General features: G+C 28.7%; 8 protein-coding genes and 2 long non-coding RNA genes across 15 annotated transcripts; 4 read left to right on the forward strand and 6 right to left on the reverse strand.

Annotated features, from left to right (window-relative positions):
* Positions 1 to 5,492: 5,492 nt before the first annotated feature.
* LOC114179682 (uncharacterized) lies at positions 5,493 to 6,411 on the reverse strand. Its single transcript, XM_028066094.2, has 3 exons — positions 6,186 to 6,411; positions 5,992 to 6,080; positions 5,493 to 5,836 (listed from the first exon to the last, which is right to left on the reverse strand). Exons 1-3 carry the CDS (start codon positions 6,210 to 6,212, stop codon positions 5,683 to 5,685), a joined length of 270 nt encoding a protein of 89 aa, XP_027921895.1. The 5' UTR covers positions 6,213 to 6,411; the 3' UTR covers positions 5,493 to 5,682.
* A 13,092-nt stretch (positions 6,412 to 19,503) lies between these two features.
* Positions 19,504 to 21,489, forward strand: LOC114176638 (two-component response regulator ARR5-like). Of its 2 annotated transcripts, none has more exons than XM_028061746.2 (5): positions 19,504 to 19,747; positions 19,846 to 19,922; positions 20,032 to 20,109; positions 20,310 to 20,383; positions 21,011 to 21,489. In XM_028061746.2, the coding sequence occupies exons 1-5, from the start codon at positions 19,594 to 19,596 to the stop codon at positions 21,249 to 21,251; spliced, it is 624 nt and encodes a 207-aa protein (XP_027917547.1). In that variant the 5' UTR covers positions 19,504 to 19,593; the 3' UTR covers positions 21,252 to 21,489. The 2 variants fall into 2 exon arrangements, with proteins under 2 accessions (XP_027917547.1, XP_027917549.1); XM_028061748.2 differs by having other exon boundaries at positions 20,313 to 20,383.
* A 4,956-nt stretch (positions 21,490 to 26,445) lies between these two features.
* Positions 26,446 to 29,157, reverse strand: LOC114175196 (serine/arginine-rich splicing factor). Its single transcript, XM_028059960.2, has 6 exons — positions 28,471 to 29,157; positions 28,273 to 28,324; positions 27,734 to 27,817; positions 27,215 to 27,279; positions 26,975 to 27,130; positions 26,446 to 26,890 (listed from the first exon to the last, which is right to left on the reverse strand). The coding sequence occupies exons 1-6, from the start codon at positions 29,056 to 29,058 to the stop codon at positions 26,840 to 26,842; spliced, it is 996 nt and encodes a 331-aa protein (XP_027915761.1). The 5' UTR covers positions 29,059 to 29,157; the 3' UTR covers positions 26,446 to 26,839.
* A 10,477-nt stretch (positions 29,158 to 39,634) lies between these two features.
* On the reverse strand, positions 39,635 to 41,263 carry LOC114178184 (uncharacterized). The gene is made up of 3 exons (XM_028063943.2): positions 41,024 to 41,263; positions 40,860 to 40,926; positions 39,635 to 40,764 (listed from the first exon to the last, which is right to left on the reverse strand). The coding sequence occupies exons 1-3, from the start codon at positions 41,096 to 41,098 to the stop codon at positions 39,884 to 39,886; spliced, it is 1,023 nt and encodes a 340-aa protein (XP_027919744.1). The 5' UTR covers positions 41,099 to 41,263; the 3' UTR covers positions 39,635 to 39,883.
* Positions 41,264 to 58,493: 17,230 nt separating this feature from the next.
* Positions 58,494 to 61,894, forward strand: LOC114178316 (TORTIFOLIA1-like protein 3). Of its 2 annotated transcripts, none has more exons than XM_085671383.1 (5): positions 58,494 to 59,535; positions 59,638 to 59,746; positions 60,197 to 60,747; positions 60,947 to 61,376; positions 61,478 to 61,894. In XM_085671383.1, exons 1-4 carry the CDS (start codon positions 58,753 to 58,755, stop codon positions 61,340 to 61,342), a joined length of 1,839 nt encoding a protein of 612 aa, XP_085527509.1. In that variant the 5' UTR covers positions 58,494 to 58,752; the 3' UTR covers positions 61,343 to 61,376; positions 61,478 to 61,894. The 2 variants fall into 2 exon arrangements, with proteins under 2 accessions (XP_085527509.1, XP_027919949.1); XM_028064148.2 differs by having other exon boundaries at positions 58,499 to 59,535; positions 60,947 to 61,344.
* A 3,123-nt stretch (positions 61,895 to 65,017) lies between these two features.
* On the reverse strand, positions 65,018 to 65,992 carry LOC114178317 (uncharacterized). Its single transcript, XR_003603315.2, has 2 exons — positions 65,805 to 65,992; positions 65,018 to 65,247 (listed from the first exon to the last, which is right to left on the reverse strand). It is a non-coding gene; the product is annotated as an uncharacterized LOC114178317 (long non-coding RNA).
* Positions 65,993 to 72,131: 6,139 nt separating this feature from the next.
* LOC114178892 (uncharacterized) lies at positions 72,132 to 78,152 on the reverse strand. Of its 2 annotated transcripts, XM_028065034.2 has the most exons (5): positions 77,921 to 78,152; positions 77,524 to 77,700; positions 75,139 to 76,476; positions 74,313 to 74,349; positions 72,132 to 72,454 (listed from the first exon to the last, which is right to left on the reverse strand). In XM_028065034.2, exons 1-4 carry the CDS (start codon positions 77,933 to 77,935, stop codon positions 74,314 to 74,316), a joined length of 1,566 nt encoding a protein of 521 aa, XP_027920835.1. In that variant the 5' UTR covers positions 77,936 to 78,152; the 3' UTR covers positions 72,132 to 72,454; position 74,313. The 2 variants fall into 2 exon arrangements, with proteins under 2 accessions (XP_027920835.1, XP_027920836.1); XM_028065035.2 differs by lacking the exon at positions 74,313 to 74,349 and having other exon boundaries at positions 77,921 to 78,146.
* A 4,758-nt stretch (positions 78,153 to 82,910) lies between these two features.
* LOC146887971 (uncharacterized) lies at positions 82,911 to 84,571 on the reverse strand. Its single transcript, XR_014993394.1, has 2 exons — positions 84,273 to 84,571; positions 82,911 to 83,539 (listed from the first exon to the last, which is right to left on the reverse strand). It is a non-coding gene; the product is annotated as an uncharacterized LOC146887971 (long non-coding RNA).
* Positions 84,572 to 89,997: 5,426 nt separating this feature from the next.
* LOC114178311 (pentatricopeptide repeat-containing protein At1g74850, chloroplastic-like) lies at positions 89,998 to 96,597 on the forward strand. 3 transcript variants are annotated; one of them, XR_014993857.1, is made up of 5 exons: positions 90,002 to 91,995; positions 94,746 to 95,060; positions 95,509 to 95,616; positions 95,771 to 96,263; positions 96,340 to 96,597. XR_014993857.1 is itself a non-coding variant. In XM_085671261.1 (4 exons), the coding sequence occupies exons 1-4, from the start codon at positions 90,176 to 90,178 to the stop codon at positions 96,099 to 96,101; spliced, it is 2,574 nt and encodes an 857-aa protein (XP_085527387.1). In that variant the 5' UTR covers positions 90,002 to 90,175; the 3' UTR covers positions 96,102 to 96,275. The 3 variants fall into 3 exon arrangements, 2 of the variants coding, with proteins under 2 accessions (XP_085527388.1, XP_085527387.1); XM_085671261.1 differs by lacking the exon at positions 96,340 to 96,597 and having other exon boundaries at positions 95,771 to 96,275; XM_085671262.1 differs by lacking the exons at positions 95,509 to 95,616; positions 95,771 to 96,263; positions 96,340 to 96,597 and adding an exon at positions 95,346 to 95,468 and having other exon boundaries at positions 89,998 to 91,995.
* Positions 96,598 to 108,018: 11,421 nt separating this feature from the next.
* LOC114178256 (transcription factor MYB1R1-like) lies at positions 108,019 to 109,958 on the forward strand. Its single transcript, XM_028064064.2, has 3 exons — positions 108,019 to 108,415; positions 108,536 to 108,744; positions 109,195 to 109,958. Exons 1-3 carry the CDS (start codon positions 108,157 to 108,159, stop codon positions 109,627 to 109,629), a joined length of 903 nt encoding a protein of 300 aa, XP_027919865.1. The 5' UTR covers positions 108,019 to 108,156; the 3' UTR covers positions 109,630 to 109,958.
* Positions 109,959 to 116,337: the final 6,379 nt, after the last annotated feature.

Consider the following 116,337-nt stretch of genomic DNA (forward strand, 5'->3'; position numbering starts at 1 on the left):
ATAATTTATTATTATTGTTAATGATAACCTAAAATAATTTATAATATAGAATATATATATATATATATATATATATATATATAATTGAATCGATTCGTAATAAATATAAGTTAATATTAAATGGATAAACACATGGACAGTGAAGTAATTTTAATGTGATGAGTTATTTTTTTCCTGCGTTCCTCTTCATTTTAGAGAGTGTTAAAATTTATAACTCATGAGCAAATATGCGATCTCAAATAAGTGCAAATCACTAAAATCAAACACGTTTGTAACTCACTTTTTATCCGCATGAACAGTACTCATGCGGATCCAAACACAATATAAATGTGTGTTATTTTTATAGATTGATTTAGGAGAGAGGGAGAATAAGATATTGAAAGAAATAGAGAATAAAATTAGTGTTGTTTCTTTTAAGAGATTTGAAGGTGATTTTTTATTGGATTAGGGAGCCAAATTTGTGAAAATTTGTGAGTGATTAATAATTTGGACTTGATTAAAGTGATTAATAAAAAAAAAGATGTAACAGATAAAAAAAATAAAAAATTATTGAATTGTCCTTAATGTTAAAAAATATTAAATGAACTTTAGATGAGTTAATTTTTTTAACATTATTATTTATTAATTTTGAAAAAAAAAAGAATGTTTATTTTTAAATAATCCCTTAATTTTATTTAAAGAAAAATTAAATATTTAGATATTAATTATTATTGTGACCAAAGAAACCTATTTTTTATGACATAATTAATATTTAATTAAAAAACATTTTTATCTTCTAAAATTATTGTGAGAAATACATTTTACAAGTAGATTATTTTCTAAATATTGATTACAGAAATTAGAGAAAAAAAAACCTAGTGTACATGTGTATAAGAAACATATTTGAGTTCGTTAAAGGAAAAATACAAACAATAGAATAATACAGAGTGGTGATGTCATGATGTACAAGTGATTTTAAATTAGGGTGTTATTGTAAAAATAAATCTTCAATCTCGCAAATTTCTTTGCAGGAGGGCAAATGCCATGAAGGATGAATCCTAAGTTTCCATTCCCTCGCTCACCAGCCAATTAATTCAAAGAAATACAAAAATTCCTTTAAATTTGGCTAATTCCTTTCGAATAGTAAATCTCTTAAAAAGAAAACGACATCAGACTTTAAAATATTTTGATTGACAATAATTTAAAAATAAATTAATTAGATTAAATAATTATATTAATTAATTTTTAAAGATTATGTAAAGTTTCAAAGAATTGACGTGTTTTTTAGATTAAAAATATAATTTAATTCATTAATAAATTATGCATTTAATTACTTTAATTACAGACATAAGTGTGAAAGGTTATATATATTTATTGATTTACACTGATTTCATTTGTTTTTTCTATTGATTTCAATGTTTTGTTTTCCAACAAAGTCAACCATAAACAATCTGTGTGCATGATTTTGTGTTATATGTGCACTTTAAATTAGTGGTCACTTAAATGTTCATTTTTTCAATCAATTATTTAAGATATTTTCATAAATAAGTGAATGATGTACATTTATTTCCAAATTAACTAGATTAAGTTTATATTCGCTCTAAGTTTAGTCATTTTCAAAAATTATTTTTTGCATGTACATAATTAAAATTAAACAGTTTTTGGTAGATAACCATGTAATTTAATTCACCACTTTAAGTTAATCATCCGCTAAAATCTGGAGTAATTCTAATCAATCATTTTTTTTTATGTTTGCATAAATAAAGAAACATCATACTTTACTTCATCTTAAATCCAATTATGATTTTTCACATTTTAAATACAAACATTTGAAAATTTTAAATACAAACATTTGAAAAATTTTACTTCTTTAAATTATTTATACAAGTATTATTAAATAATCCCCCAATACATCAAATTGTAATTTTTAGGTAAATAAATTATATATTAAATTGATTAAATAAATAATCTATTAAATATTAAATATATAACTATTGTAAATCATTTATTTAAATTATTTCGTTAATTAAAAAATAAGCATGTAAATATATATTTAATCGGTCTTGTCTTTTAAGCTTCATGATGTTTAATTCATCATGGTGATATGAGAATGAGTTAGAGAGAAGTTGCCTTCTAATATAGTATAAAAAGATGTTTTAATAAGGTGTATTAGTATTACATGTTATCAAACTATTATTGAATTAAAGATCACGCATTTCGAATAATACCCACTTTAGTATAGGTGTGTCAATCTAGTACTCACTTATAAAAAAATGTGGATTGCATCTCACTTTCTGAAAAAGTGTTTTAATGAGGTCCTTTTCAGAAAGAGTTGACTAACGTCGTTAACGACGTGCCACGTGTTAGTATGTGATTTTATTTTTTTATTTTTTTTTTCTAACTTTTTTTCTAATTTTTTTAATACAGTATATTTGGTATGAAAATAAAATTAACATTTACATATTGAATGTTTAGGTGGGAAATAATTTATTTACATTGATTTTTTAATAGTAATTTTAAAAGTAATATTTTTTTTTATTATAACCATAATAATGAAGATTATTAAACATTATTTGTGTTATTTATTTTTATTATTGTGTATTCACATTAAGCATAAATGAATATGAATGAAGTCATTGTAAAAGCAAACATGGGTGTGGCTTTTTAATGTGTTAACACATTAATAATGTCCATCTTTACCTCTTTTTGTGTGTTTATTGTCATGAATAAATCAACTATTTTCTAACTTTTATCTTGTTATATCCTCAAGTTTAGTGTGTTTTGTTTTGTTTTGTATTTTAGTTGTTTTATGCTTGTTTTACTCTAATCTCTCTTTTAAATGTGTTAAATAAGTTGATAGGAAACATTTGTGATTGAGGAAAACAAACAACTCAAAGGAGCATGATTTAACAAGAAAATATTGATTTCGAAGCAAAAATTTGCGTCGAGCGCCACTAGAATCACGCTCAGTGCTTCAAATACATAATGTTGTCAAACTGCCTAAGGCTAAGCGATGGAAAGTGGGGTTGAGCGCCATTCAATTCGTAAAACCTGGCGTTAAGCGTTGTTGAGACAAGGTTGAGCGGTGGAGTCGCTGACATGTCAAAAAATGGGTTTTTAATCTTGTTTCTCGCGAGAGTTTGGGTCATTCCTCATTTTGCACGCTAGAGAAACACTTTTTGGTGCTTGAAGAGCCTCTTTGAAGTTGCTAGGAGTGTTGGGAATCTTTCCCACTCCTCTTTAGGTCTTCTACTCCATTCATGGTGGTTTTTCCCTTTTTTGGAGTTGGAAAGGAAGATGGGTTGCAAATTGGAGATGGAGACACGGATGGGAGGCGCAATTGGAGCATGGAGCAGCTGTCAATAACCTTGGGAGAGGACTTGCATATTCTCTTTGGTTTCCCTTTCTTCTCTATCTCTTCAATTTGTAAAACCTAGGTTCTCCACCATGGTTATGTGATGTTAATCCATATGATTTTCCATTTCTATGTTAGTATTTGATTTCCATGCTTAATGTTTGCTTTGGTTTGGCCACCCATGCATGATTTGTGGTTCTTAAGGTGTTGGAAATGTCTTTTGAACATAGAACTGAAATCGAAAATGAACCAAAAAATAAAAATCTGATAGGGTAATTTAGTGAAAACGTAGATGTGAAGAGGATAATTTAGTTAATTTGACTACATCCTTTAATCTCACCCTATACAGAGGGATGACATTTGGAAGGAATCCTGTTACTCATCTGTCGCCAACCACCTCCTTCATCCTCAAAGGAACATGAATGTTACCTCATATTCTCGCTTCCTAATCCTTGTGAACATTGAATATGTGCAAAAGAACACAATGTTAATCTCCTTTCTTAGCATGTGTTTGTTTCAGGGAATGACTATGAGAGAGTGTATTTGAGTGAATTTAAGGTGAAAGTTAGGTTGTTTGGATTAATGAAAAGATGTTAAGATTTGAGATAAATGAAAAGAAAGTTTATTAGAATTAGTGAATAATGATGTGATAGATGTGATAAATTAAAAAAACAGTTTGATTGATAAGAAAATAAGATTACTAGTTTATCTTTGTATATAAAAGTAATTGAAATTAGTTAATGATGTGACATATGTAATAAATTAAAAGAATAGTTTAATTGATAAGAAAATAAGATTACTAATTTATCCTTATATATAAAAATAATTTAAATTAAATTATAAATAATGTATATTATATTATAATGAAATATCATATATTATTTAAATTAGAAAAAAATATGATAAAAAATATGATATAAATTAGAAATTAAGATGAAATAAATTTTTTGAGATTAGTTAAAAAAAATCAAGTAATAATTTGACATTATGAAATTATTTTAAATTGATATGTGTTGGTTTAAAATTCATATAAATTAAATGGGAGTAATTTTGTTAAAAAAATTATACATTGATAAAAATAATTTAAATTGAAAATTGTACATTTGACATGAAGTCTAAGTGTAGTAAAAAAGTAAATAAAAAAAAAAGTGAAAAACGAAAAAGGTATAAGTATAAAATAGTAATTGTACCAAGAGTTATTTGACTTTGTACTGGAATCTTATTTCAAAGAAGATCACTACCTCCCCCAACTATTCCAAATTTGTCTTGGCAAATTAACTATTCCAAATTTGTCTTTGCAAATCAGCTCAAATAAGTAGCTACAAACACAACACTCATCCCACTTCCATCCTTTACTCTGCTACAGTAAATCAGTAGAAACAAACAAAGTTAAATGTTTGTTTTTGTGAATGTGAGAAATATTTAGGATAATTTAATAAATAAATAAATAAAGTATCTACTTGTACTTTTATGAACTATTAATTTTTTGAGTAAATAAGGTTCAGAGATCTTTGATCATACTTGGAGAGATCTTTTCCTGTACTTGATGGGCTTGGCAGGTTGTTATTTTGAGAGAGAAAAATATGTTATTTTATTTTGTGAAACCTACTCTCTTTTTAATTCTTTCTTTATTTAAAATTTATTCTATATTATTACTTTTTATTATTAGAATTGTTTGATTTGATCAATATTTTTTTCTCATTGTTATCAGTAAAAACACGTAGTGTGTTATTTAGTTATGATAATAAAAAATAATAATAATATTATTATAATTATAAAAATAAATTTATATCATTTTTATAATTTTATTGTGCCTAATTTTTATGTTTTTTATATAATATTTTATTTTAAATAGTTATTTTAGTTTGAAATAATAATTATTTTAGGAAAAAAAATGTTCAAATTGAAAAATATAGTCAAATTTTAAAATATGTCGTCAAATTGATAAAATAATTATTTTAATATAGAAAAAATACTCCACGAAAACAAAATGTGGACCCAAATCTTCTTATCTCTTTGTATAATAATAGTATATATTATTATTTAATTTTCTATTTGTAAATGCTTTACTCTACGAATCTACAATGATAAACTTTTTTATATGACATGAGAATGGTCAAATTAATATATAAAGTGCACCATTGGTTTTGGTTGCTGGTTTTTGTTTTGGTAAAAAAGCATTTATCTTTCAATATATCAAACAACATAGTACAAGAATTTAAGCAGTAATTGATACATGGTGAATCTTTAGTCCCAGTGATAATAATGACCTCTTATTTAAAAGCACAAAAAATTTGATTAGTAAGATAACAGTGGTGGTTCTGAAACGGTGTTGTGGTTATTTGAAGTTAATCACGATCGGTGTCAGCGAAGAAAGAGTTGATGGAAGGCATAATTTGTGGCTTTTTGTTGCGCACAAACTTCCTCAGAACATGCTCCGCGTACCGTTCTCCCTCAGCAGAGTTCTCAAGAACTGCAGTGCTTCTCTTTTCCTTGCTCACCCTGTGATTTTCACCCAAAATCAAACAACCATGGGAACAAATATCTCTCTCTCAATGTCCCTTTAACATCCAAATACTTATTATTACACTAAATTACTTCACTTTAAACAAATTCCGCAAACAGAATTCTAACGCACAGAGTGAATAGAGAGAGACCTGACATCAGGGTTGATGCAGATATTGCGAACCAACTGCATGCCACATATCCCAACAACAACTCCAACAGCTGCAAATAATGGGTATACCTACCATGGATACATGCAAACAACATTCATATTACTCAAAAGAAAAAGGAAAATGACACAAACAAAGAGAGATGCAAAGTGATGAATTATGAACAGGGAATGTACCTCGGGCCTAATCCATCGATTCGCCATCTACAAATCAAACAGAGACCAGAAGTTGTATATAGCTGTCAAATTTCAAGTTTGCAATGGATCAACACAGTGAGTGAGTGGGTGTAAAAGAAGACTCGGCACACCAACTTTATGCGAAACTGTTACAACTCGGAAAATTGCTTTTAGTTATTGTTTTTTGTTGCTGCATGCCTAACTTTACTTTCAAGAAAATGGTCTTGCTCTCCAGGACATGGTATTTCGCCCATAGTTATACCATCTCTCTGTATAACTTAAGATTTCATTCCACGTTCGAATTTGGCTATATATATATATATATATATATACATTTAACCATTTATTTACGTTTTCCTGCTAATATTTATGTTTATTTAATCTTTGTCTCTGTTACTTTTCATAAAATTCAAGTATTTACTTTAAATGAGTAAACGAGTTGTGCTATATTATATGATATCTGCATATATAATTCTGGTTAATTCCGCCTCTGGTATGCAGGTTCCGAACCTAGGTGCTCATATTGAAACGAGTGTTCCAATCTAAACCAACAAACTAGTTAATTGTTAAAAGAAGTATAACCCTACGTAATTACCTTCTATGTTGAACAAATATTCGCTGCATTAAATTCTATTTAATATTTTTAAATTTAATTATGTTTTGAGTTTGAGAATTTCCAATCCAGTCTCTAATAAATTTTACTTTTGTAACTTATTGAATTTCTTTTATATAAAAACAATTTATGTAATTAAACTTTTATATCCAAAATAATTTTAAAGAAGTGAAGAATAAATCAACCTTTTTTAAAATGCAAAACATTTCTAACACTCGATATTATTAATTTTGTAAGTATAGCTCTTAAACCATATCTTTATAATACTTAGACCTACAATCATGTGAATTTAGTCAAAGTCATCTTGTTACATGCAATCACCCAAACTAAACATAGTAGATATGCTTTATTTTTTGACTGAATATTAATAACCTACAAACTACTAATAATCTCAAAATCATACAAGATTGACCAAGTAATTAGAGGTGTCAAAGTGAATCAACACAGTTGAGAATCATACAAGATTGACCAAATAACTAGGGGTATCAAAGTGAATCGACCCATCTCACCTTTTAGCAAGTCAAAAATTTTGTAACCCGACTCAATCCACCACGAGTTGGTGTGTTAGTGGGTTGACTCACTTATGAATGTTTCTTTTTTGTAATTTATTTTATATATTTATTGCATTAGAATATAAGTGAATTGACTTGATTTATTTTTTATAATAATTGAATCTAAGTGTTCACCTAATTTTCATAACATTACTTTACCATAAGATAGTAGTTAAAAATTAAAATGTCAATGTATATAACTTAACAAACAAACAAAAATCAAACTTTCAAACTATTTAAATATTATTAAACAACATTCTAGTATTTAAAAATATCAAAGTGTTGACCTATATAATTAGAAGTAGTAAATAATTATAATAAAAAATAAAATAATTGTAAAAAAATTAATAGTGTTATTGTTGGTCAACTCACCTTCAACCTAGCTCAAACGTGAGTTAAGTAAGCCGAGTTCAATTCAATCCACTTTTGAAAAAAATAAAATTTTCTCAACCCAACCTGGGTTCAACCTGGCTCGAACCCATTATGAGCCAAGTCAATTTACAGGTATGAACCCATTTTGACATATATACAACCCCTATTTTTGTGTATTCCCAATCCAAATTTTTTTTAACCCATTGTTCCACCTAAAAAAAACTTAAAAGGCTATTTATAAACCTATAAGGCAGTGGTGGACCTTATATGTGACACAGGAGAGTCATAATTTCCTATTTAACTTTTTATATGTATTTTAAAATTATTTTTATATATTATTAAATTATTTACATTAACTTTTTTTTTTCTAAATTTCATGTATGGTTATTTTCAAATTAAAGTTGTATAAAGGTGAAATTGGAAAAGTTAAAAAACATTTTGGATCCATCAATTTTTTCTTTTGAATAAATTTAATTTCTACTTTTTTTTATAAAGCAATTTGTTTTCTTCTTGTATGTGATAAATTTGTCTATTGTATATCACTCGAATGTGATAAATTTATCTTTTTTTAAAAAAAAAATAAATGAGTAGTAATAAATTTATATTAGAAAAATTCATAATAATGAGTAAAAGAATTGATTATTTCCTTTTCAAGATAAAGATTTGTGATGAACTTGAACAAAATGCATCTACGTCAATCAAATCTTAAGAATTTAATGTGAATCCAATAATTAAAGACAATGAAAAATAATTTTCTAAAGTTTTTATAATTAAATAAAATGAATTTAAAAAAAATATAATTTGACATCCTTGAATTTTTTGTCTAAGATCCGTTATTGTTAGAAGGTATAAGACAACAATCCAACAATTACTAAATTTACTACATAAATTTTTCTTATCTACTAAGCAAAACTTTTATAAAAAATAAAACTTATTACATGTCTTATCAACCAAAGGTCGAAAAGGTCTCGTTTTAAGAATCCTAACAAAAGAAGAATAAATATCAACCGTATAAAAGTGGTTTTTAATATGACTTACCCAACAACCAGAGAAAGTGTCAAACTCGTTTAAAAAAGATGCCAAATGTTGCAAAACTACAATATATCCTCTATAAAGAAAACAAATATATCATAATATATAGAGTGTGAAAAGAAAACTGCATCTCCTAACATCAACCATGAGAAACATAAGTTTCTTATAAACAAGTTCTAAAATGACCCCACTCAAAACCTCCTTAACAAAATAAAAAGAGATAATGGAGAGAAATTCTCCTATCTAAATTCTCTATTATCACAAGTGAAGTAATAGTAAAATAAAATCATCATTTTGCTATCATCAATACCTATAAACAAAATTGTGAATTTATTATCACTAATTTTGAATACTCATTCATTTATCAATAAAACACAAAACATGTTAGTGAATAATTTATGGAATATATATATATATATATATATATATATATATATATATATATATATATATATATATATATATTAATAATTTGTAAAAATTTAAGCCCATCTCAATGGATTGAGTTAAGAAAGTCATAATTAAAGTTATATCAAGCACTACAATTTATGTCCAAAAAAAAAACAAATCTATCCAATCTAATCTTACGAGTCTAGTGGACCAAATTGAGTTCATAAAATATGTGGCTTACTAAAAAAAACATACCTATTTCCCTTCAATTAATAAATTATTTTAATTGTTAAAAGAATGTTTGAAACACACACATAGTAAATATATTTTTTTATTGTGACCCACCTGGTCCAATGACAGAACTTAAGATATATCAAACCATTAATTTGTAGTCCAATGGAAATGTGAGACGTTGCAACCCAACTTGGCAGGTATGGCTCCATTTGTCACGTATATTAAATTATATAAGAAAAATTCACGGCTAAAACTATAGTAAGTCCCAAAAATTTTTAAAAAATAAGGTATATCCTACATTTATCTTAAATCTTAACTAATGATTCACAATCAACAATGAGATTAGATTCTATCTGTATTAAACCTTTTCTTCTCTGCTCATGACATTAGATTTTCTTTTGAAATCATATTACAAATAACGTATTCATAGATAATCGATATATTTTAAAAAATATATCTGACCATATTTATTAAAAAAATTAATTCAAATTAAAGTAACTCCGACAATAGAAAAAACTAGTTTTTTGTTATGAGACACAAAAATAAATTAATTTTATCCTTATATATTGTTTTATGAAAAATTAATTAAATTTTAAGGACTTTATTTGATATTTTACAAATTTTAGTGTTTTTAATTTAATTTATTAAAATATTGTTGTACTATCATAAAATCTTTTCGATCTAATCGGTCTTGTATCAAAATCTTTTCGCCTTGATCGGCTTAAGGCTAAGGGGGATATATGCTATCGTACAGCTTTTTTTCATTCTGATTTTGGAAATAACCAAAATTAGAAAGAAAAAAAATCGATCCTAACAACTTTATTCCCAAAATTTGAAATCAAAAGATTAACTTTTATCCTCTAATTTAACCATCACAATTTTATTTATTTATTTATTTAAGTAACTTGTTTATTTTTTTTATTTGCTCTGTTCTAACTGAATAGACGAATTAGAGATGAAAAATAAAATAACAACTATATTATATGTTAATACCAAAATCAAATAATACAATAGTTAAAAAAAAGAAATATACATTTTAAGTACTTGATAGAATAATTATTTTGAATAAAACCAGAATTCAAAATAATGAAATTTACATCTTACTCTATATTTTTTTCTTCTATTAATTTTTTTTCCTTTACTAGACAAAATTGAAAGGACTAGAAGACAAACACTTTAAATTAAAAGGCTAAACACATCATTGAGAAGCACTTAGGCATATTTATAGAAGAGTGTTGATGTCATGGTTCACTTTCTCTCTAATGTGAAAAAACTATGAAAGAATCTGAAAGATAGCGTAAAAGAATCATATCAGCATTGTAAGTAAAATCGGAAATCTGATAAAGGTGTAGAATCCGAGACTTAGAAATCTTGGAGTACTCATATCAAGAATATAGTGCCTACTTTAAAGAGGCAACAATAAAATAAAACGTCATGCTCAATGGAGCACAAAAAATAAGCCACATGAGGTGGATACAACCGGCTAAACTTCAACTACTTTCTTTATAAGCTAAAGTCCATTTATATACATTAAAAATAAAAGTTTATAAATGATATAAGACGGTTTATTCAAATTAATTTATGTACAAACTAATTAATAATTAAAATTTAATTATTCATTTGTATTCGTGTAAGACCGTTAAAATGATATTCCCATTTGTTTTAGTCTTAATTTTATTTTAATTTATGAGAATGAATGTAATTTAATCATAATTTATGAAAAAATTGATGTAATTATGTCTTTTTTATTACATTTATTAAAATAAATTAATGATTTTTTTATCAAAATTTAAATCATTAATAAATAAATAAATAAACAAATTTTATCGATTTTTCATAAATCAATATTAAATTATATCAATTTTTCACAAATAATAATCAAATTAAAACTAAAAAGTTTTAGATGACTAATTTAACATATTTTATAAAAACAAGAATTAAATGACTGACTAAACCTAAAATTAAAGTAATGATATCTTAACACTCCTTAACTTAAATACATTGATAACTCAAAGTAAAAATATTCTAATTATATTATTTTATTTTTTGATTTATTTATTTTTAAATAGGTACCTATTATCTACTTGTTCTCTGTCTGTTTCATTAGTGTTCCTCTACCTATCTTATTGTCATATTCGTTTTATTTTTAAATTGCTAAAATATTCAAAGTTTTCAAAATAATCTTATAGAAAAATATTTTTATCATTCTCTTTCGTTACTAATTAATTTGATTTCATCTACAAATCTTTATTTATTTATTTTTGCACATAATTTTACATTTTTTTATCTCAACTATTATTTAACTTTTTAATATTTACAAAATTTACTGAGATGTCTAAGGTATATTTTACTTTATCACAATGTTTATTAGACATTTTTTCTTTAGTTGTTCGTTTTATAAAATACATAAATCAATTTTATTACATCAATTATGTTAAATTGTAAATAAATCTCTGTAATGTGTGTGTTTTTTATATTAAATCATTGATATTATTATTTTTTATTTACATGATTTTTGTTTATTTTTAAAAAATTGTATTTAATTAATCTTTAAAACAATGGGAAATAAATACATAAAGAGACCAAAAGTTAACATTTACAAAATCTGCAAAAAAATATAATTTGACAAGGTTTTTCTTAACAAATTTTAATAAATTATTCTTTTCAAGTCACACTAAATTTTTCTTTTCTCTTTTCAAACCACATTAAATATTTCTCTTGTCCAATGAAGTATTGTTACATGGACACTGTCAAAACAAAAAAATCGTTATTAAAAAATAATTTTCCATCTGTAAAATATATGAACAACAAAATAAATATATACAAATCCAGTACCAGAACATGTATAGTGATGAGATTATATATATATATATATATATATATATATATATATATATATATATATATATATATATATATATATATATATATATATATATGAAACTTTAAGTTTATTATTTGATATTCAATCTATAATGTATGTCAATCTATAATGCACCATACTTTAACTTGAGTCACATATTGTGTTTCACACGTATCCGTATTTGATACTTTGAGATACTTTATTAGTACTTATCAGTGAAATATTTAATTTATAAAATCATAATACACTACAAAGAAATATTTGAATAATGATCAATTTTAGTGATAAAATGTAATTAGTCACTATATAGTGACGAATTTATGTACCAATTTAAAAACTAAAAATTATTGACAACTAAAATAATTTCAAAAAAAATATATTTGGTCTTTAAATTGATAATTAAAATAGTTTTTATTATGATTGATTTATAAATTGGTCGCTAACATTATATATCAAGGTTTTGAATACCAAAATAATTTATTTATTAATTGGTCAATAACATTAGCTACCAAAGTTTTAATTACCAAAATAGTTTATCTCTAAGTTGTTTTCTAATTATGAAATTGGTCTCTAACATAATTTTGGTTACTAAAATTGGTCATTATTTAAGAGTTTTCTTGTAGTGGTACTTTTATGACGACAATAATTTATATATTTTTATGTTGATAACTTTAGTACATACAATTTTAATTTGGATTCACACAATAACAATATATATTTCTTATGTTTTTAAGAATTATTATACACTTTTTAATATTCATATATCATGTATCTATCACGTATCTAGTGGCGGAACTTAAACAAAAACTTTATGGGTGCCAAATTAAATTTTTTATATATAACTTTTTTTAATTAAATAAAAAACTCTTCATTTTTTCTATTTAAATCATTCTCATAAAGTGATTATTGTATGCATTTTTCAATTTATAATCTTTCTAATTAATTAAATTAACGTAACAGGGACATTTTAATTTCTACTTCAATTCAAGATTATTCAACTAATCTGATATATCAAATACGTGTCGAATCCGATACATGTATCGTATCCGTGAATCATAAATGTCAATCCATTTGCGTAAAAAATGGAACCACGTATACAAACATATGCTTTGTGCATATTTTCTTTCGTCAAAAGAAATCAACATTTTATTTATATTTCACATTTAGTGCAGGTATGGTCGTTGATGATTCGGGTTCATGTTTCATATGCATAAAAATGGAAATTATTTAAAATGTTTTTATTTTCGAGTTTATCACTGACTTCATTTAAGTGTATGCTTGATTTTGCCGCGAAACAAACGAAAATTTAATATCCATATTCAAGTTAAAATTATTTTGAATAACTTCTATTTATTTTTTCACGTATAAAAGATAAATTTAAGATTCCAAACATCCAACCAAACACACACTAACTTCATTTGACACCAAATCATTAATATAAATAATAATTTCGCACCCTTCAAATAAAATACTTATTCTACAACTCTGTACAATAATATAATACTGTATATTAAAATTTGCTTAACAAGTTCAATCTAAGAAACTAGCATAATCCAATTTGCACAATTTAATATATCAAATGATTGAATTTGCTGTATTAATATCTCAGGATTGATCCTTTTATGTCACTAAGTTGAAGTCCACATTTGAAATGAATAAGTAATTTATTATAATTTGATTATATTTTAAATTGTAAAATTTCATAAATATAAGTTTTAAGGTAATTAACATCTTAAACACAAATATGATGAATTTATCTTTTATAATGTTGTCAGAATCTAATAAATATATAAATGATTGTATTTTTTAAATTTATGATTAAAAAGTTAAAATATATAAAAATGAGATTCCTTACGAAGTAAAATACTTTTTTATCGAATTTCTTTCGTGATTTTTTTTTTCTTCTCTGTTTTGTTTTTCTTTTGTTTTTCCTAGAATCTAACTCTTCCTCATTTTTTGAAGATTCAGTGGCGAATCTTGTTCGATATTTGTGAGGGTGCTAAAATATATTTAAAATTTATATATTTAATTATGGATCCATAAGATTATTGAAATCAATAATAATTGAATCAATACTAAAAATTTTAGTTATATTTTTTTTTAATGTAAATAATCATATTATCAGCAAAAAAATTCATCTTCCATTTTATTTTGCAATCTTATTTTGATAATTTTCATTGTAGAAAAAAAAATACTAAAAGATAATTTATCATAATCTAAATAAAAATTGCGATACGTAATTAATAAAAGAAAAATATATGATAATCAAGTCACAATTAAAAATCAGTAGTTATTAAAAAACACTTAGTGAATTGTTTTTTCTTCTATATTTATAAAAATAAATATACCAAATGCTCGTGAGATAAAAAATAATATTAATTATTAAACTAATATTTCACTATCAATTGAGAAAAAAAGTTACTTTTTTCTTCAATAGTAGAAGAAAGCATACAAAAATGAGAGTACAAAATAATGAATTTGTGTTCAACTTTCTTTTTTTCTTCATAAACAAAAAAAAAAAACAAAACAAGTAAAAGTCTAAAGTGGATACAATATGTGAAAAATTCAAAAAAGAGTGAGAGAGAAAATAAAAAATATTTTAATAAATTTATTTATTTTTTATTAAATTAAATTTTATGCTTTATTATTTATTTGCATTAAATGTTATATTTTATAAAATAAATAAAAAGATACCTATTTTAATTCTTATCAATTCCCAATATATACTTTTATTATTTAAAAAATTCCAAAAAATCAATTTTCTTATACATAATTTAAAAAATTAAAAATAAAACAATTTTCATATAAAATAAATAAAAAAAATTTAAAAAAAGTTGGGGGGCCACGACTCCCCCTATCCCTTCGTTGGTCCGCCTCTGTGAAGATTGAAGTACTAAAAACAATATTTTGGTAACAAACCGTACAATCTCTTATTAACAATCTGTACATATAGGTAAATGCAATTTTTCCATTTTGTTAGGAGTTAATTACAATTTTCAATGCATGCAAAATTCCTGGGTTTGTATATGATTTTTTTGTCTTCCAGATGAATCTTCATCTCTTAGTTGTCATGAAATCGCAATCTAATATTAGTAGAGTTTTGTTGTATATAGGACAAGCTTACGTAGTGTAGGGTGTCCAAAGAAAACGTTGCTAGGCTCTCCTTTAATGTAAGGAAAGGAAAACTATTTTAATTAAAACAAAACACCTTTCTACCCATTTTTCTTCATTCTCTTTTTTTCTCCACTTTGGTCCTCCTATAATCCAACCCTTCCTCAACTTTTTAAGATTGAAGCAGTGAAAGCAAGATTGGTAAGTGCAATTTGCCCATTTTGTTAGGAGTCGATTCGATTTTCAATGCATGCAAAATTCTTGGGTTTGCATGTGATTTTTCTATGTTCTAGATGAATCCTCGTCTCTTGGTTGTCATGAAATCGCAATCTAAGTTTAGTATGAGTTTGTTGTATATAGGATAAGCTTAAGTAGTTTGAGCGTGCCCAAAGATAACATTGGTAAACTATCCTTTAAGGTAAGGAAAACTAATCTATTTGAAATTTTAAGGTTTTCTTGTTGAATAAAAATTAAAAAAAAAATTGGTATGAATGTTTTCTTTATATGCTAGTTGAAATTTGGAAATAATCCTTATAAGAATGGAGATTGATCTGAATTGTGAAAGTATAAAGTGTGATGAGAAATTACTATTTTGGATAGATGAATGGTTGTTTGTGTTGTTTTTTCTTTTTCTTTTTCTTAATGGAGTGGGTATGGATGTGATTATAGAGAGATTGACCTAAAGAAAAATTGACACTTAAGTGTGTTTGATAATAATGTATTAGAATGAAATATATCATAATCATATATGGAAGAGTTAGCCTATAAGATGAGAAAGGAATATGTGTGACTTTGATGTTATTATGTATTTGTAGGATCGGATGTTTTTGGTATGATATAATAACTTTTTCTTATAAGCCTTAAAAGTAATTGAACACTTTAGTTTAAAAGAGATTAAAAACATGTGAATATGAAATATTGTTGCAAAAACTATGAATATGTTTGATTGGATGCTGGTATTACAATAATGTAGTATTGAACGTGACATTATATTTTCATTTTTTAGATTTGTGGTATGTCTACATGATTGTTATCAAGTGTGAATTAGTGGTGCCTTATAGTGTTGCTAAATAGTTTCCTTGTATGCTACTTAAGATAATTATGATTGTTTGAATTTATCTTTGCTAGTGTATGTTTATATGTAAAGTTGTAGTATGTGTGGTAGTCAAATTAGTATTTTCAAGGAAAAATAATAATGTCGGTTAAGTCCAAGTGTATTAAAAGGGTATTCCATGAGTGAGACTATCTTGACTCAATTAGTATCTCACTCACATAGAGTCATATGATTGTTTGAATTTATCTTTGCTAGTGTGTGTATATGTAAAGTTGTAGTATGTGTGGTAGTCAAATTAGTATGTTCAAGGAAAAATAATAATTTTGGTTAAATCCAAGTGTATTGAAAGGGGATTCCGAGAGTGAGACTATCTTGACTCAACTAGTATCTCGCTCATATAGAGTCATATGATTGTTTGAATTTATTTTTGCTAGTGTATGTGTACATGTAAAATTGTAGTATGTGTGGTAGTCAAATTAGTATTTTCAAGGAAAAATAATAATTTTAGTTAAGTCTAAGTGTATTGAAAGGAGATTCCGAGAGTGAGACTATCCTGACTAAACTAGTATCTCACTCACATGGAGTCAGATATCTAGGTGTTATGATTCGAAGGAGACCCCACATGGCATACAATATGATATGAAAGAGGATCATACTTAGGGAGTTAGTGGGGTTAGCCTGTCATGGCTTGATTTGGTGACATTGGTCCTGAGTGTTGGAACATCAATGAAGGATTTGGTAACAAGCATGACATGTGCAAAGTCTCACGAGTTTATTCAATACACTAGTCTTCTGAGAGTCTGGATTTATCTGTTTGTTTGAGTTATTTTGGGTTGATAGTTGTTTAAGTCATTATACTGGAATATGTGAGTTGATACCTGGTATTTGATTCGATGTATGTGAAGAATATACATTTTTGGGTTGGTTCATATTATGAAATGGTAATACTGAATGAGTTGTTGGGTTGAAGCAATTGATTGGTTTAAATGGGAAAATGAGAAAGATTAAGTTAAGAAGTGATTTCCATCAAAGATTTGTTTTGATAATCTTTACTATAAATTATTATTTCTTTCACAAATTTTATTATATTTCAAAGTTTTAGATGAATAACTTTTGTGATAAGATATAATCTCTTTTCTAGTTGAGTTTCTTCCTTTGAAAAATTAGTTTACCCTTATAATTTTGTGTCTCTTTGTTTTTTTTTTCTTATACAATGATTGTATGGTAACAAGATAGAAATTGATGAAAATAATAACTTTGGAGTTGGAACAAGAAACTAGAGAATTAATATAAAAGTATTTTATATCAGGAATTTATCCTGTTGAAAATTTATATTTAATTCCATAGTTAGAAATTAAAATATTTATGACTTTATTTTGAATTGTTTTGAAAGAAAATCCTAACGCATATGAACTGCAACGTTGTGATGTGAATTAGACTAGTTTCAATAACGTTATAGATAACCTTTTTATAACAAGTAATTCTTAATTGATATCTGTTTATTAAAAAATGTGAGATGTTACAATTGTTCTTTACATATTGTTTAACTTTTCTACTCTTTTCTAATGTGATTACAAAGTTATTTTAATGAAATCTTCATATTTTTTGCTTTTTAAATATTGAGTTTCATATATATATATATATATATATATATATATATATATATATATATATATATATATATATATATATATAAAGAAAACTCATAAATAGCGACTAATAATAATTAATAATTATAATAACAAATTTAGATACTAATTTACCAAAGTCGACCAGAAAAAAAAATTATAAAATTAAAAATGATTATTTATTAAAATAGTCATTATTATAAATAAAAAATTATATTTGATCACTAAATTGATCTTTAAAATTAATTATCATAAATTTTGTAATTAAAAAAAATCGGCTGTCAAAATGATTTAATTTTTAAATTGGTCTCTAATTAATTAGTCACCAATTAAGTGACTAATTATAATTTTTTATTTATAATATTGACTATTTTAATAACTAATAAATTTTAATTTTATAATTTGATATTTAAATTGGTCATGACTAACTATAATTTAATTCGTAAAATTAATTTTTAATTAAGAATTTTTTTTTATAATTATATATATATATATATATATATATATATATATATATAAAATTTAAACTTTAAATCCTAATATCTCCGTTTTTTTCCTTCTTTACGTGTTTCTCCAATTAAATATAAAATTAAAACTATATATTTGTTTTATCGTAGAGAGACAACTCAGATCAATTGTAAACTATTTACTATGAAATTAAAACTGTCTACTTCTTCCATTTAAAAATAATATTGTCTTTATCTGATTTACAAAATTTAATTTTACACATCATATATATATATATATATATATATATATATATATATATTATTTCAAATTTAATTCCAAATAAAGTGCGTCAATACTTTTTTTAACGTATATAAAAGTTATGTATTAACTAAAAAAGTAAAGCTATTTTAATATAATTATTTCTAATGACAGATCCCTAAATTAATTTGGTAAAACTGAAATAAACGTACACAAATTTTAAATACAAAATATATTAAATATTCTAAAATTAAAAAAAATTCTAACATATTAATTACGGTGGACGGAGTTAAGTCATTTTGATAACCTAAATAAAAGAATAATTCATTATTAGATTTTCTGTAATTTATGTATATTTTAAAACAAAATCTACTAAAATATGAGTTAAATGTGTTTAATTAAAAGTGAATTATCCTGGTTAGAAGATACATTGCGAAGTCAAAACTGGGTATTGAGGAGGCGCGGGAAGTACAGGAAGAGTGGACCCAAACAAGATACGGTTGGCCTCCTCTGACCGTGACCAACGTTACTATTATTAATTCATTCAATAATAAAAGAAATAGGTAATAATAAAAGTAAGATTTTGATTTTGACCTCAGAAGAGAAGGGACAAGTGGAGGTGGCATAATCGCTTCTCATGGATTTCTAAAGATCTCTCAGATTTGGATTCTCCGAATCTATCGCCTTTATTATTTTCTTTTACTTTTCATCCATTTCATTTTTCATTTTTTTTATATTTATATTCATCACTCTCTCTCCTTTCCCTTCTAACAATATATAAATAAAATCCACCCATTTTTCTCTCTACTTTCTATTCTCACACCACCCACCTCTGCTCAGCTTTTCAGTTTCATGGCCATCACCGGTGAAATTTTCCGGCAAAACCTAACGGAGTTTCTCGAGGAGTCTCCTTCTGGCTCGCCGGAGCTTCACGTTCTTGCCGTTGATGACAGCCTCGTTGATCGCAAGGTCATTGAGCGGTTGCTCAAGATTTCTTCCTGCAAAGGTGACCTGGTGTTGCGAATGTCGTGTTTGTGATTTTCCTTTGCCAAATTGAGTTTATCTTCTGAAGGTTTTTTGCGTGTTTGGAATGGGTGTTTTCAGTGACGGTTGTGGAGAGTGGAACTCGTGCTCTTCAGTATTTGGGCTTGGACGGAGAGGCCGGTTCTCTCGGGTTCGATGTAAGCGAATTTTGCTATTTAGTTTTTGGCGTTGTTTTGACGTTGGTGGTTGAAATGGGTTGTTGCTAACGTATTCTATTTGTTTTTTGTTTATTGGCTGTGGTGACAGAGTGTGAAGGTTAATCTCATAATGACGGATTATTCCATGCCGGGGATGACAGGATACGAATTACTCAAGAAAATCAAGGTGTGTAGTGTGTTTGATTCTTATCCTCTGAAGGTTTTTGTGTTATTAGGATAATTCCTTTGATTTGAGGATTGATAGCTGCTTTTGTGTGTTGTTGAGGATGCTGGATTAGTTAGTTGGACGGACACAAAGTTTTATTGTATATTTGTGTTTTGGGTTGGGAGTTGATTCTTAATGACACTTCCTTCTGTTAAATTCAGCAGGAGTCTTCCGTGTTTAGAGAGATTCCAGTGGTGATCATGTCATCGGAGAATGTTTTGACTCGAATTGATAGGTAAACTCTCCATTAGCTTACACGTCTTTTGGATCTGTCATGGAATTGTACCAATGAACTCTTCGAATAATTTCTATGGTGTTTGTTGTTTGGTCTCAACTGGCATGGTGAAGTAGAAAATGTATATTGCATCTACAATAAGATAGTATTTTAGTGAAAAATGAGTATTTGGATACGATTGTGGAATCATTTCCATAAGTTGAATTTCAATTGATATCAACGTTTTTCTAACTCTAACCTCACACTGACAAGGATAGTTACTGATATACTACCTCAAAATGTTAGGTCCTTATCCTTGTGTAGATCTGACATATTGAATAGTAATTAAAGTTTCCCCAGAAATCTTTACACCCAATAGGTCATATGGTGGCACCGTGATTTGCTTATGCCATGATTAGCTCAACACTAATTATGCTGGAAACCATCCACTCATAACAAATCATTATAGGGATTGCATTGTCCTTGTGGTGATATAAGCTTTCTGGTAATTTATCAACTTGTACTAAAAAACACCTGGCACTAATGCATACTTGTTTTTGTAACCAGAGTATTTTCAGATACATGTATTTGTAACCAGTATTTATTTATAGGCATGTTTCTCAACAGTTGATTGTTACGACATGACAGGTGTATGGAGGAAGGAGCAGAGGAGTTTCTGTTGAAACCTGTAAAACTGTCAGATGTAAGACGTTTGAAAGATTTCATCATGAGAGGGAAAGCGAAGGAGGTTGAGAAAAAATCTCTGAAAAGAATGCGGTCAATTGATTGCAGTCCACCTCTCTCTGCAACATACTCATCCATCTCTCTTCCATGCGATCCATCAACATCATTGCTCTCAACATTATCCTCAAAGAAGGCTAGATTGTGATCACAGATTCACTACTGCCTGTCTCCAATTTTGTCGACACCAGGTGTTATGATCAAAGCATGTGGTGTGTTTTGCATTTGTTCACCAATCTATACCTTAGGAATCACAAAAGCAAATGTCAGAATCGCTATTTTTTTTTTTTGCCTCTTGTTTGTCATTTGATCTTGCTCATGTACAGTGGAAAATCATCAATGTATACCGAAATAGAGAGCTATTCTGCAGCATTTTCTTACCCAAATACCTCCATGACATTTTTGCTGTTTCCTATTCCTAAAAGGCCAAGAGTTGAAGATCTAGGAGTCGAAATTGAATGGTATTATGATTGATTAATAATCAATTGTCATTAATATTTTACAACCTACCAGAGAGCACTTAGAGGACAATATCCTGAAGATGCGGTTTTTGAATAGAATCTCTGTGAGAAGAGCCGACCGTGACAGTACAAGAAATAAGTAGCAATCAAAAGCCCTTCCAAAAAAACTTATTATCCAACGCAGCAGCAACTGCATTATTGTTGCCTCCAAGTTTCAAAGCATTGCATTATTCCAAATAGAAGGGTAATTAATTTTGTTCGTAATTACCACTTGCAATATATTCGAGTTGGTACACTTGGACCATTACACCCACCATAAACAAAGGAGCAATTATAACCAACCATCAATAAATTGTCTGACTGTATCATCTCATTGGCATCACTTATGAATTGACATTTGTGAGGGCAACTTATGCCCTGTTTACCTGGATAGGATTTTTAAATATCCAATCTAGGGATTTGTATTTTGGATATAAATCTATACATTTTGTTAGACAAGTTAAGATTTTTCAAATATTTGGATTAAATTTTAAATTAAAAATACAATTTAAAAATTAAGTTTAATTTTTGAAATTTGGTTTAATATAATTTTGTAATAAATGTTTTTTCGAAGTTTATTTTAATTATAAATTAATGAAAAGTAATAAGTATCTTCTAAGTATATTACGAAGTTCTTTTACTTGTTGAAACTGTGGCTCAGTGAAAAAGAAATGGGAACATTGGTAGAATAAAACTTTTGTTAAATTAATATTAATGTCCTTTTAAGAGTGGTCGTCTAATGTTTAATTAATAATTTGGTTCTAAAATTTATATTTATGATTTATTTTTATCTTTATAATTTTTTATCTCAATTGAAATTATATATTGTTTAAATTAATTTTGTATGAAACAAGTGTTAGTATCGTTAGGAAGTTATCACGTGTAAATTCAAACCCCATTATCTCTCTAATCTTTTTTATTTTTTGCGACACAATTTTATCAAAATTGTCTCTACCGTTTTCAGATCCAAGATCTTCATTTTTGTCAATTGCATCTTCGAGATGGACACATTAACCCAGTTGTGAGTTTTGGGTTTGTTTCCAAGATTCGTGGAGGACGATGCTAATGAGAAAAAGACCACATTGTTTCCATATAAAAAATAAATGGACTAAATTACTAATTAAGTCTTTTATTTGGTCACCTTCAAACGACCTTAATGCCAATTTAATGGAAGGACAACATTGACTTTATTCAACAAATATTGGGACTTAATTGAGTCAAAAATAAATATAGGAACCAAAACAAATTGAAGGCCTAAATATAAGAATCATGGTCCTCTTTTATTAGTTCATTAAATTAATTGGTTGAAAAAATATAATTTTCAAAGTCTACACTTAAAATGAATTTGACTCCGATACAAAATTATAATTAATTCAAATATTTTTAATAGTATCACAAAAATGTAAAATATTTTAAATTGTAATTGGATTCTCAAATATTTTACACTAATTAAAATATATTTACGACATAATCTTTACTATTTGTAACTTAACAAGAAAGTTAAGGATCAATCCAACTTGTCTGACTGGGCCGACTCAACCTAACTTGAATTTGGCTCGACTCAACTCGACATTGTTCGATTTGGGTTCGATCTTATTTGGCCCTGTCTCAGGTTGAATCATCCTAACATGATCAGAACTTGACCTGACATCGATCCAATGTGAGTTGAACTTGATTTGACTTGACATTGATCTCACACAACTCAACCCAATATGGGCCTAACTAAAAGTGGATCTAATTTAATTCGACTTGGTCTTATGTGAGTCCAACTTAACTTAACATGGGCATAACTCTACATGATACTTAACTTCAAAATGAACCCAAAAGTAAACTTGACTAAACTCAATCAGAAGTAAACCGAACTCAATTTAACACAAGATAAACATAACTTGAGTTAACTTGAAGTAAACTCAATTTAATTCAATATTAAGTGGACTCAACCCTACTCACCAAGAGAAAAAATGTGTTGAAAAAAATGATAATAAAGAAAAACTTCTTTCAAAATGAAGGACAACATGGAAGAGATCTCCCAGGGGCCAGTTACTAAAACAAAAGATGAATAAGTTGTTAATAAATAGTAATTAATAATTTTTAATATTTTTTAAATAATTATTCAATCGTTATATATACTTTAGGAATGTTGTTAAATAAATTTTATGAAAGTACTTACTTAAGAGGGCTGAAATCACTCACGGAAGCTTTTTCACATAAAAACTTTTTTTTATCGGTTCATATAACAATTTATAAGTATTTCAAAGTTGAAATCTCTATTTAAGTAAAACTCCGGAATTTTGTAATTGTAATTTACTTAATTTTGTATGTGAATGGGGAGTACCAAAGACTAATTAATTAAATATTTGAAAATTATACTTAATAGGTTTTTTATGCATATTTTTTTAATAATGTTTTCAATTTCATCAGATAAACAATTTATTCTCAAACAATGTATCATCTCAGTCAATCTTAGATTATATGCTCAACTTCACATACATCACTCATTTGCTTTGATCGAGCATTTATTTTTTATCTTTAACCCATCAAACTTCCTTAAAAATAAAACATTAAAATATGCAACTTGCTTCGAAATTGCAAAACAAGCAGTAATTTTATAAAAAAGTGAATAATAAATAATTTAAAATAATAATAATTAATAATTTTAAAAGAATTAAACACTTAAAAAGTACGTAATTTCTTTATCTATTTTAAGAATGTTACAATATAAAATATATTCAAAATTTCCCTTCAAAATTGCAAATTAATCGAACTCTGAAAAATAAATGCATCTATTAAATATATGAATACGAAAAATTATAAATTAATTATATTTGAGCATGAATAATATCTGATTTTTTATTTTTTAAATTGAGTATGAAAATAAGTATATGTATGTATTATCCCATGTTTTATCTCTATTTTATGTCATTAGTATTTATATTTAATTTATTAAGTAATCCAATAACCTTGTATAAATCTTTATTTTCATAAATTTCTTACGTTTATATGTATATAATCATTTTTTATAATTATTTTGACCTTTATTTAATTCTTATTTGATATTTTTTAATTTTTATATAATTATAATATGTAAATCGTTTTAATATTTAATACTTTTTAATATGTTAAAAGCTCTAATACAAAAACAGGTGTTATGTATATGTTTTGAGAGATGGAAATGGAACGAAACAAATTTATCGCAGAAGCATGGGAATGGGTTGGTTGAGAGTAAGTTTTTACTATAAATGGAGTCTACGGTCACGGAAAGGAATATTTTTAAATTGCATTTTTCAAAATATAAACTATTCAAATTACATATTATTCGTAATATACTCATAATAACATGATATATTGTTTATTACTAGAATTTGATTTATAAAAAAGAGGTAAATTGACTTTAATATTAATCCATTATACTATAGAAAAGGTTAGAATTCGATTAGTTAGAAATCAAATTTTAACCTAATATTTATATTTTTAGAAAAATGGAAATAATGAAATTTTCTAAAAGTAAAAAAAAATAGTTAATATTTTACATTGGTAATATTCAAATTTTATTTTATAATAATTCAAATAATTTGTTAAATGTAATTAATGTTAAGAGTTTGTAATAAAAAATAAAAATTTAAATATTGACTTAAATTAATAATTTTAAATTTATTGAATGATTTAATAATATAAAATATAAAATAATATATACATATTTATGAAATTAAATTTAATGTAGTATTTTGTCTCTAATATTTTATTTATCTAAGATACATATTTATGTTAAGTGTAATAAATATCATAGATTTGAATATTGAACTTTTTGTCAAATAATATCAGTAAAATTTATTTCATTAAATAAAATGATAAATATACTAATATATATATATATATATATATTGTAATATGAAAAATAAATAATAACACAATTAAAATTATTTACATTTTACGAATTTTTAAAATATTGTAACCATTTTAATAAATCTATTAAGTTAATTATGTAATATATGAAATGATATGTTAAATTCAGTTTTTGATATTGTTAATAAAATAGTATTGTTGAAAAATATTAATTTTTGCGTATTGAAGTTTTGTAATTTAAAATCAAGAACATTTTAAATTGCTTAATAGTGAGAAAAATAACAAAAATTTAAATTTAAAATTATATTTTAAATTAATAATTCAACTTAATATTGTAAATATTTTTTTATTTATTTTAATGTACTAATAGTTATGTCTTGACATTGAAATATTTCAAGTTAATATTTAAAATGAGTATTAAAAATACCATTCATTAAGATGATATGAAAAATTTACAAATTTAAATTAATATAATAATAAATATTAAGTACAAAATTTTTATTTATAATTATTCAATTAAAAATAGTTAATTTAGGCTATTGATTTATATAAAAATTTTCGAAATATTTCTAAACAAAATTAAATTATAACAATTTTAGATTTAAAAAAAATTAAGATATTTATTTGACAATTATTTCAAGAATAATCACATATTTACATTAATTTTTTATTTAATAAGCACACATAATATAAAACATTAACTGAATTCAAATAAACTAACAGAATTAAAGTAAACTAATAAAATTACAATTAATATAATAAGACTGTAGATTTTTTTCTTATTAGGTTAAAAACTAAATATTAATTACTTATTATACTCAACCATACATCTATCCATTTTTTTATTTTTACAGTTAAATAAAAATCCTTCTTTTGTTCCAAAACCAACGAAACACTCGAAAGGTAAATTCAATAAACTTTTCAACCTATATATTTTATGTCTTGTGAATTTCATCCCGTACATGATCATCTGCAATAGCCCAATAAGACACTTCGAAATTTGAAACATAAATAAGGCTTATTACAAATCCAATGAAGTTGCATCATCGCTGTTCTATCTAAGGTGTCATTGCTAAAAATGTACATAAAGTGAGTCGGCACCAAATACAACCCCAGATGGTGAACACTGCACATAAGAGGTAAAGTCTCTGTATTAACATTGTTCCATCTGCAATCTCTCCCTCTAAAAATTTCATTACGAAACTCACTACAAAAAACATTACACACCCCGCTTGAAAATGATGACAGTTGCACGGTATGATTGCTTAAAGCCACCTCCAAAAATAATTTTACAAAGTGCAAAATTGAAATATATGTAGACATGGTAGAAGCCAAATCCATGTGACATTTTGGCCATCTTTTCTGTCATCATATCAACTTTAAGAGGAAAATTCTAAGCCTGGCGAACCCGATCTCGCCAAGATCCCTTTTGCTTGGCCAGCAACTGAAATCAAATATAACAGGGTTACTTGCATTATTTGTTATACTCATCCATACCATATCCTCTGTTGTATAGAAAAATGCTTACAGTTTCACTTAACAGGCTTGTAACCAGATTTTTTTTATCAATCTCCTTCTCGTTCTCCCTTTCAGGTTCACTATCTGTACTAGTGGGAGGTGGAAGCGCCGGAGTACCAAACATTGCTTCTTCATGAGCAGCTTGTACTTGTTCCTCCCTCCTAGCCTACGTAACAATATGAAATTCAGTTTTCCAAACAATGATCAGACATGTCCATCAAAGAGGAACCAAACTACTATTCAAAGATACCTGAACTGCAGAAAATCTGAAACTTTGACCGATGTGTTTGACTAAGGATGCATCATCTTCAGCAACTGCAGATGGAAGGCGTGTACAATCAGTTCGATTATGTTCAAAAAAATCCATCACTACTAACTGTCATTACAAGCATATATACCTGAAAACACCATCATTCAACAATGGAAAAGTAGGAAGTCTTAACAAAAACATATAAATAACAGACAAACATACAATTAATTACTCAACAATACTGAGAAAGGTGTTCTTTTAATTTCCAATAACAAGATACAGAAAATGTTAACTAGATTAACAGGAGAAGCACAGGGAGACCCAAGAAATGTCTACATAGAAATGAACAATGTAAAAATCTTCTAGTTTTAGTGACTTTTACCAAGAACGGGGAACAACTAGCAGTCAAAGCAAATTGTACAGCTCCAAAAAGGAATTAAAAACAAAGGATTAAATTGAATAATTCATAGGAACACAACAAATAGAAAGCTCACAAATATATTAAGAAACAAGTCTGACCTTCAACTTCTTCATCATCAAGAGGGGCATCCTTGTTAAACTCAAATCGCTCCCAGCCCACGCCCTTTTCTGAATCATGTGCAGCTACATTTAAAAGTATCAAGTATATTAGAAAAGAATTCAATACCATACGGAGTACGGACAAACCATCTCATTTTGTAAGCTAGAGAGCAAATATTTATAATTTATATCAACATTAAAATTTTGGTTTGTAATAGCTAGCTCTATAGATATATATGAGTAGATAGTAGCAACCTTAACTAACTAGTAGTTTCTAACCGCAAATGATCATAACTACAAGAAGACCAGAGAAGGCAAGGATACTATTCGAGGCAAAAACTAAGTTTTCCGTGTAAGATTAGCATAACCATTTCATTCTCAAACTAGTCCACTACAGCAAAGATTTCCAGAACATTCAATATCAGTGCATCTAACATCAGAATTCGATACATCAACAAAAATAATTCATTTCAAAACATATGGTGAAAATGCATTAAGAACTACCGATAATTTCTGCCTTGGGAGATCTATTGGCTTACCAGTTTCTGAGAGCTGAAGCTTCATCTTGGCTTTAACTCTTTCAGCAGATGACTGTAGACAATAGCAACAAAAGATGTCCACGAATCATGACAAACAAAATCGAGGCAATAGTAGACAGAATTTATAAAAAGAGTGTCCAGACACGAAAGCAACATCTTCACCAGGCCAAGGCGAGAGAAAAAAAAAATGGAACGTACCATACGGTCATAACCTTGAATTAGGTTGGAATAATCAGTCCCAACATTCTTTCCCTTTCTCGCTTCACTGACTTTCCCTGTATCATTCGCCTCCTTCTCCGACCTACGCTGTCTGCGAGGAGAAACGCTTCTGCTTCTACTTCTACGCCTCCCTCTCTCCCTATTCCTGTCCCCTTCGGAATCCCTATACCTATATCTGTCTCTACTCCTGCTTCGCCTCCGCGATTCCCTGTATCTGTCTCTGCTCCTGCTTCGTCTTCTACTCCTATCCCTGCTGGAAACCCTAGGCTCGGAAGATGGCTTTTTCTTGAGCTTGTCGTGAATGGATTGCAGTTGCGCTTGCTTCTCCGACTCAGAAGGAGCGGAGGTGGCATTAACTTGCGGTTGCTTGTCGGAGTGGGAGGGGGTGGAGGAGGCTTTGACGAATTTGGAGAGAAAGGAGGAGGAGGAGGCGAGGGCGGAGCCGGGTTTGGGAACGTCGTCGTTTGATGCGGAAGAGGAAAAGCCGAGACCTTGTTTAAATCTTGCGGCCCCCTCGCCCTTCCGGGTCAACTCGTCGTAGTAAGCCGCTGCTTTTTCTTCTTCCATCTCTATTCTCTATTCTCTCTACTCATCATTTCTCGTTCTTCATCCCACACCTTCACAAAGTACCAATCCCTTTCTGGAAAATGTGGGAGATGTATAAACTAAATAGAATACAATGAAGGAAATTTTAAGATTTTTATATAATTGCATGAATAACTACTGTATTTATTTTACATTTTTCTTATTCCGATCCCTTTTTATTTTATTTTCAAGATATTTATTTTGACAGAGTTCAGATTTGAGGTGTCTAGGTATTTGTTCTAAATCTTTGAGGTACATTCAATTTTTGTAGATAAAATATAATTAAACATTTTTAAAACGTTAAAAATCAATTGATGTGTTTTTTTTATGGAACTTCTAAGGTTTTGAGCATCAATCATAATTTTAACGAAACTGCAAGAATCAACGTATTTAAAAAATTATCCAAATAATAATATTGTTCGAAAACATTACGTCATATAAAAAAAGACGTATTCATATGAAATATATTAATTTCTTCTCAATTCATAGAAAAAGTCAAATTTGGACATATAACTTGGTTTGCAGTTAATATATATATATAAAGTTAGTTTTAACTTCAGAATTAATAGGATAGCTATGTTTTAGTTAAATTGTTAAAGATTTTAAGGTATTTGTTCTTTATAGTAAAAAGGAACCGAACTAATGGGTGTTATTAGTATATTTTATGATTTTCATTTTCTTGTTTAAGTGTCATTCTCCACTAACTTTATAGTTGGGTTAATTACTCATATAATCTATGCTTTGGTAGAAATATATCGAGTTTTTAAAAAATTTTCAATTGTGTCTTAGGTTTGTTTAAAAAAAAAAAAAAATACTAATAGCATTAACAGTGTACCAAACATTATGTAATTTTTTATTATTTTGTTTATATTTTATTTTACGTACTTTTTTATTTTTTTTTATAAAAAATTTTGTTGTCACGTGGTAAGACATGAGTCGGTGTCAACCTCGTTGTCTTTATTTTAATTTAGTCTTTTATAGGTCTTTTTATTCAATTTAGTAATAAATATATATATTTTTAATTCAATTTTGTAATAATTGTTTAATAATTAAAATATTTTTTTAATATATTTTTATAAGATTAAAACTAATTAAATATAAATATGTTATAAAATTAACTAGTAATTTTTAAAACAAATTTTAATGGTGAAAGAAATTATTAACAAAACAGGTTAATAATATAATATTTTGAACCATCATTTATAATAAAAGTATCAATATAAAATTTATAAAAGTAATAATTTCGTTCTTAAGAGACAATATTTAATCACCGGTCTTGTTCTATCTTCATTTCTCTTTCTGGTTTTTAACTTTAAAAAAAGGTTATGAAAAGTTATTCTATTAAAATTTGGTTAAAATATTTGTTGGTTTACGTTTTTATACCAAAATCTTAAATAGATCCCCAGATTTTTGTAGTCTCAATTAGGTTCATATTTTTTAAGATATGTAACAATTATGTCATTTTCGTTAGTAGAGTATTAACAACGTTAAATATGTGTCATTTTTTTCTTTTTTTTAACTTATTTTTATTTTTATTATTTATGTCATGTGTACATCAATATCGTTTCACATGTCAATTTAGTATGGTGACATGCGTGAAGTCATTGTTTGGATTTCAATATGGTCTATATATTTGTTATTTTGATTTCATCTCTGTCCCAACTTTTTTTAAAATTTTTAATTTCATCCCTTCTAAATTAAGACCAAATTTAACTTTTATATAAATATTATAATGATATATTTATTATAAATGATATTTCCATTACATATTTTTAACAATATTAAGTTTATTTAAATTTATATTTTACATTAAACTTTGTTTAAATTTTATTTTCAAATTTTAAATATATTTATTTTAACTTGCTAAAAATTGTTTTAAAATTTCATAGTTGAGTTTATAAAATTGATATTTTTAAACAAAGTTTAACATTTGTATAAAACTAATTTAAACAATTTTAAATTAATTTCAAAATTTTCATAAACTTTCTTTTCACTTTTATTTTTTTTTTCTCTTAATTCAAATAACTTACAGATCATTATTTTTTCCTTCATTTTTTTTTCTTTTTCATTTTTTAAAATCTACCCTCTTATCCAAACACACAAATGAGAGAGCTTTATTATGTTTGAAATAGTTATTGGCCTCCCAATTTATTTATAATATATAAAATACTATGTAAATAGAAATAATTTATTTTAATTTGTATATATTTGATACTCGGAAAAAAAATTGTACATCAATTTTAACTAGCGATCACAACAGGTGGGAACGAGTTTCGCTATCCCGTATTCATCCCCATCAAAAAAATTCATCTACATCTCTATATTCAAACCCAAAGGATATCAAACTTTTGTCTCATCCCCATCTCTACCGGGTAACGGATATATACTTGTACTCATACTGCTTTCTGATTGTTTCAATATTAATGAATTAATTTTTATGAAATAATACAAATTATGGTAAAGAAAACATAATATTATCAAATATTCAATATTAAGAGGATGATTGTTTATTCGATATCAAATATTTTGAAATAAATTATAATTATATACATTTAAACTTAGAATACAAAATAAAATTTCATGAGAATAAAAACATTTATGAAATTTGCAAACATTAATGAAATCTAATTGATAAAATTTAAAAATATTTTAAAAAAATATAAAAGGAAAACAAATATTCAAATTAAAATATATTTTAAAGGTTTGTTTACTTCAATTTTTTAAATTATAATGAATCTTTTTTTATACACTAATAAAAACTATAATACATCTGATTAAAATCACGCAAAGAACAAAGATTAAACTAATAATAATAAAATTTTAACATATATCTTATATCTTTTGAACTTCAATATATGTTGGATGGTGATAAAAAAAAATTAATGACAATTACATTAAATTTTTATATTTTAATAGATAAAATTTATTTATACAATTATAATGAATCTCTTTTTTATATGCTAATAAAAGTTATAATACATCACTTGATCAAAATCACGCAAAGAACAAATATTAAACTAATAATAATAAAATTTTAACATAGATTTTATATCTTTTGAACTTCAGTATATGTTGGATGGTGATAAAAAGAAATTTATGGCAATTACAATAATTTTTTATATTATATTAAATAAAATTTATTTATACAATTATAGTGACAAAATTACAATATGATAATGAGTTATCAAATAAAAAATAATCATATAAAATATATAAAAATAGTATTCTACGTGATAAAAATAAACAACAAATGAAAATATTAAAAAAATTATCAAATGTGTCTCTTAAAAATAATTTGAGAGACTATTGAATGAAATCACACAAAGGTAAACAAATGTATAAGTAAAGGTGTGATAAGATGGAAAAATATGTTAAAGATGTAAGAAAACTTATCAAATATCAACATAATCAATAGTTGAGAAATAACGAAAATTATTTTAGCAAAACAAAATCATTTTTCAAATGAAAAAAAAATAATAGTAGAATATTTTTTTTTATATTACCTAGTAAATAAAAGGTTTAAGCTATTAAACACTTAAATTGAGAAAGTTAAACATTCTCATATGAAAGGAAAATATACAACAAATAAAAATATTAAAAAATAAAAAGAAATATCCAAATGTGAGACATAAAAAATACTTAATTAATATACATCATTTAAACATAATTGCATAAAGTTTATGATAAGATGAAAAATATATTGAATATGTAAATGAATTTGATGACAAACCAAAAATAGAAAATGTGTAGCAATATATATATATATATATATATATATATATATATATATATATATATATATATATATATATATATATATATATATATATAAGTTTACTTAACTGACCATGAATATTTTAATGATTTAAACGGGGACGGGGATATGACGGGGATAGATATTATGACGAGTATGTGGACGGGAATGAGACAAATATGTATATCTCCATACCTATCCTCATACCCAATTAAAAAAGTCGAGTATTTTCCTTACCCATACTTAGTCAATGAGAGAATTTTTCGTCAAGATGTGAATGTGTTCGGACAATACCCACAAGGATGGATGTATTTGTCATATTTAATTTTAACACTCCAAAATATTTTCTAAAAACTCACCGTTGATTATAAATGAATTTTCCACCTATCACCTATCACCTAGCATTATTTTGAAGAAAAAAAAATATAAAAATGAGATAATTATAATTTCTTATTATTATATTTTGTGTGAGATAATGCATTGTAATTATGTTATAAGTAAAAATATTTCTCCGAATGTTTTGTAGTGAATTATCAAAAAAACGTAAAATATTATATTTCATATGTCACTTTTAGGTTCGTGGAATAATATATTTTGATACACTTTTAATTTATTACTTTAATTATTCTTAAATTATCATATCATATTATTAAAAAATAAATAATAAATAATTGAAAAATAATTAAAATAATGAGTTAAAAATTTGTTAAAATATCAGTATCCTCAAGAAATGATACAAGAATGTGTGAATGAATAAATTTGATGGAATTAAAAGTAAAATGTAGTATTATTTGTTTGAAACCACGGAGAGATGGAAGATATTGCAAGAAAAAGTTTGTAAACGATTTTATAAATAATAGATAAAAGAAATATCTGAATAGATTAAAATATGTTTTTCTTATGGTTAAGATTAATTGAAGTGTTATTGGCATGACAGTTTAACTTATAATTTTTAAATGTAAATGGAATAAAGTTATCAACAGAGTGATTAATTATTTAAGAGAAGACAATATTAGGAAATGAAACCAATTAGATAATTTTATAAGGACTAATGAGACAACACCCACATATATTTTAGGGATGGGAATTATAATTTGTTCTAGGGTAAGGTGAAAATACAGAAGAAGAAGATGTATTTAAAGAAGATGAGAGAGAAAATCTACAACTTAGGAGAAGTGTGTGCGATGGATCGCAAGTGAAGCTGCTTTGGGGGTTGGTTCCAGTAGAAACACCATGAAACATAGCGTACAAGAGCGGTAGGAGAAGAGTGTTCCACTTCAACAACTCGCCCATAATCATCGGCAAGAGTAGCCACACGGTGAACCACTCTTTCCGACGAAAAACTACGTCCATCACACACCCAACTTTTTCTATCCTTCCACAGTAACCAAACAGTGGCAGTGAATAATACAACATCATCCTTATCATCAGATTCAGCTATGGACCAAGGGTGGTGAAGATGGGTGAAGATCCAGTTCCACAGGGAGGAGGAGAAGAAGGCACGTTGGTGTTGAGGGGCAACAAGACCAACCCACACGGTGGTGGCTCGAGGGCAATCACGCAGCACGTGAAGGAGAGTTTCGTGGCCGTGGCAGAAGGGGCACGGGGAAAATGCAAAATCTGCGATGTGAGGAACTGATGTAGGGAGCCTCTCGTTCAATGCCAGCCATAGAAAGATCTTGCACCGATGTGGGATCTGCAGTTGCCAGATCCTCCTCCATTGTGACCCATTTCCCATCATTTTCTTTCTTTCTTTCTTGTGGCGGTCAAGAAACTGATAAGACTGGTGCTTATGATCAACGAGGACTCCGAGAAATGGTCAAAGGATGAATCAACTTCCTCAATAAACGCATCAATTCAGGGTGAGTAAGTAGCCATGTCATTTTCTTGCTTCTAATTTATTCCAAATCACTTACGGTTCTCGTTGCATCGATCTCTCTTTCTTTACCTGGATTTTCATGTTTCAAAATTAATAAAAATGTTCCCTGATTTTTAGAGCGTTGTTGTTTGATACTAAAATTGTTGATATATGTGTTAAAAGTGAATGAACTTAAAACAACTGTATGTTTTGGCAACCTTCTATCTTTTTTTTTTCTTCTTAATTTCGTTCTTGTTTGTACTACTCGGTTAGGATTATTATCCGTTATATCTTATACAAATGAAGAAATGTGATCTTACATGCTTATGATGTAATCTCTAAGAAAAATATGATTAGTATCTTCAAAAATCGATGATTCTGGGCAGACAAAATATGGAGAAAAGTGATATCTAAAAATGAAATTGATGGTTTATTTATTATTATTATTTTTTTCTAAATTATCTTTCCCTTTCTATCGTACCATATCAATCAATGTAGTATCTATATCGCTTTGACTAAGTACCATTTAACATTTTTAGTTTTTTTTTTTTTTAAATTATCAGTCAAACCTAACGTATTGTTGGAAGCTAATCTAATTTTGATAACGAAATATTATTATCATTTTTGGATAATGATATTCTCATCCATTATTTTCAACTCATTTTTAATTTATCATTTCAATATTTTTAAATTATTACATCATATAATTATAAAAAATCAAAATAAATAAAAATAATTAAAATAATTAATTAAAAATAAAAGAATTTGACAGATACTCACACCAAGGGTATTTCTACATGCTGTCACTTTGTCGCAAACAGTTGGAAACTATAAATCCAATATATTAGAGCAAATTCTATTTAAAACAGTCCTCCAAAGAGGTTTCCAAAACACACCTTCCGGAAGATATTTATGGGAAAAGCATTCCTTCCTAACAGGAATATTGGAACATTATTTTGGAATTTCAGAAAAAGCCTTTCAGAACAGTGTTCCGGAATGACTATTCCGGGGCATGACGGCTACATCACAAGTGGTGAATTAAGTTTAGGAGGTCTTTGAATCGATTCGACGAGGAACAAGGGTGATGCGGCTGAGGCGCTGTCGAGGCAAGTACACTCATTAGTTGAAATCCACTTGCAGTTCTGCTCTTTCGTCGTGGTTAATTGAGGCGAAACTATGAATTTTAGAGGGTTACGCAGAGTGGATTTCACTCTGCATTTTTATTTATTGTTCTTGCAGTGAATTCAACTGTGTATTGGAACTTAGATTCGAGGCCTTCTACACAATTGCTATTCGATAACATTCCGGATTGCTTTTTGCAGGGACTTCTGAAATTTTTTTTTATCCGAATATGTTTTCCAGAATCGTCGTTCTGAAGCATGTATTCCGGAAAAGCTGCTCTCTGAAAGTTTTCCAGTTATTTCGAAATATTCATATTACAGTTTCGCTTTCAGAAATCAAAACTAACGTTCTGCATATTCTAATCAGGAAGGATCCTTTTCCAATAAATATCTTTCAGAAGGTGTGTTACGGAACCTCGAACAAGGTTATGATGAACATTTTTAAAGTTATTGAGGTGCATTTAATGGAGGTACAGGAAGTAAAAGTCCAGTTTTTTTGCTACACTTGACTCGTGCTAAAAGAAACATAGGGCCAAATAAAGAACATACTGTTAACGAAAGGCTGGCGGAATTGAAACTATTTTTTATCATACAAATTGCAGTATGCAAGCTCGACGATTGCGGCAAACCAAATCAACAACCAATTGGTCGTCAATACAGAAAGCAGGCAAAGCACATTATTTTGACCCAGAAAAAGAGCAATCCAGAATATTAAAAACACAAATAACGATAAATGCAGAGATAAGTTAGATTAAGGGAACTAAAAGCACAGAACTCGTTCAAATATTAAATGCATGTTCGGCTTATGGTTTTGGAGAATGTAAACAGAATTCTATCCACAAGTAACTTGTTTGAAAAATCACACGAGTTCTATCCAAATCGTTGATTGAAATAGAAGCGTAAAAACAATTAAGTTAATAATGTGCCAACCACTAGTTTACGAACTGCAAACGAAACACTACTACAGGAAAAGCATATGGCTAAGAACAGCATAAAATTATCATTCAAGATATTAGTTGGCCGTCCATTACAATCTTCAATTTAAAAACCTATCTTTTGCCATAAGCATACGCTTCCTAGCCGCAGAAAACCAGATACAGCATCATCAACTCTTACCCACCTTCCTATTTATAAAACTGAGCAAACTTACCGCAATAACTAATATCTAAAACAATAAAGGGGTACATTACATTTGGTTCTTAGTGTGTACAACATGCAGACTTTTGAGATAAAAGGTCTCGTGATTTCCTTACACATCAACAACTTTACCAATACAGAACAACCAGGCTAGGCAACCAGAAAGTTATAGGGGTACTTCCCAAATCTAATTTACTCACATGTACAGCATGTTCAATTACATTTACAAGAGTAGTTTTTCATGTGCATGTTTCCACTCTCAATGGCCCAAACGTCTTCTGTTTGCAAAGCGACATTCCAGCAACTGCTTTTACTTTTTATCACACCGGTTAAATAATCATCAGAAGTTCAACTCACTAAAATTTTATCTTAATTTCCAAGGGAATCTTTCGAATTTAGCTTTTCCATGGTTTTTTATTGTTTTGTGTTATCTTCCTGTTTTGCCTCCAAGTTAAACCAATTTTGATATTTTCAAAATTTTTTAATGTATTTTAAAATATTAAAATTAGTGTAAATACATATCAGAAAAACAACACAACATAACCAGTAAAAAAGCTGGACTCGATTCCTATTCTTTAGCTTATTTAAGAACATCGTCAAACAAAAAAAAAAAAAGATAGACCTACCACTAGCAGAGCAGCCTGATTATCTCTATGTATTCGTATGTCTCATCATAGTTCTATTTCTCAAATACTCGAAGAATGGTGACATCTGTTTGGGATCAAATTTGTTGAAAAAAGACAACCGGCAAGTATACGAGTCTAGCCCATGAATCAAAGAAAATAATAAGAAAAAAGGTTCATATTTCTCATAAGATCAACTCTTCCCAAATGAAGCATTTAACATAACACAAGTACAGACTGTATAACCAGAGCACACAAGGCATCGACAAATATTTATTAGTACCTTTCACGTGATCAGTTCCATTGTCTACACTACAACAAACCTCAAACCAGTAACTGCAGGAGAGACAGAGAAATTGGTTGTGAAAAGCATGCTACCAAGTATAAAAAGAGACGACAGATGAGAATATTATGACAAGAGAGAAGCAAAAAATATGCAACTGTCAGCCAATTAAATCTCCTGATTTCTCATACTTATATCATACCAACCAAACGAATAATTTTCGTTCACAAATTTCCATCTTTCTTACACTCCATCTTCCCGAATGTCATTCATTTTCATATAAGTAGCCTGCTGATCTTTCAAAAGTTATTGTTCTAAATAACTAACTCACTACTCACATTATAGAATCAACTAGTCATGTAGAAAGAATTTTCGACAAGTCAATTCTATAAATATTTACATAGTCATACAAATAATCCAGTTTCTTTGCTTCATGTAGATATTAAAACTGTGCTAGCTTATTCTGTGGGTTCTCTTGATCATAGGTGGAACGAGAAGGAACGGGCAGAATATAAAAGGAACAATATCAATGCAGAATGACTCAGAAATTGTTGTATACACAGTAAATGGTTGTTTTGCACAAATTACTAGTACAAACAAAAATTAAATTAAGTACCAATTTTGAAAGATTACAAGGAGTCAGGATGATGATCGGATGGTAGTTGATTGAAATCAATGTAGACCAGTCATGTACCATTTATTTGAACCACAAGGAAGCAGGAAGGACAGATTATTCTTTGACCGAAACTGAATCAAACCTATAAGATTAATGCACAACAATGCGGTAAACATGTAAACATATTCGCATACCTTGAAAAACTTGAAAACACTATTGACCTGTCTTCATACTTACATTTAACACCAGTATATTGTCGGTTCCTAAAAGAGAATCAATGGGAGACAACAAAAATAAACGTTTAAATGTCATGAAAAAAGCTGTATTTACAATTTTAACTCATAAAAAATGGATTTCCAAAATCCCTTTCATGTGAGGATAGAACTGGTTATAGGAAAAAGAAGAACCAAGCTATAACAATGGCATACATCTTATTTATGCAAGATGGTCCAGTAACAAAATGTTGCAGCCATATTAAACAAATTCTAATTTTGCATAAAAGACTTGTCATATGTAGTGAAAGGCTAGAAACAAAGTAGCAAACAATATAAACTACAAGCACTTCTGTGCCATCCTTCATGGACGGAAACAATTCACAAACCAGTTAAATGATTAAAATTAGCTTTTGAAAAACTTTAGTGACTTATAAGCAGAGACAACGTAAGATTAATATTGGTTGGTGAGGAATGGAGGAAAGGAAAATGAGAGGGCCAACATATCACCTTCAAATGCCCTGCAATATTTGGTGGATTTTATTATCCCTTGCTTCCCCCTTCTTTCCCTTTCGTCGTCGCCCCTCCCTTCCCACTTACAAATCAAAATATCATTCAAAGACGATAAAAACTATAGGAAAACCATACAGATTATGACTTGGCTAATGATGATTATTAGCATATAACTTCAACTAATTAATAAATAGCAACAAATATCTTAAAGGAAGATGACAGCATTGTAAGTATCTCAGAGTACAACAAATACAAATGCAATTATGTAAGAGAGAGAAAGGAAGAGAGAAAATATAAACATTACACATTCCAACACCACCAAAAAGTTAACATTATCAGAAATTTAACTTTTTCAATTAAACAGGATGTTTCAAATATAGAGGTAATAGACTTTAGAGAAGGGAAACTGTACACAAAACATGAATAAAACAAATAGAAGCATAAAGGAAATAACCCGCATGATTTCACCATTTTCAATGTATTGAATTTCTATACCACCTTATGTATTCACATACCAACATGAGTACTCTACATTACCACATGCACCATAAGATCAAACGAGAAACAACTTGATTTCAAGGTGCTCAAAAACTCATAACACTAGGCCAACTAGATCTATGAAAATTAGATATCCCCTAAAATACAGACGATGATGCAACAAAAAAAAACAGAAAAGGACAGACCGCGGGCTTAAGACCTCTCGATCATGCTGCAGGAACGTGCCAACCGAAGAGTGAGGCTGCCTCCATGCACACTCGCCTCTGTCTCAACAGGTTCACACTCATAAGGCTTCCTACACCCGGGGCAACGCCCATCCTCCTCCAGAATCCTCTTGTGGCAAAAGAGGCAAAGCCGAAACCCACAGAAACAAGGCAAGAAACTCGTGTCCGTCAAATCCAGATCCTCACAGCAAATAGGACACGAGGAAGGTGTGGAGACACGAGCCCAGGGGACCCCTCCTACGCAGCGGCGATCAGGGTTCGGCATACTGTGCTGCTTAGACAAATTTGGCAAACTCTGAGGGCGAAAGGCGTCATCGGCCCTCCACGCTCGGCTACTACCAGAGCCCCAAGGAACCAATCTACTACTCTCGGGTTTTGAATTCGGAGACTCTAAATTGGATCCTTCACGAGGCAAAACCACAGGGGGTGAATCAGAACAAGGATTTTCGTGCTTGTCATCGGCGGCTAAAGCATCTGCCATGGCCTCCCAATCATCCAAGCAACCGTCATCATCGTCCTCACCTTCTTCTTCCTCCTCCTCCCCCTCCTCCTCGGTAATGTTCCCGGAACAGCACCCGCCGCTGCTTGAACTGCTGCTGCTGCTGCTGCTCCCACCACTACTGCTTCCGGTGAAATTTGTTCCCGAATCATTGCCGCACAATACGCCGGCAGGACAGTTGGTAGGAGACTCGGAATCGCTGTCATGATGAATCAATCCGTCGTCTTCTTCGCCTTCGCGCCTCGTGTTAAGAGGCTCCAAGGAGTGCTTGCCGTGATTTACCGACGGCGGCGGCGCGTGAACGACGTCATCGTCCACACCGTCCTTGCATCCCTTACTCTTCACCACACCTGAAACTCTCGGATACAAATCGAAAATACATACCAGAATCAAAGAGTGAATGGATCAATGGAGACAAAAGTGCGCACGTGCACCCGTAACGTACCTTGCGATAACCACTGTTCGCGGCGCGCATCGATTTTATACTGCTTCAATTTTGCAGACCTGTTAGTCTGGAACACACAGGCAATTATAATCGATGAGATTGATGAGAATGAAAAACCTAATGCATGTATCATTACAAAATTTAAAAACAAAAATAAATCGAACCCTCTTCTTCTTCCCGGGGTTCTTAGTGTTTGCGGCGGAGGGAATCGGCACGGCAGAGATTGAATCGGAAACCATGGCTTTGATTCGATTACAGACTAACAAGAGATTCGCAAAAACCCTAATTTGTGAGGAAGGACGAGCAGATAGAAAATTCTAGAGAGAGAAATAAAAACTTAAGATAGAGAACAACAATGGATCACGGTAACTCCTCTGATCCTCTTGCCCTTTTTTGCAACAGAAGAGGTCCAGGTTTGAATCTTTATAGCATGTTTAATTACATCACTACCCCTCATTATTTATTAAATTCTAACAACTGCGAGTGACAATTTTTGTAGAGATTTTAAGACAAACAAGGTTATATATGTAACAATCAATATGTGCGATGCAACACGACGTCGTTGATATACTTCCTACGTAAGCATAAATTTACCCGATATTTGTTATTAAAATAAACCGTCTCTTTAATTAATTACAACAATAATTCCCACTTCATTGTTCCTTGGAAAATAATATATATATATATATATATAATTTTATTTTTTAAAACTAATTTACCTTTATAATGGATAAGTTAATTATAATATAAATCATATTTAAAAAAATATTAAATCAATTCACAGATAAGGATAAAAAGTATAGTTTGTAATAATTAAGAAAGAGTACTTTTCGTCGTTAAAATACTCGTCTAAGTAGAACAATATAAATTTAATTCTAGTTTCAATCCTCTATTTAAGTTATGGCATTGGTATCATTATTATTTTTCTTGATTTTAGTATTTAGATTATAGAAAACTCATAAGTATGATTTAATTTTCACTTTTGCATATTTCATTCTTCCTATTTTAATTGATTGTATTATTTTAATTTAATTTTAATCTAATGAGTTTGAGATTTAGAATTTGTTAAGAAAGGACGCAAATTTGAGAATTGTACAGTTTTTGTGGACTTTCTAAAATTTGGAAACTAGAATTATGGGAAAAAAAAGAAATTCACCAAAATCACGAAATTAAGACGAATTAAAATTACAATGTAAAAAATATTAAAAGTATAATGGATTAATAGAGAAAATGAAGAAAATAAAAATTTCATATTTTAAAACTATGATATATCTTTAAATTATGAAATAAATTTATGTATACATAAACCCCGGAGGAAAGTTGGATGTTTGAGTAACATGTACAAGAACTTATGTTTGACTTTTATTATCATACAAGAATAATGTTTACATATATAAAAAATATATATACTTAAAGATAAGTTCATACACTAACATTTTAGTTTGTTCAATGCATACTGCAATTAGTGTATATAAATTAAACAAGAAAAACATTCTTTATTTCAAACCACCTATTATCAATATTATTAGAAAAGTCATTGTATTTAACAATTAGTCATCACGTTAAATACAATATCAATGTTTTTTTTATAAAAATAATAGAGAATCAATAATATAAATACTTATCAAAAACAAAGTTAAAAGTTATTATATATTGAATATGGAAAAACAATAAAATCTTATTGGTTGAAAGAGGTTTTAGGATCTATATAATTTATGGAATGAAATGACACTTGTTACAGAGCTATTGGTAAATATAATCGAGCATCTATTGGTTTCAATATTATGAACAATAGCTTAAAAAATTATGAAGATGGTTAGAAGAGGTTGCCATTTTTGGATGTTGATAATTTTTTTATGGTTGAATTAAATTTGGGATTTTAAATTCATCTCTTACATTATAATTTGATTACATCTTGTTGTTGGAAGACCTATCAAGATTAAAGGAAAATACTTGAAGGTAAAATATAAAAAATTCACATTAATTTGTGTGGAAATTGAACTTTCATAATATTTCGTAAAAAATAATTAGTTCAATGAGAGTTTGTGTGCAATGGTAAATATGATGATTTCCATATATGTATGCAAGACACATCCTTTTCACTAAAAAAAAATGTACCTTAGCAATTGAGTGAATAGAAAAAATTTAGCCGCAAAGTAACTGAAATAATTATCCTTGTAAATTAATGGCTACAGTAACGATTAAATTAGTGTATAATAATATTTATTTGTATAGTGACTATAAATGTTTGGTTGCTAAATGTAATGTTTTAGTCACCAAATTAGCAATAGAAAAAATAGTGTATTAGTCATCGAAAATTTGTTGGTCGTTAAAATATGTTAATATGGTAACTGGCAATAAAAAATGTTTGGTCACTAAATGTAATGTTTTGGCCACCAAATTAAATATTGTATTACCCATCAAAAATTTGTTGGTCACTAAAATATATTTAATATAGTCATTGACGATGAAATTTTGTTTAACGTTAAATGTAATGTTTTAGCCTCCGAATCAACGATCGAAAAGGTTTGGCCACTAAATGTAATGTTTTAGCCACCAAATCAACGAGCGAAAATGATTGTATATTTTTTTAGACGTTTATGACAAAATAATTATAATTAGGAATTACTTGCTTTCTCGTATGTTAATAAAGATGACGAACTATTAGAATTCCTTGCTTTACTTTGTTCGTTGTAGCTTAAATGACACCAAGATAATCATTGGTTCAAGTAGCTTTATTACTTTTTCAGCATTCGCAACTATTCTTATCTACGACAGATTTATCTTCCCTGTGAAAAGAAATTCAATGAGGTAATGAATAACATCATAGTTGTTACAAATACTTATTCAAAGTATTTATTTTATTTGTATTACTTAATTTGGATTGGTTTATCATAATAATAATTGATTTTTAATGTGCCTATAGTTTGTATTGTATTCCATTAACAAATTTATGTATGTTCTCTCTCTAATGTAAAATACATCTAAACCCTATGCCACTTGTTACAAATTCTTATTAAAAGATTTGTATTGGTTAATTTGGATTGATTTATCATGGTAATAATTGGTTTAAGGGACATTATTATCGACAACCCATATGGAATTAGCATTGGTGGAAAGAAACTGAAGGAGAAAGAGTATAACAAACCCATCATAAAATCCATCGACAAAAACTCACGTAGGATGGTTGTTTTGCTGATATTTTTATATACTATTGCATATTCTAATAACCCACCATCTCTTATTTGTGGATCAGATTTATCAAAACCAATACCCTTTAGCTCAATTTATACCAAGTAAAACTTATGAATGCTTTTTACATCAACTTCTACATGCTTTCATATGTCGATCACTATATATGTACACTTTTAATATTTTATACTAGTCTTTACTACATTATATATTTGAGGTGATGGTTATTTAGCGTAATTAAATTTATATAATTTATAAACAGGTTAAAAAATTATTTACAAACATGTCAAAATATTGTACATAAGTAGGTAATTACATACATAAAAGTAGTCACCAAAATAAATTGATTTTTATTTTTTTTGTTACTGATTTAGCTACCAAAATATATTGGTGACTAAATATTTCTATTGTTTTGTCATTGATTTAGATACCAAAAATATTTTAATTAAAATAAAAAAATAACTTTTTAGCGGTCGAAAAATAAATGTTCATATATTATTACATTTGTGACTGAATTAAGAACAAAATGTTTTTTAAATTTAATCATGTACTACGTTAGGGACCAATGAAAGAATCACAATTTTTTTTTTTTTGACTAAATTTAGGTGGCTTAATTGATTTTTCATAGTAGAAGGTGACCAATCATTTTAACAACAAATTAAAAATCAAATTTTTGATGACTTTTTAGTAACCAACTTTTAAATTAATTGTTAATGAATTTGAGATCAAAATATTTGTTACCACATATTTTTTTGTCGTTACGCTAAAATAATAATGTTTTTTTGTATTTATTATATTTACACGAATATATAACACTCATATAAAAAATATTGTGCCAAAATGCACCTAATCATGTGTTTACCATGTAAGAAGTTGATTTATTAGGAGCAACGTCATGAAATTGTTAAACACGGGGATAACTAGTAAAAGAAAAAACAAGTTACATTTTAAAACCATTTAATAGTGTGATCTAAATGTATATAATCACTGTAAACCAATTATCTAAATGAAACAAAATTGTTTATATTATATTTGCTCACATTTAAAAATTTTGTTCAAGGGGTGATAGTCCTGCACAACTTAAACATAACAACAATTTGCAAACTGTTGCATAATATTTAATTGTTCTTGCCACAACAACAAAATATTATCTCAAAGGTGACATTGTTTAAAGAAACCTAACTTAAATACACGACAACATTTAAAAAATATTGTTTAAACACTGCGCAACTCTTAAAGTGTTGTCTAAGCATTAGGGTTTAATGTTCATCATAAACAAAGATACATAACAAATAATTATTTTTGTATGAGATAAAAATATTGATATAATATGAAAACACATTTATATTACGTATTTTGGAACATTGCACAACAGAAACCTTTTATAATAAAATTGAATACAATAAATATGAGAAGAGCGAGAAAGAAAAAGAAGATGATAAATTACTGTCTTATAAAAATAAAGAAGGGAAAGAGAAAAAATAAATAATTTATTTTAAGGAAAAGGAGGGAAGCTACCAATATTATAAATTTGGACCATTTTATTATTATTTGTTAGGTTGTTAAAAGACCACTCTCAACCATTAATCTCTTTATGTTTATGAATATGTTGTTAAATTATACGAAACATCTACGCCCCTTATTTCAGAAAGTACATGATGGACTAGTTGAATTTGAATCCATTCATTTGAAGATCTAATTTTTTTAACTGTTTAATCATGACTTAACTTAGATTTATATTGAAAACTTATTAACAATTATTGTAAGATCCTAAGCTCAGCTGGATTATCACGGATAAAAAAAAAACGCACAAGTAGGAGAATGAATTTAATAGAAAATTACTAGTCAACTCATAGCGTAATCATAATAATTTATATTTTTCTTTTCAAATTAATTCGTGCAAAAGGTGTCAGTATTTTGCAAAAGAAAAAAGAAAAAGAGAATAATTTCTTTCATTAATGCATGTGTATTAGACTTGAATCTATTATAAATTCAAATGGAAGTTTAACATCTACATAAATTATAAAAGCCTAAACAATACATAAAAAAAAAACTAATGAATTTATTATTTTAAGATTTTAAATTAAATGTAATAAAATTTAATTATTGTTAAAAAAAATTAATGATTTTTCTTAAAAAAAGAATCTTTCAATAATATTAGAGCATAAAGTTAAGAGATTCATGACAATCTTCCTATTTTCTTTTCAGAATTTTGAGTCAAAAAATAATAAAAATCAAAAGTACTTGCGAGACCTAATATTTGGGAGGAGTATTTATAACTTCAAGAGTCAACCTGACTCAACCACATGCATATAAGGTAAGGGTTTCTTTTGAGTAAATTTTTTCCAACAAAAATAAAAAAAGCGTGAAATATATTTTTTTTTATAAAATTTATATGTAACAGTTTCATTTTAAAAAAATCAAATACAACTTTTTTTTAAACAAAATTATGCATCAATTAAGTTTAACTCAAAAAATATTTTATTTTTTTATATTCTCTTTTTTCATAAAAGTAATTAAATCTTATATCTTGTTTGTATGTTTTCAACCCAAATAAATTTATTACGACATTAAGAGTTTTAATAACAAAGCAAGATACACTTCTCTTGAAGTCTCTATCACAATAATAGCACAGTTTTGACTTTTCACAATGCAACTGGTTGGATCAAAATTGGAAAACCATTAAATGGAAACAATAGGATAGTTGGCATACTTTATACAACATTGTAGAAGTTCTTTTATTAACATAATTTACTTTTTTTAATGTATCAATTTAAAAAATTATTTAAAAAATTATAAAACTATATAAGTCGTTTTTTGATAAATAACTTTATAATAAATAAATAAAAATATCCTCGTGTTAGAATAACCACTTATTTATTATTGAGTTGTGGACCTAGATCTCGTTTCCATAAAAATGTTATCTATTTAAATGAGTAAATTAATAACAAAAATGGAGTATTTATGACAAAAAAGACATTTCTAAATTTAAATTTTCATGTTTATATTCTCTAAACATTATGGAAACGAAGTTTTCTTGAAAAAAAAGTAAACTCAAAACCCAACAGAAAAATTACTACCTAAATTTTTTATGGCCTTTTTCTTCCTGCACCCCATGATTACTTATTGCATCCCGATATTGTCATAAGAAAATTAGAATACTCTCATTCTGAAAAGTTGTTTCAAGAAAGCTCATATCGAAAGGTATCATAAATATTCTAAAAAAATTATTCTGAAAATTTTGTTTAAAAAATTATTTCAAAATATATTTCATATGTTTAAAAAAAATATATTTCAGAAGTTCTAAGAATCCTATTTCAGAATTATGTTCTGGATATTCTAAATAACTTGTTCTAAAGGATTTAAAAAATAGATAATTCATTCAGAAGCGACTTTTGCAAAAAGTAAAATACTTATTTAAAAACTGTGAAACTGCAGAAAGAAAAACCTAACTTTTATGTCAACATTTCAAATAGAAATATATTATTAAGTCGGTACAAGTGGAAACATACTTTGGGCTGAATGGGGTATACGAGATTGATGACCCAATATAATCAATCGGGGGAATTGCTATCAGCACCCCATGTGAGTATTTCCACCTCTTTTTGGTTCGGCTAAAATATTCTGACCTTCGGCACTTGTTTCTCTTGTATATAAATTTTGGTTGCATTGATTTTTCTGCGAAAAAAAAAATGTGATGGAACTTGTTGACATTTTCAAAAGAACTAACACAACAAAATTAAGTGTATGTTGTTGTGGTTTCTGGGATCAAAAAACCAATAGTTGTTTATTCAGTTGAAATACCCAATAACAATTTATATTCGTTTCTTTTGTGTAAATTAATTTATTAACACATTTAGAAAAATATTTACCCTTAGAAGTTTTAGTTTCGAAGGAAAGTTACTATTAAAATTTAGGAGTGAATGAAGTTGATTATGAGATAATACATCAAAATAAATACAAAATAATAACTTTGACCCATTTAACTATGATACTACTAGCAAGGTGATAAAATTATAACAAATAATTCTTTTTTTCTACCCTAATTGATTCGTAATAAAATATTTTCAATTTTATCACTACCTTGATTGATTCATAATCAATGATATGCATTTAAATAAGTATGAAATTATTAAAAATTTAAGTTCATTGATTTGTAATTAATTTGACTAAAAAAAAGGTAATTTGTATTATAAATAATTCGTTTAATAAGCTCACTTTCTAATCAAGACTTTTCTCGTAGTTGTTGAATTATATCATTTTCAACAAAATAAAAGGTTTTTCTCTTTCTCTATTCTTCAAATACAGTAAAGAGTATTAAAATACAAACACATATAAATAAAATTTAATTAATTTTGGAATGACCAAAATGCAAATATATATTAACAACTTGTGTAGTGAATATAAATTTGTATTATGTTATGGGATATCAGAGCTATTTCCATTAAAAATAACATTTTTTTAGTGGGAGATCTTAATAGTCATTTGAAGGGGTGCTAATAGTCATGCTGTGTAAGTCCTAAAGTTTCATCATTATTGACTGGAGCCCAAAATAGTTTTAGCCCATTCGCTACCCAAAAAATCAAATAACAACGTTCTACAATTTAATTTAAACGAATTTGTATATTTACTTTTCAAAAGTTCAATCTAGTAGAAGTGTCTTTAGTTAAATGGACTTAAAGTGAATAATATATTTATAACAAAAATAACTAACCATAATTTCACATGAATAATTATAATCATGTGTATTTTTAAAGAACAAATTTAATTATGCGAAATTTTAATCAAACATAATAGTGTTTTATTGAATAAGGAAGAAATGTTTTATGAAATGATGATGTGGACCTAAGGAGATAAGTAAATATAGAGTTTACAAACTTTCTAGATGCAAGGAAAGATTTTGCAATGCCGACTCGATAAGTGATTGAAGTAAAATGGATATTAAATCATGGTGGATTGTTCATGGATTTGAGGCACCAACTCTTCAAAAGATAATTCTTAAGATAAATGTGTTCTTCTTCTTGGTTTTAAAGGAATTGAAGTACATATTATTTTATACATTATTTGAAAAGAAATAAAATGACATCTAAGAGACAAAAAATTTAGTATTTTATAGTATAATCTTCACCTTCTCTCACAAATTTCTCAAAGTACAAAGAAGAGATAATTAAATTGTGAGATATTGCAGGAAATGACTTTTCATCGAAAGATAGTAAATTCTTTATATTACTAACCTATCTCTTGATGAACAAGAATTAGAAGAAGTATTTTTCAATGAAAATAAACAAATATGAAAGTTAAACATTATGATTTACAGAATTTTTTTTTGTTAGATTTTAAATTATGAAGTATAATGGGTAGAGTGCTTTTATATAAATGTTAATCTTATTTTTTTAGATTATGAGGTGTAATTGTTATATATATATATATATATATATATATATATATATATATATATATATTATAAAAATTACATTCAAAATAATTTGTAATTATTTGACAATATTAAAGTATCATAACATAAAAAAAAAGGAGAAAAAGAAAACTCGTATATACAAGCTGGTGGACGGAAGAAGCAACATTATTTATAACAAAACATACTATAAATTAAAGGGTTAAATATGTTTTTGGTCCCTCAAGTTTCAGTGAATTTTGGAATTAGTTCCTCTTCGAAACTTGATACCAATTTAGTTCTTCATCTTTAGAAATGTATGGATTTAGTCTTTTTTACCAAATTTTGTTAAGTTTATCTAACGTTTCAAGTGCATTTCATAATAGTATTTAAAATGTTTACACCGTTTGACACACTTTCGCTTCAATATTAACTTAAATATTATCATAAAATGCATTTAAAATGTCAAATAAACTTAACAAAATTTGGTAAGAAGGACTAAATCCACACATTTCTAAAGATGAATGACTAAATTGGTATCAAGTTTCGAAGAGGGACTAATTCTAAAATTCACTGAAACTTGAGGGACAAAAACATATTTAACCCTAAATTAAAATAATCATGTTTTAACACTGTTCAATGCAATAAATAATTTATAACGTTGAAGGAGATGTAAGGATGGCAATGGGGCGGGGCGGGGCGGACACGGGTTTCTCTATCCCATACCCATCCCCGTAAAAAATGTTTATCCCATCCCCATACCCAAACCCAACGAGTATCAAACTTTTGTCCCATCCCCACCGGGTAACGGGTATAATCTCGTACCCATACCCATACCCATTTTCTTACTACTTCAATATTAATTTTAATTAATTTTTATAAAATAAAAAAAAATTATGATAAAGGAAACATAATATTATCAAATATTCAATAGTAGAAGGATGATTGTTTCTTCGATATCAAATACTTTAAAATAAATTATAATTGTTTACATTTTAGATTATAATACCAAATAAAATTTCATGAGAACCATAACAATTATTAAATTTGCAAATATTAATGAAACATAGTTGATAAAATTTAAAAATATTTTATAAAAAATATAAAATAAAAACAAATATTCAAATTAAAATATATTTTAAATGTTTGTTTACTTCAATATTATAAATTCTAATAAATCTCTTTATTATACACTAATAAAAGTTATAATACATCATTTGAACAAAATGATACAAAGAACAAATAATAATCATAATAAAAGTTTAAAATAAATTATAATTGTTTATATTTTAGATTATAATACCAAATAAAATTTCATAAGAACTAACACATTTATTAAATTTACAAACATTAATGAAACCTAGTTGATAAAATTTAAAAATATTTTTTTTAAAATATAAAAGGAAAACAAATATTCAAATTAAAATATATTTTAAATGTTTGTTTACTTCAATCTTTTAAATTCTAATGAATCTTTTTTTTATACACTAATAAAAGTTATAATACATCATTTGATCAAAATGATACAAAGAACAAATAATAATCATAATAAAATTTTAAAATAAATTATAATTGTTTACATTTTAGATTATAATACCAAATAAAATTTCATGGGAACCAACATATTTATTAAATTTGCAAATATTAATGAAACCTAGTTGATAAAATTTAAAAATATTTTTTAAAAAATATAAAAGGAAAACAAATATTCAAATTAAAATATATTTTAAATGTTTTTTTATTTCAATATTTTAAATTCCAATGATTTTTTTTATACACTAATAAAAGTTATAATACATTATTTGATCAAAATGATACAAAGAACAAATAATAATCATAATAATAAAATTTTAACATAGATATTGTATCTTTTGAACTTCAATTATGTTTGATGGTGATAAAAAAATATTCATGATAATTACATTAAATTTTTACATGGTAGTAAATAAAATTTATTTATACAATTATAGTGAAAAAATTATAGTATGATTGATAATGAGTTAGAAAATAAAAAATAATTAAATAAAATATATCGAAATAGTATTTTACATAATGAAAATAAACAAGAAATAAAAATATTAAAAAATTAACAAATGTTTACAAACAAGTTGAAAGAGTATTGAAAGAAATCGCACAAGGGAAAAGAATGTATAATTAAGGGTATGATAAGTTGAAAAATATCTTAGAGATCTAAGAAAACTTTTCAAATGTCAACATATATACTCAGTGGTTGAGAAATAACAAAAATTGTTTTAGTGAAACAAAAGAGTTGTTCAAATGAAACAACAACTAATAATAATAATAATAAGTAAAGGATTTTTTTTTTAATATTACATAGTAAACGAAAGGTTTGTGCTATTAAATGTCTTAAATTGAGAGTATTAAACATTATCATGTAAAAGAAAAATATACAATAAATAAAAATATTAAAAAATAATAGAAATATTCAATGCGAGACATAAAAAAATTTAATTGACATACATCTTTTTAACATAATTACATATTACATAAAGGTTATGATAAGATGAAAAATATAATTAAGATACGAAAAAGTTTCATGACAAACCAAATAATTAGAATAAATAAAAAATAATATATATATATATATATATATATATATATATATATATATATATATATATATGGTTACTTAATTAATTGAGAATATTTTAATAATTTAAACGGGGACAAGTATTATGGCGGGGATATGTACATTCCCATACCCATCCCCATACCCAATTGAAAAAGTCGGAGATTCCCCATACCTATACCCGATCAATGCGGGGATTTCCCGGGAACGGGTTCGGACAATACCCACGAGAACGAGTTTATTTGCTATCTCTAGATGTTGGAAATACTATTAGAGTATGTTTCTTTTCTAGTCATGATACTGTTTTTGCTACTGTGGAAGGATAATTTGCAATTAATGTTTGCGTTTGAATCTATGATTGTGAAAAGATTTGAGAGTGCAGATTTTCGTGAGAGGAAGATGGATGCATCCGTTTATTATGCCAAAGATTCAATAGTGTTTCTTGTTCATTTTATGCAAAATAACAAAAATGCCTTCGTTTTAATTCGAAAAAATGTTGTTTTTTCTGTCTGCAAACAGTAAATTTCCTGATGCCTTCACTTGTATGTGAACTAATTTTGATTTGTTTTCTCCAACTTAATTATACAATTTTCACTAAACTAACATCACTAATATTAATAACACTAATAATAACAACAATAATAATTAGTATATCCATATATCCAAAATTAATATAAAAAAATATTTATAATAATTATAACAATAAATTCAATTAAATTTTATTTTTCATTATAAATAAAAAAATTCAATTTTGTTTTAATTTCAATTACTTACATTTTAATTTATTTCACATTGTTTTTACAAGGATAAATCGATAATTGTCTATTTTTACCAATTAAAATATTTTTTTTAATCTATCACATCCATAAAATCATTCATAAATTCTTACAAATTTTTCTTTCATATCCCTTCGTCTATTCCTTCAAATCTCTTTATTTAAACAACTCCACAATCCACAATCCACTCTTCATCTCCTCAAATCCATTCATCCACTCTATCTCAAATCATCTCCTCAATCCAAACACTACCTTAAAGATGAAATATGTTTTTAGTCAATGAACTTTGAAGAAAAATTGAAATTTGTTCATGTCTGAAACTTTAATACATTTTTGTTCTCAAACTTTGAAAATGAATGAATATAATTTTTTTAATCCAATTACGTTAAATTTTTTTGACGTATCAAAATGTGTTTCATATTAGCATTTGAGTTGTTTATACTGTTTGATATATTTCTGCTTTAATATCCATTAGAAAACTTGACACATAAAAAAATTAACATAATTAATTTAAAAGGACTATATTTAAAGTTTAAGAACCAAAATATATCAAAATTATGAATATTAACGAATTCTAATTTTGGATCAAATTTTAGGAACTAAAAACATATTTAACACTATTATTAACTATGACCTTTGCTGCATTAAAGACAAGTAAAACCATACTTAACCTGCCGTACTTAACTCTAAATTTAAAGGAATTTAATTGATAAACTACAACCCCATTTCCAACATTAAGTTATAAGTTTTCGGGTTCATTTTCAACTTAAAGTTATGAATTTTTCTTATGATGCTTAAAAATATCCTCTTCAAGTAGGAGTTCGTTCCACGGTACTACATTCTTCTGTTTTCTAATTACGAGTATCTTAATGGTAATCTTAATTGCCCTTTGAATCTACTAAATCGATTAGGTTTGTCTTTATGTGGACGGTTATGAAAACAAAATCATCAGCTTCATTGTCCACCCAATTAAAAAAAAGCAACACTTTATAATTGAAACTCAACTTTCTTTTATTAAGAACAAAATACAACTGTTCAAACAACAAAAAATGATCATGATTTAATATATCTGTCATAAAATAATTGACTTTCGCAACAATCTCAAATTTACGATCATGGTATAATGAGAATTTTGTACATCAAATTTACATAAAACAAGGTATGAATCGTAAAAGTTAAGAATCTGGAAATCAGTGAAATAAACTAGAAAAAGTATCTCATTCGATTTTTCTAGTTTATGTTTTGTAGTTAGAGGTAAACAATATTTTATAGTTAGAGACAAATTGATGAGTGAAGTGAAGAATGTCTATCTGAAGTAGAGAATTGTGCAGATTTTGGCTCCCACTTCATGTTACATGTCTTCTTGCTTCTTCGAAAACTGCACGTGCCTTGATGGGTTCAAATTTGGAACAACATGGGTGATATTATTTTTTTTATCAGAACCATGACTTTTGAAAGGGGGATGAAAATAGACAGATAGGGGTTTATCAGTTTTTTGTTTGTTTCTTCATTCTTTGTTTTTTTGCTTTAAATTCTGAGTCCTTTATTTCATTCCCATGTGAGTGGGACAATTTTGTTTTCCTTTGAGATCAATCATTTTGGAAGAACTACATGTTAGTATCATTTTAAAATATATGTGTGCCCACTCTTTTGTCTTCTTGGAACTGCCTTATTCAACATCCTACATCCTACATTTTGAGAATGCTGGAATGATGATTTACATAATTTTAATGATGTTAATGATAAAAAATCCATTCTAACAAGATTTAATGTTAGTTGGATTTATTGTATCACTGTTGTGAGATCATTCATTAATATTTAATTTCATACTCGAAATATATATGTTTTAATGTAAGATGTGTTTTAGAAATTTCATATTCACTAAAAATAAGACGAGTTTAAAATATATGAGTATACAAAATGTCACTTTTATAATCGATTTCGCAACATTAAATTAAACTTAAGGAGTACTATTAAATTTAATTAAAAAAAGCTATTAAGTCAAAAAAGAATGGACAAAAGTAAAAGTTCCATTTTTAGTTTACAAATACTATTAAGATAATCGCGTTTTGTCCTTAGAATTTGGGTTACAAATTTACTTTTAAAAAGTGTCGTATATTAAAGGAAGAGAGTGTTTTAAATTATCTTTAACTTTAATTTGTAACCTATATAAAATGTACGAAAACAATATGAATAAATGCAATTTCTTAAGGCAACGAAATCCACAATATGAATAAATGAATCTGGCTCAAAAGTATAATATTAGCAATGGTTAACTTTTTTCAATTATTATATGGACTTTTTTTTATTACCAAGTGTATTTCGTCAAAATCCACATACAAGTGATCCAAAGTGTATGTACTACATACATAATTGTTATTAAGAGTGTCGAGACTCGTTTTCCCGGTGGTTAAGGAACACAAAAGCTATATATGTGTTAAGTAAAGATAAATCATAGGCTCAATTATGCATAAGAAATACTCATAGGTACAATTATAAAGGACAAAATAATTTCTGTGGTGTTTCTTAATTAAATATAAGTGAACGAGAATATAATTTATTTACATAAGTATCTGAACAGACAATAATGCAAAGATGACTTCTCACCAATTCAAGGGAGACCAGTCCTTTTCCGTCAATGTTTTATGCATGATTTTGAATAACATCACTGCTTAAGAACATCTTTGGCGCCAATACGTTCTTTGGTTTGAAAGTTAGAGATGCGTATCCATCATACGGTACAACACAGCTTTCAGGAACAGAACAAAATTATCAAATGCTTTGAAACTCACAAGCTTTGTTCTGATGATTATCAAGTTGAGTTTTTACGCCACTAAATATATTCCCAAGTACCATATTATCACTGTCACTGATCATTGAATCCTACGTGTTTGATCAACGAACCTAAACTAAAACTAAGACACTAATTTTGAATACTTCATCACCAACTTGATTCCGGTCACTGGGCTTGGTGAGAAGGGCTTGATTGTGTGTAATGAAGTGCTTGGTGAGAAGTTGATGGTATTTCAAGTGGTTGGAAAAGGTGTTGATGCAAATACTCAAGTTAGTAAGTATTTTAGTAGACTCATAATAATAAGTGAAGTTTCTCTCATACACATGCATGTGAAGTAGGTCTAAGACTTCCATGTTTTGCTAATTATAGGCCTTTATAAAACTGCTACAATCTCATTCTGGTCAATCATTATGGAACCTCATTATATTGATTCATGCTACATTATTCCATTCCCAATTCCAAAATTTGGCTTCACATCCTGGTTTTATATATAAACCCTTTAACAGTGTAGACTAAACAATGTGAAATTAGTAGTCTTTTATATATTTTACCTTCTTCAAGCTCTTAGAATACTGTGCACAAAAAGGCTAAGTTATTTATTACTCTTGTATGTAAAAAGAAGAAAGGTAGGTGTGGAGGTTGAGACCCACACTGCTAGTAGGTTCGACATTGAATCATCTTTGCACCTTGATAATAACAATGTAATGCTTAATTCAGTACAAGCTATAGCATTATACTTTCATTATATAATTATGATTAAATTGGATATGGTTATATCAGGAACTACTTATGACAAATAAAGAACATGGTCCTACCTACTGCAACTTCTCACACACCTTCAACCAAACAGGTAATGTGCATGACCATCATAACTATCTAAACCTCTTACTTTTAATTGTCATACATGTATGTACATAGTAAGATACACCTTGCAAATTTCATGCTTGATTAATGATGCTTAAACTAATTAAGATGCTATAATCCTATCAGATTATTATTACGAACTATAACTCATTGTCATATATGTATAAATAATAAACGAGTAAAATTTTTTGCTGAATGATAATGGCCTAGCACCATGATATGAGAATCTGACACACCTTAATAACAATGTTGGAGCTGAACGTCATCACTGATCAGCCATGATTGATTATTCCCTTTAACACATAATTGATCTATTCATGTTTGGAGTGTGACTTTTCTGTGGCAATACACAATCCTTATTACCACACTCTCTTTACGCCATTGACATTTTCTGTGACTCCATTTTATTGTGTGTGTGGTGTTAGGTCGCTATAATCATTGTTCCAACATTTTGTATCTACACGTGGAGGCCTTTAACAAGGGCCTTCTTCAATGGTTGAGTAAAATTCGGATGTCTTTAACACTACATTAGCTACCAAGCACATTTTAATTATGACAGCGCAAGCCACTTTTTTTTTTTTTTATTTCTTCCACTACGACATATGTATTTGTGAAAAATACTTATAATAAATTGAATTTTTGTATTCATTAAACAGGTGTATCGACATCCATGAAGATTTTGAAAATTTTTAAGAGTGTTTGACATTTAAAAAATATTTAAAAAATATCTCATGCTATTCAATTAAAACTATCGGAGTTTTCTAGATCGTACTTAAATATGATCATGTTTAATTAAGATTTTGAAAGATGAAAAAGACCCATTTTATATTTAAATTATACAAATTTTATTGAATTGTTTCTTTGATGAATTTTAATAAATTTTGTGTAACTTTTTATTTATATGAATAAATATCATTTTCATAAAATAATTTCACTTAAACATGTATGACGTTTTTCTTGTTCATTTTCACTTTTTTTTTTCAATCTCAATAATGATAACGATATAATTTTTTCTTCAATTTTCTAATAAATTTTCTATATCTAAATTATATTTTTGGGCTATTGTTTTTTGCCATTAATTTCAAAGTTACTGTTATTAATATATATTCCTATTAATCAATGAAAATATCTATTTTTTTCCTTGAATTCCTGATATTATTATATGATTTATTGAGTTTTTAAACACTTTTTAACCGTGATATTGTCATACTTAAATTTCGGCAACATCATTAAACAAATTGAAAAATGAAATCATTAATTCCGAAGGAGGAAATAATTTATTAAAAAAAATTAATGGACATTACAATGTTAGAAAACAACTTCTATTAGATATTTATGTTAAAGTGATAAATAATAGTAATAGATAGATAGATAGGTGCAGACAAACATTTCCTTAAATTACAGTTTTAATTCCTTAGATTTTTTTCTTTATAAAAAAATTAAAATAAAAAATAATAACATATTATTTATTTCCATTTAAATACACAGTAAAATTGTTCACACAAGAGTATGACATAAACGGTTTAAGAGTTAACTTGTAAGAAAGTTCAAACTAGTTAAAGCAAGAATTTTTGATGTTATAGATTAGAGTTTGTAAAAAAGCACTATTATTTAAGAAGGTCGATACTTTCGATATCATTAACCAAACTTCCTGCGATTTAAAAGTCAAAGATGCAAACTTAAAACGATGACTTAATTTGTTAAAATGTTAATGAAAGAAAAATAAATGAATTTAACCTTAAAAGTTGAAAAAAAGCACGTTCTGAGGGAAAACGTGAGATTATTCGTAGACTTTATGATGTGATGATATAAAATAACCATTCCCACATGCAACCAAGGATTAGGATACTAATTTTAATAATATAATGGCTTAAGCAACAAATTAGGAATTCCCAGTAATGTGGCATTCATCAACGTATTTGGAAATAAGAAGTCAGCACCATGGAAACAAACAAACCCGACCAGCCTTTGAGTAGAGTGAAAAAAAGGAGAACATAATAAAAGAAAAAAACAAAAAAAAAATGGCAAACCAAACGCGGTCTCCATCAACAAAACGACACCGTAGTTCAGCAGCTGTTCTCGCTTAAGTAACCAGAAAACGACACGCGGTTTATGTCTTCACCTTCACCTTCACTCTCCGCAACTGCACATCAATAAAACCGTTCCTACCATGCCATTCCCTCGCAAAACCAAATAAAACTCACCTGCGATGGTACCGGGAATTCAACCGGCGCCACCACCGGAAAGTTAGTCGATCATTCGTTGGGATCGTCACTGTAATCAGAATGTCGTCGTCACCGCAGAGCGTAAAGCAAAGAGTCTTCGCATGCCTGACCAAACTCTCTGACCGCGACACGCAGTCTCTCGCCACTGCAGAACTCGAGTCCATCGCTCGGTGTCTCGATGCGGCCACCGTGCCGGCTTTCCTATCGTGCATGTACTCCACTGACCCGTCCGACAAGCCACCGGTCCGCAAGCAATGTGTGCAGCTGCTAGGGTTCCTGGCCGAGACGCATGGCAACATGCTCGCGCCGTACCTGTCTAAAATTATCGGCAGTGTTGTGCGGCGCCTCCGCGACGCGGACTCGTCGGTGCGATCCGCGTGCGTGAGTTCGGTTGCGGCATTGTCGCGGCACGTCAACAGGCAGCCGTTGCATTCGTTCGTGAAGCCGTTGGCGGAGGCGCTGTTCACGGAGCAGGACCAGAACGCGCAGGTTGGAGCCGCGCTGTGTCTCGCCGCCGCGATCGATGGAGCTCCGGATCCGGACCCGGCCAGGCTGGCGAAGCTACTGCCGCGGTTTGAAAAGCTTCTGAAGCGCGACGGGTTCAAGGCGAAGCCCGGGCTGTTGACGCTAGTGGGAAGCGTCGTCGCTTCCGGCGGCGCGTCCGGTCACGCGCCCTTGAAGAGTTTGGTTCCGTGCCTGGTAGAAGCGTTGGGCAGCGACGATTGGGCCACGCGGAAGGCTGCGGCGGAGACTCTCGTGGTGGTTGCCAACGTAGAGAGGGATTTCTTGTCGGAGTTCAAGGCCGACTGTGTGAGAGTTTTTGAAAATCGACGGTTTGATAAGGTTTGTGTAAATTGTAAAGGGATTTTATATATATTATTTTTTCGTTGATGTTCACTTATGGTAATTTGAAAGTGAATTGAGAGTGCGTGGTGTTTTGTTCAGGTAAAGTTAGTTCGGGAAGTTATGAATCAGATGTTGGAAGCGTGGAAGCAGATTCCTGATGTTTCCGATGAAGTTACGCCACCTCCTAAATCGCAACCTTCTTCTAAAGGTAATTTGATTTTGAAGTTTTGGATTTTTAGTGTTAATTGGAGAAGCCGTGATAGGTGAGTGTCAGTAACGAAATAATTGATCATGTTATGTTCGCTTCGCTGTTGTGGGTTTAAATAGAAAACATAATTAGATAAACGTACGGGTAAGGGGAAAAGGTGATGATCAATATACGGTTGTTCGATCTTTAGATAAACTCTCGGAATTTTTGCCTGCTATTATTTAGTTCATATTTGGGAACTCATTATAAAATAAGAAACCATGTCGAAGCGAGGACCATTAGCTTCTATGTGAATGTGAGAAATCACAGTTGGGACTGGAACCAAACGTGCTATAATTAGCGTCGCCATTTGGCAACTTGCTCCTTTGGTTGTACGATTAATTTGTTATGTTGCATTGTCTTTGAGTGTTTTTCATACCTGTTTTCTTTCATGTCTCATTATTGATTCAGAGAATTCAAGTGATGGACGCTATCCTGCTGTCTCTCAAAATTCATGTAGTCCTCGTTCAGTGATGGCCAATCTGCGGAAGAAAACTACACCTTTTAGCAGATTCAGTCCAGCAGATAGTTCTTCTCCTAGCAGTGCCAAGAATAGGAGTGCTTCAAGTGGCAACAACAAGAGAACGAGTTCGATTGTTTCCCGAAAACTAAATAATAAGAATTGGGATACTCAAGTTGCTGTGGTTGATCAGGGAGATCTGCAGGAGATGGATGGAATTGTTTTGGAAAGTAACAAAATGGATAAAAGCAGATTTTCAAAGCCAGAAATGAAAAGGGCACTGCTATATAGAGGTTCTGATGATAGAATACACAAGTATGGTGGGTCCAAAGCTGGATCTCGAGTGGTTCCATATCATGAAGAAAGTCAAGACTCGGTTCCTGTCAGTGATGTCTCTAAAGATCTCCATAGGAATGACAAAGAGAGTGAAGATTTATCGCTGATCCGTGATCAGCTACATCAGATTGAGAAGCAGCAGTCAAGTCTACTCGATCTTCTGCAGGTTTGTTCCTAATGCTTAGCATCAAGTTCCCCCAATAAATTCTTTTATCTGTGCTGCTTAATTTTTCAAATTGCTGGAAGGCCGGTTATACTGTTATTGTGTTCAAACTTCATCCTTTTCTCTCCTTTTATGCACATGTAGCATTGTACCAATTCTATAATGACAAACATCTCCAACATGCTTCTCCATATTGTCACAGAAATTTATGGGGAGCTCACAAAATGGAATGCGTTCTTTAGAGACTCGTGTGCATGGTCTTGAGTTGGCATTGGATGAGATCTCTTATGATTTGGCTATATCAAGTGGAAGGATGACTAAATCTGATGTTCATGGCAACACATGTTGCATGCTACCTGGAGCAGAATTTTTGAGCTCTAAATTTTGGAGGAAAACACATGACCGGCATTCAATCCCGCGGTTCTCTAGATCAGGTGGCATCACTTCATCACTTGCTGCCTCGAACTACCAAGCCGACAAGAATGGTGAAACCAAGTTGACAAACCATAGATTTAGGCTTGATGGAGGCTTCATCACTAATCCACTGGCAGAGATTCATGCAGATTCGAGAAATTTTGCTACATCAGAGCTGGTTTAAAAGTAAGTTAGCTTTCTAAATGCCTCTAAACAAGGCATGCAACTTTGTCGCTGCCACTGTCAACATTCTCCATGCAATGTTAGATTACTCGTTTATTCTTTTTTCCTAATACCCATATTTCTTATTTACTTGCAGATGACTGCACAATCTAGAATGCAAGTTTGATCTTTTGATTCTCTCTCAATATGGAAGGACCCCCTTGATCGGAATTACAATTCAATCAGAATATCTAAATTTGTGCCACTCGAATTCCATTAGTCTTGTTCCAGGTGAAGAAGGCTTGAGCGGGCTAGACCATATATTCTACATATATTCTACGTCGCAGGGCAGAATTTCATTTGCATATCTCGCGACTAAATACCACACTTTTTTAAATAAGAGTGATTTTGTATATGTACAGAGAAGTGATAGGCTGCTTTTTTTTTATTTTTTTTTTTATTTTATGATTAAGCATTGTGTTGCATAATGTCTTCGAGTTATGTTAAAAGGTTCTCTATAATGGCATGCACTATCGGCATCTCATCATTGGAGAACATTGTTTCTTGTCTCTTATACTTCATGTGTGACCTCTACTATCCATTTTTGTTTAGCACCTTATTGGAAAGGATCCAACAATAAGATTCTTATGTGCAAAAATGCTCATCCCCAGCGCTTTCTAGGTTGTCCCTTGGATATCCTATTATTCAAATGATTAGTGATCTGACACAGTTAGGTATTTTTTAAAAGGAAATATTAATAATACACAAATGTTCCTAAATAATAGTTAAAATTACTGTTAACATGCACAACCTAACGAGTTTGTAAAGAACAGATTAGAAATGAATTTATATATGAAAAAGATTTTTAAGTTACTGCAATTATTTCATATTTATGACATGTATAAATATAAAACATGTATAACCTAAGGATTAATGCAGGTACTTCATGTTTATGACAAAATGTCTCTTAGAATATAATTTCCTAAATATGAAACAAATTACTTAGATTTATAAATAGATATGAATGTTAAAATAGATAATGCTTCAATCATGTTTTGTAAAAAGTTTAGTTCAACTTAAATACTACAAAATCAGTAAATGGATATTGATACCAAATTTTATACTCTATTTGAAGTTAACTGTGTAATTAAATAGTTGTGGTTTAACAAGTAACATGATATACTTAGTAAACCTTCCTAATTTAAATTTTGTTAATTTATATATCTAATTAATACAGTACCTTCAACTTCTATGACAACTATTTCATGGAGGGCAAGGAGATCACAACCAATCCCAATCCAATAATAACTAAAACGTTCTTACAAATTTCATGCTTTTATGAAAAAGAAAAATTAATTTGCAACCAAACTCCAAGAAAATGTGTCAAGCAAGTGTGTATTAGAATGCCAATTCTTCAATTAGAAGATGATGACGGTATTGCTTCCATGATGGATTACCATGTACAATATCCTTACTTAGACTTCGGTGGAACTGCATATCAAAGCAGGAACAAGTGATAATATGCGAATGTTGAAGTTTGTTTCCTCTACTCTAACCTAAACCATTTAATACTCATTAGATTGCTTTAGTTATTCTGACTGCAACTTTTAGCTTGAGTCCCTAAGAGAAATAACCACTTAAAAGATGTAATCTAGGGTTCTGGATTCTTTCAATCGTATTAGGGAATTCTCCCTTCACGTAAACTTGAATTTTATATGTCATGTTGGAAATTCTAACAAGTTTATATGGAGTGTGCTCTGTGCAAAACAAAAACCGTCTAAACCATTACTATTTGATTGAAACGTCAAAATTACAACATTGAGGATTTCAAAATACAAGACTGACTAGTAAAGAGCCCTAAATATGACAATAGTAGAAATTGTTAATTCGAAGTCATACTTGTGTGAATATCAAGTATTAATCAGCTTCTTCACTAGCTAAACTGGCTTATTATCATCTTAGGTTTTGGTTTGGGGATAGTTCAATAAAGGCCCAATACGCCAATATACTCGATAACTTAAGTCGCGCTCTTTTCTCTTCCGTCCATTCAGTAACTACTACCACCATATAAATAAATTACGTATATTATAAGTATATTATAAGATAACAAGTTATAATTTCAATGAATAATCAAATGTTAAAAATTATTAATATATGTAAATATAATTATGAAATGATCACATTCTTAACTACTAATATTTTACTAAACTTATATAATTTTAAACCGCTCCTTGTGCATCCAGAGACATTATTTACTTCATATTACTTTTATTCATAACGTATAAATTTGACATTGAAATTGAAATATTGAAATAAGTAACACATTTGCTTTAATTCTCAAACTTGATAGAAAAATAGAATAAATGTTGGTTAATATCAAATTGAAGAAACTAAAAAAACCGAATAAATGTCGGTTAATATCAAATTGAAGAAACTAAAAAAACCGAGAGTTCTTACCATTCAGATCAATTATAAGCTATAACAGATTTGCACAACTCTTATGTTCAACAAAATGTATAAAAAAATAATTGAATTCTAAATGCTGCCAGCTATTACAGGCAGACTACTTAAACAGTGATAGAAGGCCGTACCAGAAACACCTAAAATATGTAATAATAAAACTTCAACTTGATAGGAAAAACGTTTGAACAAAACTTAAATCAAGTTCATTGTACCCTAACTATCAAATTCCCGTTCAAATAGTGATATATAGACTCTTTTTTATTCAATAATAAATAACCATCATTGAATAAAAGCACCAGAATTTTGAATAAAAATAATGTGTAAATGTCAATCATACAAGTATTTAAAACTAAAGTTGTTTCTAAAATAAAATAAATAAATTAAACTCTCGACTATTTAATCAAACAACTGACATGTACTGTACTGATTTCTAACTTGTTTATGACTTTATTTTTATTTTTTTACTACTTTTTAATGGTAAATAATTTTTTTTATTTGACAGATATCTTAACGATAAAAAGTAAAGTGAAACTATAATAAAATATAAAGTTAATTTATTAAAATAGCTTGAGATTGGAGAAGAAATCTTTCTTTATGTAAAGAGGGGACTTCTTTGAACAAAATGTAAACAGATTCTTTAGAATACAACTCTTAAAAATCAATATTAATAAAAAGATATATACATCAAATAATGTTTCAAATAAAAATAATGAATAAAAATACAACTATCTAAGTCACATTATATACTTTCAAATCGTATTAAGTGAGAACCATTATTAGTGTATGAAATGAAAAGTATATATATAAGACATACAAAGATATATAAATTACCAATATTACAAATTAGTTAGTAATTAAATAATCAATTAAAAATTCTCTATATTTTTCTCTGAATCTTGACCATTCAAGTATGACCTAATAAATGTAATTGACTATAATTGTACTTCTAACATATGTATGTGATACGTTTCTCTTTCTATATAATATAACGTATTCTCTAACATACAAATATAAAACCTACAAAGTTTAGATGAGACTCATTTAAACTATCAAGCCTGACTATATGTTTTCATTTATTTGTTCATAATGAGTATTTAATGAGATGAACTCAAATTATTCACCAACATCTAAGGTGATTCACACCTCTACTCAATATATCTCCATTATCCACCATCTAATGTCGTCGTATATGACCAGAAGTAATTCCAGCGATTCTTCAGACACATAGAACACGTGAACAAATAATTATGTATGAGCACAATCTACCAAAAAGGACTATCTATCTTTGTTAATTAAACGGGTTATTACTCAACATTTGCCATTCAATTATTGGCCAATTAACTGAAAAAATATAAGAAAGAAACTCACATTACATTTCTACACAACATGATTTGAAATTCAAGAAGGTGGGCTTATGAGATCAAATCACGGTGTCTGCTCATCAGCATCTTCTTTGACAAGTTTCTGCAGAAAAGCACCAAGTGACCAACATTAGGCAAAGTCGTAAAAGATATATCTGCTTGAGTGCAATTTGACTATAAAACCATCGCATCGCAACAAAATCCATAATACCAATCCAACACAGAAATTAAAATTAGAACTGCATTTTTCCAGCATATTCAGTGACACGGAATTCAAGATTTCAACCAAAATAATCATTACGCATTGCATTGCACAGACAAATGTAGAAGATCAAATAATCAGAACAGACAACATCATCAGATAATATGACGCAACAAAATAAATTCCTCCCTATCCTCAAAAAGCTACAAAATACGTCTCAGAATTCGAATAAACGAGAATTGCACGAAACAGGAACGATCAAGGAAAAGCCAACACGAGACTAAGGTAGATTACAGGCAGCAGAGGATTAAAGCACGAAAGGTTAATTGATCGGACACGATCCAAAGTCACAACTCATAAAACCTAGATGGATCGAAGCAAGTAATGCAAAATACCGATTCTAAATAAACAAAGTAACAGAGAGAAAAAATATGAGAGTGAGAGAGAGAGATGAGTACGGTTTGAGCATTGTGCCAAGAGAGGCCTCTGTAAACGTTGACGGAAAAGGTTGCGGTGAGGTAAATGGTGGTGAATCCGAGAGTGGCGGTGAAGGCCTTGAAAGCATAATCCCCAACCTTACCTGCTATTCCCATTCTCACCCACTTCGACTAACTAGGGTTTACTCACTTCCCGCACTAATAACTTCTTCTTCTATTTTTATACCTTTTTCTTTTTTGTTTTTAAATATAATATTTAGTTTTTTAATTTCTTGTTTTTGTTTTGATTTATTTTTATCATTTTATTATTTTTTTATTCAACTTAGATTTCTAATTTTGTAAAATATTCATTTTAATCTTTATTTTTTATTCAATTTAATCATTTTTTTAAATAATATAATTTTGTCCTCTCTCACCTGAAACCAAATTAGTAATTAAGTTTAATTATAATTTATATTAAAGTAATTTTTTATAATTTATACTTCAAATCACTTCACCTAAATGTAACAAATTTGAGTACTTAGATAGATGTAAAAAATTAAATAATTTAAATATTTAGGTGAAGTGATTTGATGTATAAATTATAAAAAAATTATTTTAACATGTACATATAAGTTGTAATTGAACTTCATTACTAATTTGATTTCAAATTGGAGAGAATAAAATTGGATCGTTTCAAAAGAAACGTTTAAAAAGAAATAATGATTAAATTGAATAAAAAATAATAAGGGATCAAATTGAACATTTTTAAAAGGTTGAAGGACTAAACTGAACTAAAAAATAATAATAAGAGGACCAAAATAAATCAAAGTAGCAAATGAAATGACTAAATCACTAATTAAGCCTAACTTCTTTTTATAAGTTCCGACGAAGTGTTACTTTTTAAGGTTAAATTAGTCTTTTTAGTCTTAATTTTTGTTTAATAAATTAAGTAGTTTTTTTTATGTAGTTCTCTTGTTTTTTTATTTCATTTTATCTTTTTAAGTTTTTTTGTTGTCTCGTCCCGTGAATGTCATGTCACATAACATTGTTAATGCGATATGACAGTGGCTTCCTCGTACATTATCTGGATCAATATTCATCTTGTACCTGTCACATATATCTGTGAGTATCTACATATTTTTTTAATATTCGTATGTATTCGTCGGTATTTACAAAATAAATTCTATAAATATTTACCAAAATATTTTAATCACAAATTCAGATAAAATACAATGCATCACTATTACAAGATAACAAAATGTTTTTGTACAACTTAAAAAAAATAGATCACAATTTTCATTACTAATACTATGAGCATGTTTGTTCACTTTTTATAATTTTATAAAATAAGTATAAATAAATTTTTAAATTTTATTATAATTTTTTTCTTATTTATTTTGTAGATAGTTTTTTTATTAAATATATTTATTTAAGTTTAAAAATATTAATTAAAAAAATTGAAAGAAATAATTAGATTTAATAAAGCAGTTACTTAAAAGGTAAAAAATGGTAAAACAATAATTTTAATTTAAAAAAATTGTTATTTATTAAAGGGAAAATTGAGAATATAATTGTGGACATCATGGATTAAATTTTTTATGATCCAATCTATATCCAATCCATATCTAAAAAAATTGAACTAGATTTTAGATCCAAATAAAAAAATCTACGTCCAAATATTTAGATCAAGTTCTAAGTTTATATCTAAATATTTGGATCACTTTTAAATCCATATTCATTTCTAAATCCATATTTTTACTAAAAATTATTTTTTTATAAATCTAATTTTAATTTTAAATCTATATTTTTAAAAATAAAATAACTATTTCATTTAATACATAAATATATAAAAGGTTAAACAATATATAAAATATAATAAATATTAAAAAATAATCATAATATATAGATAAATTCTTAATATTAAAAAAACTAAAAAATTCATTGCTTCAACTTATTCATTGTGGATTTTAATATGTAAAACTTGATGTCTGTGATTAGTCAAATATTTACAACCTCATATACATAGAAAAACTATTCTACTTGATCTTACTACTTAAAATTGTTCACATTTAAATCAACAACTACAATTTCCAAATCCAATAAAGATCAAAACTTAAAATAAACATCTTCATACCAAAAGTCCCTTCACCATAAATGTAGTAACCAGAATTTCCAATAAACATCAAAACTTAAAATAAACATCTCCATACCAAAAATCTATTCACCACAAATGTAGTAACTAAAGTTTTCAATAAACATCAAAACTTAAAATAAACATCTCCATACCAAAAGTCTATTCACCACAAATGTAGTAACTAAAATTTTCAATAAACATCAAAATTTAAAATAAACATCTCCATACCAAAAGTCTATTCACCATAAATGTAGTAACTAGAATTTCCAATAAACATCAAAACTTAAAATAAAATGTCATAGCAAGGGGAAACATGGAGAATTATTAGTCATACTATCACTATCCATCTCCATACAAAAAGTCCATTCACCATAAATGTACATGTAAGTAAAAATTTGATCATTGAAGGTATCATTATAACATCAAGTTACTTAAATCAATGATTGAATGTATAAAAGACATTACCTTCCACATGAGGATTGAGCTTTAACTCAAAGAAATCATGTTGTGGTTAACATTTTGTTGAGAAAGCAACTCTATAACAAATGAAAAAATTATCATTTCTTAATACATATTTAACTGTAATATTATTACATAATTGAAACATCAACATATCTTGGTCAACACATTCAAGCTCTTCAACCAATCATGTGTACATATAAGTACCTCCACCTTTTGATGTGATAAAGAACTATGATATGGATCAAGCACTCTTCCTCCTGTGCTAAATGCAGACTCAGATGCTACTATAGAAATAGGCATAGCTAATAACTCTCGTGCCATGTTTGAAAGGATTGGAAATCTATATGAATTAATTTTTCACCAATCGAGAATGTTCAAATTTTCACTTGTATCAAGCTCTTGTACCAAGCTCTTCCTCTAAATACTTTTGAAACTTAGATTTGTTCGAAGAGGTTAATCCTGTTGTTTGCAAAAATTTGTTCCAACCATACGGATCATATTTATAAGTAGGTATCTTTGCATATTATGAAAGTGTTGTGTTGGATCATGCTATGTATTTATACTCTATAATTTTACTCACTTTGTGGTAAAACATTTGAGTGGTTTCATCTTAGAATTTATAGGTAAAAGTCTCTTTAGTGTTTACAGGGTTTGTGATGGACGTGTGGAAGTTGAACTTCTTAGTTTACTGATGATATGATTTTCTTTCGGGAAATAATGAGCAAACAACAAAAGACCTGGTAATATGTTGTTTGGCAAACCCAATCTAACCAAGCGCACACATCAAAATCAAATATAACTCCATACAATGATCAACCCCAATCACCATATAATTATAGCAAATATCTCCTATCAAAGCTAAACAAAAATAAACACACCCATAATGTACAATCATAAGCACACCCGCACAAAAATAAGACTCCAAAAATTAACAAAAGCGAAAAGAAATTTTAAGAACAAGGAATGCGAAAGATGAAAGTAGGTTTACAAACCCTAAGATGAAGGGTTACATACTTTAAAACCATCTTCTGAAAACGCACGTGCCTCGACCTCGACCTTAATCTCGAGCAAAATCTATTAAGTGCACTGTCACATAACCACTTTGAATTTTTCTTGCATTTTCTAAAACGAAATATAAAATCAGAATCAATAGAAAAAAAGGAATGAAAGAGGGACAGAAGGAGAAACAACAAGAAGCAACAAGAAGGAGAAACAACAAGGAGTAATAAGAACAAGAAACAAAGATATCGTGTTACCTAAAGGAAGAAGAGAAAAAATGATTTAGGATTCTATGGTTCTTCAACGTGTTCCATAAAAAATTTGGGATTTAGAGTTTAGTGGATTGAAATTTTGGAATAGGAGAGGGGTTTTCAGGTTTTAAGTGGTAAATAATGCAGTTCAAATTTGGCTTAGATTTGTTTGGATCCAAATAAAAAAAAGTTTAGACTATCCAAATGTTAGAATCTATAAAAGTAAAACAAAAAATGTAATTTAAAAAATGAGGAAATATAGATCAAAATTAAAATCTATATTTTAAAATAATAGTTTTTTTTTTTTGCATATGAGACCAGATCAAAACTGGATCGGATAAGGCAAAACAATTTTTTTTGCCCATCCTTAGTAAAATTGGAAATATTGTTATAAATTCAATTTGTCAATCCCAAAATTTATTTTTTTATTCAATTTAATTTCAAATTAAACTTTAAATAGGATAGGATTGTTCTCAAATTGGAACCAAAGTTATTATTTATATAAATGGTATAATGATATTTTATCAAAATTAACAATTTTTATAGTTAAAAATATCCAACAGGATAATATAAAATTATTATTATATTTATTCAAGAATATTATTTTAACGTAAAAATAACAAGTTATTTTAATTAAAAAAAATACAAGGAATTTGATTTCTAAATATTGTTATTTATTAAATAAGTATTATTTTAATAATTAATAAAGTTATCTAAAAGTATGATCTACAAATATTACTATATTTATTAAATAAATTTTATATTAAAACCAAAATAAAATTGTACTTGAATTAATAAAAAATATAAATAAATACGAAAAAATATTTATATTTTTAATCAATAAAAAAATTACATATAAAATAACTAAAATTTATCTATAATAAAATTGTAAATTTATATTTGTTTTTATAGCTATAATTTTATTTTAATAAATATTTTCTACAATTTTTATTTTTTCATGAAATCAGTATTAACGAATTTAATTTGGAATTATATTACAAAATTATCGTAATGTTTATATATATATATATATATATATATATATATATAATATTTGTTGTGATGTTTATGAATGGTTCAGACTATTACCAAAATTTTTGTGTTTGGACCATTGGGGATGGACTTACTTTGATGGTTTGTACCAGTATCTTTCTTTCACAAATAACTAATATTATAGAGACATCATGGTACAGAATTATTATTTGGACGACAAGACCCAATCAGATTTTAGAGCAAGATTTGATAAATACTAGTCAACATATTGGAATTCATTTATCAACAGATTTTTTTCTTCCATTTGAACTAATTTTGATATATATATATATATATATATATATATATATATCCAATCCGGTCTAAATTTTCATCAATTTAGTCCTTTATACTAATGTCGTCTAAATAATTAACAAACTTTGAAAAGTGTGCATCACCTATCAGTTCATTATTTTTTTGTTTAATTTAATTTAATTTAATTATGATTTTTAATTAAAAAAATGTTCAGGTGTCAGTGTAGTGTCAGGGTGTGTATGTTTTATATTCGGTGTGATCCCTATATTCGTTATTTGAGTATAATTTTTTATAAAAAAAATTAATCGATTTTTAATTTTAATAAAAATTTATTTCAAACCAACTCTAAGCCTAAATTAGAAATATTTAATAAGAATGTGAATTTTAATAAAAATATTAGTATAATATTTATATAAAATTAAATTTGTTTCAATTTAGAAAAGGACAAAATGATTCTATTTATAAAAATAGGACCGAACTGAATAAAAATAACAAATAGCAATATCAAATTGAATATAAGACACTGATAATAACACTATACTGAAGCAATAGTAACTTGACACATAAACATTTTCTTTATAAGTTAATTTTTTTTAAATATAAAAAAAAAACAAAAATTTATGAATTGATCATGACATATTATGTTTATTATCTGTTAATTATTTATACAGAATCAATTAAATTTACTAAATTGTCAAAAATAAAAACTAAATTGAAAAAAAATTAATTAATCAAACTCAACAAAAATAGAAACCAACTTAGTATTTAAATGCTCAAACTAACATGCAAGAGTCACACCACCTGAGAAGAGTCGCACAATTCTTTTCATGCGGTAAAACAAACATAGAAGGAAATCCAAACACTACCTACTCTAGGATTAAAATATGTTTTTGATTTTTAAATTTAGATGTAAAATTAAAATTTATCTATATCAAATTTTTAATACATTTATATTTTTAAATTTAAATTTGAATGAATATAATTTTTTTAAATAACCATATTAATTTTAATTTTAATTGTCAGACAACATTTCATACATTTAAACTAAATTGTATCAAACCATAATGTATTAGTAAAAATTAATGTATTTAAATTAAAAAAATTATATTTACTCATTTATAAATTTTTAAAAATTAAAATATATCAAAATATAGAACATAAATAAATTCTAATTTCATCCAATTTTAGTAACTAAATACATGTTCAACCCAAATAATGTAAAACATGCATCCCTGACGCAAATATATCATCACCAAAATTTGTATTGCAAACAGAAACCCCTACAAAAGGGTAGCAATTATAACTTTATGTTTTATATAATATGCTTGAGATTTCTAAGCTAAGGATGAAAGAGTAATAGTCGATATATGGTTATAACATAATATATAATATTAACACATTCCACAGCTCTTTCAAGGTAAATCGTCCCTCAAAACGCCACCTTCGGAAACAATTGCGCATTGGACTGTGCTTTGAGTCTCTTCCCACCCATCAAACCAACTCATCATAAATAGATAGATCTACTACCACCATTTCTTCTCGGACAAAGATATAAGCTGCAAACCAAATCCAAGAAATGTGTTAGCTTCATCCCTTTACTTTTTATGTGACAAGCATCCTTTTACTACTACCAAGTAAACCTTGTGATGATGACATCTAAACCTCAAAACAAATGCATTTTTTATAAAAAGTGATACACAATTCATATATATCCTCATTTGCTGTTCCGTTTGTTTACAAAGGGTCATAAGCATTTCCAGAAGAATAATGAGAAAAGATGAGATGAGTTTTTCCATAACTACTAAGAAAAAATGAAACTTTGCAAGTAGAATGAATAACACATGCAATGACAATATCTAACCTGAAAAAGGGGGTTTTATTTTTAATTGCAACAATACGGGAATATAATGAAGACTCAAGTGTCAAGGTCTTTTTGGGGAAGAAAATGCATAATACGTAATGTAAAGATTTCAAAAGCCTACCACTTTAACTATAAAGATGGCTAGTGCATCTTGAGTTCCATACTTCACACACAAAAGTAATATTAAAAAAAAGAAGACATGCTAGAAAGTAGAAACATAGAATGAACCCAAATCATTGCTAGCATTTCATTCAAACAGTGCTGGAAATTTAAAGCAAAAAGGGGACAGTGTGTTTTGTTTTTTTTTTTGTAATAAACAAAGAATTCATTAACAAAGGAGAGATACAAATGGTAGAGGATAAGAAATCCTCAAAAATTAATCAAAGAATGGAAGGGGTAAAACAAAAGGATAAAGAACATGTTATACATGTAATGTAACAACACCCTCATCTCTGTAAGATCTACCAGAGAAGACAGCTAAAAAGGTCACTAACAGAACAACACAAAGAATTAAGTGAACTACTCAATCTGAAATTAACTCGAACGGGAATACTATAGATGACTACAGAAGCATTTCTTTCTAACTATATGCTCCAAACAACTACAAATAGAGAATAAAGCAAAAGCCTTTTTAGCATCTCAATCGGAATTAACAAAGAAATACTGGAGAAACTTGGGGAAACCCACTCTTCACTTACAGATAATGAAGATCAAGGTGCCAAAGAAAAATATCTTATCTTTTACTCCGTTAGAAATAAAAATGGTGAAAAACAAAAAGAAAAATTGCCCAATTCATAGAATCGAGAAAGAGCTAGCAGTTTTTCAACGTTACAGACTAATACAAAACTAAGGAAACGGAATATTTAAGAATAGCGAGAAATCAAGAACCAAACAGAAAAAGTCAACTTGCATTTGACAAGTTAAAATTCTTTGAAAGGAGAAACACATAACTACTAAGTTATTTATCAGAGATTGATGTTTATGGGTAAGCATCAGTTAGCAATGGGTCATATTTCGAGACAAAAATATTAGGTTTACTGTGTCAAACTTATGTTTTCAACTGTGATAATTACCTGCGCAGAATAAGTGAACCAAAATGCCTGATGGGTAAAGTGTGCTACTAATAGCCGAAAGTTATCCATTCTAGGATCAATAACACTAGGGGTGTACATAATGGGCCAATGTGAAATAGACACACAAGACAGTTATACATTGCAAAACATAGTAAGTAGCATATATAGAAGTAAATACAATTAGACGAAACATCACCAGAGTAAATAATCATAGTCCAGAGAACTGGATTCCCATAAAGAGGAAGTGTTTTCAATATGGGTACAACAAAATTCCTTACAAGTACATACAAAAAAAGTAAAGACATCCACTATTAATGATTAAAGGCCATAGTATAGAGAAACTATAGACACGCAATCACCACCACCAATCTAAGGCATAGTTTACAAGACAGTAACTCAAGGAACATAAAGTAAAAAAAGGAACCGAGTCCTACACAAACCTCTAGAGCTTAAAGTAACTCAAGTTTTCAATAGGCTTACCTTAATTGGAATCATCATCTCCAAGATGATGCCATGGCTGAGAAAGAGCAACGGTAACAAAGGAAAGAAGTCAAAACAAAAGGAAGATGGTGCTACGAAATCAATAGAAAAATAGTAATATCTTATAACAGAAAAAAAATTGAGCTGTGAAGTGTGAAGTAGACAACACAAAAAACGGAGGATTAAAGACTCATAATGTAGACAAGCTTGGCTAGAAAAATTGCTCTGGTAAAAGGGATTTGATTGGACACTGGACAGCTTTTGAACCTCAAACCAAAGGGAGACAAATGATTTTGGCTGTCTCTATTACCAGACCATAACCCTGGAGTCAAGAAAGAATCTCTGTATGATATTTGTCTACAGGCAGGTTCAAATGATTCAATGGCCAAATTTCGTAAGCACTCATAATTATACATGCTATAACAAAGTACAGGTTTTTAATAAGAAGACTCCTTGACTGTTCACTAGAATGCCACACTAATTGTGAAAAATAAGATCAGTGGCTAGTGAAAAGGGGGGATGTGAAGGACTTGAGGAATAGTTGAGGATTTTAAAAAAAAAAAAAGTTTAATAAGAACTTGAATAAAATGAAGATCATCAATTATCAGCTCTATAGTTTTTCTTCTCCAAGCAAGTATGATAAGAGTATAACAAAATTACCACTTAGTAGAACAATTTGTCCATTTCTAATTAGGTAAGTTTGAAATTTGCTAAATATTAGCCAAAGTGAACTGTTGTCACCAGCTAGCAACGTAACTACTATAATGCTATGACCTTGTTTGAAAAAATTGTGAAAGATGGAAACAAACATTCACAAACTACCAACCTGGCGAGCAACCTGTGCTAGTCGTCGGCTGTCCCGAGATGATTCAGTCATTGTGCAAGATTTCTGAGGATCCACATGATCATCTTGCTTCTCTGCACACCTTTTCTTTGAATCGGTATTATCTCGAGAGCAATCTTCATCACAGCTAACAGCCTCCTTCTTACGCTTTCTACAGAATGTGTACTTAAGAAACCTATCACTTGTAGGCCGATTAGAAACCTTTGCATCTACATCAGACACTTTTGGGTCCATTTTATCCAGTGACTCATTAGATGCTTCAATACTTTTACAAGCTGGAACCTCCACACTTTCAGCAGACAAACTGTCTTGTCTTGTTAAATCTGATTTATCCATCGGTTCCTTGTCAGCTTTAATTTTGCTCCGAGTGCTACAAGCTTCAAGTAATACTTCCCCATTTTCAGTATTGCTATGAGATCTTGATTGCTCATTCATTGCAGTTGTGTCTGTGGGTACATCGACAACAGTAGACATTATATCCTTCAGAGTTTCATTTTCACATGCCATTGAAGAACTCACCTTTGAGGGGTCATCGTTATCCAATACAAGTGGAGAATGTTTTGCACAAGACAGACCTGATTCTTTCTTTGTTTCCTTAACCTGGTTAGAATGTAATCCTGATTTAGTAGCCTTCCTTTTCCCAAATCTTCTCTTTTTTCTATGAACTGGAGCTTTGACAAGGTCAGCATCTGCTTTCACCACTTTAACTTCATCTGGTTTCTCCTTTTCACAAATAACATCATCGTTGGCATTAGTTGATACGCTCATTGATTTACCTTCTTCATGCACACTCACTAAAGTTTCATCTTGTACATTATCTAGGTTTCCTGAAACAGACACGTTGGCATCAAAAAGGCTCCTTTCAAATGCATGTATTCTCTGAGTGCATCCATTTCTGTAGAGCTTCGGCTCTTTCCTCCTAATGACTATGGATGCAAAGTCTGGGTTATGAATGTAGCAGTTGTTTGTATGATCATGTGACCCACAGAACTTACTGCTATCAAGGGATCCATTTATAGTTGGATTTCGGGTTTGAGAAATAGAGACTGATTCAAACTGTAAACCAGGTGCAGAATAAATAGATCCATCATGATCAAGTCTGTTCTCTTGCAGAAAATTTTCCTGAGCTAAAATTTCATCTTCTTTGTTTTTCTCCACAGGGGGTTGCATTTGGTGTTTCATCATAGTCTCCAGCTCAGCCTGGGTTTCTCTCAACTCTGCTCTTAAGTCTCTAACTATTTCCTCGGCTTCCTGGAGCTGAGCTTCAAGCTCCTCAATTTTGTTCTGCTGATTCAATGACATCAGCTCTGCTTCACTGACCTGCAAAGTTGTCATTCATTAGACACGAGAGAAGATGAGACCACACAGATTGGTAGGCTTCAGCTGTATTAGCAGCTAGGATAGAATATTAAATTACTCTTAGGTTAGCATTTAGCATGAGTTATATTATGATGGTAGTAATCTCTCACTGTTGAAAAATCACTGCATTTGCTATGAGTTAAATTTACTTTCAAAATTTGAAACAATAATACAATGTATATTTCTTTATATGATTCCCCAGTAATAGAACAAGTTTAGCATTCAAAAGTATCCAGTAATAGTCTTGTCCCTACATTCACAATCAAGTCCGCTTCATCCTCTAACATGATGTAGTAAATTGATGGAGAGTTAGGCAATTACAGAAGTACCAGTGGATCCCTCTGACACCAAGTCACGATTATATCACATACTTTATAAAATGTTTATTGATTGCATTCCTTTAATGACCAGGAAAAGATGCCACATAACAAAAAAAATAGTGAACCCCTTTTATTTTTAGCAAGAATTTTCCAACAAACAACCCTGTGTTTCAAAGATGAAAATAGAGCAAGATTCAATGATCTGAATCTTAAAAAACAACAACAATGTGATGTGAAAATTCTGAAGAACTCTTACCCCAGATTTAAAATGCCTAACACTGACCATATCAATGATATCACATGATGAACTGAAACAATACAGTCATTCAAGCATAACCATTTCAAAGCAACCCACATTTAAGCACTTGAAGATTTTTCAAGAACCTCACGAAGAAGTAACGCGTTTCCATTATCAAGAATTTCCTTTCTTCTCCCACCCACATGCTAAGAAATTTTAAATTAAACTCATCAAACCGACGCAAGCAAACACAGTGAAACGAGAATCTCGAAACATTACTAATCGAGAACAAAGCAATACACACAAAACCAGAATCACGAAGCATGAGTAGGGTAACAAACTCCAAATCAAACACACCAATTTCAATAAAAGCAAAAGCGAAGCGTAAAAGGGCAAAGAAAGAATCTTTTTATAAAAGGAGACCCCTTTGCAAGAGCGTGATTGTCAGACCTTAGAATCGAACATTTGTTTGAGCCTAAGCAGCATTTGAAGTGCTTCTTCCTTGGTAGAAACAAGTTCCTGCTGAAAGCGCGAGGCTTTCCGCTCCGACACCATGATACGCGCCGCGGCCTCCTTCGCCGTGTTGAGGATGATATCGGCGTAAGCCTTCTTCAACGCCGTCAATTTCTGATCAAAAACACAAAACACCCAATGAAAACCCAAAACACCAAACGCACCATAAATCACAAACGACCGTCCCCATTCCCATGAACCCAGAGAACAATAAAACCGAACCGATTTTCCTCGTATGAAACAAAATAAAAAACAGAAGAAGACAAAACCGCGGTAGGCGGCGGGAGAAGCAGTTGAAAAGAGTGGAGCGGAGCAACGGAAGGGAAAGGTCTACCTCGGAATCCTCCATTGTTGTCTAATGCATCCAGGAGTGGGTGTTAGGTGATTCGGTTGAGTTGAGACCAAACCGAAGAACAACAACAACCGAAAGAAGTGAATGATGATGGGATGGGAGTTTGTTTCTGTTTTTCTTTCTTCCCCTCTTCACAGTAGGAGCTGTGTGTCTGTTAGGAAGTGAGAGAGGAAATGACAAGATTGTCCTCCGCGTAATAACATTACACTTACCACGTCGCAATCAGAAACCGTAACACGGGAGCGGGACCCGTTAATCTCTTCCCCTCTCCCGTTATATATTTCCACAGTGGGCCCCTACTCTGCTCCACCACCTCCATCTCAGAATGCTGACGTGGACCGCTTCATCAAACTGCAACTACTAGACTCTTTAAACGCCCACGTTTTTAGTTTTCTGGTCTTTTAGGTTTCCTTTCAACGCAAAATCTACCTTTTATCTTATTGGATTCTTATAATAAATCTTTTTAAAAAAATCGTTTAACTTAAATTGGGAACATTATTATCAGGTGAAAACACGTATTTTGTCATTTTCCATTTTTTTCAATCATTCAAAAAGACTAACAAATTTAAAAATAATAATTATAAATAGAAGATATTATTTTCATATTTACGTAAAACTAATGCGAAAAAGAATTAAGACTACATTTAATCATTGTCATTAAAAATGTGTTTTTGCATCACAAAACTTGCCATAATAAATTGTTGTTATATGAGATTATATTATCAAAATACATGCAACAATTATAGAATTGATTAACAAATGGAACACATCAATATAAATAATTAACTATCATATGATCCACATATCACATATTTAAGAGATTTTTAACATTCACCCATTTGGTCCATTTATTCCATTATCAATCGATACAAGAAACTAAATACAAGGATCATGGCGACAGGTCCTCCAAAAGTGAGTATTATCCACGTATCACGATATATAAGTCTCTCATCAATAACTCCTGACTATAATGAATAAACCATATGTTTATCCTAGGTCAAACGAAATTTCTCAAAATAAATAAATATGTGCACAACAAAATGAGAAAAACTGAATAAGTGTTTTATCAAAGTAAAAATAATGATTGCCGCAACATGGAATCAATTCTCATTTGCGCTAAATGATCTTTAAAATTCTTTGATGGCATGTCTTTATTCAAAGGATCATCGACAAACATCAACTCAGTGCTAACGTGCTCAATGACCACTGAACACGTTTTCTTATGGTTAGATTATATTTAGTGTCAATGTGCTTAATTTGACTTCCACTTCTATTATTCTTAGCCATAAATAATGCAACAGAGTTATCACAATATAACTTAAATGGCCTAACAATTGAATTCACAACTTTAAACCCAAATATAAAAATCTTCAACTATATAACATTGAGGTAGCCTTAAAATAAGAAATAAACTCAACCTTCATACTAAAAGTAGCATTCAAGGTCTACTTTTTGTTGCTTCAAAATATAGCTCTGCTAGTTAGCATAAAAACATAACCAAATGGTGATTTTTTTGGTATTAATGCAACCAACAAAATCTAAATAAAAGTAGCATATCACCTCCAAACTATCAGTTTGTCTATATATGAGCATGAAATCCTTTAACCCTTAAAGATATTTGATTACCTTCTTTGTAGCTTTCTAGTAGTCAATACCTGGATTATTCTGATATCTTTCCAAAATTTCAACTGTGAAATGTCAGATATAGGGCAAACTTGAGCATACATTAGATTTCCAATTGTTGAGGCATATGAAACATTCTTCATATGTTCCCATTCAATATCATTTTTGGCTCCAATATTGTAATCTAATTATTGTAAATACACTTCATAATCACTATAAATTGTTGATTGACCCTTTGATCTTTGTAGGTCTTCTTAATGTTACTTTACTACCTTGATGATAAACTTGTTGTTCAATTGGTTCCTCAACAACTTGATCTACCCCCAACAATTTGTGGAACTCGAATAACTAGTTGTATAATACGCTTTTGAACCAAATGGGCACGAATGACTACTAGTCTGTCATTTGATTTAAAGAGTTGTACTTCATTATGATTATTTTGAATTAAATCACTCCCACTAATCAAGTCATTTACAATAAACTTTACATTCTTTAATTCCACAATTCTAGTGTTATGAGATGGACAATAAAATACTACAACCTTTGTACTTTTTCAACATATCCAATGAAATACCAACTAATAGTCTTAGGTTCTAGTTTCTTCTATTGTGGGTTATAAAATGTCACATTAGATGGCCATTTCCAAAGGCACATGTGTCGTAAATTGAGTTTCCAACCTTTGAATAACTCAAAAGGTGTTCTTAAAACAACCTTGGTTAGAACTTGATTCATTATATACATAGTCGTCTTAAGTGCTTCAATCCACAAGAATTTAGGAAGTTTTACATGACTCCTCATGCTTCTCACTGTATCTATTAAAGTTTGATTTCTTCCTTTTGTCATACCATTCTGATCCGAAGAACCAAACATAATGTATTAGGCAACAATCCCATGTTCTCAAAGAAATTTCACAAATGAACTAGGTGTTTGTCCACTCATAGTGTATCTACCATAATATTCTCCACATCTATCTGATCTCACAACCTTAATTTGCTTTCTACATTGTAACTCTACTTTCGCCTTAAAAACATTAAAGACATTTAAAGCTTCATCCTTAGAATGAAGTAAGTAAAGATACATGTATTGTGAGTAATAGTCTATAAAGGTGATGAAATATATCAGACTACTTGCATCCATATTTGGACAACAAATATTTGTATGAATAATTTCTCGTAAGCTTGAACTCCTTTTAGCACCTCTTTTGGACTTGTTAGTTTGCTTACCCTTGATGCAATCTACCCAAGTTTCAAAATCAGCAAAATATAAAGTACTAAGTACTTCATCATTTATTAATTGCTTGATTCTCTTAATTGAGATATATTTCAATCTTCAGTGCCATAACATAGAGGAATTCTCATTGGCAACATATTGTTTAACCCAGCAGAAACATGCATTGAACTATAAGCAATGTAATTTGTAATTTAATGGAGTAAAATCATAACATAGTTCACAAAAACCAACAACTTCTGATTTATTCAACAAAGTAAAACCATATTCAATAAAATTAAAAGAAACATCCAAAGGTGCAAATTGCAAAATAGAAATTAAGTTTTTATCAAAACTATGAACACAAAAGACCTTTTCTAAACAAAAATTAAACTACTCAAAACTAGGGATGTCAAAAAAAATCGTACCAATGGGTATCTGCAGATAAAACCCGTAATGGGTAAGAAATGAATATTGTAAATGGATACCCGTACACATATTTTTTATACCTGCATGTTAACGGGATGGGTACGAGATCATATTATCCGTCCCATGGATATCCTTACTCGTTATATTTTAATTTAAATTAAAAAAAATTTAAAAAAACATGATTAAAACATTAACACATTAAAATTGAATAAGTTGTTTTTTATCAATTGGTTTTAAAAAATCTCCATTTCTTTGTAAATTGTCATTCAATACTATTTAAATGGGTTATTTGCACTTTGCTTGAAATTCATAAATGTTATGCATTGTATTTTTATTTGAATTTATTGTTAAAATATATTATTAAATATTAAATTTTTCTTTTGTAAATACCCGTGGCTACTCGTGGATATCCGTGAATATTAAAAAAATATGCAGGTACCCGCATAACGGATACTCGCACGAATATGGGTATTATGCGGGTACGAGTACAAAACAAATATTTATCCAGCGAGTAGGCTACAGGGGAGCTACTACTCGTACCCTACCCGCTCTGTTGACATCCCTACTTAAAACAAATTGCATGCCACAATGGCCTCTACATGTGAACTCATCTTGCTTCTTGAATAGTTCAATGTTTACTTCCCATTGGTCTCGTTAGGCTTTACATACCCTATATGGTATTACAAACATGAATTGTAGTTCCAATTTCAATTCATCATGTGTGATGATTAATACTAGTCATATTAGATTCATAAAAAACAAAAGCAAAATAATTAGCTTTCTTCACTGGTCCATTCTTAAACTTTGCTTGCAATTCTTCTTCATGTGTCACTTCTTTTACAAAATAAACACTTGGACTTTTTATTTATATTTAGCTTAGTAGAAATTTTTCCGTTATGATTAACTTGATTTTTCTTATTCTTAAGAGAAGTAGTCAAGTTCACCGTTTGACCTTCCTCCATTAGTAACCTTTCCTATTTTTTAACACATATGGTCACTAATTCATTAATATACCACTTATGCTTACGTGTGTTATAAGAAATTTTAAAAGGAGCATATTGATGAGGAAAAATATACAAAATATAATGTACTAGAAGGAAATCATACATGGTAACCTCTAAGGCCTTTAGTTGAGTCACAATGTCCCTTATACACATGATTGATCATGCGCTTCCTTAATCCCAATGAGCTTTAAGGATGAAAAATACATGATAATAGTGCTGATAAGAGATTTATCATACAACATATAATTTATATTATCCTCCTCTTATGGTGCAGTAATTAAACAAGCCTAAAGTTTCACAAAATAATTGTATCAAATCATATGGTTTTATATCTATTTTTGGTTTCATACCCAAACATAAATATTATGTACCAAAATGTATCACTACAAAACAAATGTTCATTACCAACAACAAAAATCTGTATGTAACCCAAAAAAATCGTAAGAAATGCAGTTTTATTTACAGATTATTTACCGACAAAAATTCGTAGGTAAAGTAGTTGTAATAAACATTACAAACAAATTAATATGTAAGATTACCTACAAATGAATTCGTATGTTAATTACCTACTAAAGAATCTGCATGTAACTGCATACACGTGAAAGCAATTTTGGACATTTTCGTACATATTACAATATAGAATTTTTATTTGTATTGTTTAACAATTATCAAACTTGGAAAATAGATACTACATCAGACTTTGATAGTCATTAAGCAAATAATGTGAACATGCAATATTATTATATAAGTTTTACAAGTTCAAAAGTCCAAACATTATAAAAATACAATTATTTAAATACATATCAAGTCATGTGACTAACAAGATGATCTAAATACACATCAAGTCATGTGCAACCCAAAAAATCCAAGCATAATAATAAAGTCTAGAGCTGTCTAATACTATTAATCACGATAAGGATGACACGAATTTGGGGTTCTTCATCTTCTTGTTCCACTTGATTATTTTGCACCTGATTTCCTTGTTCAATATTTGGTTGTTGACAAATATTTTTGTGCAGTCACTATCATTGAAGGCGGAAGGTACAAGATGATCGCACCAATCAAATTTGTAATGTGTCAAATTTACTTTGAAATTGGGAATTCATTTGTCGAATTCACTCCTCACTATTTGTTGGTCACGTCTGAAGCTGAATAAACTCCTCTAGATTTACTTGCTAACTACAAAATGCTTGTGTTTGTTGTAAGTAACTATCAACACAATCCTCACAGGTATCAACATGTCCAATCCCATATACTCATCATTTGTACCTTCCACTTGCCGCATCTAACCAACGTTTGTTCCTTAGTCTCTCCTCCTCAGCAGAGTCCAGGGGCTGCACTGTGAGACACCAACAGAAGCAATCTCAAATAATGCTTGAGAAAATATGATTTGAAAATCTTCCTGTTTAAATAACAAATGAACGAAGAACAAAGATGAACAATGGTGAGCGCGAGTGAGTAAGGGTAATTGGGTTTTAATTTTAATAATTAATTATTTTAGATCCGTGTGTAAAATTAGTAGGTAAAAGGTTTTTCATTTACTTACAAATATTATATCATTGCCTACGAATAATATCTTTCGCAAAAATTCTCACTCTAACGCGTCAAAATTACATGAGAATTTTACATGCAAAAAATTGGTAGGAAATATTTGTTGCGTTACGTACAGAAAAGTTTATTGGAAACCGATTTCCCAAATTCGTATGTAAAATCTATATGTACCAATTAATTTACCTATGGACCAAAATCCTTGTGTAATTATTTGTAGGTAATTCACTTTTTTTTTTTTGTAGTGTATAATATAAGTAGAAAACCTTATAGTACAAAAACATATATTACGTACAAAAACTTATATTACGTATAAAAACTTACAATACGTAGAAAACACTTTATATAATACGAACAAAAATATATATTACACAGGAAACTTTATAGTACATACAAAAACATATTTTACATACAAAATTGTATAGTACATGGAAAATCAATATCATATTATGTACTCATATCACGTAGAAAACCTTACAGTAGTTACAAAAACATATAATACGTAGAAAACCTGACTATAATACCACTTGATGGAGCTCCTTGCACAGTTTTTGGAGGGGAGAAACTCCTTGATGCAGTGGAAATGGAATCGTAGCAAGGCCTTTGAGCACTGGAATGGTGTGGTGAAGATGAAGTTCTAGGAATGAGAAGCTATCCTAGAGGAAGGACGCTATAGGAGATCTAAGGAGATTCCTAGCTCTCATGACTCTCAATAAGGCAAATGTGTGGAATGCCTCAACATCAAGGCTTTTACCATTCAAATTAAGAGTAACATTTACACAATGTATAAGAGCTCTCTTATATAGCATAAGGAAAAGGAATAATTCAGTTAGACTAAGTTTATGACATGTGCTGAATTCTTTCTATATATATATATATATATATATATATATATATATATATATATATATATATATATATCCTTATTTGGTGGATCAAGTGTCATGTGGCAATAGTCACACCTTCCACATTTCAGTGATTATAATACGTAGAAAACCTTACGGTACGTACAAAAACATATATTACGTACAAAAATTTATAGTACGTAGAAAACCTTATGGTACGTGCAACAACTTATAGTACAATTTTCTTCATATTTCTTCATATTTATATGAAGGAGTTCTTTTATCAAATATTTAGAAGGAACAATCATATGTCAATCCTTGATGAACTTATACAATAATTCGAATCGAAGACATTACTTAACATCACAACATAAAATATTTCACGTTAAAATATAGATATAAAATAAAGTTATATACTCTCATATATTTTAAGAAAATAAAAAGTGCATTTTTAATTCATCTTCAACCTCAAAATAATTCGCACACCCATCGTCCAAAAAATATGTCGATTACCATAAATAAGTGACAATGTTTTGCATTACATGAGAACACAAAACAAATATCAAATTCCTAGAGCAATTTCGACAAAATCTCAAAGGGCTGCAATGTGGATGTTTCGATATCTTTTGTATCCATAACTGCAAAGTCCAACTTGGGTTAGCGTCATCTCATCAATAGCGACGCATCTAACGCCAATAATATTATGTTCGATATCAATCATAGGAAAAACACAAATAAAGAATCCAAAAGGATAACCGACAGATTCCAAAAACAAGGCAACTTTCTGATACCAAATGTAAAACTAATGCGAACAAATGATTAAGGACTAATCGTCATTGTCATGAGAATCCTTTAATGTGTTTTTTCGTTTCATACACTTACTCTCTAAACTAATATACATAATATACAGTAAAAGAAAGAATATTTGATGATCCAAAGCGCATAACACATGTGAAATTTATAGAGTTCATTGTTCATCTCAGAGTAATTGTCATAATAAATTATTGATAATTAGATGACATTACATTATTGCAACAATCATAAAATTGTTTGACAAGTGTACTACATCAATAAAAATAAAAATAATTGATAATGAGAATATCTTATATAATCTCATATATATTATATTAGAAAATTTTCAACTATTTACATTACAACAAAGTAAACCTTTTCTTACGATTAAAAATAATTATCAAACATTAACTTAAAAATTGTAACTAAATATATAAAAAGTAGTTATAAAAAACAATGTTTTTTTATATTTTTTTATGATAATAAACATTAAAAAATGAAAGTAATTTTTTTCTTACAATTAAAAATAATTCTCATAAACATTAAAAATCATAACAAAATAAATAAAAAGTCGTTTTAAAATGTAATATTTTATTAATTTTATAATTACATGAAAAAACTATTTTCCATGATTACTAATAAATGGTTTTAAAAAGATAGATGGGACAAAGAATACCACGAGTACCGGTTAAACAACTAAAAATACAATATTATATATAGATAATATTTATTATAATAAAAATCAATTATCATACATTAAATAATAAAGAATATATTGGTTTATCAATTATTATAGATTATAAATAAGATGTTTTTTTAATTATTTATTGTTTGAAAATATTATTTTTTATTTTTTTAAGTTATCTTTTACCGTTATACAAAAATGTTTTCTCTCGTCTTATTCGATTAGGAGAGATGCGTAAACTAAATTTTACACGCACGCACACATGTTAAATTTTAAACATATATTTTGGGCAGAATATTAAATATTCCAAATGTGAATTTTTATGCTAATGTATTTGTTTTAACATTAATATTGATCCAGATGAATTTTAGATAAAATAAAAACATTAATAAAATAGAAAATAAAAAGTTACTTGATGATAAAGACAAACTAAGGTTTAGATAAAACATGATAAAAAATGTTTACAAAGTTTTAAATTCTGCCTTGATTAAAATGATAAGTGATGTACAAATCTATTTTTTAAAATAATTTTACAAGGTTGAGTAAAATATAATATAATCTACTTAAATTATATTAAAGTATGGTTTAGAGAGTTGTGGTTTATATACGTTTGCATAATTATTTTTAGTATATGACACATACTACCGACTATATATTATGATAAAAAATTGAAGAAATGTGTTAAAAAATTTACATCAACTAAAATACGACATTTTACATGTGTATGATACAATTAACAAAAAAAAAATTAAATATTTGACATAGTCCACGGTAAGAATTAATGTTTTAAATAATATAATATATAAATTTTAATGTTTTAAGTTATTCTTTATTTTTTTTAAATTGACCAATGGACTGATCCGTCCCACTCTTAACCTGTTTGATGAAACATACCAAACGAACTAACGCACTGACAGAAAATAATATAAACAAATCAAAAACAAAAAAGAGAAAAAAATTATTGAAAATAAACTGAAAAATACCAAACTTTGTAAGACATATGGCCAATGTGCATTTTGTGACCTTCCTCAATCTTTAATCAATTTCAATAAATTTATCAAAAAATATTGAATTACATTAATTTTTCAAAATTTAAAAATTAAAACTAAAAAAATATAGATTACTAATTTGATAATTTTGGACAAAAGTAAAGACCCCGAGAATTATTAAACCTAAAATTTAGTTATTGAAAAATAAAATATTATTTTTAATGTACACTCGTATTTGACCTTTTAAGTAACTATTATATATTACAATATAAGAAAATAACATATTTTGAAAGTTACTATATTATTCATATTTATTTTATTAACAAGTTTACCAAAAGTTAGGTTTTTAGTTTTTTTATATTGTTAATTTATTTTTTATTTATATTTATTTTGGTATCACATGTATATAAAAAGAGTTATTTTACTATTTTATTCAAATTTTTTTAAATTGATTTGTCCCAAAGCAAAAATATTTTTCAACTTAATTTAGTTTTTTACTATTTCAATTTTTTTTATCCATATTTATTTTTATGTATCTTTAAAGAGAAAGTTATTTTACTCTTTATCTATCTGATTTGGCTTTAACCTACAACAAAAATGAAAATATGTTATGTTATTCTTCAAAATCTTTTGGTTATTAATAGCACTACTAGTTTAAAATCTTCATATCAATCTCTAAAACATTCATTATTCTAAAACACATTATTTCTCTATAAATCACTTTTATAGAAGTTCTCTAACTTCTATTTAAGGATTCTTTCTCTCTGTTTGTCCAATTAAAGATTTGAGACTATAAAGAGTGATCATCGCGGTGAGCTTTTCAATTTGAACCTTTATCAATTTTTCCATTCACATAAGTTGAGTTTCAACCCTTTTTTTGTCTCTTTATGTTTATTATTGCATGTGAGCTTTTTTTTCATTTACATGCCTCATTTTAGTCATCAATGAGTCTCTATTGATTAGTGATTATAATGGTACGTTATGGTGGTTCTTGTGATGTTTTTATGTGTAGATAAAACATCATGTGAGTTGAAAAGTGGTTGTTGTTTTAATATTTTGGGTTTGAGCTGTCCAAGTAAGGGAAGTTAGTAATTTTAGTGTGAGTGGGTTTGATGTTGCATGTGTGGTTGATTTTGAATTTGATGAGTAAATTGTGTTGTTATGATAGATTTTGTTGTTATGTATGCTTGTGATATGCTAAAGTAGAAGTACCAATTTGAACTATGAAACAAGTCTAAATTGCTCAAAAATCTAAAATTGAAAGTGTTGATATCTTATATGACGTTGAGTTGTAGCTTTCATAGCTGAGCATAAAAAAATGTGGATCGATGGGTGCTGAGCGCTACCCAATTGACGCTAAGTGCTAGGGGGCCCTGCAGGTCTAGGGGCATTTTAGCTCAAAGACGTTGAGCAGTGCCATCTAGTGTTGAACGCTAGTTTTTATGAGGCAAATGGCACTAAGCGCCAGATGCCCTATTTTTCAAGGGTTAACTTTACACGGACATTGGTTAACATTGATGCCGGGTGTATGATGTTTATGCCCAGGCTTTGGTTAACGTGTAGGGTGTATGAAATTTTTGGGATGATTTAATTCAAGTGAATATACTCTTTATTGTGGGGTATGATTGCTGATATAGGCAATGGAGATGCGTCTATTTATACCGTGGTGGAGTTTGTTAAGTATGATGAAAATATGCATCTTGTAAAATCCCGCTCCAAAGATAGGTAAGGGAGTGGGATGTTGATGGTTATATATTGGGTTCTATATTCATGGTTTTAGTTGTCGAAAGTCAAAGATACTTTACTTTGAGTTAGTGTTTAACTTTTCTTATATTTTTGTAAGTAAAGTGTTGTGAAACATAGTTAAATTCTTGATGTGGATAGTGTGGTGTACTTAAAGTCAAAGGGTTGAGAACATTTTATACGTATTATCAAAATTTGCACATAGTGATTCTTTCCTAGTTGTCAACAATCATGATTTTTTCTCCAAATTTGCTTATGTTATTAGATGATTATTATGGGTAAAATGCAATCTTTTTCCAACACTTGTTTGAAAATCAGTGAAAATTCGATTTTTGAAAATCAAATTATAAACTAGTGTTTTTATTTTTTTTAAAAGAGAAGGAACAAAGGTAAAAAAAAATTATACGTAAAAACTACAATAAATTAATTTAGTAGTGGTTGTAATTCTTTGAGATAATAATATTGAAAAATGTATAGTTATTTGGTTAAATAAATTAATTTTATTATTATTGTGTTGTTAAAGTTTATAAATTAACAATTGATGATTTATAGTGTTATTTAGAATTAGCAAAATTACATCTGACGTATTTATAGTTTAAAAATAAAGAAATAAATAATTAAGTGAAAATTTGTTGTTAAAGAAAAAAATTATTCAATTAAAATTATTGGCTTATATAAACATCGTTTTATTCCGCTCGGTTTAGAATTCGGATTTCTAAAAATCGAATTTTAACTTATTTTCAGATAAGGACATGACAAAACAAATATAAGAATTCGGTTTTTCGAAAATTAAATTCTTATATGAATAAAAAACTGTTATGCAGATAACTATAAAGAACAATATGTTATTTGGATATTTTTTTTCCTGACCAGTGTTATGTCAGAACAAAAAATCCATCTTCTCAATTATTCAATTACATTTATCTTGTGTACTATATAAATATTAATTACATTTAATTTAATTAAGTGTACACAGCTAAGCATAGCGTATGCAAAACGCAGAAAGCTTGAGTACATTTCTCCCGCTTGAAGGTCGTTTGAAAATCCGTTACCGCCAATTGGCCGGGTAAAAGGATCCGATTATATTTGTATTTGAACCGTTGTCTAGGGGCTCCACCGCCAAAATACAATTGGGCTTATCGGGTCAAATAACCCGATCACTTCCCCATTTTTACCATCTTCCGACCGTTATCCACAAAGAACAACACGTGGCGATTCCTCAATTCTGTTACCATCCCCAACCTCACTCTCCTTACACCAACTACTTCCTCCTCCATTTTCCTTTCACTCTGCCACCGCTCTTGTCGACATGAACACGCCACTACGTAACTGTTTTCTCAACTAAATTCGCTAAAACGACCGCGTCGCAGAAAATGACCCTTTCCCTTTCGCCTCCTTTCTCTGTGTCCAACCCTTCACCTTTCTCCCCCACGCTCCTCAACCCAACCACCACCCTCCGCCAACTCTTCTTCGCAACCTCCCCCAAACGCTTTTTCCAGTTCCAATCACGCGCCACCAAGTTTAAGGAGCTCATTCCCATAAATCCCTCCTTGACGGTGGAGAAGGGAAAGTACAGCTACGATGTGGAAACCCTAATCAACCGCCTCACCGCGCTGCCGCCTCGTGGGAGCATCGCGCGGTGCCTTGACCCCTTCAAAAACAAGCTCTCCCTCAATGACTTCGCCCTCGTGTTCAAGGAGTTCGCGCAGCGCGGAGATTGGCAGCGCTCGCTGCGTCTCTTCAAGTACATGCAGCGCCAGTTGTGGTGCAAGCCCAACGAGCACATATACACCATCATGATAACGCTCTTGGGCCGCGAAAGCTTGCTAGACAAGTGTCGCGAGGTGTTCGACGAAATGCCAAGCAATGGCGTCGCTCGCACCGTCTACGCTTATACCGCCATCATCAACGCCTATGGCCGTAACGGCCAGTTCCAGGCCTCGCTTGAACTCCTCGATACAATGAAGCAGGAGAGGGTTTCGCCGAGTATTTTAACTTACAACACTGTGATTAATGCCTGTGCTAGGGGTGGGCTGGATTGGGAGGGGTTGTTAGGATTGTTTGCTGAAATGAGACATGAAGGGATTCAACCTGATGTTATCACTTATAATACTTTGCTTTGTGCTTGTGCTAATAGAGGGTTGGGTGATGAGGCTGAAATGGTGTTTAGGACCATGAATGAAAGTGGAATAGTTCCTGATATTAATACTTATAGTTATCTTGTTCAGACGTTTGGGAAGTTGAATAGGTTAGAGAAGGTTTCGGATCTTCTTAGGGAGATGGAATCTGGGGGTAATTTGCCGGATATTACTTCTTATAATGTGTTATTAGAGGCTTATGCTGAATTAGGATCTATCAAAGAGGCGATGGGCGTGTTTAGGCAGATGCAGGCTGCAGGGTGTGTGGCGAATGCGGCCACGTATAGTATATTATTGAATTTGTATGGGAAGCATGGGAGGTATGATGATGTCCGTGAACTTTTTCTTGAGATGAAAGTAAGTAACACGGATCCTGATGTTGGTACCTATAACATTCTCATACAGGTCTTTGGGGAGGGAGGGTACTTCAAGGAGGTGGTCACTTTGTTTCATGACATGGTGGAGGAAAATATTGAGCCCAACATGGAGACTTACGAGGGCTTGATATTTGCTTGTGGGAAGGGTGGGCTTTATGAAGATGCCAAGAAAATTTTACTGCATATGAATGAGAAAGGAATAGTGCCGACTTCCAAGGCTTACACTGGGGTGATTGAAGCATTTGGGCAGGCTGCACTGTATGAAGAGTCTCTTGTTGCATTTAACACTATGAAAGAAGTTGGAAGCAACCCAACCCTTGAGACCTATAATTCGTTTGTTCATGCATATGCAAGGGGGGGATTGTACAAAGAAGCGGAAGCAATTTTATCCAGGATGAATGAATCAGGTTTAAAACGGGATGTGCATTCATTCAACGGCCTGATTGAAGCTTTTAGGCAAGCTGGTCAGTATGAAGAGGCTGTAAAAGCTCACGTTGAAATGGAAAAAGCAAATTGTGAACCTAATGAGCTGACACTTGAAGCTGTGTTGAGTGTATACTGCACTGCTGGGCTTGTTGACGAGAGTGAGGAGCAGTTCCAAGAAATCAAAGCTTCAGGACTACTGCCTAGTGTCATGAGCTACTGCATGATGCTAGCTCTTTATGCAAAGAATGACAGGTCAGCTCTTTTTTTATAATATTGCAGTGTTTTTTTCTATTATTTTAGCTGTGCTACTTTCTGATCTGAGGTTGAAGTTGCAATGATTTGGTGGTTACAAATAACAATCGATGATCTCAAGCATGTTACACTGATAGGATTGTGTAAATAATTGAATTCAATATTTTGGACAAAATAACATTTAAGTTATGATGACTCCAATTCCAGTAAATTGTTATTTGTTTGTGGAATTGGACTAAAAACCAACAAATTACAGAGCAAGGGTTTTTGGCTCATTATCAGATCATTAAGGCGTGACTCCTCTGTCTCTTTTTTTGAATATAGGAATATTAAATAAGCCCATGAGACCAATACCAAATGCAACTAACACGGAATCACACAGTTGGATAGTATTAACCTTCACTAAATTATGAATAAGTCTTGAGGTTCTGTTCCATACAATTTTCTAACATGATTAATTTATTTTCCCACAATCTTTTTAGATTTTTGGCTACAGTTTGCATCTCTTCTGATAGAAACTTCCATACTTGACCAGCATTATAAGAGGAAAGTTTCCATAGTAAAGATTATTCCAGGACATTCGAGAGGCTCGGACTCTCCCATAGTAATCTGAATTTTCTCTATCAAATCATATGATAAAATCTCCCTCTCGACACCTTTACTTATTTGTAAACAACTTTCCTTACTTCTCTAATTAACCTGTCCCCCAATCCAACTAGCTAACCAATTATTCCACTTATTAACTATGGGGATTACTTGTGAATACTCTGCTCACCCCCGCCTAAAGTCGCTATCAGCCATCGGAAGCTTGATGACCATGCCAACCCCAATTCTGTAGTCCTAACATAACTTTGATCATCAAACACAAATACGCAATTGTGTTCATTCAATCATTGTGGTTCCAAAATACTAAAAATGAGTCTATTTCTCCAGGGTCTCCAGGGTCAAACACTAATTTGTAAGTGTGCCGGTTCTCTCCAGGTACTCTGGCTTCTGCTAACCTAGTGTTAATGTTTCTGAAACTTTGCTGTCATCCCCTCTCTTTTGGTGGGTTAGAATTGTTTGATAAGAAAAATTAGCCTTTACCAATTTCTCTTTGCCTCCATCTCTAAGACCCATTTCCTGTCTCTTCTCAGTGGGCCTGTTCCATCAGTTAGGGGGGAGAATTTGCTTTAGCATTCTTGGACTGATCCATTAGGTAAACAAATTGAATAGCCCTTTCTTCTCACCTGCAATGTTTCCAATTTGAAGATTCAGACCTTGGCCTCCCTTTCCTTTGGCAGTTAGCCTGATCTACATTTGTGTTGTGTCCAGTAGTCCCACGTCACCTCTACACCTTGACTTTTGCCAAGGCTTCTTGCAGTTCTGGAATTCAGGAACAATACTGATTTTCATTCATGCCTCTAACTCCAACATATAATATGCCACCATCTGAGCACCAAGGTATGATGGTTCTGGTGGGCGCAAGCTTAATCAAGAAGTTCCATAATTTAGCCATTGTTGATGATCCACCTCTGTCCGGGCTCCAGGAAGAGCCCAAATATTGTGGCTATTCTATCAATGATGATTGATTAATAATTAAACCCCTAACCCTTTTAAATTAAATCTCCTTGACCCCATTTGAGTGAATAACTCTTTTAATAACTGTATCTACTGGTTCATTAGTTATCCACATTTTTCAGTCAAGTTATAACCGGTGGTTGGACAGTTATAAGTGTCACGGCTAGACAATTCTAACTGTCTTTGTCAGATTGTTATAAATCAATAAAATATATTGCTTGTCATCTCTATATTTTATGCCTTTTTGGTAGGGAATTTTCACGCATTGTTCTGTCAATCGGGTGTTATTTGTATCAATTTATTTTGCTTCATATAGATGATGTGACTTCCCAATAGGCAATTTTGAAATTACATTGTGGCAGCTGGTCCCCTTAAAATGATGATCCGGGAGAACTTCACGGAAAAATATGGTTTTGAATTCAACCTTTCAAGTGATACATGTTATACCACTGTGTTTGCATTACTGAACTCGTCTTAGGGTATCTTTAGTAAAAAACTCAATTAGGCACTTATTTACTAGACTTCACACCTTCAGGGTAAAGAGTATTGAAATGAATAAAAGGAACTTATGGGAGTTTTAAGCACTTTTTATAAGCTTAACCAAAAGCCTACAAAGTGATTATGCGTAAGATAAGCTTGGTAAAACTACTTTCAAGCATACCCTTTGTGAGTAATGTTGTCCTAGTAATGTGAGTAAGTTCGCAAGAATTTGTTTTGGCAATTTAAAATATAAAATTGCCTAAGAGCCTTACACAGTGGCACCAAATTACTTTTGAGGACAACTTGATCATGGGATGAATCCTAGCCGAGCCATTTTACCCACATCAGGCTATAATTTCCGTCTCCATCCTAGGTCACAGGCTACCCTAGTAAGTAACCAAAACAAATAAATAGGGAAGTAAAATTAAATATGGATGTCAATCATATTTCCAAGTCCAACTAAACATAAATGATATGATGGAACTCTGAAAAACTTCCAGGACATTTTTGTGTTGATTAGATAGTCTTCTTTCTCACTTTATGTTAAATGGGAGAAATTCTTTTTTATTTATTTGATTTTGCAGTTTTCTATCTCTTCTTGTATCAAGTAAACTCCAAACTCTAAAGCTTTGATTTGACTTTTATCACCTATTAATTGCATTTTACTTCTAATTATATTTTAGCTTACCTTTTTAATTTTTTGGACTCAGATTAAATGATGCCTATAATTTAATTGATGAGATGATCAAAATAAGGGTGTCGGATATTCATCAAGTAATTGGACAGATGATCAAGGGAGATTTTGACGATGAGTCTAATTGGCAGATTGTGGAATACGTCTTTGACAAGCTCAGTTCCGAAGGGTGTGGGTTGGGGGTGAGGTTCTACAATGCACTGTTAGAAGCTCTTTGGTGGATGTTCCAGCGAGAAAGGGCCGCTAGAGTGCTCAATGAAGCATCAAAGCGAGGGCTGTTCCCTGAACTTTTTCGTAGAAGTAAACTTGTATGGTCTGTGGACGTACACAGGTATAGTGGCAATAATTTCTTCTTTTTAAACGTTTGTTATTTAATAAATGAAAACATACAAAACCCCCCAGTGTTGAGGCATTTGCCCTCAGCTTTCAATTCAAGTGATTCTGCAATTAGCAATTTTAGTTTCTGAGGTCTCCATTGCTAATTTATGTTCACGTATAATTGTTAACTTTTGGAGATTTCAGTACTTAATTATGATTTTTCTAAATCACCAACGGACAAATTGTTAGTTTATGGAATTTAAGCGTGAGAACTATAATGCAGTTGAAACGATAACAGGATAGGTAAATGTAACCATTGAAGCCTTTCTCAATTTTCCAGGGACAGAGAGTAACTGAAATTGAAAGTTAAGAACTCCATTTTTTTAGCCTCCAAAATTGAGGTTTTATGCATTTTTATATTCAACGGATTGTGTAAAATCTAAGACTTCATTTTCTTGCAGAATGTCAGAAGGTGCTGCATTAACAGCACTATCAGTTTGGCTGAACAATATGCAGGAAATGTTCTTGAATAGCGAGGATCTTCCTGTGATTGCAACTGTTGTTGTTGTGTAAGTTGCTCGTCTCTAATAACTTATTATCTACACCGCACACGAGTTAAGCTTTTTTTTATCAGAAAAAAAGGTTCTATATCCGGTACCTGGAGTTTAGATTAACGGTTAGCTCTTCTAACGTTGATATATATTTTTTTTTCCATTTTTTCAGTCGGGGTGAGATGGAGAAAACCACAGATGCCCAAGATTTCCCTGTAGCAAAGGCTGCCATGTCATTCTTACAGGATAATGTCCCATCATCATCGTTTACTTTCCCTGAATGGAACAAAGGTCGCATTGTTTGTCAGCAGTCACAACTAAGACAAATTCTGACTGGCACTGAATCATCTTCTAGTAAGAAAAAAATGGATAAATTAATATCTTTGAGTAATACCCCATTGACTACTGCTGGTGCTGTAGCATCCAAACCTGATGGTAAAGCTAACGATGTTGATTCTAGAACCGATAGTACGAGAACCGAGCTTCTAACCAGTGCAGTTTAGATTAGAGAATACAGATTTTCCATTCATCACATTCCCATGCCCTGTTTAGGTCGATTTGAAATTAAGATAGATTGGGGCACGTATTTGTTTCAGTTGCACTATATATGCCCAAGTGGTCGGCTTTCAGGTCCCCAAAATTTTGGTATATATATATATCTCCAGGTATTCATCTCAGTACTTGTCTTTCTCCACCATGTTCTTTTACAGAATGCAAAAATTAAAGGCCATCCATCCGCAGGTTGGGTTCACATTTTTTACTCTGCTTTGGTCTGTACTGACAACCTGGGAGTCAAAGATGGAGTGGCCGCTGACCCTTTTTTTTCAGTTAAAAATAAAAATTATTTTAGAAGATTGATTTTTTTTTTCTTCAATATGTTATGTCATCTTAAGAATATAAATATTGTGAATTAATTTTTTGCTATTAGTTATAAAGTAAGAATTTGATGTAGAAAAATAATTACTTTTAAATTTATTTGATGAGATATTAGTTAGTTAATTATACGTTATAAAAATGCTTACACGATTAAATACATTTTTATTATGTATATAAAATAAAAGTTAAGAAAATTATAAAGCTTTTGCATAGTGTATTTATTCTGCTGTTGACCTATTTTGTCATCTTAGCAAATAAACACCTATAAATTTTTAGATGATTTTGTTAAATATAGAAAAATCTATTATATCTGATCAGTTATAGCTTAGTTCACTGTATCTGATTTCTCGATTCTGCTTAGGAGCAGGAAAAAAAAGTTTTCTTTTGGATAATTTTATTTGCTCCTAAATTCGTATGTGACAAACGATGTCTGATTTATTTGACAGTCATGTCAATGTACATTTTGATATTAAGAAAGCATATAATATTTTACAATTTTTGTTCGTAGTTGTAAATAGTTTTCACGATTTCAATATTAGGATGGGGGAAATCACACCAGTGATAACATTGATTTGAAACTAGACCACCAAAAAACTCATTCGGTCACCAACAATCAACAACTCTTGAGCCTGAAATTTTTGTGACGCTACTTTCGGCCAGCATGATCAACGAAGGTAATTATTCTCATGACTTTGTGTGTCACATCCAACACATAACTATATGCTTTAGACTCACAACAGGCGCATTTTAAATGCATTTCAACAACCAGAGTCTGCCCGATGACTCTGTATAATTATTTAAGTTACAATTAAAAATTATAACTACAAAGTATTTATTTTAATAAATAAAATAAAAAATTACTCAAATAATTAAAATTGTACATAATTAAATCTTTTCTTCTTAGTCAAAAATCGGTTTTAAATAAAATTTTCAAACCTTGCCATAATCTTGCAGATAAAACTATGGAGTTTACATTTCCCGTTTCTCTCTCTTACGTATGTTTCATTCATGTTTACCCCGGCAGAAAGATCTGACATGAGAATGAAATTGAGTACTTAAGAAAATATATTTTTTGATCTGGTATGAGATTTAGGGTTGTATGAAAGAAGATGTTTGAGTTCAGTGAATGAGAAAACCCTGAGAATAAGTGACACGTAGAATTGTGGCACAATACAATGTGTTGTGTTAAAGTAGGATCGGAGTGGATGGCCCACAGTAGACTTTTAACTTGGTCCGTCGCTTAATTTCTAAGTACATCATTTTCTTTTAAAAACCAAATCTTTCACAATATAGCCTTTCAGTATTTATTTAGCTACATATATTGTTGTAATCTCTTACATGATGTGTGATGAGAGCCATGTGAAATTTCCTCCATTCATTTTAAATTTGGATTCCTTGTGCTGATAGAGACCTTTACACTTCCTTTAATTAGGACTAAAATAAGGATAAAAAAGATAAGATGATTACCCCAAAAATATATTATTTGCATACACAAAAACAAGTAGGGAATAAATAGAGTTTTTTTTTTTTTTTAATAAATCTTCAAGATTCTTTAAGTACTTAACTGAACTACCCATTTTGCTTTTAACCTTTTTTTTTTTCGAGGGAAAATAACATTGAGGTTTGTTTGATTTGTAAAATCAGAATTGAAAACATTTTATTTTTTAAGACTTTTTTTAAGTAGTTTCTCGCCAAAATCAAATCATAGCTTATTCTTAAAGTAAAATGTTTTTTTTTATATTAGTCACTAAGAAAAAATCAATCTATATCTTTAATAAACTACCTAAAGCACAACTCATTTTTATATATTATTAAAATCACTTTATTTATATACTCTCAGAAAAAAAAAAACAACTGAAATGTATTTTTTTAATCTAATAAAAAGCATCTACATTTTCCTTTTTTTTAGTTTTTACCCAACCAAAAGTAGCATTAGTTGTTTAGACAATAAATGAAATTGTAGAGTAAATCTACGGTGATGATCGTGCAGGAGGGTTTATACACAATTGTTTGAACAGTGAGGATCTGAGATTGTAGCTGTCATTGACCTGCTTTATATCTTTTCTTCAGCAACTTTAGTTCAAACTCAAAAGGGAAACAAAGTGATTAAGGCTACTTGACACCCATCTTAGTACATTTTCTCTTTATCTTTTTCTTTTAAGTATAATTATTAGTTCTTTAATTCTTTTAATTTTTTAGTTTAATTTAATTTAATTTTTTATTATTAATTGGTTCAATTTAGTATTTTCATGTAAAAAAGAAAGATTATAAAGTAATAATATATTTTTACTTAAAAAGTATCAGATGAACGTAACTACTTTTTCGGTGTCAAAATATCATTTTCACTGTTTTATTATCGTAATTATTATAATATCACAAATTTTTGTGTGACAATGTCAATAATAATTAATTAAATTAAGAATTTACATAGAACAGATAGGTTTTTTGAAATAAAAAAAACAGTAAATTTGATAGGAAATTTTGGTTTGATGCTAAATTTTTTTATTTGACATTTCTCTATATTTAATGTTATTTTTATAAAATTAAGATGATTTTTTCAAAATCATTCTTCTTTCATTTTTTTTTCTTTTCATCTTCCTCATGTCCTTAGTTTTCAGTAGCTAAATAGTCGTCTTTGTTGAATTAGTGAGAGAATACATATGTAAAGGCACTTTGATCAACTTGGCACAGTAATAAATATGTTTTAATTAGTTTAGGATTTAGTCATTTCATAATATAATTATTGATTTAAACATATACTAACATATAACATATAATTGTAACATTAATTAAATTTTTGGATTTTCTTTCTATATATAGCACTATTATAAATCAATATCAATACTATTATATAAATATTATATAAAAGAAATTTATTCTTTGGTTCAGTTCTCTAGTTTTATCTTTAACTCGATCATTTTTTTAATTAAAATAATTAATTTATTAAATTTATTGTTCAAGGAATTATTTTTTTTATTTGAATTTTTTTTCTTTAAAATTATATATTTTTTAAATAAAAAAATTATTTACAAATTAAGTAAACATTGTTTTTTGTAATTATGGTTTTATTATTTTATATTACTATAAAATAAAAAGTGAACTCACGTTATACTGGTGTTAGTGATATGAATGGATATTAATTAACTAATACTTTTAAAGAACTAATATTTTTAAATTAAATTTAGATTTGATACTTACTATTTATATAGAGTAATTATAATTCTTTTTTCACACACATTTTAAAATTGTATAGACGAATTTTTCTTTTTAACACATTACATATAAATAAAAGATTAAAAAAAACTATATTTTTTTAAAATAATACTGATTTGTGTCTCTATTCTCAAAAAAGAAAAATGTCAAAAGTGTATATTTAACATAGGATTGAAACTAGTCTATTATTCCTATTAAGATTCACACATAGGATTGAAACTAGTCTATTATTCCTATTAAGATTCACACCAGATTATCATATAACTCTGTTTATGAGCAAAATCTTTGATTATCAGATAACTCTATTCTTGAGCACAGATTTTTGGGTCAATATTATTACAATTTGAAATATTTGTAGATCAATATTTTTACACACAAAAATCTTTTTTAGTTTATATTTAAAATTTCATTTAACCGTTGTCTTGTTAATTCATATTTGGCAAACAAAGCTTTATTAAAAAAGGAGATATAAAAAGTATAAACTAAATGCGTTAAAATCCTCTTAATTTTTTTTTTAACATAACTTTACCAAAATTCTATTTTTCTAAACATTCAACAAAAATTAATTAAATAGAGACAAAAATACATTTATTTAAATTAAAAGAAAACTTTTAGAAAAGAAAATTACTAAAAAATGGAGTGTTAACAAATTCTTCCTAACAAAGAAAATGGAGGAAATTAAAGTTAGTGAATTGTTCACTATTCTTAAAAAAAAATAAATGAGGAATAAGAAAAATTGTAACACAAATGTAAGTTTATACTTGATCAAACTACAGAATTAGAGTTTTCAAAATATATATGTACAAAGGATTCTAAATACTAAAAGAAAGTTGCATCTTCTTTCTCTTTGAGTGATCTAACTACATCTTCACCTACTCACTAATCATGTGATCATTGTAGATAAGAACACAAGACAAAACAAAAATACATAGAGAAAAATAGTAAGTTAATAAACAAAAGGTTTAACCATTTAAAGAATACAATTATTTAATAATACATAGCCAAACATAACAATCATGAACGAACACTATCCTATTCTATACAAATACTCATACATGGCTCAATTATCTAGATACATGCATTGGTATCGAATTCTAGCAAATTATGTATTTATAGTGGCCTATATTACTCTACAGAGTCATTGTCAATAAGTTTCACTCTACCACACATAAGGTTAGTCTATAAACGTCTTTGGTCAAAGTAAAGTTTGTAGACTAGGACCTCATGTTCCTCTCATCATATACCCCATCCTTCTCTACTTGAGAATTGAATGATTATTAGAGTGTCAAGATAACTTTCAATTGAATCCATATATTAATGCATACACTTACAACTAATCGTCCTTGAATTAGTATCAACCATTCTCAATTTAATCTCATATACCAATTATTTCATAAGTAGTAATTCACATTAGCCATAAGACATCAAAATTGAGCATATAATAATGACTAGACTCTGATACATTCGCTCAGCGTAACCATCCACTCGCTAGGCCAAAAGTGCACAAATACCAACTCATCCAACGATCAAATTGCTCGCTTAGCGAGTGAATCATTGGAACTCACAGAGGTAAATTCCTCCAAAATTCGTTCTACAAAGGCGTTCTCAACCAGCGACTATAAAGTCAGTAACCTCTCTGACTTTGGATTCGCTCAGCGAGTAGATACTCAATCAGTAACTCCCAAGTCAGTAAGCTCTTGACTTTGTATTCGCTCAGCGAGCAGATACTTGACCAGCGACTCCCAAATCAGTAAGTCCTTAGGTTGAATTTCCTTAGCGAGTGTATTCTTGCTCAGTGACTACCAAGTTAGAAACTCCCCTGACTTTACATTCGCTCAACGAGCACCAACTTGACCAACAAGTATGTATAATTTTGCAGAATCTAATTTTGCATAATTATGTTTTTCCAGACCGGTCTGAGCAATCCTATAGTCGTCCCAAATACCCAATAATACCACAAACATTATATTATAAATATTATCATTTTATTAAAATAATATTTTTAATTGTTTTTATTTATTTATCATTATTAGAATGTGAAAAATAAAAAACATAAAAAAGTAATGGAAAAGATGACAACAAATCAAAACTGACGAAAAGGGTCTGTCTGTCTACTCAAGGGTCTCGTACAAGTTTGTATAAAGTTACGGAAGTGTAGTGTATATATATAATTGGTTTCTAAATTGATAATTAAAATAGTTTCAATTATGAATTGATTTTTAAATTTGTCACTAACTAGTTACCAGGTTTTGGCTACCATAATAATTGGTCTCTAATTAGAAAATTTGGATTCACACATTAACAATCAATGGACAATCATTAATTTATAACATATCTTTTGTATTTTAAAATTATAAAAAGTGTAAATCCAAATTATTTATATACTAAAACTAACACCCATTACTCATGTAATGTTGTTATGTATTATGTTTTTTTTTTTTTTAATATAAAGGCATCATCTACCTTTTCCACTGGTGTATATTACCTTCTTACAACATTTTTTGCGTTACAGTAATAATACATGGTATTATTGGGTGGTTTCTTTTACAGTGTATATTACCGCAAACAACTATGGTGGTTTCTTTTTTATTTCTTTTATTTTTCAATGAAACCACCATAGTTGATTCCTCTATCTTCCATGATATCTTCTCCCTCATCCCATGCTATAACAAACTCAGCCTAAAAGAGAAAAGAAAAAAGAAAAAAAAAAAAGTGAAATAAAGAAGTTGCAAATTGAAATGTTTATTCTATGTGCGAGCATAGACCAGTTTCGCTGGTTTCGCTCATTTTCTTTGTATCTAAGAAACCTTCTACATTCATCCTATCATGTCTATAACATAACGCATTTCATTATATACTCAAATATGTAAATTTATATACAAATAAAGTCAATAAATTTCATAAAAGAGCTTATGAATACTTATAAAATAACATATTTTAAAATTTTGAATTAAAAGGGGTAATTATATTTTAATTTTGAATTGAATATTATTTTTTTTCAAACAAATGTATTTGTTATTCCATTTTTATATAAATAAAGAGAACAATCTTACAGAAAAATAGGACTACAAAAATTTAAATGCTCTAGTAAGCTAAAATTTATATATATCCATGAATTTGTTAAAAAAAATCTCGGATTAACTAAAAAATTACATATAAAAATATTTGTTTTTTCACCTTATAACTATTTCTAGAATAAACTAACAAAAGCTAATTTTTCAAAATTATTTTAAAAATAAAATACATAAAAAAAAACTAGTGTCGCACTCAATCTTGACAATTGATTCGTTATAGTATTTCTTATTTGTTTGACATGCTTCATATGCAAGTTGATCTTAATATAAAGTTAAAATTGAAAGTGCATTAGTCAGTATGTCCTTAATATAAATTAAAACAATTTTTTAATAAATTTTGTTTGATTGCAAACACATCCTCTCTTTTTTTTTTTCTCAAAATTCTTCCACTGATCTTTACTAAAATGTATTATTGTCTTATTTCCAACATCTATATATCCTTAGTGCATGTTTTCAATAAATTTTCGGTTCAATCTACCACTCACTCGTGAGTGTTTAATGTTTTAAATGATAAAAAATAATGAGTTAAATATATTTTTTTTCTTCAATTTTTAGATAAAATTTAAATTAGTCTCTTTTATAAATTTTAGTGTAATTTAGTTTTTTAACTTTAAAATTACATAAATTATTAATCTTTTTAAGTAAATTTTTGTTAAATATTTAAATTTTATTAACGTTTTAAATGTATTTCTTATTTAATATTAAACAAGAAATATATGAAACGTCATAAATAATTTAAATATTATCTTAAAACATATTTAAAATATAAAATATTTAAAAAAATTATGTTAAAATGATCAAATTTTAAATTCATATAAATTTAAAGTTTAAGAACTAAATTAAATTAAAATTTTAAAAAAAATATTCTAATTTTCACTAAAAATTAAAAATTAAAAAATATATTTAACTAAAAAATAATCGGTTATGAAATAATAGCATATGATTAATTGATGGAACAAAATGACAGATCTACGGTCATTTAACATTATGATCAATTACATATTAATTATATACACATTTTAAAACATGTGATATGATCCAGTCCTGATCACCTTTAGTAAAGTATGTTTAATTATGTAAAATTGCATCAAAAATCAGTTTCAAGAAGTAGGGCAAACCACATAGATATGCTTATTTCCCCTATAACTTAATATAAAGGCAAAATTTAAAATTAAATAATAAATTGTACTTTTGAATGTTTTCCTTTCTTTAATAAAGAAATCAACTCCAGTATAACTATAAAACTGTAATATTCTTACTATAATGTTTTCTAATAAAAAACAATTTACATTAAAAGAACTAGGAACTTTTTTCTCATACAACAATTATTTGAACCATAAATATAATGTAAGTAAAAATATAAATTATATCTCTATGTGTATTTAAATAATACCATCACACCTTATAAAAAATAATTTAGTAAAAAATTATAAAATATGTATGCATCATTATCATAACTTTCATTAAGATAATAAATTTTAAATTTTAATTACAGGAGTTTATTAAAACAATTATCATCATATAAAATAATATAAATATGATAAAATTATATTTTATAATGAAAACAGAAGTGAGTAATTGAATCTAGATACAAACAAACTCAATAATCTATTATTGACTATGACTATATTCTTAAAACATCCATAATTTAAAATATATATATATATATATATATATATATATATATATATATATATATATATATATATATATATATATATATATATTTATATTACAGATGGACATGACAGTCTCTTGTCCTCAGTGGTAAGTACGTATATCACTTCAAATTCAAAAATTTTATATACATATGTTATCACGTAGTTTAAAAGTTACACTATACTAAGCTTTGTGTTTGCATCAAATATACTAATTTAGACAATTTATTCCTTTTTTAGTACTTTTTAAGTGCACCTTCAAATTATATTGAATTTAATACTTTATGCCAAAAACTTCACAGATAAGTTAAATGAACAGACATGCATTTGTATTTTTATTATAATATTATAAAAGTGATACAAAATTCATTTATAATAATTGTGTTAAATTAAAATTTCCTGCTTAAAAATATTATTTTAGAGGAGTATAGAAGAAAAAAGACAAGGAAAGATGTGGACTCGATATAAATAGAGCATGTGTTCTAGATTTTTCTGAGGGAAAGAGAAGTTAAAAGAAAATTAGAAGAATGTTTTTTATTTTGAATAAAGTTGTGATGTTACTGAAAATACACATAGAGTCAAGAATTGTGGGTGGGAAGGGAAGAGAAGGAAAAAGAAAAAAGAAAAAAAAGGACAAAATGTGATCGAAAGAGATAATGGAACCCCACAAAGCCTTATCCCTCTCTTATCCTCCATTCCTCCTTGCACCCCACCACCATATCATAATAATATCTTTTATTATATACACCTGCGTCCACACATAACAAAAAATCTTCCATAAATTAATTAATATTCAGAATTATATATCTTTGAAAAACGTTATAATAATTGATATAATGCATTTGCCATCACTACCCAACTCTTGAGGTGGGTATCAGGTGGGTTTAGTTTAATATCCACTTAATATATAGTGTTAATTAAAATAATAGGTAAGTTGCGGAGAATAGTGTAAGGTTGACCATTGATCTGATGGATGAAGATTTGTGATTTAGTTTTGTTGAATAGATGCATGTGGCTTCTATTAAATATTGTACAAGATATAAAGATATATAAAGCCCATGTGTCCCACTTCCATCACTGCATATTACAAAATGCTTCTGCTGTGAATTTGTCACCTACTTCCACACTCTATTTTGGATAATATCTCTTCTTCTTTACTCTTTAGATTCTATTCACATTTTCATCTCCTCCTTTGTCAAATATACATGCTTTATAATTTTTAAATTTAAATGTGAAATTTGAACTATTTTTCTTTTCAAATTTTAATATATTTTAATTTTAAAATTTAAAAAATGAATAAATTTAATTTACTTAATCCAACTATATCAATTATTTTATATGTTAAACAATATTTTAAACTAACATCTAATTTAAAATGTGTTTGTTGAAAGTCTTACATCGACTAGAGATAAGACTAATTCACAATATATAAATGGAATGCAGACTTCACTTTATAAGTTGATTTTGTGGGGTTGAGTTAGACTTAAAACTCACTCCTAACATGATATCAATTAGAGTCTATCCTAACAATTTTTTTTGGACATCTTGTTTCATCCGATTTCGGAATGCTAACAAACAATCAAATAAAAATAACATATTTTATTTACTTTTAAAATCTAAACTATGTCAAAATTCAAAATAGAAATTACAAATATATTCTATCATAGTTATATCATATTATACTTTATGGTAACGTGCAGCCTTTTTAATTCATCATCCTTAAAATACAAAGTTCCTGATCCTAGGTTATAGCATAACTTGTGGATCTTTGTAACAACATTTTTTTTTTCTTGTTCATGTTACTACGACTTTTACTATCTTAAAATCCAATTAGTTTGCGACATGTGTGGTTGGGAATCGAACACACAATTTACATTGTCGACTCTTTTCATAGAATCGATGCTATTAACAGGCCGGGATTGGCTGTAAAGTGTACTCTAATCTTTGATTTCTATAACATTAAAAATTTCATTATCAACATTGTACACTAAATACTAATAAACAATCTTTTATTATGTTATATTATATATTTTTTAATATCACACCTGTGATTAAAATCAATGTATTACCATGTAAGATAAATGAACACAGTAAACCAACCCAAGGGTTACTTTATTTTCTATATCTTTCTTGTATTTCATCAAACATATATTTGTACAAGATGCTTATCTTACGTTTCAATTTTATACCCCATAGTTCTTCCCAACAATCTTTATATATTCTTTCAGTCGTTGTCATATATGATAAATTTATTAACTTTAGAAGAATTGATGAAAAGATTAGTTTTTCACTTTTTTATGATAATAAATCATAAAAATTAATTATAAAATTATAAAAATATAAAACTATAAAACTATAAAATTATATTTAATAAAAGATTTAATAATATAATATGACAAAATAATAACGTCAATTATATAAAACAACGTTATTAAATTAAAAAAAATAATTAACAGTAAAAATTCGATTAAAATTTTTAAATCGGTTGAGTACTACAATTCACGTTGAAATTATAAAAAATGCGTACATAAAAGGAAAAAATAATTATAAAAACAATTTTTTTTATTAATTTCTATAATGTTATAATTACATAATATTAGCTATCATCTTAATCAATAAAATTTGATTGTATTTATAAGGATAAAAGCAGTAAAAGAAGAACATACACATAAACAAATTGATAAAAAAAAATCACATTATTAATTGTGTAACTTGTATAAATTATGAATTATTTGTTTGTATAAATGAATCAATAAAACTAGTTAGATTTAAACTGAAAAAAATATGTACGTATATAAAATTGATAAAGAAAAGTTCTTCTAATAAGTTTTTTTTTTTTATATTTGTAGTAATGAGTTAATGTGTTTTTTTTTATTTAATATGATTCTTATATTTTTTATATAGATTTGATAATCAATGTTAACGTTCTTTCACTAGTTCGTTATGGGATTGAAGAATAAACTCATATAAAAAAAAATAATTGTACTATCATATATGTCAACTCAGCATCTTCTAAGCACACTAATGCTAACAAAAAAAAAGACCACACTAACTTTTTTTGAAAAATATAAGAACATTGAGTCAAAATACTATTAAACTTATTTTTTTAATACCTTATGAGACCCAAGTGATAATGAATTAACCTTTTGAGAATCAAAATGACTGTGAATCTGATTTTATTTGCATGGTTGTCGTAATATTAAAAATTAATTTCCTGTATAGTTATTCTGTAACTTTAACTTTTTGGGTAATAATATATTACCAGTTGACATGTTACTAAATAGAAAAATAGAAATGAATTTAATGAGTGAAGCTAACATGTTGAGGTGCAATGTTGTTGTAAAATAATTCATAATTTTACCTTAAATGTACAAAAGTTACTTTCCAATGCGTGGATAAATAATAGCCTAAAATTTAATTCAGAATTATTAAAGAAAAAAAATAAAAATATAAAAAAATAACTTATCTATGTGTCTATAAATGTTTCAATTAAGTTTTTAAAAATAAATATTTAATTTAATTTTTAAAAAAATATGCTCCACATGGTTGCCACCTCATTGCCGTCTGAAACTCTGTTGTATTAAACACCACGCACTCACCTTCTCACCTTCGATCCCAACTTCTCTCTCCTTCATATCCTTCCTCTCCTCTCTTCCTTTTAGCGACTCACAGACTCCCGTTGTACGGACCCGATTCTATCTGACTCACACTAACCATAATCACCTTCCGATCCGATCATGTCTCGGGCCTGTGCCGCTACAGACTCCGTCGCCTCCGGCGAGATCATGCTGTTCGGGGTTCGAGTCGTCGTCGATTCCATGAGGAAGAGCGTCAGTATGAACAACCTCTCACAGTACGAGCATCCACATGATTCTAACAACAGCAGCAACAGTAACAATAACAAAAAGGATGTTCTCGCAGCTGCTGATTATGCCTCAGCCGATGACGCTGTTCCTCATAACACCGGCCGTCAGCGCGAGCGCGAGCGGAAGCGAGGTTCGATCTGTTTATTTGATCGATTGTGTCATTTTTTCAATTTTAATATAATTTCTCTAGTTTGTTTGATCGCATAACCGGTGATTCGGATGGATTAATTGAGATTGTGTTGATGAGTAGGAGTTCCGTGGACGGAGGAAGAACACAAACTGTTTTTGGTTGGATTGCAGAAGGTAGGGAAAGGTGATTGGAGAGGAATCTCCAAAAACTACGTGAAAACGCGAACTCCGACACAGGTTGCGAGCCATGCTCAGAAGTACTTCCTCCGAAGAAGCAACCTGAATCGCCGTCGCCGTAGATCTAGCCTATTTGACATCACCACCGACACGGTAATAATTTCGTCACCGCATTTCTTAAAATAATTGCTTCAAATTAATTTCTTAATCAGTCTCCCTACATAAAAAAATACTGAGATGCTTTTGGTGTTATTCATGTTCAATTAGTTATACTCCTAATCAACAGAGCATTATGATCTTACAAAATGACATATTTTCTCAGGTATTTCTTAAAGTTCTAGGCAATAGTGTGTGTTGAATATTATTACTCCTTCCATTTTAGGGATTTGAGAGAGAAGCAAAGAAGCTGCCGCGATCTTGTGTATCTTGTTATGAAATTCCTTTGGTTGTGGAAATGAATGTTTGCATGAGTGGTTATAAAAATGGATTTAGGGATTTTGTCTCCTGTGTAATAGTTGATCTGACTGGAGCTAAAACCTTTTCAAACCTGGATTGGAATTTGGAGTGACAAAATATTCATGATTTTATCAATTTTTGTGCCAGGTCTCTGCAATTCCAATGGAGGAAGAACAGGTCCAGAATCAAGACACCCTGTCTCATTCGCAACCTGTGTGCCCAGCAGTTCCTGAAACTAACAAAAGTGGATTTCCTATGATGCCAGTTTATCAATTTGGGGTTGGTTCTGGGGTGATTGCAGTCCAAGGTGGAAAACCATTAGAAGAGCTCACACTAGGACAAGGAAACATAGAACACAATGTGCCGATCAATCTGGTCCATTCAATTCCTGTTGTCGCAGATCCTAAAGCCTCCACAGTGTCTGATATCATCACCCCAAGTTCTAGCTCTGCTGTTGACCCACCCACACTGTCCTTGGGGCTATCCTTCTCTTCTGACCAAAGGCAAACATCATCAAGACATTCTGGTTTACATGCCATGCCATGTTTCAGCAATGGAGATAGCATCATTAGTGTTGCTTAAGGAAGACGACTGTGATTGTGTCAAGGTCCTTGTCTAGAGTATCTTGGATTCACAGGTTAATCTGATATGTTCATCTCTGGTCTCCTGTCCTTTTGGTAGGTGAAAAAGTGAGAGATGTTGAAGGAAAGGGCGATGGATTTGAGAAGGCAAGTTTTAAGTGACTGAATTTGATCCTTCTGTTCCTTGTACAGACCCGGGAAAGGTCCTGTCCTGTTTCTTCTTCTTGTTTGCTTATGTTAATTAATGTATGACTTTAGATTCTGGTTTATTTGGTCATTTATGTTTGTAGTTGAAGTAACTGGAAATAACAAAATCCTCTCTGTTCTTTACTGATAATGCATTAATAGTTAGATATGGACCGCACAGACGAGTGGTTTATGGCTCTTTTGGGGATAATATTATCAAGTTGGGTCTGAACTTTGAAGGTTGGTAGCGTGTGTCATTCCTGTTAGGTGTTATAGCAGTTTGGGCACGTTTTTCTTATCACCAATTTGCGTACTTACGCCTACTTCCGTTATGCCTCATCCTTTTTGTCCAAACTACTCACTTCTCTATTTAGAAAATAATAATGCTGTATTCAAATTTAATTATAAATTATAAAAAGTTAGAAGTAAAGTTTTTTATAAATAAAAGATTTTCATAATTTTTTTTATCTAAGCTTTTGTCAATATTTTATTTTAAATAAAATAAAATACTAAGTATCGTTTTATTAACATAGGAAAAATAGGTTCCATTTCATTAACAATATGAAGGAAGTTGGTGTTTTTTTATATTGTTTTAAGAATTTGATAAAGATAAATTTCTAGTTTAAAACTATAAAGATAGTGATTTAACTTAAGTATAATTTTTCCTTTTTATAAATTAAATTAAAAAAAACCAGCCACTAAGTATTTTTGTGTTTATTTGTTTTGTCCGAAAACTGCATATCCTCCTTCGCAACCCCACCAATCCCCCTACCATATGAAAGAAGTTGGTGTTTTTTTTATTTTTTTTAAGAATTTGATAAAGATAACTTTCTATTTTAAAACGATGAAGATAGTGATATTTAACTTAAGTATAATTTTTCCTTTTTATAAATAAAATAAAAAAATACCAGCCACTAAGTATCTTTGTATTTATTTGTTTTGTCCGAAAACCGCATATCCTCCTTCGCAACCCCACCAATCCCCCCCACCCACACCGCTATATATCTCAATATAATTGCTAAGGCGAATTTAAGTTTTTTTTTTTTTTTTTAAAGAAGATTGTGTAAATTTAATATACATATTTGCAATTATTAAAGTTAAAAAATTCAAATGACTTGATTTTATCTTTTAAACAATTTTTCGAATACTTGACCCTATTTTAGTAGATATAATTTTAGCTTCTGACTAGCGGCCAAGTTTATATTTTAATATTAGTTTAAATATACATTTGATCCTTATTTTTGTTGTATTTGTTCAATTTGGTTCTTGTAGCTGATTAAGTGTATCTGTAATGTTTTTTATGATTTTCATAAGAAAAAATAATATTGGTTGTGAAATATTGGTACATCAAAATTAACAGTTCTATTTTTTCTTTTTTTTTGTGTTCGATTAAGTACTTATTTTTGTCAAATTTGGATCAATTTGATCCTTTTTACTACGGTGTTTAAATAGTTAATGCTTTTTGAACATTACATACCATATGTTAGCGTTTTCTTAACTTTTTAAATTTTTTTATTCTTTTAATTTTTATTTTTATTTTTAAAATTTTTTAATCTCAAAAATTTATCCACGTGTCAAGTTATAATTGTATCACGTGTCAATATTAGTGCCACATGTCAGTTTGTGATTGTATTATTTTTTGTTTAATTTAGTCCTGATATTCATTATTTGTTCAATTTAATCACTATATTCGTTATTTTTGTTCAATCTAGTCTCATTTTTTGTTAAATTAGAGCAATTTTTTCCTTTCCAAATTGAGACAAAATTTATTTTTTTATAAATATCATATTTATTTTTAAAATTGACACTATTATTAATTATTTTTGAAAGTCAATTATAAATTATTATATTTAATAATTAATTAAATATAATTCTTAGATCAATTGTTAAATAGAATATAATTATTTAAAATATTATTAAAATATAATTATTAAATATTTTAAAAATATATATTAACATTTGTAAAAATGACATTTAAATCTAAAATAATATAAAATATTTAATATTTTTGTTTCATTTTAAATATTAAAATCCAAAATGTTTTATATTTAAATGTTAATTTTATAAATACTAATTTACTTTTCTAAAATATTTCTAATATTTTTAAATATCAATTTTAAAGGTATCAATATTTTTAGAATATAAATATTAAAAGAAAACATTATATAAAAGATTTTAAATTTGGTGTCAATTTGAAAGGGATAAAAATGATTAATTTTAACCAAAATTTAGATGAAATTAAAAAATAACAAATATAGACACTAAATTGAACAAAAATAACAACTATAAAAACTAAATTGAACAAAAAAAATAACACAATCACAAATCGACACATGACACAATTATGATTTAACATGTGAACAAATTTTTAAAAATTAAAAATAAAAATTTTTAAAAATTTTAAAAATCAAGAGTTGACATGTACGTTTTAAAAAAAGTTAATTACTTAAAATCGTACGTAAAAAGATCAAATTAACCAAAATTTAACAAAAATAAGAACTTAATTAAATACAAAACAAAAAAATAAAGATGAAAACTAAATTGGAGAAAAATAAAAACCAAATAATGTATTTAAACCTTTAATATTACATTTCTTACTTACCGTAAAATGTTTTGGAAGTTAACCTAGACCTTGTGGACAAGGACTTCTCTTATGCTGGCAATTTTTTATTTTTTATATTGGATTAAGATCCCATAAAAATAGTTATTATGTTGTCAATACTTCAATGTAGTTAATAAAATCAGCAATTTTTAAATGCCCATATTTATAATAAAAAAAAAGATAAAATCACCAGTTCCGTAATAACTATATCAAAAAAACTATTTAGAGTATTTTCTGATCTATTAATAGCGTAAATTTTATACAGACATCGTACAAAAGTAAAACTGTTGGTAATAAAACTTTTAATAGATGAAGTTGATTTTAACCTTTATTGAATAAAAAATATGTTTGAAGTTTTATTTAGTGAGCAACACTGTTTTTAGTGAGGTAGTATATGAATTTTAGTGGAGATGGTAGAATTTGTGTCCGTTAGTGGTGGCTTAGCGCATTCGTCTTAAAAACCAAAGGTTCTAAAATTCTAGTACATTGCATAGCATAGCATAGATAGACAAATGATAACCACGTTTCTAGAACAAAATCCTTTAAAATTTTGATTATAGATTTAATAGTTTAGTTTTTTTTTTTCTATTATTGTTTCATTATTTTAACCTAAGATTAGGATGAGATATTTGCGTGAAGAGTGTGAAGCACTCGTATCCTAACCAGTCATTTTATGTCCATTCCCATTCCCACTCATAATTTAATTTCTAGTTTACTCCATTAAGTAGTGCCTCCTCCTCTCACCAAAATTTTGTTTATTAACAATAAAATAATTTACTATAAGTGCTATTTTGACGTGTTTGGCAGGGGAACCAAGGATTATGTTGATTTTAAGTACAAAAGTTAATCTAATTCGACTAATTTAACGCTGAAATTCACTGTAAATTTATAAATATTATTTAAAATGGTGTTGTAGAAGCTTTTCTATTTTCTAAAACACGTTTCTCTTTAATTACAAGCTTGAGAGTTAATAAAATCAAACCAACCAATTTTTTTTAATTTAAATTGAAATTACTTTTTTAATATTTATTTTGGTTTTTATATTTATTTTTTATTTAATTGAGTTCATCTGATTTTTCAAATATAAATATTTTCTAGAGAAAATACATTAAAATTACAACTACAAATGATAAAATATTGAAATAGAAGGATTTTCTTTTATCATTTTGATATGCTCATATTTTGTTGCGAGGGAGTGTAATATTTTGAATAATGATGACAACAAGTTGGGTTGGACACGTATAATGTTTACCGCAATCTAGTCTACTACGAAAAAATTTACATAATACCCGTTTAAAGCGATTAACCCGTGGGATATCCACAAATATTTAAAAAATATTTTTTAAATTAAATTTAACTAAAATTACAAAAAATATAAAATAATATATAAATTAAATTTAAATTTCATTTAATCAAATATAAATTAAATTTTATTTAACAAATTTTAATTTTAATTTTAATTTTTTCGGATAACAAATACATATCTAAGAGTACAAATAATATGATACTTGCACCCAACTTTTTTATAAACATGTTTTAAAATATTCGCTAACTATTATATGCGGATAATAAATATTCACGGTACCAATAATCCATTGTGAAATTTATTCATCAATACAAACAAACATAAATATTTTTATCATCTTTAATTTTAAATATGGTATGATTATTCAACTTACCTATTTAGTATGATTTATATTTTAAATTTTGTATTTGATAATTTAATTTATTAGACTAGTCGGATTCGACTTGCGGTTTAATTCAAACGAAATATTTAAGTTAAAAATTTATATTACTTGTTTTAAAAAAATCTATTTTGACTATTCATGTGTAATTTTGATAATTATTTTTGTGATAAACCAAAATTTTGTACAATTTACTCTAAAATTTTAATAAATAATATTATATTTGAAGTCAATTTTAAAAGTTAAAATATTTACATGAATTTATAAATATGGGTTAAATATGTTTTTATCCTTTAATTTTCAGTGAATTTTGGAATTAGTTTATTTAAAAATTTTAAACCAATTTAGTCATTTATATCTTGAAATATGTGGATTTAGTCATTTTAATCAAATTTTATTAAATTTATTTAACATTTCATTCGCGTTTTACAATAATATTTGATTTAACATTAAAACAAAAATGCGTCAAACAATATGAACAACTCAAATACAATCTTGAAATGCATATGAAACATCAAATAAATATAACAAAATTTGATTAAAATGACTAAATTCACGTATTCTGAAAGACGGAGAACTAAATTGATCCAAAATTTTAAAATGGACTAATTCCAAAATTTACTAAAAATTAAATGACAAAAACATATTTAACCTTATAAATATTAAAACTTTACTCAGACCAAATCAGATATCTGCAAATTTGTAATCTAGCATCCAAATCCAACTATTATTTATCTCATTTACCAATCCTATGTACCAAATTTTACTCGTTGAAGCTATCCAAATCAACAATGAGTCCAAATTCACATTAAATATATGGTAGTTTGTTCCATAAGTTTTATTTTGTGAACCCTGTTTAAGAGTGAGCCTTTGTTACTTTGAAGGGCATTGTAATAATTGTAATGGGTAGCTAGACAACAATACTTTCTGTGTTTGACCATCAAATTTAGTACATGATTGTATTATCTCGAAGGACAGTGTCCGATATTATCGGGTGAAATTATGTATAACAAACCAACAAAAATAAAAGAAATTATGGAATAAGGACGAATCTTTTTCCTTCTTCTGGGACCCACCAAAAGATTATGTTCTATTCCTGTTTCTCTTGGCCGGCGCAGTTTTCTGGTTCAAACAATTTCATTTCAAACACAATTATATTAATTTTTTAATGTTATTTATATGTTTTTAAAATATACTGATTTTTTTCTAAGTTTTTATTATTATAAAATATCAAAATGAACTTGACTTGAAGACTAGAGGCACACCGGAAAAATTAAAAGTAGAAAGTCTAAATTCTTACTTTTTGTTTAGTTCATATTTATTCTTTAAAAATATACTTCAATTAATTAAGGATTAACTTTGTTGACTTTTTCTTATTCCTAGTATTAGTTTTCAACTAAAAAATACAAAAGATTATTCAAATGTAATTAATAAAATTAAATGCTATTAATTGACCTTTTTTATCTACTTAAAAATTGGTCAGTCCTACAAAAAGTAGCTATGTGCAATTTGGTTGGGTTTATATGAAAAATGAGGCCCAAAATACGAAATGGCCCACTCTGCACATTTGCTCTTACTTAGAATTATGTTTCGGGGAGTACTAGGCTTTTATTAAGCATCTATATCAAAGCTCACTCTGAAAATAGATATTTACAAGAGAAACTTATTAAATGCTATAGATAGTGGTATTTTGTTTAGTAGAATTTATTAAATTCGGAGCTATTCTTACACATTTTAAGTATATTCAATTATGTTCCAAGCAATAATTTTATAAAATTATAGTTTTAATCCCGTGTAAAATGTTCTTCACTATTCTATTATATTGTATTCCTGATTATACCGTGGATAACAGTGAACACAGAGAATTTAAAATGATTTATAATTATGTTATTTAGATAAGAAACGTTAAAATAAAATAAATTTCTGAAATCTCATGAAAGAAAATTTGATTATTTAATTAGAGAATATCACAAGTTATCTAATAGATAAAAATTTGAAAATTTTCATATTCTTAAGTTTATATATTTTCTTAATTTAATTTTAGTTTCAGCATCATCAACTTTATTAACTAGAATTTTTTATAGGCAAATATCAACAAGAGTTTTCTTATTGATGTTATTAAAAGTTATTTTTTATTTATATTAATTTTTTTATTTTTTTATACTACCCGTTTGATATTAGTCTATTTACCAATTTCCAACTGCATTTTTAGATTAACGTTTGGACTGTTTATTGT

The sequence above is a fragment of the Vigna unguiculata genome, chromosome 3 (genome assembly GCF_037176805.1).
Source record: "Vigna unguiculata cultivar grain cowpea cultivar isolate G323 ecotype 2 chromosome 3, ASM3717680v1, whole genome shotgun sequence".
NCBI lineage: Eukaryota > Viridiplantae > Streptophyta > Magnoliopsida > Fabales > Fabaceae > Vigna > Vigna unguiculata.

Coding starts and splice junctions, on each gene's coding strand:
- LOC114179682 (XM_028066094.2), bottom strand. CDS start 6,212: ATGGCGAATCGATGGATTAGGCCCGAG. Junction 6,081..6,185: donor ATCGATGGATTAGGCCCGAG/GTACATTCCCTG, acceptor TATCCATGGTAG/GTATACCCATTATTTGCAGC. Junction 5,837..5,991: donor TGCATCAACCCTGATGTCAG/GTCTCTCTCTAT, acceptor TGAAAATCACAG/GGTGAGCAAGGAAAAGAGAA.
- LOC114176638 (XM_028061746.2), top strand. CDS start 19,594: ATGGCCATCACCGGTGAAATTTTCCGGCAAAACCTAACGGAGTTTCTC. Junction 19,923..20,031: donor CCGGTTCTCTCGGGTTCGAT/GTAAGCGAATTT, acceptor CTGTGGTGACAG/AGTGTGAAGGTTAATCTCAT. Junction 20,110..20,309: donor AATTACTCAAGAAAATCAAG/GTGTGTAGTGTG, acceptor TGTTAAATTCAG/CAGGAGTCTTCCGTGTTTAG.
- LOC114175196 (XM_028059960.2), bottom strand. CDS start 29,058: ATGGAAGAAGAAAAAGCAGCGGCTTACTACGACGAGTTGACCCGGAAG. Junction 27,818..28,272: donor GCTTCAGCTCTCAGAAACTG/GTAAGCCAATAG, acceptor TTTTAAATGTAG/CTGCACATGATTCAGAAAAG. Junction 26,891..26,974: donor CAAGCCTGTTAAGTGAAACT/GTAAGCATTTTT, acceptor ATTTGATTTCAG/TTGCTGGCCAAGCAAAAGGG.
- LOC114178184 (XM_028063943.2), bottom strand. CDS start 41,098: ATGGTTTCCGATTCAATCTCTGCCGTGCCGATTCCCTCCGCCGCAAAC. Junction 40,927..41,023: donor ACCCCGGGAAGAAGAAGAGG/GTTCGATTTATT, acceptor TGTGTGTTCCAG/ACTAACAGGTCTGCAAAATT. Junction 40,765..40,859: donor CGAACAGTGGTTATCGCAAG/GTACGTTACGGG, acceptor CGAGAGTTTCAG/GTGTGGTGAAGAGTAAGGGA.
- LOC114178316 (XM_085671383.1), top strand. CDS start 58,753: ATGTCGTCGTCACCGCAGAGCGTAAAGCAAAGAGTCTTCGCATGCCTG. Junction 59,536..59,637: donor AAAATCGACGGTTTGATAAG/GTTTGTGTAAAT, acceptor TGTTTTGTTCAG/GTAAAGTTAGTTCGGGAAGT. Junction 60,748..60,946: donor GTCTACTCGATCTTCTGCAG/GTTTGTTCCTAA, acceptor ATATTGTCACAG/AAATTTATGGGGAGCTCACA.
- LOC114178892 (XM_028065034.2), bottom strand. Junction 76,477..77,523: donor AACAAATGTTCGATTCTAAG/GTCTGACAATCA, acceptor ACAACTTTGCAG/GTCAGTGAAGCAGAGCTGAT. Junction 74,350..75,138: donor TAGCACAGGTTGCTCGCCAG/GTTGGTAGTTTG, acceptor GCTCTTTCTCAG/CCATGGCATCATCTTGGAGA.
- LOC114178311 (XM_085671261.1), top strand. CDS start 90,176: ATGACCCTTTCCCTTTCGCCTCCTTTCTCTGTGTCCAACCCTTCACCT. Junction 91,996..94,745: donor CTTTATGCAAAGAATGACAG/GTCAGCTCTTTT, acceptor TTTTGGACTCAG/ATTAAATGATGCCTATAATT. Junction 95,617..95,770: donor ATTGCAACTGTTGTTGTTGT/GTAAGTTGCTCG, acceptor CCATTTTTTCAG/TCGGGGTGAGATGGAGAAAA.
- LOC114178256 (XM_028064064.2), top strand. CDS start 108,157: ATGTCTCGGGCCTGTGCCGCTACAGACTCCGTCGCCTCCGGCGAGATC. Junction 108,416..108,535: donor CGAGCGCGAGCGGAAGCGAG/GTTCGATCTGTT, acceptor GTTGATGAGTAG/GAGTTCCGTGGACGGAGGAA. Junction 108,745..109,194: donor TTGACATCACCACCGACACG/GTAATAATTTCG, acceptor TTTTTGTGCCAG/GTCTCTGCAATTCCAATGGA.